At 40.1% G+C, this 142,698-nt stretch overlaps 2 protein-coding genes, 1 long non-coding RNA gene and 1 pseudogene across 11 annotated transcripts; 1 reads left to right on the forward strand and 3 right to left on the reverse strand.

Annotated features, from left to right (window-relative positions):
- Nucleotides 1-22,601: 22,601 nt before the first annotated feature.
- On the reverse strand, nucleotides 22,602-32,948 carry SDHAF4 (succinate dehydrogenase complex assembly factor 4). Its single transcript, XM_084754290.1, has 3 exons — nucleotides 32,804-32,948; nucleotides 30,415-30,564; nucleotides 22,602-22,977 (listed from the first exon to the last, which is right to left on the reverse strand). Exons 1-3 carry the CDS (start codon nucleotides 32,859-32,861, stop codon nucleotides 22,868-22,870), a joined length of 318 nt encoding a protein of 105 aa, XP_084610416.1. The 5' UTR covers nucleotides 32,862-32,948; the 3' UTR covers nucleotides 22,602-22,867.
- Nucleotides 32,949-33,988: 1,040 nt separating this feature from the next.
- Nucleotides 33,989-41,942, forward strand: LOC311581747 (RNA exonuclease 4-like; annotated as a pseudogene). Its single transcript has one exon. The product of its transcript is annotated as an RNA exonuclease 4-like (transcript).
- Nucleotides 41,943-42,096: 154 nt separating this feature from the next.
- Nucleotides 42,097-119,940, reverse strand: FAM135A (family with sequence similarity 135 member A). 8 transcript variants are annotated; one of them, XM_084754279.1, is made up of 23 exons: nucleotides 119,514-119,655; nucleotides 118,227-118,315; nucleotides 105,783-105,874; nucleotides 104,481-104,595; nucleotides 94,047-94,126; nucleotides 82,420-82,559; nucleotides 82,258-82,328; nucleotides 81,307-81,480; nucleotides 79,834-79,960; nucleotides 78,951-79,104; nucleotides 75,444-75,521; nucleotides 72,369-72,418; nucleotides 70,153-70,308; nucleotides 66,691-66,764; nucleotides 64,708-64,862; nucleotides 62,158-63,907; nucleotides 60,356-60,516; nucleotides 58,118-58,209; nucleotides 57,613-57,710; nucleotides 55,314-55,465; nucleotides 52,521-52,631; nucleotides 48,496-48,609; nucleotides 42,097-43,514 (listed from the first exon to the last, which is right to left on the reverse strand). In XM_084754279.1, the coding sequence occupies exons 4-23, from the start codon at nucleotides 104,555-104,557 to the stop codon at nucleotides 43,309-43,311; spliced, it is 4,020 nt and encodes a 1,339-aa protein (XP_084610405.1). In that variant the 5' UTR covers nucleotides 104,558-104,595; nucleotides 105,783-105,874; nucleotides 118,227-118,315; nucleotides 119,514-119,655; the 3' UTR covers nucleotides 42,097-43,308. The 8 variants fall into 8 exon arrangements, with proteins under 8 accessions (XP_084610405.1, XP_084610401.1, XP_084610403.1 ...); XM_084754275.1 differs by having other exon boundaries at nucleotides 62,158-64,495; XM_084754277.1 differs by lacking the exons at nucleotides 118,227-118,315; nucleotides 119,514-119,655 and adding an exon at nucleotides 119,777-119,940 and having other exon boundaries at nucleotides 62,158-64,495.
- Nucleotides 83,262-84,015, reverse strand: LOC311581756. The gene is made up of 2 exons (XR_014773885.1): nucleotides 83,427-84,015; nucleotides 83,262-83,369 (listed from the first exon to the last, which is right to left on the reverse strand). It is a non-coding gene; the product is annotated as an uncharacterized lncRNA (long non-coding RNA).
- Nucleotides 119,941-142,698: the final 22,758 nt, after the last annotated feature.

Consider the following 142,698-nt stretch of genomic DNA (forward strand, 5'->3'; position numbering starts at 1 on the left):
TAACCATTCCTGGGGCTGGCAATAAAAAGGCCTAGAAACAACCCTTAGTATGGCAAAATGTCATGCCATCTCCTGCCACAGGTGTGTCATTCATTGCCCCTTGACAAAACACAGCATCTGTGTCCTGCACTGACAAGCTGAGAATTAGCAATGTAATACACCCAGTCTGCAAAAGTAACTTTTATTCTCCTGGCTCAAATGTCTTGGAGGCTTACTGCCTCCTTCTGCTAACCTAGGCCTAGTCCTGGAAGCTTCTAGCCTCCATACAATCTAATTGAGGCCTAGGATGTTTTCAGCCTCTGAGACTTACTGCTTAATAAGATCACCCTTAACTTGTTCTTTCTGAGCTCTGGCCTGGCTAGTTAAACTCAGCTGTTCTAGCTGAAACTCTTCTCCCAGCTGACTTATTTAATTTGGTTTCTCTCTCATCCCAGAATTTCTCTGCTTGGCCTCACACTGACTCAGCCATCTGCTCTAGGGCTCGTTCCATCTTTACCTGAGTTCTCTCTCTCTGCAACCCATCTCTCTATTACTGTCCAGGTAAAACCACCTCCTCTCACTGTAAAACTACCTTTTATTTTATTTTATTTTTTAAGATTTATTTATTTATTAGGTATACAATGTTCTGCCTGCATTTGTGCCTATACTCCAGAAGAGGGCACCAGATCTCATTATAGACGGTTGGGAGCTACCGTGTGGTTGCAGGGGGGTGGGGGTGGGGGAACTGATTGGAAGAACAGTCCGTGCTCTTAACATCATAGCTTCCCTTTCCTTTCTCTTCTTGTGAGAGATGTGCATAGCCTATTCTGTCGAATCTTCTCTGATTCGTTACCTTTTCTGCCACTCAATTTAGACATCACTTTCAAACATGGATGCTTCCTTCTACAAACTAACTTTACCTTCCATTGGGATTAAAAGCATGTACCATCTCACCTGGACCTAAGCTTTAAAAAAAAAAAAACCTAAAACTTGCTCTATACCAGGCTGGCCTTGAACTCAGATCTGTTTGCCTCTGTCTCCTGGATTAAAGGTGTGTTTATATTCCAGCCCGATCACACAGACCTAGCAGGTCTTTGGATGTGATCTCTCACAGGAGCATCCATGTTCTGAATTAGCATCCCTCTACACCAGTCAGCATACCATGACTGTTTCTAGGGCCGGGAGTCTAGTGTCCTTGTTGTCTCCCCAAAGCCTCAGCTTGATGAGTTAAATCTCACCATCTCTGTCCCCAGACTGTCACTTACTCTTGGGACCGCTCCTCTGGATGGGTTTGCTGCCTACCTGCAGATGTTTTGTTTGGCTGGTGGTCTCCGGGATTCCGTCCTGGTGGAGTGCTTCGGGGCAGGCGCCATCTGGGATGTTCTTCATTTTTTCTGGAAAGACACAAGCATAGCCTCACCCTGATGCTGGAAGAACACTGGGCCCACTCCATTGTAATTCCTACGTCTTTTCATATAACATGGACTTCAAGTTGTGTCTCCTTTACGGCAAAATGCTTCGGGGCAACAGAAAAAGCATTGTCTTTTAGAATAAAAAAAAAAGAAAAAAAGATTAAAGTTAGCATAGGTAAAAGCAGCATTGGATGTAGGAATTTAGGTGGGTATATATAGCCTTTTGTGTTTTTAAATTTTGTCATTTAAGTATTTGGTGATGGTGTTTCACAATAGCTTAGCTTTATGCATAGTAGGGAGTTTTAGTAATGTTATTACTATTTCATAAAGTCTTTAAGGCATTTATTAGTATAAACAGGGTCATTATCAGTTTTCAGCTGTCATGCCATGCCTGGTGCTGTGTGCTGACTAGCTAGGGAGAGGCACTGTGCACACCTGCAGCACATTCCAGCACAGAGCTCTCCACAGGTGACAGCAGAGAAGGCCCCAGACAGCCCTGGTTCCAGATGGCAAGCTGATGTGAGTCACTACTAATTATACACTAGATGCTTGGAATAAAAGTAATGTTCTGTCAGAGGACAGGCACCTCCCAGGCCTCCTCTGGCTTCCTCCCTTCTCAGAGTCTGATCAGGCCAAGGGCAAGCACAAAGCCCAGAAACAAACAAAATCCACTTAACTAACAGTGGCCATTAACTTTTATGAATTCAATGCAAAGGCTATATGAGACTTAGAATCTTGGGGCTGGAGAGATGGCTCAGAGGTCAAGAGCACTGGCTGCTCTTCCAAAGGTCCTGAGTTCAATTCCCAGCAACCACATGGTGGCTCACAACCATCTATAATGAGATATTTGTGTCCTCTCCTGGTGTGCAGACACACATGCAGGCAGAACATTGTATACATAATAAATAATCTTTTTTTTAAAAAAAAAGACTTAGAATCTTGGCCTGGAGAGATGGTTCAGAGGTTAAGAGCACTGGCTGCTCTTCCAAAGGTTCTGAGTTCAATTCCGAGCAATGACATGGTGGCTCATAACCATCTATAATGAGATCTTATGTCCTCTTCTGGCATGTAGGCATACGTGCAGGCAAAACACTCTATACATAATAAATAATTCTTAAGAAAATAAAAGACTTGGAATCTTTAAAATTCAGGAAAATTTATTTTGAGTTCAAGAAGACTCTCCTAGTAGGTAGAAGGATATTCAGAAGTGTCTGAGAAATAAACTTAGAAACCCTTGAAGGAAAATACAACTATATTTTTCCATGCAAGTATGAGAAATAAACATCCAGCTCTGATATTATAAACAAAACAAAAATGTGGACACTATCAGAATATAACAGTTTCATGGAGGATGAACTAGCAAGAAGGGGAAAAATTCAAAACAATCTGGTTTAGCTCCTTCAACCCTCCAAGGCAATTTGAGAAACAGGTAATTATGTTTGCATTCCTCTGCCACCATATTATCCAGAAGAAATATTTTTAAAACTTTCTTGATTCCAATTTACTACTATTTTTCCTTCTTAAATCTCTCCCAAGCTTGTTTACTATGTTATTTTTACATTTTTTGTTATGCTGTACAAAAATGCAAATCCTAAACCAAACAAACAAAATCCTGCAGCTTTAGTAATCATATGTACAAAAGAATCCGGGTGGTGTTTGGTTCTCACTGCCTGAAATTACAAAGCCTCCACTTTTGATATAAAGGACCAGAAAAAAAAATCCCTTATTTTGCTAATACTGCAAGCCCTCCATTGGATGGCTTCGTAATTTGACCAGGCATTAGCAAGGACAGCTTCTATAGTCTCAGTAACAGACAAGTCCCTGGGCCAACTCTTCGGAGCATCTTCTTACCAGTTAGAACCACAGCTGCTCCTAGCTTCCCTCTTCAGGCCCTTCCTGCTTGTGTTTTCTGAGACAGAGGTGCCAGCTGTTCATTATCACTGTCATGTTTCAATAGCATTAGGTTTATTTTTATTTTTGTTTGTTTTTAAAACAAGGAAACTTGAGCCGGGTGTGGTGGCGCACGCCTTTAATCCCAGCACTCGGGAGGCAGAGGTAGGCAGATCTCTGTGAGTTCAAGGCCAGCCTGGTCTACAGAGAGAGTTCTACGATGGCCAGGACTATTACACAGAGAATCCCTGTCTTGAAAAACCAAAAACCAAAACCAAAAACAAGGAGACTCGGCTGAAGGACGGCATGCGCTCAACCCTCCTTCCACTTCTGTCTCCAAGCTACTCATATCCGACCCTTTCCAACTTTCTGTTTACTAGACTCCATCCTCGAGGACCCCCTTCCAAATACCTCCTTCCATTATTACCCTTTTTACATTTTTAATTGATTAATTAATTTACCCACTTTATATCTCGATGGTAGCCCCCTCCCTCCTCTCTTCCTGGCCCCACCCTCCCTCTCTCCTCCCCCCTCCTCCTCCCCTATTCCTCAGAAAAGGGGAGCTCCCCTTCCCATCCACCCCCCACCCTCCTATCCCCCAACCCCCAATCCCTTCCAACCCCCCACCCCCCCCACCCCCGCTCATTAAGTCGCATCACCCCTTTCACATTTAGAAGCCTTCTGCAATATCCCTTTCCTCTCAAGTTAGGCTGGTTCCCATTCTCAGTGCATCTCTGTCCTTCATGTGTTAATTTATATATGAGGTCAGTTAAAATATTCAATAGTTGAGAAATACCTAATAAAAGCTAATTGATTACAGCAAGTTTAGACTGCCAAGCTTATGTATAATCCAGAGTGGGTACAATCTTTTTGTGGCGCCTGTGGAATTTTATATGAAACATATGCTGCTTGTCCTTTTGAGAAGGAGCCATCTGAAAAAGTACTAAAAGCTGTCTGTACAGGATTTTTGGATGTAATTTTAGACACTACCCATAGGGTATCTTCAAAAAACCTTAGAATGGGATTTTTTTTGGATAATGATTATCTATAGACCCTGATTAACATGCTAATGCGACCTGCGGGTTATTACCAGTATGGAACAAATAATCCACCTGCATGTTATTTTGATGCACTATTAGTTCTATAGGTTTAAAAAAAAAGAGAGAGATCTATTTATCATTTATATAGTGTTCTGCTCACATGTGTGCCTGCACACAAGAAGAGGGCACCACATCTCATTACAGATGGTTGTGAACCACCGCCTGGTTGTTGGGATTTGAACTCAGAACCTTTGGAAGAACAGCCAGTCCTCTTGACCTCTGAGCCCATTCTATAGGCTTTTTACCAGAAAGTTGTTTAAGGCGCTTCCTTCCTATCATTATTGGGTCTACAATTTCTTGTAAATAAGGAGTGGCATTATGGAGACTATGACATGCATACATTTTTACCCTGTTGATATACAATTCCAGGAAGTGAGGAGGAAGGAGGGATGGATAAGTGATGGATAAGGAAGTAAGGAACTAGTTCTATGAGCTACAGATTTAGCAGCAGCATTAACCAACAGCCAATAACCCGCTCTGCTTCAGCTGTTATGTTTCTTATAGAATTTAACGGACAGTCTCCAGAAAGCAACTGAAGGGGCGGAGCCAAATCCTTAGCAATGATAGGCAGATAAAAATGTACCCAACTGACATGACCCAAATGTTTAATTTTTGCTCTTTTAGTTTATGTACTATCAAGCAATCATTTAATTATTGGCTAGGCGAGCAGGAGAAGAGAATGCCATCCACATAACAAACTCAGGACATTTAGTCAACGCCGGCTTAGGCACTTTATGTCCTAGATGCAATTGTTTCTGTATTAGAAGTTGGGCCTATTTTAATTCTTCCCCAGATAGGGAGCATTGATCAATCTATATTGAGTCATTCTAGCTGTGAAAGAAAACAAAACACACACACACACACACACACAGAGAGAGAGAGAGAGAGAGAGAGAGAGAGAGAGAGAGAGAGAGAGAGAGAGAGAGAGAGAGAGAGAAACTAAACTCTGGGGCAGCCCTGGCGGCAGAGCCCCGCCCTCCATGTCCGGAACTCAAGTGTTTTGCCACTCCAAGCCTGGTTTCCACGGAAGCCAGAGCAGCCATGGAATCCACTGTGCCGCCCTGCCAGCCCTGCCGAGTCCAGAAGAAAAAGCCTGCTCCACCACACCAGCTCCTTTCTGAAACGGTCCAAGCAACACATTACTGCGCTCAAGCTTGACAGGGATTGTATCGTCCTCTGTTTCATGGGCTCTGTTTACATTAGTTCCTAGGCATTTCCAGTGTGATTAACATCTATCTTGTGGTTCCTTGTTCAGGACACTAGGGATTAAATCTTATAGCCACTGTATAAAGTTATAGTACTGTTGCTCTTAATATTTTGCGCCTTTGGATCTTAGCAAATATCTCAATAATTCTATGAAATGCTTTGTCTCTGAGGAATATTTAGAACCCATGCTTTCCACTCTCTCGCTTATGGTCACAAACCCTGGATGAGAGAACCGAACTGTGGATCTCTGCAAACGCCATGGTCAGCAAGTTAATGATGCACGTGAGGAAAGAAGGACATTTGGTTCATCAAGACTCAGTAGCTGGTGTTGGTTCAAACTTCTAGAGTGTGATACTGGCCATTTATTTTAGGTATAGTTAAGTACAGTACAAATTGGAAAAGGGTTTCTTGGTGTAACACAACCCCGTGTGCCCAAGGTGGCATAATTACATCAGGACTCTTCTCAAAAGTACAGGTCACGTCTTCCGTGAGGATGGGTTCTGAAGGTGGGCTACATGTGTTCTCTTCAGGGCCTAAGGGAGGATCTGGGATGGTCTCCATCACACAGACAGCACAGTGGTCATCCAGGCTACTGACCACCTCCTGTCCTGCTTGGGGGAACCTGGGGGTGGGTAGCCATGGCCTGGCCCTACAGACAGCTCACAGGTCACCTAGGTTATTAGCTGCCTCGGTCCCCAGCCTTCTGGGTGGAAAACAGGTTATACACACCTTCCACTGAGGAGACAACCCTGCATGTTTAACATTCCTGGTTTCCCTAGGGCTTATCCGTGAGCACAAGGATCTCCGTGCTTCCAACAAGAAGGATGCTTAGAAAAGAAACAAAGAAGATGTCCACACCAGGAATCCCACCTGGGAAGAATTTTTTTCAGCATTAATGAGTGGATGCATTCCTGAAGAACAGAGTTGGAATCATTGTTTTTCAAACTAAGGGAAGCAAGCCCCTAGCCAAACGAAACGTGACACCAAACACAGCCAATTCCAGCTTCTAGGTTAGTTTATAAAATATCTACCCAGACATAATAGCTCCTAGAAACATGGTGGACAAACGGTCTTCCAATTATCCCTGACAAGACGCACATGATCCACTACACCAATTAAGGAAATCTTGTCCATAAATTTTCTTTTTCTTAAACGAGGAAAAGGAAAAAAAAGAAAAAAAAAAAAAGAAAAAAGAAAAAAAAGCTTAGCTTACAGATCTGACAGAGAGGAAGTAGCCATCCTCAAGTAGCCTACATGGGTGGGTTGGAGCTGCGGAGAGTGGCCCATCACTGAGACTTCATACAGAACCATGTCTCCAAGCATTACAGTCAGGTGCTTATTACCAGTTATAAATATTCTATTTATATCTATACTTTAGGATTTTTAATTATGTGTGTGCATGTCTGCTTATGAATGTGTGTGTGGTTTTATGTGTGTGTGTATTGGGGCACCTGAAGGTGGTGCTACACACAGCTACAAGCCATCCAACAAGGGTGCTGAGAACTGAACTCAGATCCTCTGCAAAAGATGTATGTGCCCTTACCTACTGGGTCATCTCTCCAGCCCCAGCACTTCACAAGTACTTTAAAGAAAACACTTGAACTCTCGTTCAAAACTAGTCCAGTTTCGCCTCAGTGCAGAAAAGAGCAACCTAGGCCCTCTGGACAGTACTAGCTGCCACTGACTAGGTGGGGCTGCCATTGAGGAGGGCATGAACCTCAATGAGCAGCACTCAGGGGGTCTGACTGGACTCAGTAGGGCAGAAAGACTTGCCAGGGGACAAAGCTCTCAGAAGTCTCTAATGACTTTCCACCACCTCCATCACTCCTCCATGGCCTCTGCATCATCTCCTGCCTCCTGGTTCCTGCCCTGCTTGAGTTCCTGTCCTGACCTCCTTCGATGATGAACTGTGATGTGGAAGTGTAAGCTGAATAAACCCTTTCCTCCCCAAGCATCTCCAGCAGCATCAGTGAGGATTGCAGGGACAAAGACCTCCCCAAGGGTCAGCAACCCTCCTGTGAGACTACTGCCACAGAGACGCCCTTCTGGAATGGAGTACATCTGTCAGATCATCGAGTGAAGAAGAGTCCTGGCTGCAGCTAGTGGATAAGCCTTTGGGGGCATCATCAAAGGATTTGGAGTGTGTCTCTGAAGAAGCCATCGTGGTGCTGCACCTGCCAAATGGTACTCCTCACCCCACAGCCCAGTGAATAAAGTGAACAAGAACTTGAAGTGCATCAACTCTACGCAGTTCCTGCGAGATGAAGAGGCTGTGCATCAAACCATCAGAGCTTTGGCTCTCAGGGCAAGGCTAGGCGCGAAAGAGAAGCAGGAAGGTCGTTACCCCAAGGAACACTCTCAGTGCTAGTTTGTTGATTCAGTTCCTGCCTCCAGGTTCCTGCTTTGGCTTCCCCTCGGTGACGGACTGGGACGGGGCCACGTAAACCAAATAAACTCTGTCCTCGCCAAGTTGCTTTTGGTTGTGGTATCCATCACAGGGTGCTGGGTTGACTTATGTCAACTTGACACAAGCTGGAGTTATCTAAAAGGAAGGACGCTCAATAGAGAGAACGCCTCTATAAAATCTGGGTGTCAGCCAGGCGGTGGTGGTGGTGCATGCCTTTAATCCCAGCACCCGGGAGGCAGCGGAAGGGGTATCTCTGTGAGTTCAAGGTCAGCCTGGTTTACAGAGAGAGAATCCAGGAAATCCAAGGCTATACAGAGAAACCCTGTCTTGAAAAACAAAACAACAACAACAACAAAATCCAGCTGTAGAGCATTTTCTTCATTAGCGATTGATGGCACTCAGACTACTTATGGGTGATGCCATCCCTGGGCTAGTGGTCCTGGGTACTATAAGAAAGCCGACTGAATCCAGGAGGAGCAAGCCAGTAAGCATCATTCCTTCATGGCCTCTGCATCATCTCCTGCCTCCTGGTTCCTGCCCTGCTTCAGTCTCTGTCCTGACCTCCTTCGATGATGAACTCTGATGAGGAAGTGTAAGCCGAATAAACCCTTTCCTCCCCAAGTTGCTTCGGCCGTGGTGTTTCATCACAGCAATGGTTACCCTTATTAAGACACACCGTGGCAAGAAACTAAACCAAAACACCTCCTCTGGCAGTTCTTGTCTCCTGCACATCTCTCCAGGTGAGCATTTAGCATCCTAACTGCACCCTTAGGATCCTAAGTCTCGGCTGCAGATGGGGACTGCTGAGGAAGTCTTGGCCCACACGGAAGAGCTGGGAGATGGTAGTTCCTGTGCTTTCTGCTGCCAAAGAGAAGAAGCCTGAGCCCAGAACTCGGCCTGTGCTGCTCAGGTCGGTCACTGAGGCTGTAGTCACTGCAGTGGACGGTAATGTAACTTGGACGGTGATTTTAAAAAAATAAACACATACATGCAAAAACCATTTTCCTCTTTGAGGTGAAAGCTGAGAAAACTCACTTTAGAGGCAGAAGCTTCAAATGCATGCTTTATTTTCTGTGTGTTCAGGGGAGCAGCCAGTTCAGGATCTAAACTGTGTCCCCAGGATGGGAACACAAGGTGAGGGGGAGTAGGGTGGGCTATTGCATTGACCAATCATATTTTTTTTTTCTTGAGACAGGGTTCCTCTTGTAGTCCTGGCTGTCCTGGACTAGTTTTGTAGACCAGGCTGGCCTCGAACTCACAGATACTGCCTGTCTCTGCCTCTGCTGGGATTAAAGGCGTGCGCCACCATGCCCAGCGAACAATCATACTTTGACACAAAGGGTTAAGCAAGGAAGTAAATATGGGTGTCTGGGCCTTTCCAGGTCACCTGGTTTCAGGATCCTCTACTCAGCTTTTTGCAGTCATGTCCTCTCTTGGACTTTGACTTTGACTTTAGAATGACAGGGGAAGAAAGAAGTGGGCAAGCTTTAAATTCCTTTGGTAGGAAATCAGCTCTGTGTCCCAGGTGACCAGGTTCATCCCTTCTGTAATGGCTTGTGTGCCTTAGCTTAGATAACAGGCAACACCAACTTCCCTCTTTACACCCTTTACTGGCAAACAGACAAACATGAAACACCTGAAGAAGCAGGAGAGGAGCTGGGTTCCGGGGCCTGGGAAGTTGAACTCAGTTTTGACCCTGCCAGCAAGATGGAACTTGTTCCTGAGATGGCTGGACACAGAAAACTGTCTCCTAACACCCTTCTGACCCAAGAGGAGCTGGCTTTAGAAGGTTGGGGTCAATTCTAAATTTAGTTTATGCATTACATTTATTTTAATGTGTTTACGTGTGTGTGTGTGTGTGTGTGTGTGTGTGTGTGTGTGTGTGTGTGTGTGAGACGTCTGGAGTTTCTAGCGGTAGTTGTAGTAGCCTCATATATGTCACCACAATAAGCCATTCCTCCTACGTGCACAGGTTAGGCGTCATGGCTTTCTGATGCCAGATGTGCCTCCTGTTAAGCATCTTAAGTCAATCTTTTGCCTTGTTTTGTGACAACGGATTGCCCTGACCATGCCCAAGTGCATTTCATTGTGTCTTATTCATGAACCGTGATCCAGTTGCTTGGTGCTGTTCAGTGCTGATTTTGAGCATAACTATACTCAAAGTGATCACTTTCCAGATCACTATAACAAAGGGGTGCTAGGCAATTTTTAAAAAAATATATAAAGTTTCTCTTTTTAAAGTATTTGTGTAAGCATAAATGTGTGTATTTGAGATGGTTTGAGTAGATGTGTTGCGTACTATAATTATATTAATTAGTACCAGTAGTGCAAAGTTAGTAAAATGTTACCATGCTAAGAACAAAACTTGGCATAAACTGTGTGAAAGCAGTAGTCCTTTCCCCCGCCCCTTTTTCTTTTTCTTTTTTGCCTCTGAGTTAATTTGAGCACTCTCACAAAATAAGGCTGGAATCTGCTGGAACAGACAAGGTGACGAATGTGTGGGCGTGGGCTGATGACGTGCCGTTCACTTTGTGATGGTTGTTACAAGCACCAGTGAAAGTAGTCTGCAAGCTCCGCACTAGCACTAGTCTACATATCAGCTCATCAAACAAATACACCAGAGCCCAGCCTGTGGCTCAGTAGGTAAAGGAGGTTGGCCACCGAGCCTGACAACCTGAATTCAGTCCCTGGGACCCACATGGTAGAAGGAAAAAAAAAAAAAGATTTCTGAAGCATGTGCTCTGAACTCCACACAAGCACTCTGGCATGAACCTGTCCCCTAGCCCGACACACACACAGATTAATTAATTAAATCATTGACTTGAAAGAGGTTATTTGATGATTAGCTATGTAAAACCAAGAACACCATAGTGCTCTAGAATCCAGTCCAGTTTGTGAAAACTCCCTGGAATGTGGTCCTTGGGTCCTTTGGTAGGAAATCAGCTCTGTGTCCCAGGTGGCCAGTTTCATCCCTTCTGTGATGGACACCCTAAAGGCAGAAAAGCTGAACAAGACTTTGAGTATCATACTTGCCTCTCCCTGAAGGTTGGGAGCATCTTGTGATCTTGTGTTTGCCTCAGTTTCCCTCTCTGAGGCTCCTTCTTCTGTCTGTGAAATGAGCTAGAAATGTTCATTTCCAGGGCTTCCCTATATGCAAAGTTCTATGACTCTTCTACTTAGAGGATCATATTTATTTAATTATTTATTTATTAGTTTTTTTTTTTTTCGAGACAGCGTTTTCTCTGTGTACCCCTGGCTGTCCTGGACTCGCTTCGTAGACCAGGGTGGCCTCGAACTCACAGAGATCCTCCTGCGTCTCCTCCTGAGTTCTGGGATTAAAGTCGTGCACCACCACTGCCTGACGTCTTAGGTAAGCTCTTGTACCGCAGTCAGAAGTCTTTCCTGCCAAAGTGATTTGATAAACCCAAGTTCTTGTGGGCAGGGGAAACCAAGTTCCTGGTTTGTAGGAATTGACTAGAGAAGTCATGAGTAGCACATTACTTAGTTACAGAGTCCTACTGTCTCTCCCAAATTGTTTCCCTCTATTCCATCTCTACTCCCAACTTGATCCTTTTTGCTCCCTGCCCCATCCACCCGCAGTTCACTTGTAAAATATATTCTATTCTCCTTTCCCAGAAAGATCCATGTGTCTCCCCGCAAGACATCTCTTTACCCAATCTCTCTAAGTATTGAAGCGTGGTTATCATTTACTTAATAGCTAATGTCCACTTATGTTACATACTATATTTGTCTCTCTGGGTCTGGATTACTCACTCAGGATGATTTTTTTCCTAGTTCCATCCATTTGCCTGTGAATTTCATGTCATTTTTTAAAAAACAGCTGAGTAACAGTCTGTTGTATAAATTTACCACGTTTTCTTTATCCATTCTTCTGTTGAGGGGCATCTAGTTTGTTTCCTAGCTGAATAAAGCCCAAATTAAGATGGTTGAGCAAGTGTCCTTGTGGTAGGGTAGAGCATCCTTTGGGCATATGCCCTCGGAGAGCAAGAGCTGTCTGTTACTTGTGTTATTGATCTGAGCCATTTTGATGGGGGTAAGATCTCTAAATGTTTTTCAGGTGTTTCAGATTCCTCTATTGAGAATTCTCTGTTTAGATCTGTAGTTCATTTAAAAAATTGCATTATTTTGTTTTTTGAGATTTAGCTTCTTGAGATCTTTATATATTTTGGATATTAGTCCGGTATTGGATGCAGCATTGGTAAAAATCTTTCTTTGTTCTTTTATTTATCTAGGAGTTCTTTCCTTGTTCTTTTGTTGCCCAGGATTGTTTGGCTATCCTGGGTGTTTTGTTTTTCCATATGAAGTTGAGAATTTTTCTTTCCATGTGTGTAAGGAGTTGTATATTGGACCACCCTTGCATCTCTGAAGTGACCCCTACTTGGTCATGGCAGATTATCTTTTTGATGTATTCTTGGGTTTGTTTTGAAAGTATTTTATTGACTAGTTTTGCATCAATAATGGAAGTTGGTCTGTAATTCTCTCTCTCTCTCTCTCTCTCTCTCTCTCTCTCTCTCTCTCTCTCTCTCTCTCTCTCTCCCTCCCTCCCTCTCCCTCTCCCTCTCTCATTGAGCCTTTATGTGGTTTAGGTATCCGGGTACCTGGCCTCATAAACTGAATTGGACAATGTTCCTTCTGCTTCTATTTTGTGGTATAATTTGAGGAATATTGCTTTGAGTTTTTTGCCATTTAATTTGATGTTGATGTTGGCAATAGGCTTGCTGTAAATTGTCTTTATTATGTTTAGGTATGTATGTAATACACACACACACACACACACACACACACACACACACACACACACACACACCATACTCCTTTTGGGAAGTGATACTCGATGTATATTGATGTCTTAGGGTTACCAAACACAATGAAACAAACACAATGACCAAGGCAACTCGTAGAGGAAAGGACTTTGGGGGCTTATGTATTATAAATCACAGTACATTGAAGGAAGCCAAGGCAGGAACTGAAACAGAGCAGAAACTGGAGGCAGGAGTTGATGCAGAGGCCATAGAGGGATGCTGCTTACTGCCCTGCTCCCCATGGCTTGCTCAGTCTGCTTTCTTATAGAACCCAGCACCATAGCCCAAGTATGTAACCACTCCCCATCAATAATGGATTAAGGAAATTCCCTATAGCCTTACGTACATCCTGATATTATGAAGGTATTTTCTCAGTTGTGGTTTCCCCCTCCCCCTGAAAATGACTCTAACCAGTATCAAGTTGACATAAACCTACTCAGCACACTTGTTTAACCTGATTAGTGGTTTTCTATTTGAGGTGGCTACAAAGGTCAATTTCCTACAGCCTTTCCTCTTTTAGAAGGACATTTTTGAAAAAAAAAAAAAAGAGAAAAGTTGTTTAACAGTATTTTATTGATAATTAGTTATATTGTTAAAATGTAAACCATTTCTAGATATAGTTTTCCTATTCTGTCTTATTTCTAGGGCCTTTGCATCTGTGCATCTGTGCCAAGATGGCTTGATGACAGAGCAATATACACAGGTTCTCATTTGGGATCTAAGTGGGAGGTTGCTATTTATGGAACTTAAAAATTGTAGACAGATTTTAGCTTTAAAAGAAAGGAAAATCATAGTGGTGATATCAAATGAATCTGAGCAGAAATAAAGCATTTTAAAAAGATTTTTGCATAACTGGGAAGAAAAATATCCAGCTTTTCCTAGCTTTGCTCCTTAGGGACTTACTTACAGAGAGTGTTTTTCTAGCCCTCCCTTCTGCCTGTTGAGACCAGTAATGAAATAATTTCTTTCCAAAAATTGTAAATGGGGGAAGGCCTGGGAAGATTTCTCCATGGTTGGAGAAAGCACCAGGTAGGGGTGGTAATCTACCCACAATTGCAGCTTCCGAAGGTGGAGACAGAGCATTCCCAGAGCAAGCTGGGCTAGCAAGACTAGCCACATCCACGAGCTCTGGCTTCGACTGACATACCCTGCCTCAGCGAAAAAGAGAATTGTTTGAAGATATCCTGGACAGCAACTTTGGGCTTCCATATGCACACAGACACACACTCACACACATACACAGATGTGCATACATGCAAACATGCATACATGGGCACATAAACATCACACATATGAACATAGAAAAACATCTATAGGAGAAATTAATGCAAACAGTATGGCATTTTTAAAAGTGTAGTAAGGTTGCTGACTAGAGTAAGTGGCACTTTTGACTATAAGGACATTACTTTTTTTTTTTGCCTATGCACATATATTTCAGAAGTGTTTAAGCACAGAAGTTAAAGGAATGCGATTGTAAAACAATAGCAACTTGGAAAAGTCAGTAAGAGTGAGGCATTGCAGAGAGAAAACAGCCTGTAAGAGGTGGCTGGAGGTAGGCATGGCCAAGAGTGCGTGAACGGAGGACACCGCATGTGACTGACTACAAATGCCTCCCTGCACTCAGTGTCACCAAGCCCCTGGCTCATGTCATGGGGACAGCGGGAGTGAAGTGGGGAGGCCTATTCCTCTCTTTGAGTTACAGAAAAGGAAGGGCCTGCAGAATTTTGGGAAAAGAACCTCTGCCACTAAGAATAGAACATAACCAAGCCTGCCTGGCCCGATAAAAGCCTTTTCACTCCCACGCTTATCACGATGATCTTGTGCTTTCCGGTGGGTTGGAATAATCACCTCCAATTCTGGCGTTTCAGAGTGTGACTGTGTAGGTTAATCTTGATGGCACTGAGAACTGCTGTGGGTGCATGTGCTAGGCCTGTCAGTGAGAGGATAGATTAGGTTAGATTAGATTAATGGGGGGACAGTGGGGGGGGGGGGAGGAAAGGAACCCCAGTGCTATTCCCTGGTCTACGTACCCAGACTGAATAATAAAAGACACAATGAGTTGAATACAAGGATTGCATAGACCTCCACTTTCTGGCATGTGGGTCTGATGTGACCAGATGCCTCTGGCTCCTGCTGCCATATTATGCTGGCTAGGCTTTGTTGCTGTTGTTGTTTTGTTTTCGATTTGACATGATTTAGGGTCATCCGGGAAAAGAACTCCACAACTAAGAAAATGCTTCCAGCTGGATGTGGAGGCACACATGCCTTTAATCCCAGCACTTGGGAGGCAAAGGCAGGTGGATCTCTGTGAGTTCGAGGCCAGCCTGGTTTTACAAAGTGGAGTCCAGGGCACCTAGGGCTGTTACGTAGAGAAAACCTGGAGAGAGAGAGAGAGAGAGAGAGAGAGAGAGAGAGAGAGAGAGAGAGAGAGAGAGAGAGAGAGAGAGAACATGCTTCTATCAGATTGGCCGGTAGGCAAGCCTGTGGAGGCATTTTCTTGATTAATGATTGATATAGAACAGGCCAGTCGATTGTGGGTGGTGTCACCCCAAATGATCCTGGGTTGTATAAAAAGGTAATCTGACCAAGCCACGAGGACCCTGCCAGTAAGCAGCATTTCTTCACAGTCTCTGCCTTAGTTCCTGCCTCCAGGTTCCTGCCTGCTTCTGTGCCTTCCTGCCTTGGGCTCCCTCAGTGATGAACTATGACTGGGACACCATAAGCTGAACAAATCCTTTCCTCCAACAGTTGATTTTGGTCATGGTGTTTATCACAGCAATAGAAAAGCAAACTAATACGCACACTTTCCCCACCACAGTTGGCTGTATATATCCTTTGACACTGTGAAGCAAAATAAACCCTTCCTTCCTTTCGTTACTTTACAAATCGATTTATTTTTGTGCTTATGTGTCTGTATACTATATGTGTGTGGATGCCTATTAGGCTAGAAGGAGGTATCAGATTACATGGAACTTAAAGGTGGTTTGTGATCTACCTAACATGGGTGCTGGGAACTAAACCCAGGTCCTCTAGACAGAGCAACTAGTGTTGAGCCATCTCTCCAGACCGTCCTTAAGTTACTTTGTCAAGTTAACAAGTAACTGATGCAGTAACCTTACATAGAAATAGGGTCAATGCATACTGCACTAGGGTGTGTGCCTATGTTAGTCAGCCTTCTGCCCCTGGAATAAAATACTCAGGAGGAGTGGGTTACAGCAGGAGTGGTGGTAGTGGTGGTGTTTACTTTGTTTCATGCTGGATTAAAGGTATAAACCAGTATATCTGGCTTCATGCTATTTTATATTAACCAAAAATAACAAATAATACATGAGAATATTAATATGTAAACATATATATCCTATATACATATATGTGTATTATATGTATATGTGCAGGTATATACACATATAGGGTATATGTGTGTGTAGGATACATATATGTATATGTGTGTGTGTTGGGTATATACATTATAGGGTATATATATATATATATATATATATATATATATATATATATGAGGGGTATTTGTAGGGTATACACACACACACACACACACATACACACACACACACACATATATATATATATATATATATATATATATATATATATATATATATATGCACAGAGATGGTTTAAATGAAATTATGAGTTGTGCCACTTGGGATAACAATGCTCCCCCCAAGGGCCATAGACCACCTAACAAAAACTACAGCACCAGGCATGAGACGCCTCCTTTCCAGTTGTTGGTCAGGGTATTCCAGAGACTCCCAAAACAGAATAGGCTATCAGTAGGCCCGCAGAATTGGAAGGTAAGTCCCTATTGTTGAAGACACCATGCACTTCAGACACAGAAGAATGAAGCTGGATCTGACCCAAATGCCCCACCCCCACCACGGACTAGCTTTTATAATACTGGAAGGTTGGTTCTGTGCAAGCTGCCAAGGAGGAAAACATTCAGTATCCTTACCCAACCGTGAAGCCTATGAAACAACAATGATCTGCAGGCAAGGTATTCCTAAAGGTTCACAACTCGTTAAAGTTTAAGGAACAACTGACTATGGGGTGCCCATCTCCAGTAGACAGTTCTTACACCTAAGGTTCTGGGACCATTAGGGAAGATAAGGGATCTAAGAGCCAGAGGAATAGGAAGTCGGCTGAAAGATTGAGTCTTCCACCTATGACAGGAGAGCTACCCCCAAGAAATCTCAACAATATGGCTGCCTAGCCAAGACCTTCACAACAGCAATACCAGCTGATATGCCCAGGTGGGTGGGAAAATGACACAGGACCCCACCCCTAGATGAAGAGCTACAGGCAGTAAAGAACTTCTAAGAGAAGGAGAATTAGTCTTCTCAAGAATGAGCACTTGAAATGGTTATCCAATCCCATATGATAAGTCCTTTAAAATGTGTGTACAGGAGCTGGGCATGGTGGCGCATGCCTTTAATCCCAGCACTCTGGAGGCAGAGGCAGGCTTATTGCTATGACTTCTAGGACAGCCTGGTCTACAGAGCAAGTCCAGAACAGCCAGGATTACACAGAGAATCCCTGTCTAGTACAACAAAAACAAACAAACAAACAAAAGTGTGCATAGAAGCAACACTAAATGGACTCAGCAGATTTCAGACAAACAGGCTGGCGTGTGTGTGTGTGTGTGTGTGTGTGTGTGTGTGTGTGTGTGTGTGTGTGTGTAAGACAGATACAAGTTAAAGGCTAAGGGCCATCTATTAGAAAGGAAGTGGGGGGCATGAGGGGTTGTATGGAGGGCAGGGAGGGGAAAGTATGTAATTATATTTTAGATAAAAATTAAAAAGATACACCTTACCAGCTCACACCTTCAGTCTGTCTCCTTCCTAATAGTCAACCCAGGCACACAGTAATAAGTGGAGTCACGCATTGATGATGTTACTACCCCATGATCCAATCACCTCTCAAGACAGACCCTACCCCTGAACACTACTGACTGAGGGCCAAACCTCCAATACAAGAAATTTCAAGAGACATTTCCTATTTAAACCACAACAGCCCTTGTCCAGTATTACTGCTGGCCTTATAAGAGGAGGTCTATGTGTAGACAGAGCTGGGAAAAATACCATATGACTGCACGGTAGATATTAGCATTGTGCACCTAATGGTAAACAAGATGTGCCAAATACTGCTGACTTCTCACCAGAAGCAAGGCAAGGAGGATGTCCTTTCAGCTTTAGAGAGAAAAGTCCTTACTACTAACTTGATTTTGGACTCCCCTACATAACTGAGAGACAATACGTTTCTGTAAGTTTCCCAATTTATGAGACTTGGGCATGGTAGCCCCAAGAAACTAACGAGCTCTTGGATCTTGGCACTTGGTTTCCTCATGGTACACTTGCTGTTTAAAGGATATCCTCTCAAGCATAGTGCTTAGGGTCAGGTACAAACAGGCATTATTCCTTCTTTAAGCCAAAGCCTCTGATGCCCCTTGTGCCCTTTAGAGGTGGCCAGCCTGTTCCTCATCTAAGGACTGACTTGCAGCAGTCCTTTACTTCTCCCAAGGAGTTAAGTGGATAGAAAGAGCCTGAGCCTTCACAACAGGTACCAGCTTCATTTTCTCCCTGGGTCAGTGGAAGAGAAAGAAAAGTTCTTGATTCCTGATGGAGCCACAGTAATGGAAGGCACCCAGTTAATATCGACTTCCCACCCCCACAAAGTCACTGGTCACGCTTTCATGAAGGTGTTCCCTCATCTGTGCTGTCTCAAGCATAACTGCAATCACCCCAAACCTTCACAAGAGGCTGCTGTGAGCATCAGGGAGGCAGCTGGGCATGGAGGTGCAGCACAGTGTGGCTTCGTATCACCGTCTTTGATGCCTGGGTTAGCATGCTGACATCAGCATCCCAAAATAGGTGGTACAGAAGTGGGCAGGGTGTCACAGGCTAACTCATACACTGTCCTAGGACAAACATTCTTTCCTAGACTTGCTGGCACAAGGTGGTTCCTGTCAGGAGGGTTGTAACAGCAACTTGGGTTACAGTCACAATTAAAAACAGTTTAATCCCAGTACTGGGGAGGCAGAGGCAGGTGGACCTCTGTGAACTTGAGGCCAGCCTGGTCTACAAAGGATAGGCAAGGCTATACAGTGAAAACTCTGTTTTGAAAAACAAAACAAAAACAAACAAACAAATAAAAAACAGGTAGAAAGTTATCTGAAAGCCACATGATAAATGTTTGGAAACTGTATTTGTTGGTTTGCTTATCTATTTATTGAAGGAATAATGTGATCCCCTAGAATCTCATTTCTTCCTGTCCAAAGGGAAATAACTTGACATATACTATACAAAGAGAATACTAAACATATATTAATAACCTTTTGTATGCAAAAGATGATGAAAATTTAAGTTGATTTCTTAAACTTCATGAAACCATCCACCATGGCCTTCGGCACAATGCTCTTCACTTAAGATGAATCAAAACTGGCAGCAGTAAGACTATTTAGGAAAGTTGTTGTTGTCACATTTAATGTTTTATAGTAGTATATATTAATTATGCATAATATCAGGTTTCACTGATGATGTTTTCACAATGTGTTTAGATCATTTTCACCCCTCCAGATCCCTTTCTAGTTTTGTGTCATTTGTGTGTGTGTGTGTGTGTGTGTGTGTGTGTGTGTGTGTGTGCGCGCGCGCGCGCGCGCGCGCCCTGAGTCAGGGTCTCTGTACGTAGCCCTGGCTGTCCTGGAACTCAGAATATAGACAAGACTAATCTGCCCCTCTGCCCCTGCCTCCTGGATCCTGGGATAAAAGGAATGAGCCTTCCTTTTATACTTGCTTCTGAAGTATATAAACTCTTTTCTTTATCACACATTGTGATCGTTGATATAGGCCAGCAGTTTTGATTTCTTATGGTCTTTTCATAATGATTCAAAATAATTTAACATAAATATTTTTCAGAATGTTAATTTAGTAAATGTTCACTGACTTAGTTGACGAAATTAGTGTTGACTAAATTACAGAATATTTTAAAAATATTTTTTTTTTTTACTTAGCACAAAGTAAAAAAAAAAAAGAACAACTATTGTTGGTGCCTCCCAACCATTCACCCCCGCCCCCTAGCTCCTGGGAGTTACGGGCCTGACAGAATAAGCTCTGACACAATAGTGTGGTCTCCAAGGGCACCAACCACATGCACATGGGGCACAGACACTATAGGCAAACAGCAATGCACATAAAATAAAAAAGGAAATAATGCCAATTCATAGGCGGCAACCAACACAAAAGCAAATCTAGTTTAATTAACATGCAAATTAGCTTCTGGTCACAGTTGAAAACGTTCATCCACAGGCTAGAGCGCTGCCTTCAGGGGCTAAGAGCACTTGTCAGTCTTGCAGAGGACCCAGGTTCAGTTCTCAGCACCCACACAGCAGCTCACAACCATCTCTAAATCCAGTTCAGGGACTCCAGTGCTCTTTTCCACCCTCCTCAGGCATACGGTGCAGTACATACATGCAGGAGGCAAACTACTCATACACATAAAGTAAATACATCTAAAATACTAAAAAGTTTCTCTCTTCAATGGGTTCACTTATACACCTATCACACTGCACTAAGGACTGCCACCATTCATGATCAGCCCACTAGCTCTGCAAACCCTGAACAATCCACCTAGGCAGGGGTGCTGAAGGCGCAACCTCTGCAGAAGAGCGAGGACACAGGCAAAAGATGCTTCAGGTGAGCCCTGCAGATCTGATCCAGTTAGTTGTCAAAGAGCCATGGGATAGAAGCTGTTGAGTTATCAAGATGAACTGAATAGGACTTTTTACCCTTTGCTTTTCTACCACTTAATTTTATATCTGACTAATACACATTTCACTCCACCCACTCAAATTATTACTATTTTTAACTAGTGATCCTTTTATATATTCCTATAAAAGTATTTTAAATATTTCACATTTTGCTTTTCTTAATCATTCCCACAGGAAGCCTAGTACTTTGGAAAAATGCATTCAGGGTTAAGAACAGTGACTACAATGAGCAATGTGTTGTGCTCTGCAGCCAGTGGCACACATGCTGAAATTACCCTTGGACACCTCTGAGGGTGATCGGAAGAGATTATCTCTTTTGTCCCCTCCACCCCAGGAGGCAGGCTCATACTATGCTGTCTAGGCTGTCTTCAAACTCAGTCTCATGGCTCTAAGGCTAAAAGGTACATGGTGGCCAAGCCTGATGACCTGGGTTCACTCCCAGGACTCTACATAGTGGAGAATGAGAGAGAATCTACTCTAGTACTAAGTCCTCATAACCTCTCTATGAAAACACACACACACACACACACACACACACACACACACACACACACACACAAAACCTCCGCACCAGTGGCTCTGTTTCTCTCAGGAACCCTAATAGATATGCATTCACTTATTTAATCTACTCAACTGTCCTGTCAACTACTATTATCTCAATTTTCACGAAAGGACACAGAAGTACAAGCACATTTAATAACACACTCAGAGTTACATAGACATCCAGAAGTGGGGTCAGGACTGAATTTAACTCATTTGGCTCCACATTAAATATTTTGTACTATTACTGTGGCCTTCATGAGCTCTACTGTATTACTCAACCTACAATTTAAAAGCCACTACGGGGCCAGTGAGGTAGGTGGCTTACTGGGGACAAGACTCACCGCACAGCTTCGTGACCTTTGTTCTTGATTCCCAGAACCTATGCAGAAAGGAGAGAGCTAACTCCTGCAGCTATCCTCTGATCTCCATACATATCACATGCCCCCTACACACACACACACACACACACACACACACACACACACACACACACACATGCATGCACACACACTCTCTCTCTCACACACACATACTTTCTCTCTCTCACACACACACAAACATACAGACACAAAAACACACATGCACACATGCATAGACACACACAGACAGACACACATGCAAATACACACAAACACACATTTAAAAAAGCTACTATTCTCGTGTCTCAATTTGGTTTCTGTTGCTTTAATAAAACACTGACTGGAAAGCCACTTAGGGAGGAAAAGGTTTATTTCTTTTCACAGATCACAGTCCACCATGAAGGGGAATCAGAGCCGAAGGGAAGGCAGTTCCTGGAGACAGTGACTGAAGCAGAGGAAAGCAAGAGCCAATGGTGGCGCTGCCTACAGTAGGCTGGGCTCTCCCACATCGGTCACCAGGAAGATGCTCCACAGACTTGCATGCAGGTCAGTCTGATAGAAGCATTGTATTACCTGAGGTTCTGGCTTCCAAGATGACTCTAGCTTATGTAAAGTTGACCAAAACTAGCCAGCCCACCTAACTACAGGGACAATCATATAAAAGGTAGTTTCTTGGGGCTGGGGAGATTACTATGTGGTTAGAAGACAGAATTGTTTGTGCAGAGGACCTAAGTTTGTTCCTGGCACCCAGGTCAGAGGGCTCATGACAGCTTGTAACTCAGGCTCCAGAAAACCTGGCGCCTTCTTCTGGCCACTGAGGCAATTGCACTTACATGTGCATATATATAGACATACATATATAAATACAGTCAGAAATAATAAAAACAAACCTTGGGGCATGAAGAGATGGCACAGCAGGTTAGAGCACTTGTTGCTCTTGTAGGGGACCAGGCTTCAGGTGCCAGCTCCCACGTGGTGGCTCATGACCACCCACAGCTCCAGTTCTAGGGGATCTGATGCCCTCTTCTGGCCTTCACTGCCACCAAGCCCATACTTACATGCAAGAAAAACACTCATAAAATAAAATAATAAACCTAAAGAAAATCTTTAAGAAGTTTTTATTTACATGTGCATTTTATAAGCAACTGATTAAATACAGAAAGATCATGGCAAAGGCTTGCAGCTCTCAGCACAGTCTCTACTCCAACACACTTACATTCAAGTTAACGTGTGCTAGTGCAAAGTGTTTCCACTCTCCTAATCTAGAGCAGCATTGTTCTTCACAGGTATTTTAAAACATAGGATGGAAATTACAGCACCTACAGGGTGCAGAACTCAGGAGCTGACTGCAGCTGAAGAGCGAGAGACTTAAAAGTCAATGCAGCGCCCTTTCCGCTCCCAGTCTCCATACCGGGTTGGCTCTGGGCCCCTGGGTCCGCCTTTTTCTTTGGTAACTGGATTAACATCATCTGGAAACTCTAGAGGAAACAAAAGATGTACACAAGGCAGTCAGCAGAGATGGAAGAAAACAAGTAGGTCAGTTTTGAGGCCAGGGTTGCATAAGCGCCTGGGTTATCAGACAGTCTTTAGAATGTGGTTTTCCCCTTCCACCCCCAGAACTTGAGAAATGCATTTTTTCACATTCAATGAAGGTTACCACTATCGTTTTTTGACTTCTAATTCTTGGGGTGCTCTCCAGTCTAGAAACTACTGGGAAGCAGCTTCATATGTGGTGCCCACCCCGCAGGAGGGAAGGAGTGAGAATTGACTGCAGCTCCATTGGCCTTGGAAGGTTTAGAAGCAAGGCCAATGTCTCCATTTCCTTCCAATAAGGTAAGTGTGCTGTGCGTGTCTGTGTGTGTATAGATCATACTCGACTTATTGTATTGAAATGAACAAGGTCATGTATGTAAAGGGTCTAGCACAGTGACAGCTATGTACAGGTGTTGACTGATTTTATTTGTGAACATTAATGCTCCTTAATAGGCATTCTGCTTCAGCAGATGGTTGTAGGAGGGTAAGGTGCAAACATGAGTCCTAACATGTTCATGGACTGGGGATACAGCTCAGTAATAGAATCTTGTCTTAGCAGAAGTGAAGTTCTGGCTCCAGTACTGCACGCACGCACGCGCACACACACACACACACACACACACACACACACACACATATACACATACACATACATATATATATACACACACACACATACATATATATATACACACACACACATACACACAAGCACGCACACACGCACACACGCACACACACACACATGCATGTTCTTGATAGGAGTCCTCACTGTGAGTCAAGCCAAATTTTGAGAAATTTATTTATGCAGGGTTTCTCTGTGTAGCCTTAGTTGCCCTGGACTCACTTTGTAGACCAGGTTGGTCTAGAACTCACAGAGATCTACCTGCCTCTACCTCCTCATATCCGGTGAGTATTTTAATATTTAGCTAATCAATCAATTTGATATTATTACCACTTGGAGGTATCACTAATGTTGCCCAGGTTAGTGTTAAATGCTGAGGTCAAATGATTCTTCCATTATGATGTGATTTGGGGCTTTCAATTCTCAGCACTTTTTGGTTTTCCTTTCTGTTTTGTTGTTGTTGTTTGTTTGTTTGTTTATCAAGACAAGGTTTCTCTGTGTAACAGCTCTGGCTGTCCTGGAACTCGCTCTGTAAAGGTGTGCGCAATTTATACATATTAACACACTCAGTCCACATAATAACCCTATAAAGCTAGTCGTGGTGGTGCACACCTGCAATCCCAGGCCTCTGGGAGGCAGAGGCAGGAGGATCTCTGTGAGTTTGAGGCCAGCCTGGTCTACAAAGAGAGTCAACGACAGCTAAGGCTACACAAAGAAACCCTGTCTCGAAAAACAAAACAAAACAACCCAAACAAACAAACAAAGGCCCTATGAGACAGGAACCTATACTGCCCCTGTGTTACAGGCACACGAAGTTGTTCGGGGTCACACAGCGAGTGAGTGGTGAGATAGAGCTTGAACAGCAACCCGCATGCTGCCCTGCTTTGTGTATAGCAAGAACAGGTGAGGAACCAGCTGTTAAAAGAACCTCCAATCGTAAATGGTCTATTTTTGGAAAACTAAAAGATCACTGCCCCCATATCATGCAGCCCCTCTGCAGACAAACCTAAGAAGATACAGAATTCCACCTTGAAACTTTCCAAATATTTCTTCAATTTTCATCCTTGCTGCCCTGTGACTAACTTTCCCCTACTCTTGCCATCATTCCGTTTTCTGGGGGAGCTTTTGTGATCTCCCTGTGAAGGCCTGGAATAGATGCCCCATTCCTGGGCCTCTCTGGGTGTGACAGTTAGCTGGGAATGCTGAGACAAAATACACAGCCTGTGTAGCTTACACAACAAAAGCCTCAATCGGGGGCCAGCTTGGTTGGGTTGCAGTGAGGGGCCTCGTCCTGGCATGTGCAGTGCCCTCTCTTTTTGGATCATCACATAGAAAAGAGGGAGGCAGTGAGGTTTCCAGTGTCTGTCCTAAGAGAACTAGTCCCACATGGTACCCTCACCCATATGACCCAAACCTAATTATCTCCAAATAGCCTCACACTTGGAGTCAACTTTAACAGCACCGGGGGTAGGGGGGTAATAAATTGAGCAAAGTCAGTGTGTGCTTGTAGTCCCCGCTACTCAGGAAATGAAGGAAGGAGAAATTGAGAAATTCTTGAGCCTAGTAGTTCCAGGTTAATCTAAAACATAATGAGACCCTTACTACACACACACACACACACACACACACACACACACACACACACACACAATGCCCCTTCTCATTACTGACTGCTACCACCAAAACTTGGCAGCCTTTCTTCTACTGAACCCCACATCACTCCCCTGTCCAACGCTTGCCTCTCATCTGTAGTAACTCAGATGCTCCTATCTTGCTCCATAAAATGAATATCAGATTATAGCCTCACACTCCACCTCACCCCACCCTTCATCATATCAATGTCCACATCAGGAACTGTCACACACTGAGGCCACAGAGGTCCCTAAACCTCCTCTATTTTTTTTTTCCTGAGACAGGGTTTCTCTGTGTAACCTTGGCTGTCCTAGACTCGCTTTGTAGACCAGGCTGGCCTTGAACTCACAGAGATCTGCCTGCCTCTGCCTCCTGAGTGCGCCACCACTCCCGGCCCTAACCCTCCTCATTAAGCGGGCTCATCTCACTTTGACTCCCATTGGACTTTCTTATCCCTTGAATGTTTCTTCTTCAAATCTCACATTCTTGAGCTCTCTTCCCTCTTCTCTTTTCTCCCCTTCCCTGCTTAATGTTTTGCATTTGTGATACCCAGGAGTTTCCTGAATTTTCCTTCTTCTCCCAGCACCTGCCTCGCCACTCTCGGCAGCTCACTCTTAACACTGCAGTGATTGGCTAGCCCATCTGTTGTCTGCCTCTTACATCCCCAGCTGCACACATACACAGAAGCTGAAGTACCTTTCTAAAATAGGCTCTCTTCTACAGTAGATTGAGTGAAAGACGCCAGACATGTGATGCTATATAGTCTCTCATTTACATGAAGTCCTATAAAAAGCAAATCTGCAGGGACTGAGAACGGATCAATGCTTGTGGGAAGAGGTAGGATAGGGTTGATTAAAAAGACACAAAAGATAGCTCTGTCCCGTTAACTTGATGTTGTTTACATGACTGCAGACATTTGCGACAACTCATGGAACTGCATACCTAAATCTCACTTTAGTAAATCTGGTTAAACAATCCCCAGTGGAATATATTTTAAAACATTTGACCTCACGTGGTGGTGTAGACCTTTAATCCAAACACTTGGTAGGCAGAGTCAGGAGGATGTCTGTGAGTTGGAGGCTGGCCCTGTCTACAAAGGGAGTTCCAGGCCAGCAAGCCACGGCTACATATTAAGACACAAACCAAAAAACAAAACAAAACAAAACAAAACAAAACAAAACCTCACCCAAATTACCTTCTTTCGTTCCTTCCCAAGATAGGATCTCAAGTGCCCCACCCTGACTGCCTTCAACTTCTGAGCCCTGCTTCTATCTTCCTAGTGCTGACGTCAAAGGCAAGCACCACTATATCCAATTTAATCACTTGGAATGAGGCTGGGGTTTCATACTGTTAAGCCCGCACTCTTCTCGTGAGCTACCCCCACTTCCAAAGCTTTAGCCCTTCCCTCATTGACCACGCCCAGATTTAAAATTGTTTTCTTTACAATCATTGCTTGTATGTGTACATGCGTGTTGTGTTTTGTGTACATATGTGTGCTACGATGTGAGTGTTGAGGTCAGAGGGCAATGTTCAGGAACTGGTTCTCTCCTTCCAGTAGCATCCCTGGGACTCAACTTCCAGGCTTGGTGGTACGCATCCTCATCTGCTGAGCTACCTTGCTGGCCCCTACTTCTCAGATTTGACATGAAAAAGCCAGACATTCTATTAATCTACCACTTATACTTTATGCTGAGGTCAAAGCAGCCAATTAGCTGTGCCTGCCATGTGCCATTCGTAGTCTCTCTCTATGGCCATACCTTCCCCTCTCTCTTTTTTCTTTTCTTTCTTTTGGTGTGGGGGTGGGGGGCAGGATGGCAGGGTTTCTCTGTGTACCCTTGGCTGTCCTGGACTCGGTTTGTCAAGATTTGATTTTTCCTTAAATTTCATCGCCTTACCCCTTTTTTGACCTTTTTAGTTTGCCATGCTAATTACTACCAGATGTTCAGAGATGGCTATATACCTCATCTTCCCTTACGTTATTATTTATTATCACGAGACAGAGTCTGGTAACGTATCCTATGCTGACCTAACGATCACGATCCAACTGTCGAGCCTCCTGGGTGCTTGATTCAATGTGTAACCATCATGCCTGGCCCCTTTGTCACTTTAGTTGGGAAGTACATGCTCTGCAACAGGACAGCCTAACATTTTTCCTTAGAAGGAAAAATGATAGGAAACCAAGACTTAAAGGTAAAAAGCTAGACACAGCGTGCTTTGGAGCTTTACTGGGAGCTCAAGATGGAATAAATCTGAGACAAGTTAAGAAGGGAGAATCAAAGGGACTTGGTTTATAACTGGGTACCAGAAACAGAGAGGCATAAATGAAGAGTTACCCTGATATCAGGCTTGTATGATTTGGTGGGTGGAGTCTACTGGGGAGCAAAAGGAAAAGGGGGGTATAGGGTGAAGCTGGTGGAGGAATGGAGGTGAGGAGACACTACGGGGACAGAGGAGGTTTAGTCTTAGAAACTAACTTTGAGATGTGTGGAACTTGCACAGATCGAACAGGAGCACGGAGACACATGTGTGAGGTATTTAAGGTCATCTGAGGAAGATGCGGGATCTTCTGAGGAACGCTTAGACGGAGGCCTAATGAAAGCACATTTAGGTGTTGGGTAGAGACAAACAAATTTGAAAACAACTGAGGAAGAAGTGGCAGAAGCAGTGGACGAGAAGACGAAGAAAGTAGAACAGAAGCTGAACTGGAAACTGCCAGAAGCAGTAGTTGGCACCGCTTAAGGCTGGCGATTGTTCAAGGCAGGCTGGAAGGTACCGACTGGCCCTGGCGTTTGCCATTTCCTAACGAATAGTGGTTTCAATACGATCACGAGGCATTAGTAAGTGAAGGTGCGGATATACTTATACACCGCTTGCCTACACAGGCAGCTCTGTCTTCCAACCTCTACCTCTGGTAAGATTTGGAAGACCATGCTGAAGGCCAGATGCTGACAGCACCATGCTTTTAGCATTTCAGCCTTGAGAACTTTAAGCCAAAATGAACTTCTTCTGGTAAGTAGCCTCCTGAGACAGTTCATCTCAAAGGCCAACTCGACAAGACGTAAAGTGACCAGGAAGCACATCTCGGGGTGTTTCTAAGAGTGAGCTTTCAGAGAGAAGGAGAGATCCACCCCAAATGGCCACCCCGCACCATGGCTTCGGTTCCTGAGAAGTAGAAAGCAAGCCGAGCACCAGCACTGGCCTCTCTCTGCTTCCTGACAACAAACGCCATGTGACTGTCACCTCACCCTCCTGTTGCCGTGCCTTCCTGCCTCTATGGGCTGCACCCCTTCTTCAACTGTGAGCCAAAAGAAACCCTTCCTTCCCTTGGTTGCTTCTGTCAAGAATTTTGTCATCAATAAGAAATAGTAAGCCATTCCCCACCCCCCTGTCCCCGCTCCTATTGGCCATCCCAATAACTTCAATGACTCAACAATTAGACAGGATCATTTCTTTGACCTACTGGTGCCCTATCTGGGATGAATTGATATTTTAGATGTCTTCCTTGTGAAAAGTCAGCCAACACCCTCAAAATAAGAACAACAGGGCTGGAGTGATGGCTTGGAGAACCAGGATTTGGCTCCCAGGATCAATACAGGTGACTCACAACTGCTGTAACTCCAGCTCCAGGGAATGCAATGGTTCTGGCTGCATGTACACATGCGCACAGAAAGAGACATGCACATACATAGATGCATAATTACACCAATGATAAATTACTATCCTTAAAGCTCTCTACTCTTTTTGTTGCTGCTGCTTTTGGTTTTTGTTTTCTGAACAGGGTCTCTGTGTGTAGTCCTGCCTGTCTTGGAACTTCCCTTGTAGACCAGGCTGGCCTCAAATTCAGTAATTCACTTGCCTCTGCCTCCCGAGTGGTGGGCTTAAAGGCATGTGCCACCACTGTCCAGCAAAGCTCTTAGTCTTAAACTATCCCTTCTCTGTCCTTAGCCACAGCTTTACGGCGAGAACAACCCTGTTCATGTGTGGCACTGTGAGGGACTGAGTTGTGGACATTGAGCTGAGCCTGCTAACAGGCTTTCAACTCAGGAAGCTCACGGGCAGAAGTGAGAGTCTAGTCGCAGTGTGGCGGGTCTCCTGGACTGACAGCTGCTAAGAGATGCTCCTTGCTGTCCGGTGGGCAGATGACAGGGGACTATGAAGGAAGGGTATTAGAGTTAAGAGAACAAGAGATGTCGTCCTGTCAATATGCTGTTCCCAGTTGTTTTCTAAGGTCCAGCATCTTCACTGTGCCTCGATGGCTTGGCTTTACTCTCTATGTTAATAACGATCTACAGCAGCTGATTTTTTAATGAAAGCTTAGTGAAAACAGTCAAACACACACACACACACACACACACACACACACACACACACACACACACACACACACAAATCCCCAAATAACCAAATAAGCACTAAGCACTCAAAATCCCATTTCTTTTCTTTTTAAAAAAGATTTATTTATTATGTAAACAGCGTTCTGCCTGCATGTATGCTTGCACTCGAGAAGAGGGCATCACATCTCATTACAGATGGTTGTGAGCCACCATGTGGTTGCTGGGAATTGAACTCAGGACCTCTGGAAGGGCAGCCATCGTTCTTAACCTCTGAGCCATCCCTCCAGGCCCAGAATCCCATTCTTTGGGACTGTCTGTGCTGCTCAGGGTGGCCTCACATTCCTGATCCTCCAGCACCAGTTTCCAGAGTGCGGGTATTCCAGACATGTGCCACCATTTCTAGCTCTAGAAACATCTTTTTTGGGGGTGTTGCATGTGTACGTGTGTATCTATATGTATATACATGTTAGATGTATGTGCCAACCTTCCACAGGGATCCCCTATGTCTTCTAAGTGTGAATGCAGTGGGCTGCCACAGCCGCCAGCACAGGGGTGCTGGGATCTGAACTCTGCCCCTCATGCAGGCCCGGCAACTATGCGCTCAGGCATCTCACCAACTCAAAGCCTTTTGAGAAAAGTAACAACCACACGTATACTCCATATGAAACTTTTACTCACTGAAATACCCTTTATAACTGTTAACAACAATTGTGAGCATATTTCACTTCTTTTTCGAGTGACGAGCGCTGACTCTGCCATGTTAAGGACAGGCAGCGGGCTGCTCTACTTACTCTTCAGAGGCTCTCTCTCCGCGTGTGAATCCTCCGGGGCATCAAAACGACCGACGGGCAGCTTCGACTTCTTAAGGGCTTGCTTCGCAGGTTCGGGCTTTCCTTCTTGATAACTCACTTTCCTCAAAGGATGATTCAGAAGGGATGATCCTAATGAGAGAAAAGGACAAATGGCATACAATGAAAGTCCTTCCCTGCACACCTACCTTCTACACAGCCATTTCCCTTCCCTAGGGATAATCAACGTTACAAGTTTGTGAGGAAAAGCTATATAAAGAGGCAGGCAAGCATAGGGAGTAGTTTAGTAACCTAGGACTCCACCTGGTTTGGAATAGGCACACAGTATTTTCTTTTCTTTTCTTTTTGGTTGAGATAGGATTTCTCTGTTACACTGAGCCCCGACTGTCTTGCACTCTTTTTGGTAGATTAGGTAGGCCTCGACCTCCCTGAGAGATCTGCCTGCCCCTGCCTCCCAAGTGCTGGGATTAAAGTCCTTTTCTAATAATGCACCTGACAGCCTAATTTCCTTGCCTGTACATACTATGCGCACACACCTCTCTCCAAGAGATGCACCTAGCAAGCTCTTAGCGACATGAGACTCCCCGCAGCACCAGGACACATATGCATCCCTCTCAGAAGAATGGGGTTTTTCTCCTCTCTCAACAACAAACTTTTTTTTAAAAGATTTATTTATTAATTACATATACAGTGTTCTGCCTGCATGTACACCTGCACAGCAGAAGAGGGAACCAGATCTCATGATAGATGGTTATGAGCCACCATGTAGTTGCTGGGAATTGAACTCAGGACCTCTGGAAGAGCAGACAGTGCTCTTAACCACTGAGCCATCTCTCCAGCTCCCTCAACAACAAACTTAAGATTCTATTCAATTGCACCCTCATGTCCCAACACAGGACCAGACAGAGCCCCCTTGCTTACACTGGGTCTGGGTGCTTAGTGAGGTGACTTTTTAAGGAACATCTTCTGTTTACCATCTTAAAGCTGTTTTGGCAGGCATATGATTGAAGTCAGATGCATTATGAAGAAGGAACATGCACAGAGGACGGTTATGCTGCCTAATACAGCAATCAAAGCGAGAAACACCCGAACTACACACCTTAGGAACCGGCCCCTTCTTCCCTGTACACCCCACAAAAGAGACCCTGGCAAACAAATTCCGGCCTTCTTCATTGTGGTCTGCTGCTCTCTTGCAAGTATAAGCATCCAAATCAAGTTTCCTTGCTACAACCAGTGTGGGCTCTTTAAATTTTAATTCCTTGACTAAGGAAGCACCTGGCTTGCCCCAACCCTGACAGCAGCATCAGTAAAACAGCACCCTTTAGAACCTATGTCTTGTGCCAGGACATGGGGAGCCAGCAGGTGTAGCAGCCTATGCTGGTGTTTTTAAGAGTTGCCCAAGTGTCTGTGAGAATTAAAATGTCTCATACATAGGTGAAGGACAGCACCTCCTATTTCAGTGTGATCTTAAAATATGAGTAGTTGAAAAAAAAAAGCCATGAATACATTCCCATCAAATCAAATCATTTCCAGGAAGAAAACAGCATACAAGTATTTACTGGAAACGGTCTACCAAGTTGGAAAATGGGTTCATTAATGTTTTGGGTTTTTTTTTTTTCCTTAAATGTTTCTTTTATTTAAAAACAGTGGAATGCTGGATAAACACTAACAAGGGTTTGGAGTGAGACTTTCAGTTTTTTTTTATAATTTCCATTGTACAGATCATTTAAGATTTTAAACAACCAATAGGTATCAAGTGTTTGAAGGGAAAAAATAAAAAGTAAAATAAAAATCGGGCCACTTGTTATAAAAACAGTAATTCTGTCTTCAGTTTACGTGATTTCTCAGGGATGTCTTCAATTAAACTTACATTCTGCATGCTCTTTGGGATGATAAGGAACATATTGCAGAATGCCAACAGTTTGAAATCGTCACTTTCTACAGAAATCACGAAGGCGTCTCTTCTAACAGTTTTTGGCTTCGCCTAATTTTCATGATAAGTTCTTACCTACCTTTGGCCTACTTCTGCACTTTCCCCACACTTGGACCAAGCTGAGCTTGAACTCAAAGAGATCCTCCTGCCTTCGCCTGCCTAGTGCTAGGACTAAAGGCATGCGCCCCCTGCCCGGATACAAGTTATTCTTGATGTAAACAAACAAGTAAATCAATGACACTCATGTTTCCCTACTTTCTGAGTCGCATTTAATGCGAGGCGCTCCTTGCAAACCACTTGCCCCTCAGCCAAGCGCCCCGAAAGCTTCTGCAGTCACCGCGCACCGCGGCCAGGTCTCCGTGCCTGCGCCGTCGCATGTCAGAACTCGGCTTCCCCCGCGGGTCCTGCACCCTCGGGACCCTGAGCAGATCGCCTTACTTGTGGCTCTCCAGACGGAGATCACCACCCGTGATCCCGCAAGGGTCCTGGAGCTCATAGCGCCGGCTTCCGTAGCGTCTGCGCACGCGCAGCCAGGTGGGCGGGGCTAGGGCTGGCCCATTCAGGGAACCCGCGCCTTCTGCGCAGGCGTCAGCGAAAGCCTTGTAGCGGATCTTCGCTCTGTCCCTGAGACTAAAGTGGTCCACCTTGAAATGCTTCCTGGAGTCCTGCATAGCCATTTCCTCGACCTCGCTCCTTGGCTATCTCTCTTAGCTATTTCTCTGGATTTAAAGACAAAACGGAAAGTCTGCAAGGAAGTAACAAACTCTAGAGTTCACATATACTGTATAGTGCTTGGATAACTAAAGGGAAGTTCAAAGTCTAACACAGAGATGGAAACTTGAATCACCATAATTTGATCATTAAATTTTAGGCAGTAATACCATATATTAATACATAATTAATGCATTAAATACCATATATTAGTGATTATATATGACATTAATACATATAAATTTATATTAATACAACAATACCATATATATGGTATTAATACATATAAACATATATTAATACCAGATATATTAATCACTAAATACTAGTGATTTTTAAAAGTCTGGCACATCACATAGATGTGCCAAGGTATTTCTCTATAAATCTGTAGTCAAAATACCAAACAAAATATTTAATTGAACATTACCACTTTTTTTTCAAAACAGGGTCTCTATTTGTAGCCCTGGCTGTCCTGAACTCACTTTGTAGACCAGGCTGACCTTGAACTCACAGAGATCTACCTGCCTCTGCCTCCCAAGTGCTAGGATTAAAAGTGTGCGCCACCACCGTCCAGCTGAACATTTTCACATTTTGAAAACAATTTTTTAGTCAGTTCAAAATAGTTGTGTTAATTCATTACTGAGACTGTTTCATGGCAGAGATCTCTTAGAAATTACTTTAAAACACCAAAGGGCTTGGGAAATGGCTGGCTTCTCTTTCATAGGACCTGGGTTCTGTTACCAGCACCCACATGGCGATTGGTAAGTTTGTAACTCCAAATCCAGAGTGTCTGACACTCTTCTGGACTTTGTTGACACTGCACATGACATACATGCAAGCATACACACATACCTACACACACACACACACACATACATACATACATACATACATACATACATACATACACACACACATACTGACAGGAAAACACCCACACAAAATTAAAAATAATCTTTTAAAATATATTGAGCTTAAAGACCTTTAAACATGACAAATAGGCTTCCGCAGTTGCCCCCAAGTCTGAGTCTCTTCCATGCTGGACCGGCTGTGGAAAGTGAGAAGATGAAGACGAAGGCAACTGTACCAGTGCCCCAACCTGGGCCTGTCAAGAAGCTCACAAGGAAGAAAGCCAAGAAGAGGTTCAAGAAGATCAAAGGACAGGGAGGGAGAGGGGCTCTGGGAAGCTGCCCAGCAGCTGTCACAGTCCGACCGCCGAAGTCCCCAGAGAACTCTTCTCAAAATTGGAAAGCTTTGCAAGAGCTGCTGAAACAAAAGTAACAGGCCCTAGAAAAACCTCTTGTCTCTCGGATGAATGATAACATGCATCCTCAAATAATCCAGCAGGGCAGAACAGAGACTTCAGATAAATCAAAAGAAGACAAGAGGACAGAGAAAGACCAGACCGCTACGAGTTCTGTTACACCTGCAGCCAAGGAGGACAGGAAGATACTAGTACCTCCTGCAAATACCCCTGAAACAGCAGCAGCAAGCCAAGAGGAGGACACACAGTGACATCTCCTCTCATCAAGCACAAGTGGAAAGCTAAGGAGGCAGCTGTCGCCTTGAATCAGTCCAGGCCCACTGAGGAAGACATCTAGTTTGATGTGGATCCCAATGATACTGAGGCTGCCATAGGCCCAGAGGCAGCCATGCTGGTACGGAAGTGGCTGGGGCGGAGCAAGGGTACCACCATCTATCTCCCTGGTGAAGGAGCAGGCCTTTGGTGGCCTGATAAAAGCCTTGGCCTTGGATTGTGAGATGGTAGGTGTGTCCACTGGCAACCAGTCTGGGAAGTGTGTTTAGGACAAGTACGTCAGGCTGTGACTGACTCCAGGAGAGCTGTCAGTGGGATACAGCCTGAAGCAGGGAGAATTTTAAGTTGTGAAGAAGGAAGTGCCAGAAATGTTAAAGGGCAGAATCTTGGTGGGGCATGCACTGCACAGTGATTTAAAAATTCTGTTCCTTGACCATCCAAAAAAAAAAAAAAAAAAAGAAAGAAAAAAAAGAAAATCAGGGACTCTCAAAAATTCAAACCACTCAAGAGTCGAGTAAGGAGTGTAAGATCACCTCTGAAACAACTTTCTGAGAAAACTCTGGGGATTGGGGTCCAGCAGGCAGAGCACTGTTCAGTCCAGGATGCCCAGGCAGCAATGAGGCTTTATATCATGGTAAAACCATTACTGCAGACCAACGGCCCCCAGCCACCACTCCAGACCACTGCAACGAGTTCGCTTAGCACCATCCTACTGCTGTCACCACTACCTCTATCTTTCAGTGACTTCTCAATCCAGTGGCAGTTGGGCTGGGGTTATGGAAGCCCATCAGGTCTCTATATGGAAGGGACTCCCTCTTGTGAGCTTTCTAAGAGCCATGGCTGCAGGGGTGTGACATGTGAGGTGCTGGAACTTCTTCCTCGACTCTGCTACCAGGGCCTGGTCCTGCACCTGTGTGTTGAGGTGGACTGGTCGGATATGGGGGCGGAAGTCAGGGGTGTGTTGTAGGATCAGAGGAAGGACACTGGAGTGGATGGGTGTGCTGCGGAGTCTGCCTGCTGACCACCTGCACTGCCACTTAACAATGAACGTAGCTGGATTCAGCGTGGCCACCCAGCACCTTCTCATAAGGAGCAAGCAGCATCTTCTCCTACAAGTAAAGGAATAAGCTCTTCTGGACCCTAAGGGATCCAGGCTAAGAGTCATCAGTTTGCTGCAAACCAATATGGCCAGCACGCCAACTGCCCATTGAGTACTTTCTTAAAGCTACAGGACTGGAGGAGCTTTCTCACTCCTATGCCCTTTGCTTGGCCCAGAGTCATCTACAATGCCAATGTCCAGTATGATTTCTCCATACAGACCTTGGGAGTGAGACTTGGGGCACAGATACACTTGGAGGGCAAAGATCCAACCACCTGGGACATTGTCAGAGAAAGACTGTCTGCCCACTGTCCTGCCAGTAGCTTTTCTAGCTAGCAACAAGTTCAGAGTGAACTTCATGGACCTACCTGACAACCCTTTGAACAGATGGATGTCTGCTTTTAATGCAGCCATGGACTGGAGTGCAACTCAGAGAGCACTTGTCCATTATGTGTAAGACCCTGGGTTCGATTTCCAGCACCATCAAAAATAAATGGATGGATAAAACTGGGAAAAACAACACACAAAACAAAAACATGACAATGAAACATTTTCCCCATTATTAGAAAACAAAACAAGTCCATAGCTGGCTAGATGAGTTATTCCATTAAATACCCATCTTGGAGTCAAAAGTGTTGACTACCAGGAATAGCCATTACAGCGCCTTTATCTTACCACAGCTACATTAACTCTGTGGACCCACTAATACAATAGCCACAGTGGTAAGAACAAACACACACACCTGTACATTTAACTGTCTCTCCCGTTCCAAGACTGGCTGGCCAGCACCACTCCTTAACAACCCTGAATACTTGACCTGTGCTACAGTTTTCTTTTTTTAAGATTTATTTATTTGTTTATTATATCTAGTGTTCTGCCTACAAGTACACCTTCAGGCCAGAAGAGGGCATCAGATCACATTATAGATGGTTGTGAGCCACCATGGGGTTGCTGGGAATTGAACTCAGGACCTCTGAAAGAGCAGTCAATGGTCTTTACCTCTGACTCATCTCTCCAGCCCCCAAGTGATACAATATTAAGCAACCTCGAAGACAGGTCTGATTTCAAGAAAATCAATTCAACTATCCAACTATTTAGAAGGTAGCAATTTCCAGTTAAATATTCCTTTTGTTTGAACTGCTTTCCCTATATTTCTTTTCATATACTTTATCTGTGGCCTCACTGAATGCTTTGGACTATATAAAGTGTCCCACACAATATTGCTTATCAAAGAACTTTTTCCAATGAATGTCAATCAGGGAACTGGTATCTGGAGCATCCACCAGTCTTATTACGTATTCCATCTTCCAGATGCTGGCCTTCTAGGATGATGGACAGCTCTCAAAGTTTGCTTTTGGAACCAGCTGATGAAATACTGCGGTATGCTGTCCCTAAAAGATGTCATATGCTCCAAATATGTTATCAGTCTTGAGATCACTTGTCAATAGTCCAGAGAGTAGAAGAGGGTAAATACCTCAGTTACTTCTTAAAGCCTATAGCGGTGGTGCACACCTTTAATCCCAGCACTCCAGAGGCAGAGGCAGGCTGGTCTCTGATTTCAAGGCCAGCCTAGTCTACAATGCTAGTCCAGGACAGACAGCCAGGGCTACAAAGAGAAATTGCGTCTCGAAAAACAAAACAAGAACAAAAAAAGGAACAGTCTCAATGATCAATTTGTCAGTAGTCCAGATAGAAGAGGGTAAATACCCCAGTTACTTCTTACACACTGCCTATTCTTGTTCTTAAATACAAAATCCCCAGCTTTACCAATGAAGACTCCGGAGCCTGACACTGGGGTAAGAACCTGCTATCTCAGAAGGGCAGAGAAAGCACCCAGCTGACCTTCCTACTCAGCTCAAGGCACAGAAGGAAAAAGCCCCTTCTTTTCCACACTGTCTTAAATACCCTTCCGCTTAATGTCCCTCTCTTCTCCTTCTGAAGTGTCTCTATCTGTCCTCTGGACATCCTCTCACTCTCTGTGGTTTTTTCCCATGGTCATTTCCCACCAATCTGGTTGCTTGCTCCAGATCTTGATGTAGGGTTGACTTTACTTCATCATGTTTACAGAAAGCTCATGGATTAAAGGTATGTGCTAGGGCTCAGCCATACAAAATAAGACAGGTTTTTCTAGTTCACAATGGGCTCTTGCAATAGCCTGTTTTACTGTTCATTTGAGAAGACATTCTACCATAGTCCGTCCTAGTACAACAGTGTGGTAGAACACTGTCCACTGAGACAGCAGGTGTGGTTACCTGCGAGGACAACAGACCCTTTCCCTACACAGCTACAGCTGTTAGCTTCCCCTTGTTAGTCTCCCAAGATTCTAGCCAGCCCCTCCTCTATCGTTCCCAGCGGCCTGTGAATGTGCTCCAGCTACACAAGGCCTTGGGAAATGTGAAGAGTATACATAGGCAGAATGTCAACAGGCAGAGGCAGTCTATCATTGTAGATATGGGAACACTGCTATCCATGCTGGTGTGGGGCTTTTTGGTGATGTAGCTGTTACTCAGGCTCCTGGTTCACCAGTCTTGACAGGAGTGAGTGGAATCATCCCTTTGGTCTGTCGTTGATGTGTATATAATATCTGGCCAGAATTTGTATTTTTAGGTTTCTCATTAAGGAAGATGGCAAAACACCATACTGTATTTTCTTTTCCACTGGCTCATGCATGTTTACATATATAGTTTCCTGTTTTCCCTACCGTAGTATTTGTAGTGTTTGAGTGAGAATGCCCTCATATATGTGAATGTCTAGTGCCAAGCTGGTGAACCATTTTGGGAAGGATTAGGAGGTGTGGCCTTGTTGAAGGAGGTTGTCACTGGGAGTGGGCTTTGAGGTTTCAAAAGCCCATGCCTGATTCAGTGCCACTCTGCCTGATGCCTGTGGATCAGTAGCTCTCAGCTACTGCTTCCACGCCACACCTATCTGCTTCCTGCCTCAGTGATCAGACTAACCCTCTAAAACTGCTGAGCAAGTCCGCAAGTAAACGCTTTCTTTTCAAGGGTTGCTTTGGTCACAGTGCCTCATCCAGGTCAAAGAACAGTAACTAAGGCACTATTATTGCATATAGAAGTGATGACTAGGGTTCTAATTTTAAGGGACAACTTGTTTTAGACTGATCACTAAAGCAAGAGCTACCCATAGTGGATGACAGGGATCATTGGAGGAAGCACTTTAAATGCTTAACTGAGAACAGTGGAAGACAAAAGAGGGGTCACAGGTCTGATGTCGTTTCTTAGTGATATTAGGGATTGAACCTTGGGCTCCATATATGCCTTTGAGACAGGATCTAGAGTGCTCCAGAAAGAGCTCAAGCTTGTTTGTCCTATCTCATGTCCTTGGCAGCTAGGATTGTTGGCATTGTTAACACTTGGCTGACGTTAATGATTGGTGCTATTACCAAACTAATTTTACATGGTTGGTGAATCTTGGTAGTAATGGTCCCTTTCTCTAGTTTTTAAAAATTATAATTCATGTATAAAAATGTTATTTCAAAACTATCAACATGAAATTATTAAATATAGTTATTAAGCCTCATGGTTAGAGGTATAGACAACAGTGCGACTATCAGCACCAAAACCTGTGTACATGTCTATGTCTTTCTCTGGAACAGTGGTTCTCAACCTGTGGGCCGCAATCCCCACAGGGTTGCATATTAGATTGCAAAATCAGCAATGAAGTAAAGCTATGGCCGGAGGCTATTACAACATGAGGAACTGTATTAAGGGGTCACAGCATTAGGAAGGTTGAGAACCACTGTTCTAGAACTAAAAAAATGGTGGATCGCTGCGAGTTCAAGGGCAGCCTGGTCTACAAAGTGAGTCTAGGACAGCTAAGGCTATACAGAGAATCCCTGTCTCTCAAAAAACAAAACAAAATCTAACAGGATTTAGCACTAATATAAGGAAAGGGAAATTGGTATTTAACATGCAGAATTCTTATCCAAGCCAATTTCAAATAAGCCAGTCTTGCCATTCTATAGCCACTGGATTATTTACTGGTTAGCTGTCAAGCATAACAAACCTTTCTTTCTTTCTCTTTTTTTCTTAAGACAGAGTTTCTCTGCTGGGTGCACCTGAAATCCCAGTGCTAGGGAGGCAGAGGCAGAGAGATCTCTGTGAGTTCAAGGCCAGCCTGGTCTACAAAGAGCCCAGAACAGCTAAGGCTATACAGAGAAACCCTGTCTCAAAAAACAGAAGAAACAACAACAGGGTTTCTCTGTGTGACCCTGGCTGTTCTGGAACTCACTCTGTAGAACATGCTGGCCTCAAACTCAGACATCCACCTGCCTCTGCCTCCAGAGTGCTGGGATTAAAGGTGTGCACCACCACTGCCCAAAACTTTCTAAAACTAGTTTATGATGGAAAAATTCAGTTTAAGACTGAGCCCAAATTGGCTGAGGCCTGACGGACCACCATTCTTATGTGGGCTTGTTCATGCTGATCTCATAGTGGCTGACACAGCTCTGCTTGGGAGAGCTTCCTGTGCCCTGGGGCCCTGTGTTTTTCGTCTCAGGGTAACTCGTCTTGTTGCAGGCTAACATGGGATAGTCTCAGGGAGATGGCAGAGATGGTGGGGTTGGGTAGAAGAAGTCAAGATCCTTTAAGACTAGGTACATACGGAGAGATGGCTCAGGAATTAGCATTGCTGCTCTTCCAGAGAACCCAGGCTTGATTCTCAGCACCCACATAGCCATTCACAACCATATGTAACTCCAGTTCCTGGGAATCAGAACCCTCTTCTGGCCTTAGGCACAAGGCACACAAGTGGTGCACAGACATACATGCAGGCAAAACACCCATATACATAAAATAAAAGTCAACTAGGCCATAACTGGTACACTGTCACACACACTGATTTTCTGTAAGTCAGGGTCTTTGTGATCCCAGGCTGGCTTCCAACTTATGTATCTAAGGATGGCCATGATTCTGCTCCTCTTTCCAGCTTCCAAGAGCTGAGATGACAGGCATGTGCCACCATGCCTATGCTAGGCAAGCACACCACCCACCGAGCCATGTTCCCAGCCCCCTACTCATTTTTTCTATCTTACTAGGACATAAGGATGGTCCCAAGGCTTAGGAAACGGACTCTGTCTCTCCTCGAGAGCAGCTAGCAAAGCTCCACTGGGTTTTTGTGTGTAGTCAATATCATTTTGTCTAAGATCCTATAGCTACAGAGGGGTCAGTTTAGGCTAGGACTCAGTCAACTTTTGTTTTGGAAGCTTAAACACTTTCACTGGGCCACACTACTCATATAGATTGTCAAGGAGTTTAAAAAGTGACACTTTGCGAGAGAAGCAGAATTCCTTTCAGATTTCCCACTGTGGAAACTCAGGGTCAGATACATTTGCTGTCCTTCATGACCTCAGCACTGGCACAAAACACAGCCCTGGTGAGCTGGGCACTCCCACCAGACTGAATCCAGAGGTAGTATTTAAGAGGCAGTCTCCACAGGCCTCTCTGCCAGGAAATGCACACCTCCCTTCACTCTTCTCAAGGTCACATGGCATTTTGGACAGCACTTTCTTTTGGCTGCTGTCTTCTAATCCTGCTCATCAAATCTTTGACGGATCTGTTATTCTTCCAATAAATTCTTTTGTTCTATGTAAGTTAATTATAATTACTTACTGTCTGCAACCACGTAATGACACTGGCATGCACTGATTAGATTCACTCTTAGAACAACTGTACTGTGTCATGTGCCCTCTCTTTGAGAATGTCACTTCATGGAAGTAAATGATAATATGATGAGGATTAAACATATTTTAAATCACAATCACCAAATTACTTAAAAAAATATTGAATGACCAAAACCCAGTAAACCATAATCTTGAGAGCAATTTTCCTTTATATGATTTATATGATTGTGAATGAGGCTTTTGTCAAATAAGAAGGTATTTAAACTTAGAAGATACATGATATTTCAAAATGAGAGCCAACCCATAAGTATGAGAAATATTTAGCAAAAATGTATGGTTGATGATGGATGCATTTGTATTTTCTAGCTATAATACCTTTGGTAAACTTATTGCTTAGTTCAGTTTGTAAATCTTGAATAATTTTTAAAAAGTTAATAATTATCAAAACAGCATCAATGAAATTCTTTTAAGTACTTAGTATATGTAAAAGATTAGTATATCTAGTTATGGATAAAAGCACAGGCAGCCATTTATCACTTAATGATGGAGGATACATTCTAAGAGACCTGGGTACTGTGCAGCATCAGCATGCACGTATATAAGCTTATACATATAGCTTATATAAGCCTACGACCCCCTGAGGCTAGATGGATACACCACTGTGTAACTGATCCGTCATTGACAATGTTACGCAGGCCACTGCTCCATCTCTAGGCATTCTGGGAGTAAGCAAAGCATTACAAATGTTATTGCTATTCCTCCAGAAAGGCATGTGCTCATTTATTAACATCAGAGGCAATTAACATGATACTAAAAATAAACATGCACCAATTATGCATAATACAAACTTAACAAAAACCTTTGTCCACTACAACTAGTGGGTGTAAACAGACCTTTCCATCCACCCTTAGTGCATTATTATTTTCACAAGTAAAACATGAGGGGAAAATAGTGAATTTAATGCTGTTCAGCACCTTTTGTAAAACTGAAAGACTTAACATCTCCATATATCAAAAACACCTGTATCTATACCACCTAAAACATAAAGTTAATCATCTCTCAACTTTAAATTCGATTTACATCACTTTTTAGCTTGGTAAATTTTAATAGTATTTAAAAATTATCTAAATTCATAAAAGTATTTCATAAATTTCAACATTTAATTATTATGTACAAGGAACTCTATGAAACGGGTTAAAGAAGTGCTGTGATAAAGTTCAAGCAACATTACTAAATTTAACAAAATTCCAACCAAATCAAGGCAGAGGATGCTCAAAACTCTTTATAAGCTCCTAGTGAACAAGAAAAGTTCCAGTAATAAAAGTCAATATGAGAAATAATGTTGAAATTGCCAGTAAAAATATATTTTAATAAGCATGACATATGTTTGATAGCAACGATATGATTTTATACAAAACCTTTAAAACATTGGCATGTATGAACTACCTGGCTTGATCAAATGTTAAGTTAATATTTTAAGATTTAAAGAAGTTGATTTCAAAAATACATTTTAGCAGCCATTGTTTTACTTCCAGTTAAAACAGAATAAAGTGTTAAAAGTAAAATGTATTGTCCACTAAAAGCCCCAAATTAGAAAAATTTAAATAGTATACTATTCTAGCAATAACAGCTTTTAATGTGATGTAGTCTAAGGACGGTGGAAGCCAATAATAGATGACCAGACATACATACGGGTACAAGGTTTCACTGAAATACTTAGGTAGCAAAATATATGAAAAATAGAAAAGTAAAAAGATAAAATTAAAAAATATTGCACAGCCACATTACCTAGAAAGTAAAGTTGATGTTTAAATGGCTCTACACATGGATGATATAAATTATCTTCCATATAAAAAGGTATAAATATGTCATAGAACTTAGCATCTACACAACTATAATACATTATTTAAATCATTGCTGAATGAGGTAATTGGTAAGTCTCTAACAATGCTTCTGTCCTACTGGAAATATTTGAGGGCAGCAACCAAGAAAAACTTTTCCAAAAATATCTCTGAATCAAGAACAGCTATGTGTGCAGCTCTCCCGATGAGTGAATCAGCTGTGTTGGGCAGTGCATTAATGACATTGTATCGAACCAAATTACAGCCTTTGCTCTGCAGAACTGGGCGAAGCAAGTTGTGAATCATTTCTGAATAGATTTGCCCTGTAAAACAGACAAAAAGGAAATTTATTTGCATAAATGAAAGTCCTTATCAAATTTTCTCTAATTAAAAAATTTATATAATTTCTACACAAAGTAGAGAAGTATCTGTGGTAGTTTGAATAGGTTTGACCTCCATAGACTCATGTATTTGAATGCTGTCCCTTAGGGAATGGGGCACTATTAGGAGGTGTGGCCTTGTTCTGGAAGTGTGTCACTGTGGAGGAGGGGCTTTGAGGTCTTAAATGCTCAAGCTTCACTGCTCATTGTGAAACCCATCCAGTTTCCTCTTGGCTCCTTTCAGATCAAGGTCAGCTCCTCTAGTACCATGTCGGCCTGCACACAGCCATGCTTCCTGCCATGATGACAACAGGCTAATCTTCTGAAACTATAAGCCAGTCCTAATTAAATGCTTGCCTTTATAAGAGCTGCTTTGGTCATGGTTTCTCTTCGTAGCAATAAAACCCAAACTAAGACATTATCACTAATTTTTTTCTTCAGCTATTATCTTGATACTCTTTGATAGGAAATATTATTTATAAAAATATGACTAACCATTAATACCTTACCTGGCCACTTCAAATTTATTATACATTATTTTTTGTCAAATTTTAACCCAAAACATGTATATAAAGCAGTTTTCTTTCAATTTAGTCACTTATAATTTGCTAAACAAAGAAAATAAGATAATTATGATAATATTTTGATAAGGTAAAATAAAATACTTTATGGCCTAGCAATTACTTTTAAAACAATTCTATGAAAGATAACATTTCTACAATATTCTGACAAAGAACAGCAACTTCCTCTTATCAGAACAATATGAGCTGGCTTGAAGAGTTTGCTTTTGTGGTCTGAGAAGTTATTTAATACTTTTAAGTTTAATGTTTAATTCTTCCACTTTTCTTGCTCTTCATCCTATACATAAATGGCAAGTTTGACTCATCATATGAGAGGAAAATATGGTGTTTTTCTTTTTGAGCCACGCTTATTTCAGTTAACATGCTGATATCAGATTTTTCCATTTTGTATTGATGCCATTATTTCATTCTTTTTAAAATAAATCATTTTATTTTATGTGCACTGATGTTTTGCCTACATGTCTGTCTGTGTGAAAGCGTGAGATATTGGAGTTACAGACAGGTGTGAGCTGCCATGTCAGTGCTGGGAATTGAACCCGGGTCCTTTGGAAGAGCCTTCGGTGCTCTTAACCACTGAGCCATCTCTCCAGCCCCCTTCAGTCTTTTTTTTTTCTCATAGTTGAATATGGATCACTTTCTTTATCTCATTTTTTTAAAAGGGACTATAAGGGGGAGAAGAGGGCAAAAGAAAAGGGGAAAGAACAAGGGCAATAAAATATGTACTTCATAGAAACAGAAGAGGGTACTATTTGGAGGAAAGGAAAGGGAGGGTGAGAGTGAGGGTGAGAAAGGGCATATGGGGGACAGATAATGTCACAATGAAACCCAATTTTCTGTGTACAAAACAGACAAATCCATGAACCTGCTTTAATTCAAAGCTGTACTCCTACTCCCTGCCCCTTTTAGGTTCATTCTTACAATGGATTTAGCAGGTCATGTTAAACAAAAATGCTAAAGATTAGATATATCATGTTTGTACATATATAAGTATGCAAACTGCTGTAAGGTGCAAAAATATTGCTTAGAATGCTTATGTACTCTTTGTCATTAATGGACAAGTAGCTAGTGCTTCCATGGAAGGAGCCAATTTAAGCATGGTAGACTTTAGAAGTCGGCTGCAAGGCTGGAGAAATGGCTCAGAGGTTAAGAGCACTGTCTGCTCTTCCAGAGGTCCTGAGTTCAATTCCCAGCAACCACATGGTGGCTGACAACCTCTATTATGAGATTCGGTGCCTTCTGCTGGTGTGCAGGCACACATGCAGGCAGAATACTGTATGCATAATAAATAAATCTTAAAAAAACAAAAGCAAAAACAAATGAAGTAGGATGCAGTCGTGCAGAATGACAAGAAGAAAAGAGTAGGTAGAAAACCAAAGACACAGAGACAGGCATTTAAGAGGAGACTAAGAACACATAAGTTAACCAAAAAATCCAAAAACAACAAAACCACAACCAACCAAGCAAAATAATCAAAACCAAACCTTTCATTCCCTTCCTTCCTCTTAGTTTTTACTGGGAGTCAAACTGGCTCTGTGAGTCCATGCTATTTTTTAAAGTATGTTTAAAAGGAAAACTTTTTTTTTCTTTATTAGGCAACCCAGGAAGCAGTCCCAGCAGCACAGAAGCTCACTGTTAAAAGACATTCATTTCAGCTGGGCATGGTGGTACATGCCTTTACTCCCAGCACTAGGGAGGGAGAGGACAGCCAGGGCTGTTACACAGAGAAACCCTGTCTCGAAAAACTGGAGGGAAAAAAAAAATCATTTCATCTTGGCTGCACATGAAGATCTTTTGTACTTCCTCTGTGCAGGCTCTAGTTTTCACAATAAATGTGACATGAACTGAGACCCACGCTAGGGTCTTCCAATTCACAACTGTATTAAAACCCCTGCCTTAAGCAGGTATTTGCTGTCACAGGATCAAGTGTTTAAAAAGAATTGAGACAATATTGGGAGTTAGAAGATCCAGATTCTTGCTTTAATCCTGTATTTGTCAACAGCGATTTTGCATAAACATACAATATTTTTGAGACTTAGTAACTAAATGAGCAAATAAGACTTAGGTGAAATTAAACACCACCAAACCAAATAACCCGATTAAGAAATGGGGCTCAGAACTAAACAGAGAATTCTCAACAGAGGAATATCAAATGGCTGAGAAACACTTAAAGAAATGCTCGGCCTCATTAGTCCTCAGAGAAATGCAAATCAAAACGACACTGAGAATCCATCTTACACCCATCAGAATGGCTAAGATAAAAAATTCAAGTGATACCACATGCTGGTGAGGATGTGGGGAGAGAGGAACACTCCTTCATTGCTGCTGAGAATGCAAACTAGTACAGCCACTTTGGAAATCTATCTGGTGCTATCTCAGAAAACTGAGAAAAGGGCATCCTCAAGACCCAGCTATCCCACTCCTTGGAATATACCCAGAAGATGCTCCAGCATCCAATAGGGACATATGCTCAACCATGTTCATAGCACTCTTATTCATAATAGCCAGAACCTGGAAACAGCCTAAGTGTCCCTCAGTAGAAGAATGGATAAAGAAACTGTGATACATTTACACCATGGAATACTACTCAGTTACAAAAAACAAGGAAATTCCAAAATTTGTGGACAAATGGATGGAACTAGAAACGATCATACTGAGTGAGCCAGCTTAGAAGCAGAAAGACTCACATGGTATATAATCACTAATAATTGGGCACTAGCCCAAAAGACATGTCCCATGAAAGTCTACACTTAACAGGAGATTGGGATAGATGTGAGGACATCCTACTGGGACTCTAGATAAGAGAACTATAGGAGATGGGGAAATAGAAGGATCCAGAGAGTCTTAGAAACCTACAAAAAGAACATTGTAACGGGTGGATCAGGGCACAGGGGGGTCTGCTCAAACTATCGCACTACCTAAGAACAATATAAGTAGTAAACATCGAACCCCTACCCTGATCTACACAATGGACAGGACATTCACCACACTTGAGTGGAGAGCAGGGACTGACTCTGACATGAATTTGCGTGCCCCACATTTGACGACCTCCTTTTAGTAGGGAAGCCTAGTGGCATTCAAAGAAAGAATAAGCAAGCTACTAAGATGAGACTTGACAGCCTATGACCATAAAGAGAAGGAGATGGTCCCCCCATGACCTAGGGGAAGGAAATGGGGTGAAAATGGGAGGGAGGGAGGAATAGGAGGATACCAGTGATGGGATGACAATTGAGTTGTAATCTGAATAAATTAAATAATAATAATAATAAGAAAAAGACTCAGGTTGCCTTGTAATTTCAACTAGCTTTGATTTAAATTTTAACAACATCAAAGAAACCAAGACCACTCACTGACATTGTAAGGGGGCAATCCTTGCTGCCATCTTTACTTACATGGTGCCCAGAAAAGCATGAGGCACAAATACTACAAAAACAAGCAAGCCCAGCAATGGAGGGGAAACCAAAGCTCAGATTACTTTCCAGCAGCAGAAGGCAGAAGCATTGCTTACACAAAAAACAGCTCACACAGCAGGAGAGGAAGAACTGAAAAACATGGAGAAGAGCCTTTGATGACAGGAGGAAAAGGGAAGAAAGGATGTTGGAGGTTGGTCTGATGCATTTTGATGCTAGTTACTGCTTGCTGTCTCTGTGCCCCAAAATTGCTATGTAACTTTGCCTAAAAACTTACTCCTATTTGACCAATAAAAAAAGCTGACACACCTAGGCAGGCAACTGGGATGGGCATGGCTAAGGTTCCCAGGATTTGGGAGACAGAGAGAATCCAGGGAGAGAGGAGGAGACAGGATGGAGGAGGGCAAGGAGGAGAATCACCATGGGATAAAAAAGAGCCACATGGCCCAGAGAAGAAACTCTCAAGCCCTGCACGGAAAGAGATGGCCAAAGTGTAGAACAATAGCAAGTACTTTGGGATCATTGATGGGAGGTAGGGCAAATAAAAATTACTAGAGAAAAACAACCCTGTCTTTAGAAGAAAAAAAAAAAAATAAAGAAGGTTTTGATGACCATCTTTGTAAATTAAAAAAAAAAAAAAGAAAGAAATTACTAGAGGTGGATGGAATGGGATGGAAACTGGGAGTTATTGGAGGTAGGGGGTAATACCTGCCTTGCCCCAGGCTCATTTTAAAATGCATCAAGTGTCTGTGTTCTCACTGATTGCTAGCAGGTTAGAAAATACCACCATAATAATAATTTGTCTAATAATAAACATTTATTAGGCCATACTTATAAAATAACCACAACAAAAGGGAAAAAAGTGAGTGACTTGTGACATATTTGAGGAACAGTTCACTCACAGACAAAACTGACTGAGGCACTTGTTTACTTTACCTGACTGCTTGTCCTTTAAAGCTGTTTTACACATTTCAATACGGGCAGAATGGTAAGGAACATAGCGGTCCTGCAGAGATCCTACCAGCACAACATTCTTGAAATAATGAAGCCCTAAAGATAGAAAATAACAAATTAGAATTCAAAACGGAACCAGATTTAAAACTTAGTGGTATCATGACAAAAATTAAACTTCCACAGTAGTATTACTTTTTGTTTTTCTAGACAGGGTTTCTGGCTGTCCTAGACTTGCTCTGTAGACCAGTCTGGCTTTGAAGTCACAGAGATCCACTTGTCTCAGCGTCTAAGTTCTGGGACTAAAGGCGTATGCCACCACTGCCCTAGCATTAGATTTTTGGCTTTTAAATACATTATGAATCTACTCTTCAAATTTCTACATACTCTCTAGACAAACCTTGCTTCAGTGCATGCAATCTGTGCTATAAAGAAATGTGCATTTGCACTTCATGACAGCACAAGAACTCTGACATGGTAACATAAGAGACTGAAAAATCAAATGTGGGCCTCTAGGGTTCTGAGTATATGATGGCATTCTTGCCTTCCAGAAGGTACTTCATAACATTTATAGATAATCCCAAATACACAAAATCATATTTTTCCATAAAAACAGACAACTCCATTTAAAACCATCTAAAGATTTTTCTTAAGTTTTCCCTTATAACACTTGTTTATCATCACTATATATTCTGCTCAGACTTTCTTAGTGATGCCAGGCATGGTGGCGCACGCCTTTAAACCCACCACTCAGGAGGCAGAAGCAGGGGGATCTCTGTGAGTTTGAGGCCAGCCTGGTCTACAAAGTGAGTCTAGAACAGCCAAGGCTACTCAGAGAAACACTCTGTTGAAAAAAAAAAAGATTCTTAGTGATAATAGTAATGGGTGCTGAGATCTGTTCACACTTTTGTCATCCCACTCCATACACACTTGTTTTCTTTATAAAGAAGGTTAAATTCAGGTTAAGTCCATGGGTTACTTTGTGACTAAGCCCAAGTAGTACTTGACCTCTTAACATCAGCAGTATCCAAATTGGCTGTTTGGCTTGATCAGTAAATACAAATTCATGTGATTATTAAACAAGATAATGACAATATATTAGAACTGGGATATGTGAATAGGGAGTTTGTTTTAGAATGTTCTATAGTAAAGTTTTGGTATTTTATGCTTGAGTCAGAATCTTAGAAGCTAATTGTAGGGATGACTGTTAGTTCTGAATGCAGGACTTTGAAGACATCTCTTTTTCTTTTGGAACTCAGGGACCTTAACTCTTTTTGTTTGTTTTGTTTTTCAAGACAGAGTTTCTCTGTGCAGCCTTGGCTGTCCTGGATCGCTTTGTAGACCAGGTTGGCCTCGAATTCACAGAGATCTGCCTGCTTCTGTCTCCTGAGTGCTGGGATTAAAGGTGTGCGCCATCATGCCTGGCAGGACCTTAATTCTTAAAAGGCTGAACCCAGGGCTGGAGAAATGGCTCAGAGGTTAAGAGCACTGGCTGTTCTTCCAAAGGTCCTGAGTTCAATTCCTAGCAACCACGTGGTGGCTCACAACCATCTATAACGAGATCTGGTGCCCTGTTATCGCGGGCAGGCACACAAATAAATCTTTTTAAAAAAGATTTAAAAAAAAAATGATCCAGCTATACAACTCTTGAGTATACAGCCAAAGCATGCTTCATCCTACTAAAGAGACATTTGCTTAACCATGTTTACTGCTGGTCTCTTCCAACAACTAGAAACTGTAAACAGCCTAGATGCCCACGAATGGAGAATGGATAAATAAAATATGTACATTCACACAAGGGAGTATTACTTGGCTCTTAAGAAAACTTACCAGGTAAATGGATGGAACTATAAAAAATCATCCTGAGTGAATTAACCCAAATCCCAAAAGACAAATAATGTATACTTTTTCTTGTATGTGAGTATGTGTGCTGTGATCGATATAAACAAAGGTTAGGTACTTAGTAAAGTACCAGGTAACTGAGGATCTTCCACGGAGGGTGAAACAGAACATACTGTCATGGAGTAGTGAAGAAACTAGAAGAGAGGAGTGAGTAGGAGGGGGAGGGAGAGAAAGGCAAAGGAGGGAATACTGGAAGGAGTAACAAACACCAAAAGATCATTTAAAACACCATACGGACATCTACTACTGTATACGCTTTGTAAAACAGAAACACATATAAAAAGAATTCTTACAGCATCACCAATACTAGCACAGTATCCCAACTAGGTATCTCTTTGCTACCAAAGTAAACATCCAGTGCCAGGAATGGGTTAACCTTGTTGAGTCACTGACCAAAGGGTCTCATGGAACCCCTACACACCAAAGGCTATTGCCAAGACCATTGGATACCCTCCACAACCTGACATTTTATATGTCATCAAACACAGAGATGTTGAGCCGGTGCCTCCCTAGACGCCTCACATCTACTGACTACTGTTCATGGTACTTTAAGGTACTCTGCACGCTATCATAGGAGAAAGATAGTCATCAATATTCCCGATCCACAAACCCTGCAAGGCACAACAGTGGACTGCTGGAAGATATACTTGTGCAATAAAGGCACAAATGTAAAGGGAGTAACCATTTCCTATTTAGATTTAAGGCCCATTCCTTGTTGGAACCCTTACTGTCTCTGCTAAAGTGGCTAAAAATATGAGATTAGACAGGTTACGAGACTAAGGGAAAACCCAATGCTATTATTCTACAGACATTTTGCTGTATGTATAGTTCAGTGCCTCGCTCAAACCACATCAGAGAAACTTCTTACAATAGACTGGAATTAACAAAGAGGCCCACAACTGGACAATATGCATAGTTAAAAAAAGACTTTGGAGTACTAAATCATAAATGAGATGCCTTCATCAAACCCCACCCCTCAATGCTCAGGGATATAAGTGGAAGAGAAAGATTGCAAGAGTCACAAGTGATGGATGACTCTAAGCAAACAGTATCTTCAAGACACAACAGGATCGATGCACCCAAGTGTGGCAGCACACACAAGGCTTGTCCAGGTTCAAGCTAGACAGGATCCCATTGTTGAGAGGATGAAGTGAATACAGGTTCTCACCTCTAACCAAGAAGCTACCTGCAGTTAATACCTGCTGACAAAAAGAAAATATTTTCTTCAGTGGAGTCCCACTGAATATAATAACTACATTTGAGGGCAAACCTCATGCTGAGGAGTAGTTGACCAACACAAAACAAGCTCAATTTTGTTTTTTGTAAATGGGTACTTTTTATATTATACTTTTAGGGGGTTGTACTGTCTTTTGATTACTCTGATTTTCATTTTTGTGTTTCTGTAGTTTATTTTTGTGTTTTGAAAGAAAGAGAAAAAGAATATACAGTTTGGCAGATAGGTGAGTAGAGATGTGGGAAGCATCTGGAAGAAGTTGGAGGAGTGAAAAACATGATTTAAAAAAAAACAAAAGGAACATTATAGTAGCCTGCCCCCTCCCCCAAAAGAAAAGTGTAATTTCTAACATTTTAAAAAAAACATGCTTGACAGCCATGAAACAAGAGAGGAAAATATATGTAAATTTATAAAAAGGGTTGAAGGCTTGAGAGGCGGTGGGTGGGGTGGGGCAGCTAGAAGACCACAGAGACGGACAAGTAGCGTTCTTACTAGAAAATAATAACTAATAGGGTCAGTGAGATGGCTGGGCAGATGCTTGCTGCACCAGCCAGATGATGTGAATTCAACACTTAGATCCCATGTGAGGGTGGAAGGAGACAATTCTACCAGCGATGACCTCTGACTTCCAAATATGTATAGTGGCATGCATGTGTCCACACATACCCCCCCCACACACGATATATTCAAAGTTCTATACAGCTAGTAAAAAACACAATCCTACTAAGAAATTAAGAACTATTCTAATAGTTTAGCATTAGACTTTGCTAATTTCTTTCCACAATTACAGCAGAGTGATATATTTCCATCACCAGAAAGTACCTCATAATGTTTCCTCACAAGCCTATCTTTTCAGCTGTTGCTACATACTCACCTGCTTTATTACTAAGCTTATATAAAAATGTTTGGCGAGGATCTGAATGATCTCGACACGTCAGTTGTAAAAGAGACCCTGATTTTTTCCATTTCTGCATAAACCAGAGACCTAGAAAGTGGAATATGATATGTAAGCACACATGGAAAGGTAGTAATACATACTAAAATTATTAATGTTAACATATACTTATTTAAAATAACATTTTATACATTAACTTTTTTTGGCTAATAAAATTTATTTGCAAAGTACCTTCGCCCTCTGATAAACATATTTACAAGCATACTTTAATGGTGGTTCATGGAAGCTGTTGTCAGAAACAGAATACATAATATACAAAGAACAAACTTGAGAACACTGTATGTTTAGACATCCTTCTTAAAATTATAAAAACACAGGGAACAAAACCTCAACCACAGTAGGTCTAAATGCCTATGCACTAAGCTTTCAATCTATTGGCAGTTACAAGGAGGTTACAGTAACTAATTTAAACCTCACTCGATTGAACAACTTTCAACATTTTCTAATAACAATTTAAATTTATTTAAACCCTATTTTTTATTGTACTTTATATTACTAATAATACATATTTATGTATTTTTAAATATTTCCTTGCTACACCCCTCCTGTCCCAATAACCCATATTTAAATGACTCTACCAAAATATAAATTTAAATAAATTCTCAACATTACTTAAGGATTTTTTTCTTAATCCCCCTTTCTCTTTCCTCTCCCTCTCAGATGACAGGTCTTACTATGACAGTCAGGCTATCCTGAAACTCATGATCTTCCTGTTTCAGCTTCCTAAGTGCAGGAATCATAGGCACATACTACCTTTGCTTGGCTTCAAAATCTTATTTATTTCCAAAATAAAGAATTGTCTGGGCTTTGAAATTACTGGCTATAAATGGGATACAAAAGAAAACTGGAAGCAATGAAATTTTAAATTTACTTTTGCAATGGGAATTTGACTACACTAGCATTTTAAAAAAAATGATAAGGAAGGAAAATATAAAGCCAACCAACAGGAAAACTAAGGTGCTGTCATATCTCAATACAATTTTTACATTGGCCTGGCACTGTGACACTTAACCATTAATCATAACACTAAGAACACACAAGTAATCAAGGTTAGCCTAGTCTATATACCAAGTTTCAGGCTGTGCAGGCTATATTAATGACACCTTGTCTCAAAGAAAACAAAAAACTCAAAACTAGGGTCTTAATCATGAATTTTAACTTCTTTAGAAAACTTGGATTAATTTAGTTTGCCCTTAATGGCTACCAAACCAAAAATAAGGAGTTAACAGTCCACAGAAAGTTATTTAGTAACTTTATAATATATCAAACATATTTATTCATTTTCCAATCAATAGAATGAGCAGAAGAGTTTATTTATATGATTAAAACTTAATGACCCTTAATTTAGTGGAAGTATCTTCTTGGGGCTTCTGACAGATACCTCCTCAATAAGACTATTTTCTAAGATTATTGTTTGTTTGGAGCTTGAGGACCATTTCCTTAGAACCTTAGAAAACAGCAGGGTAGGTGAGCTATAACTCTCAGCAGCATCTGGAAAGAGGAGGATGATACCCATGCCTTTTGAGTTAGGATCCGAGATGGCTAGTTTTGACTGACAACTTGACATGACATAGAATTGCCAGGGAAGGAGTGTAAATGAGGGACTGTCTAGGATAGGTTGGTCTGGGATGCTGTCTATTTAATTCTTTATTTATTACTTGTTTGCTTATTTCTATGTTTTTACAGGTGTACATAGACGGGATAGTGTGTGTGTGTATGAGAGAGAGAGAGAGAGAGAGAAAGAGAGAGAGAGAGAGAGAGAGAGAGAGAGAGAGAGAAACAGATTGTGGGAGTAGCTTTTCTCCTTTCACCATGTAGGTCCCAGGGATTGACCTGCTGAGTCTTTACCTGCTGAGCCCTCTCCCTGACCTCTCTTTTCTTAACTGGGTCAGCTGAGGTGGGAGATCCATTCTGAATGTGGGCAATACCATTTTATGAGCCAGACCTTGGATTGAGTGGAAGAGAGGAAGCCGAGCACAGGCCTACTGCATTAAACTGACTGTGAATGTCATCTGATTGGCTGTTTCATTAAACCCTTTCTCCCTTAAGCTGCTTTTGTCAGGATATTTTACTGCAGTAACGGCAAATGGGTCTGAGAAAGCAAGGCATACTCAGCAATGGAAGTCTGTTATGCAACAGGAGAAAGTAAGAGAGTGGAAAAGTCAAGAGCATCAGGGTAAGCGTACTTGGTTCTCAGACTGGTATTCAAAGATCAATAATATGGAAGGGGTGAAGGCATGCTTCTTAAATTTTTTTTCATGTAATTTTATGAGTATAAACGTTTGCCTATATGTAGGTATATGCGTCACATGCATGCCTGTTGGGAGTCTCTGGACCTGGCCTGAGAAGCCCCAGATGCCGAGAATCATTTGGGTGCTGAGAATTAAACTTGGATTCTCTGTAAAAGCAATGAGTGCCTTTAACTGCTTAGCTGTCTCTCTAGTCCCTAAGTCATTTTCTTGAATTAGAACTCAAAAAAACTGGCCAAGCTAGCTAGCGGGAAAGATCTGTAAGCAACCATTGAAATAATTTTTATTAACGTACTTCATATACACAACAAAATAAAAAAAAAAATAGCTTTATCTTCTACTTTATCAGGCCCCAGGTGTGTGACAAATTTGCTCTAAACATAAATACCAGGAAATTCTAAAACTGTATTTAAATTACCTACCTAGGACACAATTTTTTATCTAGAACAATGAAACTTTTTACCTGTGTTGACGAGAGCACTGCTGTTGTAGAGTGTACCAAGGTGAGGTCCAGAAAGAGAGAGAAAGGTATGAAGTTTGCTGAGGTAATATTTAAACCTTGGCCTTGTAAGCACTGAACGGATTATTAAATTGCCCAATGAATGTCCAATAAAGCTGTAAGAAAGAAACAGAAAAATCTATTTATCATACAATATTTGTTTTAAAGAGAAACAAATCAACAAAAACCCCACAAAAAACTTTTCAAATGTGATACACCAGAGATTACTTTAAAATAGTAGGAATTTGAGATTTTGTTTTTAAATTATAGTTTAATACTTAAAATACTATAACTTGTAAAGAAAAAATATAAGCATATGGATCTCAGTTATGATTTAAGTATCTTTCAGAAATAACATTCAATAACACCCATAATTACTAACTGTGTAGAAATAAATGTATTTAAAAATGTTTGTACGGGCTGGATAGATCATAGACGGTGTGCGCAGTTAAGACAGAGAGCCCAGGGTCAGATCCCAGCGACTTCACTGCAGCTCACAACCGTCTAACTCCACTTCTTGGGGGTCGGATGCCCTCTTCCAGCCTCCATGATTACACATGCACATGACTCATACATTCATGAAGACAAAACATTTGTATACATGATGTAAACCTTTAAAGAACAGTTATCTAATGACTAGGTCATAATTTTGTCTCTTGAAGTACATATCCAAACTATTTACTTGTTAAACTTCAAATATAACAATGAAACTGTACATATAAAAAAAAATAAGATAACTTTTTAGAAATCATCTATTAGCGGCTATTATGCTGTTAACAGTTTAAAAGTAAGGGAATGGGGTGATGGTGTTGTTGCTGAAGTCCTTGCCTAGGAAGCACTAGGACTGAAATTCAATCATCAAAATTCATGTTAATAAAACAAAAAGAGCTGGCGTTTAATTCCTGGAAGCCACATGATGGCTAATCATCTTGTAGCCAGCACATGTATATGGGTGCTGTGGCATACACATGCACACACACAATAAATAAATACATATTATATTAAAAAAAAGATGGGCATGTGTGTGCTCGCTTGTAATCCTAGTGCTGGAGAGGTAGGGAAGGGGGGCTTCTGGGGTGTGTTTGCCAGCTAACTAGTCTGTCTACTTGGTGAGGTCAAGGCTCAGGAGAGAGCCTGTCTCAAAAACAAGGTAGACAGCAATTGAGGGCTGACACCTGCAGCTATTCTTTGGTCTCCATGTGTATGTGAATATACATGCACATGAATTCAAGAAAATATAACTTAAGATGTTGACTGATGGGCTGGAGAGATGGCTCAGCGGTTAAGAGCACTGACTGTTGTTCCAGATGACCTGGGTTCAATTCCCAGCATCCACATGGCAGCTCACAACTGTCTCTAACTCCAGGATCTGACACCCTCACACAGACATACATATAGGCAAAACAGCAATGCACATACAATAAAAATAAAGTATAAGAAAAGTTAACTGACATGTACTACTTATATATAATGTGGTAGTTCAAAACATGTATATAATGTATCATCATCAAATCAGGTAGTCAGCATTTGTATCTCTTCAAACGTTTTTCATCCCATTCTGTTGGAAACTTCTGGCTTTTCTGGTTCTCATATATGCAATGCACAGGAATAATGTCTGCTACCAGTAACCTATTTTCTGTCTCTTACGTTTATTCTGAACATATTATACTATAAAGTAATACAACACAAACTTTCCTTAACGGTGGATGTCTGTGTACATGTTTGTGCGCATGCACATACAGGTACATATGTGTTTATATATGTGTAAAGGCCAGAGATTGACATCAACTATCTTATTGTTCCCCATTTTATTTCTTGAGACAGGGTCTCTCAATGAACCTAGAGTTTAAAAACTGGCTAGAAAGACTGGCCAGCAAGCTCCAGGCCCCTCACTAGACTGACAGATGTGCAGCATCATGCCTGGCTTCCACATGGTGCTGGGGATCTGAACTTGGATCTCAACCTTGCATAGCAAGCACTTTACCAATTCAGCCAGTCTCTCTCATTTATCCCCATCGTCCTTTCTTGGAAAGATAGCTTCTCATTTCATCACATTAAAATAGCTTATTTTGTGTGGGTACTTATTAGGCGTGTCAATGCAGCGTCTCTCTTTCTACTGACCACTTAGCTGCAGGTGTTGTCATCAGCTGGGTCATCTCTCCAGCCGCAGTTCCTAAACTGCAGACTAGGGTAACAGTGTTATAGATTATTTTGTTGTATAAATCATAGAACTATAAAAAGACTATGTAATAATATAAGTTACCTTATTTTTGAGACTGTTAAACTATATATCTGAATATACTGTATAATTTCATCCAAAAGGCGATCAGTCATGCAGTCAAAATCAGCAAATGTATCATTCTAAATAAGAGAAAACATATTATACACTAAAATATGTACCATAACATGAAAAACTGAATACAATTATCTTTTAATTAGGTGTTATCAATATAGTTAAGTTCATTTTAGGCCAGTTCATATTCTTTAATTAAAATGAACAAAAAGTTTCTGGGGAAAGGAGTCTCAGCATCTGTAATAGCACTCGACTCATATAATGGCTTAGTTAATACAATTTTGTTCAAAAAAATGTGACCTCTAAAACATTTCATACACAAGAGAACTCCTAAGTCAGGATGTGTATCATCTGTAAGTCTTCTGGATCTGAACAGATGGTAAATTTCATAGACGTCAGAAGAGTTTGTGTGACCACAGGCATTTTGCAGCAAGCAAACTGCAGGATGGGGCCCAAGGATACTGCCCTATTGTACCTGGTTTCTCTCAGACATGAGAAAATCGACTCTTCCTCCAGGCAGTCCAAGTTCGATGTATGTTTTTACTAGTCGGAGATCGGCACTGTTTCCTGGAAAATGAAAAGTGATGTTTAAAGGATGAGGTGAAGTAAAAGGTGGCATGTAGGCTTATCACGCATTTTTACAGTTTTTGGAAACAGTTTCCAGCCAATGTCCTTTACAGTTTATCTCTTGAGAAGTTTCAGTTCGTGTACCTAGCAGCACACCGCTGACAGACTCACTGGACACGGCACAGCAAATGACTCACTGGCTCTTGATCACTGCCCCAGGCGACCATGTAACAAATCTTGACTGCAGTTTGCATCGGATTTAGTCTGCTGACTTTCCTTTGATGACTACGATAGTTTATAACCATTAACTAAAAATACATCCAAAAGTATACTTAAAGACAGAGATAAAGCATACAGGTATAAAATATGGAACATCTTAAACAACCTAGTTGTTTGCTCTGATCCCTTTGGTTTACTACCAATAGATACACACTATTATCAGGTTTCAATTTTACTTAACCCTTCTAATATTTATTGTTTAGCTATTTAATAATTAATGTATTAAAATATTGTACTTTTTATTCCTAATTTTAAAATGACTACTTCTACTTTTCACTATTAAGTATAAGTTTTATGTGGCTTAGAAATATATTCAATTAATCATAATTATGGGTTAGAGAGTAGATCTCCTTAATAATAATACTTAATGTCTCGTGCACAGCTCATACACATTAGGAGTGGCTAATTGTGTCGCATCGATTATTCTTATTAACTTACTTATTTATTTTTGTACTCTGGATTTTAAATTTTTGACATAATAATATATTGATGCTAGTAGCTAGAGATTTATTTAATATATCAAATAGTCTGCTTAGAGGAGTGTTGGTATTGTGTTACTAGATTTGGTACCACAGCCGGGCAACCAAAGAATGTGCTGAATTCCATCTTTTTTCTATTATTCTGAACCAATTTCTGTAACATAAGGAAGACCTGTGTTTTGAAATTTCAAGTGAAGGAAATCTGACAGAAAATTCTACTGTCAAAAAGTCTTATTTTGAAGACAATCATTTGACATCGCATTATTTGAGGATAGGGTTAAAAGGTTGGTATTGAGGGATTTTTAAAAAAATATATTTTATTAATTTATTCCTATTACATCTCAGTTGTTATCCCATCCCTGTATCCTCCCATTCCTCCCTCCCTCCCATTTTCCCCTTACTCCCCTCCCCTATGACTGTGACTGAGGAGGATTACCTCCCCCTGTATATGTTCATAGGGTATCAGGTCTCTTCTTGGTAGCCTGCTATCCTTCCTCTGAGTGCCACCAGGCCTCCCCATCCAGGGGACGTGGTCAAATATGAGGCACCAGAGTTCATGTGAAAGTCAGTCCCCACTCTCCACTCAACTGTGGAGAATGTCCTGTCCATTGGCTAGGTCTGGGTAGGGGTTCGAAGTTTACTGTACGTATTGTCCTTGGCTGGTGTCATAGTTTGAGCAGGACCCCTGGGCCCAGATCTTCCCATCATAATGTTCTTCTTGTAGGTTTCTTGGACTCTCTGGATCCTTCTATTTCCCCATTCTCCCATGCTTCTCTCACCTACAGCCCAAATAGGATGTTCTCCCCTCAGTCCCACTCTCCTGGTAAGTAAAGACTTTTATTTCTTGAAGGGTCTTTTAAAAAAGGTCTTTACTTAATAATTTTAAATCCAATAAAATAGTTTGTGGTAGAATTACAACATGTAGTGTGTCACGTTAATTGGCTGGCTCTTTCTACCAGCTTCTCAACCCAGAAAGGAAAATCTGCTGAGTTAACCATGGCAGTTGTTATGAAGCTACACATTTTAGTGATGCCGAAAATCAGTAAGAGTACCGATTTCCTTTTCAAGTCTGTAAGGTTTAAGAAGCAAGGTAACAGATGATAGGAAACTATTAAAGGAAGAGTCCTGAGGTTATAGTTAATAAAATCAGCAAGAATACAGAAAAAAAAATTAAGGCATTTACATGAGTGTCAGATCCATGGCAGATTTAAAAACAATGAAAAAAAAAACCTAATATTATAAAGTTAAGCACATTTCTGTTTCAAAATATAATATTAAATTAATTTTAGCAATTCACTATTTTTCAAGTTCAAAGATTACAGAAAAATAAATATTCTATTAGGAAAAGCTATTGAGTTGCCATGAGTGTGTCAACAGCTGCCACATACCATCTAGACCATGGACACAGACAATGAGATGCACGCCGTCCTCAGACCCATCTTCTTCTTCCATGCTGAAGTAAGGTGCTGAGGACGCCAGCAGAGGAACATCACTGTACATGAATCCAGGCAGTTTAAGTTGTTTCAATTCTTCTTTTGCCTGAAGGAAGCTGAAGTGAAATATTATAAAAGATATTCTTTACTAAAGATTTGTCACTCCTCATTTTTAGAAACAGAAAGACAACATAATGAATTTAGAGAAGGGCAAGAAAAGAAGATGGCAATATTTGTAAAAGTATAAAACCACATGGGGTCATCTAAATGATTCTCTCACAACTTTTTTGGTAGTTTTCTTACATAGTGTAATTAGATACAATGAATACTTTAACCTTGAAGTAACTTTAAAATAGTCTTTCAAACTTGAAACTGACAAAGAAAATATTAGAAGCAGTTTATACTTCCTACAAAACTTAATATTGCATGCATAAAATACTTTAAAAAGTACTGGAGAAATGACAACTGGTATCTGCCATGTAATCAAATCCTCTCCTTTGTTCTCTTACAACTTAAAAAATAACAAGCAGCTACCATATAAAGCAGGGCAAGCACGGCACTCAAACAGGAGGGGCTGCTTGAACTTTGCTCTGAACACACCGATAAGGAGCAGCACCGAGAGACACGCACGGCTGTAACCGACAGAATACAGTCCTTGCATGATACTAAATATAACTGGAAGACTGTAAACATCAAAACTGCTATTTAACATGACATCCATTTGGCCGAGAAAAGGGGAAATAAAGGAGCTGATCAATACTTGTCTGTGTAGTACACATAGACTTTGCTTTCTGATGCCTCAGAAAAACTGGGAATCCAAAAGGTATGGTATCAGTTATTGTTTTGTTTCTGAGACCGGGTCTCTCTATGTGACTGTTGTTGTACCGTGGGGGTGGGGTGGAGGAAGTTAGCCTTGGACTCAAAAAGATCTGTCTGACTCCTGAGTGCTGGGATTAATGGTATATGCTACCATGTGATGCTTGTATGTAAGTTTTCAAATCAATGACTATTAACACCTTCTAGCTTTAGGTTTTATGTATCTTTTTTTTTTTTTTTTTTTTTTTTGGTTTTTCGAGACAGAATCTCTCTGTGTAGCCTTGGCTGTCCTGGACTCACTTTGTAGACCAAGCTGGCCTTGAACTCACAGCGATCCGCCTGCCTCTGCCTCCCAAGTGCTGGGATTAAAGGCGTGCGCCACCACGCCCGGCCTGGTTTTATGTATCTTAATGACAAAGATAAACCAGAGTACTGTACACATGCCCAGACTTTTCACCTCACAGATCATGATTTGGTCTAGGCTGAAGTGGAATTTTTAGGAACCAGTGCACACAGATCAATCTGCTCTGGAAACACCTGACTTAAGCAAGGTGACTGGGGGCTGCTGGATTTAAGAACTTTCTGCAAATGTGTAATTTTCATCTATTTAATATTAATAGTACCCTTATTTCCCACGTGTACTCATAAAACCTAGCTCTTTTCTGAAGTTATAGGGGAGAAATAAGGTAGTTACAAAAACAGGGTTTTAACCTTAGCTATTGCACAGTTCTACCATAAAACTGCTGGGGGAAAAAAAAGTCTAACCTATACACAGGACCATTTGGAAACAAATCACCAAAAGTATATTGTGACCATTTCACCATTTTTCACCATCAAGGGAGCATGGTCTATTAGAGGAAACAACAAAAAGATTCTACCTTTGGCACTATATTTGAGGTTTCAGATATACACTTAGACAAATACTGAGTTCCATTACTTACGCATGTATTTGAGGTTTTGGTGAATTTTCATACCAGGTCATTGAAGAAGTGAAGTTGTAAGAAATGCTGCTTGGCTGCTTTGTAATGGCATCAAATTTACTTCTAGAAGAATATTTAACACCACAAGGAGAATCGCGGGGAGCAGATGGAAAGGACAAACAACCAGACGTACAAACAGCAGGAACAGTTACACCAGCCCTCAGGTATTCACTGTTAACGTTTTCAGATGGTTCATGTCTTTCTTCTCCTAGCACATGTCCACTTATGTAGTGAACACTTACTGTCTCATCTGTAGATGGAAAATCTGTTTCTTCATAATACCCATTTTGAACCATTTGTTGATCCTCTTCCTCCTCCTCCTCCTCTTTTCCCTGTTCCTGTTGTAGACGACTAACTCCTTTTTCACAGGCTTCCTTCTGAGAGCTAACTGAGCTGTGGTAAGTACTAACACATGCGTCAGAAACATCCATATTGCTCTGAGATCCAAAATAATTTTCCACGAGCCCTTGTTTCACCACATCAGTACTGCTAGAAAGACAGTCTCCTGTACTCAGAGGGTCACTTTCAACAACAGGGGCTTCTGAACACGCCTGCTTATTATTTAATGGCTCACTAACTTCCCTTTCAACAGTTCTATCTTCGTTAAGCTCTGTATCAGTAGAGACGGACCCGGAAACAACACAAGGAGCACCTAAGCAAGTCAGTTTTGAACTTAGTGTTGTCACTGTTTCTGCAGAGTTGTTATTAGATGCAGCATGACTCTGGGAGCCTTTCAAGACAGTGTCCAAATTAGGCTTGGAACCCCAACTATTAATATCACTGGGATTATCTTCACCTGAGAAAACAAGTTGTAAAGGCTCTTTACTGCTTGCATTTAACGAGTGCACTGCTAAACTATTATTGTCCAAATGCTCTGAAAAAACAACACATTGCTGTTGCAAAATAATACTTGACTTTTTAGTATCATCACATCTTGGCAGATTCACGGTTCCCAGATGTAATGCCGTTTTACTATCACTCAGATGACACTCAGCTACAGCACATTTCTTACAGTTATCATCAGGTGACAGTTCATCATCAGAAGGTAGGGAGTTTATTGACGTCAAAGATGACTGGATTTCACTTAAAGCACTTGTGCTCTCAGTGCAATGACTTCCTAGTGAAAACTTTACACTGTGATCCGGCTTCATCAAAAGCTGAGGAAACAATCTTTCACTGTTGCATGGCCCTGGCCCTGGGAGAGTTTCAAAGGCTAGTTCTGGATTTGGATGTGTTGCAACAGAACTTGGCTCACTTTCAACACCCGAATCTGAAAATCTAGAGGAGGCATATGTGGCATTAGTATCTGGTAACTTAATTGTGTCGCCACTTACTACAACATGATATTCTTTTGTAGAAGGAGCAGGTAGATTACTTCTTAAGTTAGTTAATGACTCTTCAGTAGAATGACATTTTACTTCTTGTACAGCATCCTTTTCAAGTGTTATTTCCGTAGACTTGGATTTACCATTAGAGTCTAAAGACTCAAAACTGGGTAGTAAATTATCCACAAATAGTTCATCTTCTCGAAGCTCTGTCCAAGGTCCTGTTTTAACAGTTACTTTCTCTCCACTGGATTTTACTTCAAGTGTGCTAACTCCCGAAGATGGGCTTGTCTCATTGTCACGGCACTCATCTGATGAACTTCTAGCCGCCACACTGTGCTCCACATGTGGGATATCACTATCGTCTTGGGAGATAGCAAGTTTACCTGAAATGGACAAATTTGCACAAAGATTTAGGCTGCCAGAGTTCAAGAGATCGAACTGGTCTGGTTGCATATTTTCAGTATCTGGAGACTTGTGTTCGGTTCTGTCTGTAACAGCTGGCAAACAGCTAGCTTCCTTTTGACTTGTCTGTCTGATGGAGGTTTGTGGGTCAAAATTATGTCCACAAATTGTGGGATCCAGATTTTCCTTCTGACTATGTGAAGGATTGCCTTCAAAGCATTTAGTGAGATCACTTGATGCTGTATTTTTCAAACATCTGTAGCTTACTAAAATGACAGAATCTTTAGAGTTCTGTTTTATTAACTTTTTTGTGTTTTCTGATTTCATTGTTTTCATGAGCTTAGTGACCTTAACCTTGGATTTATTTGATTCTTCATTCTTCCCTTTTACAGATTTTGTTAGCTGCTTTTCACTTTCTGTATAGCAAATACTGGCGGCAACAGCAGGTCTGACCTTCAACTCTGGGCTAGAAAGTCCTGTTACAGAGCTTTCTTCAGTCTCATGTTTATCCATTCTACTGGCCTCTGATATCTGAAGACTCTGAATTCCCATCCAGGGTGCATCTAAGTCTTTTATCCAAAGAAAAAAAGATTCAAGTTTACAAGTGTGAGAACTCAAAGGATCAAGACTACTTTTTCTAACTATAACTTTTTACTTTCCTCAAAAGTAAATGAAACTAGAGGAAAATGATTTAATGTTACAGTATGGCTTTATGTATATTTGGAAGAATATGCTAAAATTGACATACATAGCTTATGTATTTTAGTTAGATTATACTTACCTTTAATAACTGAATCTAAATACCTATCTTCAAAGATTATAGGTAATGAATTGAGATCTCCATCTAATTCACTACATTCAATAGGTAGGGGTGGAAGAGAACTGCAGAAGGAAGTATTTTTGATAGCGGTGCACATCTGTAGATGACTCTGAGCACTGAAAAATATTCTTAAGTCAGATTGTAGTGAAAAAATAATGAACCACACCTCCACTTTAAATCTCTCCTATTCTTTCCCCCACCAGCTCTACACCTTTCTGCAAGATACAATGTCCTTGGGAAAAGCTTCTTGGTCAGAGATTAAAACTGGCAAAATGAAAATTAGGGTTTACTGATAATAAATTATTGACATAAAATTATAGTTTGTTGACAAGCTAATTCCTAATCTATTGTATCATTTCTTATATTATTTCAAGGTGAATGTCAATGCATACTCTTTGAAATGCCAAATTTGCTGTAAATAGAACATAGAAGTGGTATCAAAATTTAAAAGCTTACTAATTAGTAAAGTATGGCTGCTTTACTAATACATTCTGATAAGTACACTGAACAGCTATTTAAAATAGGATATATAAATTTCTAATACAAAATAGTGATAAAAATGTTTCTCTAGGGGAATAGATAAGATGGCTCAGTAGGGCATTTAGAGGAAAAGGCCCAGTTTGATTCCCAGCATCCCACATGGTGGCTCACAACACCTGTAACTGTTTCCAGGAGATCTGACTTTCTCTGATCTCCAATAGTACCAGGTACACATGATGAACATACACATGTTCAGACAAAACATCCAGACACGAAAAAGAAATCTAAACATTTTTTAGAAATTTTTTTTCTAACAACAAATTTTAAAATTCAAGTGTAACATTATATATATATATATATATATATATATATATATATATATATATATATATATATATCTTCATTTACTTATCACCCAGTCTGAACAATTAATACCCGCCCTTGTTTTATCATTCAATATTGACTACCTTCTATGCTCAGTTATTGTTTATATGTATTTTATGGTGATACACTGAAAAATATCCTGTATGATTTGACAAATGAATACACAACACATATTTCCACCTACTTAATTTCCTTACATTTACTTAATTTTTCAGCCATACCAACCCAAAGAAGACTACTGTTTGGACTTTCTTTGATTTAGTTTTGCTTGTTCAAAACTTCATATATATAAAGCCATGCAGTATTTACTCCTTTCTGTCTTCCTTATTTTTCTCAATGAAAGGACTTCAAAGAACTCTTTAAAGACAAAGAAAATGAGACCTAACCACATTCAGTATGAATGTGGAAAGACATTATTTATTTTATTTTATTTTTTAGTTTTTTTGAGACAGGGTTTCTGTGTGTATCCTGGAGTCACTTTGCAGACCAGGCTGTCCTTAAACTTAAAGTAATCCGAAGGCATTCATTTTTAATTTGTTTTCCAAGACACGGTTTCTCTGTGTAGCCCTGGCTGTCCTGGAACTTCCATGTAGACCAGGCTGGCCTCCAACACAGAGGTCCACCTGCTTCTGTCCCCCGGTTGCTGGGATTAAAATCATGTAGCACCACCACCCAGCTATTTTAAATATTTTAACTCTGTATCTTTTGTCAGAGAAGGCAGTGTCATATCCCATTCATACTACAAAAATATGATATGAAAGAGATGAATGTGAGCTATCCTGACCCAAGAAAGCAAAAGCAGAAGGTGGCACACGGAAGAACAGAACTCCGCAGCAGTATGAAAGGTGTGACAAAGCCCCACCAGGGACACAGCAGATCCACTGTGCTTTTCTTTGAATACAAAGGGATTTCAAAAGATAATTCCTAAGATCAAACCTAATATGGTTATAGTTCTAAATTTCAAATTCCTTCATTATCTTCTGCTTTAAATATTATAAACTCTGTCATTAATGAAGTCTAAAGCAGACATCTCACGTAAAATGAAATAGAGGATCTGCATTTTTCAGTTGTGCTACTTACTGAAGTTCTTGGTATGCAATGGCAGCTTCTCTTGGATGCTCAAAGCAAAAGAATGCCTCCGAAAATCTGCGAACCTAAATAATTTCAAAAAGAAGCATGAATAACACGGAGTTTCATTACTCAGTCTGGCACAGAACACCAAGCAGAGATGTTGACTTCATTTGGCATTCAAAACCCATCTCTGTGGGAATTAAAAGTCTTTCCTTCAGTGTTGCTAAGTCACTATTTCTATACTGTGTGGAATAAAGAAACAATAGAACTGAGTGAAAAACTAAAGTTTACATTTTGGACCTCATTTCTCCTCCTTAAAGGTAGAGATGGCTCTTGTCCTATTTGTTTTGTCTACAGTTTGCAGAATAGTGCCCAACATATATGCTATATGTCAGACATTAAAGCACATGACCATTAGCTGCTTGATTTATTTGCATTTGATTCTGGGCATTTGACCTCTGAGAGCCAAGTGATGCACTTTCAAATTGCATTTAATACTTCTGCATATGGCCTTGTGAAAAACAAAGAACACATGCAACAGCAGTTTCAATGTAAATAGTCTATATAACATACTTTTGTAACTGCTGTTCTAGCAGCCACTGCTGAAGTATGCACTAATCAAACCCCTTCCTAGTAATGCAGTGTTCTTTAGAACAAGAACTATGTTTTAGTTTACTTTTTAAGACAGGGTCTCACTGTTTAGCTGTTTGGCCTAGAAATTGCTATTTAGATCAGGCTAGCCTTCAACTTATTGAGATCTACTTGCCTCTGCCAACTGCTAGGATTAAAGTTATGTGCCATGATGTCTGAGCGAGCTATATTTTGATGACTTTTGTGTCCTCTAATGTATTTTGTAATTATAAAAGAATGTACTTGGTAAATACATATTGAATTTGCTATTTCTTCTACTGTGTTTTTATTTTGACATTTATTTTTTTAATTATGAAAAGAAAAGCCTTTTCTTTTGTACTGGAGCACTGGTAAGCCAACTAAAAGAGGAAAAAGATATCTTGTTTGGGTACACAGAGGGAAGAGAAATATGTTATATGTTTAAGTCATATGTTAAGGACTCTGTGTGCATGTGTGCACATGCACACACGTGTATTTGGTGACTATAAAGTACAAATGTATTTGTATTATATCAAGTGTACAAAGGAAGGTTTTACTATAACATTCCATACTATCTTTTAATGATATCCAACCTTTTCCTTAACCCTGCCTCCTCCTTTGCTTGTATCCCAGAAGACTCCTTTTTCATTTCATGCAACCTCCCTTTTCTTTGGCTTCTACTGAATTTCTAGAGTTAGTGAGCTGCTTCCCTTCTCTCCTTAACTGCCCTGATTCCTACACTAAGTAGCACTTCTTGCCAGTATCCTATCTAGGAGGCTCGGAACTAAGACTTGATTTAAGCCTTAAAAGTGCTATAGAGGAGGCATTTTTATTATTTAGTAAGCGAGAAAGCTATGGCAAAAGGAGCCATGGAAACAGTATGTAATAAACCTTGGATTTCAAGTACCTATTTGGGAAATTCCAAACCTGGTGCTCTAAAGTTATCTTTTTGTCTTTCTATATCAAGGCTTTGTTATCAGAAATATTTCCTTGCCTCTATGTACTCATATGAAGATCATTTCCTAAATTCCCTAACAGCGTTTAGCACATTGAGATGATATCCAATGAACGAGGTGCGTGTATCACTGTAACTAATGTATGACTGCCACCTGATGGCAACACATAGTATTAAAATTTGCTAGGTTTACAAATTTAAATTTAGGGGGTACAAAAATATTTATTATTGCCTTGTTATAGTTGCTACCCTATGAGCATATACAGAGGGAGGAGGTCTCTCTCAGTCACAGTCACAGGGGAGGGGAGTAAGGGGAAAGTGGGAGGGAGGGAGGAATGGGAGGATACAAGGGATGAGATAACAATTTAGATGTAATATGAATAAATTAATAAAATATATTTTAAAAAAAGAGGCTAACAAGACAAAAAAAATAAGAGTGAGTCTGGTTATATACTCTGATTTAAACATCATTTACTTGGCAATATCTATTCAAACTTAAATAGAAAAAAGCCGAACTTCTGTTATAAAGATCTAAATGTTCCTTTTCTGGGCTCATTCTAATATATGGTTCAAATCATAAGGACATAACAATTGGTAAAATTTAAATATGGGCCATGTTGAATCTGAATGTGAAATGTCCCCTGCAGCTCATGTGTTTACATGGTCAGCAGACAGTGACACTGTTGGAAGGTGATGGACCCTTTAGGAACTGAAGCCTTGCTGGAAGAAATAAATCACTAGTCATGAGCCGCAAGGGTTTACAGTCTGGCCTCTTTCTGTTCTCTCCTCTCTCTGCCTCCAGACTGCTAATGCAATGTGGCCGGCAGGCATCATGCTCTTTTTCTCGGGCACGGTGGACTGTATGCTCCTCTATGCAATCTTAAGCCAAAATAAACCTTCTCTGTCGTATGTGGCTTCTATCAGGATATTTTATTATACACCAACAAAAATTAACTAAGATAGTCTATATACTAAACATCATTATTATACCAGCATAAAATTTCTAAAGTTGGCTATTATGAGTAGTAAGTATACATACTTAGGTATGATGTAATTAGATAAATGGTCCCCCTTCAGGGAAACTGTTCTTGGTTTGCAATAGTTATAGACTCAGGAGGAATCTAAATATCTGTCAACAGGATAAATAATTTGTGTATATACTCAAACGGTACATTTCATAAGAGAAAATCAAGACCTGGTAGCTATTTTTAAAAAAGTAGCATATTGGCTGGTGGTGCATGCCTTTAATCCCAGCACTCGAGAGGCACAAGCAGGAGGATCTCTGTGAGTTCAAGGATAGTCTGGTGTACAGAGGGAGTTTTAAGACAGCCAGGGCCACACAGAGAAACCCTATATGGAAGCCCCCTCCCCTGAAAAAAAAGTAGCATATAAGAGGATTTACATACAGTACATGATCTAATTTGCATAGAATTCAGTAACAAGTATACACTAGATAATAAAATAAAACTATCAAAATAAGATATATATATTTTATATATCTGTATCAAATATATCTATATTTTTTCTACCCTGCAAAATTCCTATATAAATATTCCCATAAAAGGCTAGGGAAGGAAATGGAAAACCAAACTGAAACTGAAAGAAAAAATTTCAGAGATGCCTACTGAGTTTCTGACTTTCAGTTCCTGCTTTTGAACTCAAGGAGCTATCTCATATTACATATATTTGTATTTTATTTACTTTTAGATGGTTTTCTTACAAGCGGAGGTTGTGACTGAAACGTAATGTTTGCTGAACTGTCTTCTTCTACTAGCTTTAGAATCAAGTATTAGCACGATGATGATGTCTCTCTCCTGAGTTATACACATTAAGTAAGAATATCCTTAGTCCTAAGAATTCCTACAGACACATACTCCTCACCAAAAGTACTGCAGGTTTGAACTTACCCTCAAGGTGTGGTGTTCCTGTGCCAACAGTACTCTGAGTTCTTCATGCAGTGTTATAACTTCCAGAAACTGTCCCCACAGAGCCATGAGAAGTGAGCAAAGCTGTGCAAGGTTCATGTTAATCAGTTCTGCCAGTTCATCAGGGTTTTCTACTTTCTAAAATGACAAGGACAAACAGCTTCACTGCTTCCTGAGAATTAGTGCGTCATGCCTCACAGCCACACTACTGAGAACATCAGCATGAAGGTAAGCATGGACCCGTGTTATTTTAATATCATAAAAGTAAAACAATAGAATCCTAAAAAGAAAACACAAGTATTTTCACCATGGAAATGGAGGCTGATCAGCTGGAATGGATGGTGAGTGGAGTGTGGAGGAGAACTAGCAGGAGCTGACTCTGTTGTGGCTAATTCTGCTAACTCGCTCCGCAGGAGAGCTACCTCCACTGACTAAAGGAGAGAAAATTGTCACAGCATAATAAAAACCTCATATGCCAGATTACAAAGAGCTGGAATTTTAAAAGAGGTTTAGCAACATGTCTTTTTTTTGGTTTTGTTTTGCTTTGTTTTTGTTTTTAGTGACAGAGTTTCTCTGTGTAATAGCTCTAGCTGTCCTGGAACTCACTCTGTAGAACAGGCTGGCCTCAAACTCACATCGATCTGCCTACCTCTGCCTCACAAGTGCCAGGATTAAAGGTATGTGCCACCAACACCAGGCTCAGCGACAAGTCTTATTAGTGCGTGGTGTTGAGAGAGGATGGTGGGCTTGGCGAGTTGGGGATAAGGAAGATGGAGGCTTTCCTTGAGTGAAATGGGGGAGATATAAAAAGGGCAGATATCACATGAGTAAAAGTAAGCCAAAAGAAAAGAATGGGAATTAAGATATTTAAATACTAGAAGACTCAAACCAAAACAACTCCTTCAATTTCTGAATGAGTTGATCTTTTTCATATTTACAGCACATTTCTCGTAATTATTTTTAAATGAATATTACCCTTTGAGTAACTACTTAAGAACAATTGTTATGTACTTTTAAAAATAACCTAAACCCTGTGTTTTATAGAGGAGTGGTTTGGACCCCATGGGGACTGCTATGTGAGTGCTGGGAACAGACCTTCCAGTCCTCTGGAAGAACAGCCAGAGTTCTTAGCTGCTCATCACCTCTTCAGCTCTACACTGGTGACTATTTAAAGAAAATGATTATTTGAATTATATGGAAGCCCTGTGATCATATAGAAAATGACATCTTTGTATATTTTGCATATTTATTAGAGACCTTTCTAAAAACAAAATCTAGTTTTCACTGAAATGTACCCACAGACATACACTCCAAACCAACATATACTTTCATTTGATTTGTGGTTCTCATTTCTCCCACTAACATGGCAAGAGTGACTGTAGAGTGAACATAATATAGACAAGGCACTTAGTTCCTGACCAGAAAGGAAAAATGTATACAACTTAATTGTAAGAATGAACTAGAAAAGCAGCGGGAGGTACAAATTGATCTGTTGTAGTGAGAAGGGTCATTTTAAAGGACTGCCAGTACACACAGGGCAGTGTGGAAGGCGGGGCAAATGACAACAAAGAGTGTCGAGAAGTGTGTAAGATTGCCAAATAAAACCTATTTCTTTGAGTACTAACCAAAAAAAGGCAACAGGTAAAACAAATATTATGTTACAAAACTATACAAGTATTTTTTAAAAACCTGTCTAGATATCCTTTAAATAAAATCACATAAGAAAGCCTATATATTAGATCAGTTCTTTTTTAAAATTTTATTTTTAATTTATTCACTTTATATCTCAATTGCAGCCCTCCCTCATCCTTCTGGTGAGTTCTTTATGCACTACAAAATAAATTTCTTCAAAGGAAAAGTTAGCTTTTTGTTGAGGCTAGATGCTTTTGACCATCTAATCTGTGGTTCTGCCATGATTACCCAATTTATCTTTGCATTAAAAAAAAGTAACTGAATTATCTTAGACAAAATATTCAGAATAGAAAATAGAAATTACTACCCTATGAGCATATACAAGGGGAGGAGGTCCCCCTTAGTTACAGTCATAGGGAAGGGGAGTAGGGGGAAAGCGGGAGGGAGGGAGGAATGGGAGGATACAAGGGAGGGGCTAACAACTGAGATGTAATATGGATAAATTAATAAAATATTAAAAAATTAGAAATCACTCAAAGACAGAATTTTTAAAAAAGTTTAAGTACCTTAACTTCATCACACAGTTCAGTAAGTCGAGCTTCTACATCCATTTCCTCTGAAAAGGGTAAAAACTAATTAGAGGACAGATTCCAGTGTTAGATCTGAAAACTATCTCTGATACTGTATGAAGGACAAAACTTCTGCAATAAAAATTCCTGACTTAATAAAATACTAGATAGTGTTAAAAGTAAGGTAGGTTTGGTCATACAATTAGGACTTATTAGGTCTGCTCTAAGCATCTATTAAGAAATTTGTAATTAAAATGGCAATATCAGCAGGGAAACACTGAAACTAACGACATATGGATTAGTTACTTTTAAAGGGAGAGAATTATATTAAGGTCTCATGTAAACTTTCAATATTTTTAAATTGTAACAGGAAAATACAACTAAAATGATACTCTTTAAAAATCATTCTAACACAAAAGCAAAGATCCATCCTATGACACTGCTGCAACTGCCTCATTAGCTCACTGATTTCACAAATAATTTCAATTAGAAACATCAGTGGTTCCTAATGTTAAGTTTAAAACTCAGCAGCAAACCCTGCATAAATTTCATATACCGCATCTACTTTCACATTGCTTATCATTAAAATTAGATTTAGGCTGTAACATCCCATTTTAGACAATAAACCTTAAAAAAGATGTGACACCCTTTTCTACTGTGCATACCTAAGAGTCCAGAGGCCTATTATAGCTAGTGAGCTACTTCAATGAAAACCCTCTTTGTAAGCCGGTGGTCAGTGCTGCATGTCTTCCTGATTTTGCGTGCCACATTATTCTTTCAAACAGTCTCTCCCTGAATCAGAGCTCAGTTTTAACTAGCTGAGCTAATGGCAAACCCTACGATTCTTCAGTCTCTGCAGGTCCAGGCTGCAGCAGCTGTGTCTTACTCCTTCCCCTAGAACCCAAATCAGGTCCTCACACTTGGGCAGCAGTACTCTAACCACTGACTGGGTCAGCACTTCAGCCCCAAACATCTCCACACCAAGTAAAAGCAAATTTTAACTAAGTGTAACAACAATGGTTTCAAAATCACTTCCAAATTTATCACACTTTAAATAACAATTTAAATTATATTCTTCTTTTCAAATGCTATATTATAATATAGCAACTAATAGAAATGTAAACCTAGAGCCACTATTTAATTCAAATTATCTTGAGAACATCTGCTCCTCTTACAAGTTAAAGTCTAGAACATATCCTTCAATATTTTTAAAATATACATATGCATATCAGAACTTGGGTTACAAGGTGAAGAGGTCTATTTAGGTTACAGATATTTTTTAGATTTGTCCATCTATTCACTGAAATGTTATTTACAACTGACTTTTGTATGTGTTGGGTTTTTGTTTTGCTTATTTTTTTGTTTCTTTGTTTGTCTGTTTCTCTGTGTAGCCCTGGTTGTCTTGGAACCTGCTTTGTAGACTAGGCTGGCCTCAAACTCAGAGATCTGCCTGCCTTTGCCTTCTGAGTGCTGAAATTAAAAGTGCGTGCCACCACCACTCCATTTATGCTTTAGTTTGAAATCATTTTTCCCCAACAAATCAAAATCCATGTACTCTCCCTTTGGAGGCAAGCCTTAATTATATCAAGGAGCATTTTATAAAACTAGAATGTTCACAAGTAGCAGGCTTCCAGTACACTAATTAAACTGGAAGTATATTTTAATCACTATAAAGAATACTAAAGTATGCCACAAATGGCAATTGTTTCATGCTATAAATTCTCTACTTTATGTATATGAGACTGTAACACTATCAATAAAATTTTAACCTTGCTTTTTTCCATCATGAAAAACATTTTTTTTTTTCTTCTGAGACAGGGTTTCTCTGCATAGCCTTGGCTGTCCTGGACTAACTTTGTAGACCAGGCTGGCCTCGAACTCACAGCGATCTGCCTGCCTCTGCCTCCTGAGGGCTGGGATTAAAGGCGTGCACCACCACCGCCCGGTGAAAAACAAATTATTTTAAAAGCATTTTTAGTGAAAATTAAGCAACTTAAATCTTTCTCAGCCAGTATTCATTTGAAAATACTTTTTTTTGATTTTGTTCATTCATCTGACAAACCAAAAATACAATTTTATCTTATTTGAAAATTACAACAGCTACTCATAATTTTAAAAACCACAGCCATTATTTACATACAAAGTGAGAACTTCCAATAAATTTACAGAAAGTTAGTAAACTAGGTACTATTGCTCTGCAAGCATAAAAGTCTAAAATATAATATGAAGGCTGGGTACGGTGGCCCACACTTTTTTTATTTTGAGACAGGATTTCTGTGTGTAGCCTTGGCTAACCTGGACTCACTTTGTAGACAGACCAGGCTGGCCTTGAATTCACAGAGGTCTGCCTGTCTCTGCCTCTCTGAGTGCTGCGATTACAGGCTTGCACCATTATGCCTGGCAGTTAGTTATACTCAGGGTTGAACTCCAGACCACCAGACTTAAGGTCTGATACTTTTTACCAACTAAGCCACCTGAGGCTTCTGGTTCACACTTAATTTCAGCACTTGGGAAGTAGAGATAGTCAGATTTCTGTGATCCCATCAAGAATTTCATATAAATAATATGGAAAGGTACAAACAAAAGAGATAATTGGATCTCTTAATATAAACAACATTTAGATAGTAGATACTTAATATCATTTTTAAAAGTCTAGCATGATGAAAAACATATGCAAATTGGCTAAAACCATGAAAATAATCCTGAGGGTTTCTTTATCCCTCCGATGCGCAAAACCAGCTTCACTTTTTAAACCACAATTTTAAGGATTAGGCCCATCCAAAGATGAAATTACTTTAAGGACATTAATGGCAATTATTATTCAATCAGCACATTTTGGTGATACAGATGGTTTTGAAAAAATGTTGTTAATATGTGAAAAGCCAAAAAGATCTTTATACTATGACTAAAGAAAAACTTCAACATTACCAATCAATTAAATTAACTCAAATTAATCTGCAAACCAAACTGATTATATATATTAGCTCTTAAATAAAAGTGCTGGGAATATACTATGTTGTCTACAAAGTTTAATAAAAAGGGATTATTTACTTAACCTATTTGTAAACATACCTAGATGTGTGTCGCTCTGGGTTCTTGGTTGTGTTCTTCTGAGGAGGCGCTCATAGAGGACCTGCATGTTGGCCTTGGCTAGTCATAAGGGTTGCACACAGCACTAGTTACTACACTCCTTTTACAACAAAACTTACTTGAATTTTTCAACTTGTTAATAATAGACTTAGTATTGAGAGGGCAATTGGTTAATTAGCTTATTAGAATTACAAATGATGTACATTCAAGTTTAAATTATTTTCTTTTTAGTATTTAAATTATGCTGATCAATATTTCTTATTCCATTATTACTGATGTTGTAGTTTCATAGATTCAGAATTTAGGTGCTGGCAAGAGTCTCAGACATTGGCTAGCTCAACTCCTCCCTTGTCCAAGTGTACATGTTAGGCTCAGACAGAGTAGTGATTTGCCAAAACCTAGACTTCAAAAGTCCTGACTCTTGTTTTATGAGCTTCTTTATAGTGGAGCTCTTGGAATAACTACTATTTATCCTCAAAACACAATGTACATCATTTATCTAGGAGACAAGAAGAGAGCAAAAGAGCAGAAAGAAATCCAAAGTATTATTTTTAAAGAGGGAAGAGTCTACATTAGTTTCTCAAAGCATGGTGCTAAGAATTTTAACTTTATGATTATTTGAAACATTAAAAAATATTAAATGATAGAAATATATTCTCTAATCAGGAGTTACTTTATATCCCCTTATTAATGCTAGTGATCATAATGATGTTTAATAAATAGTACATTTATATCATGGAAATATATTAGCATCCACAATTTAATTTTACTAGAACAAAAATATTGTTGATAAGCTCAGATTGTAAAATTAACATTTTTATTTTAAGAAGTTCACAGTATTTTTAGATATTCTCTAGAGGTTGTACTCAAGAGTAAACTAATCTACAATAAAGAGGAAGAAAATATAAATAGTAAAGTTTAAGGACACATGGAATTACTAATAAAGGTTTACTGAAGATGAGTCTTAATTGAAAGAAAAATCCCCAGGAAACTATTATAAGCTGTATTGACTAGCTACACTTTTCAAGTTATACAATATAAGCCATATTATGCTATTTTACCAATTAATTCATTCAATAAATATATTCTCAGTAAGTATAAGTAATATGCTAATTATCTTATTCTCTAATATTTTTACTTCTAAACCCGAAGTGTAGGCTTACTTTAGAAGCTTGTTTTCTAATATTTTGAAGCAAGTAATCTGGAGTAATGCTCACACTCATTTATTAACTAACTTCCAAATTTAAATAAAGGCTTTTTAAAGTAAAATTTTATAAATTATCACTATAAGCCCAAAGCTATATAAGAGAAGAAAAAAAATGAGACTACTATAGCTAAATAAATTACTAAGCTGAAGTAAGACTAATAAAATAAAACTAGTGCTAGCACTGTCTAAGCTATATGACAAGAAAAATGTTTTTGTTCGGTTACCAGTTAGACACTTTGCCAACATTCTCTTATTTTTTTGAAAAATACTTTTTCCTCACTTAAAATGTGGCTCATGTGTATTTTCCTTTGTAAATATTGTATGTTAAGTCTATTTGAGTATTGTATGATGATGGACATCTTCACTCTGATCCTCACGGGCCCTGTCATCTACCAGAGTCAAAAGACACTGAGACTTGCTCTGTGACTCTCTCCTGTACACCCCAACAAAAAGCTGCCTTGTTACACTGCTGCTGGAAGGAGAGAGGGGAAACAGAGTCGGCAAAGACCTGTCCTTTCATCTGCACCTAGCACTGTGCCTGACACAGCGGCTCCTTCAAAGTGCAATTAAGTTACCCTAAGTGTCACTGCTGGTGCAGGTTTACAGTGCTGCCTTTTGAGGACTGTTACCCTTAGCTTCTGACCTGTCAGGCATAATGCTGATTTCTTTCACTCTCCTTATTTGGAGAATATAAACCAGCTGGTATTTACAGACACAAAATAAAAGGCATACCTTCAAATGTACGCTCGTAGGCACACATGCCAAAACATTTTTAAAAAGCCTCTCTGAATTCTAATAGAGCATTTCAAATAGATTCTATTAATTATTTGCATGAAAATGCCATCATCATACAAAATTTATTTTTCAGCGTATTTTCCTCTTGCATTTGTTATCCCTTGAGGTTATAGAAATAAACAGTTCACTTGGTGACAGCTGTGTGTTGCCTAGTGAAAGAAGAGTGAACTGAACTGACTTTAAGAACGCCATTCACCAAATCCACTGCACTACAGCCAGCTATCAAGTGGCACCCAGACTAGCAAGTTCTTATAACCAAACTGAAGTGAGGTTACAAAGCCTTATAATTTCTTGAAATGTTTTTGAAATTTTCTCTTCTCCTGCTTTTTAAATATTTTTTTCATTTTTGTCTGCATGTATATATTCACACATGTATGCAGTACCTGAGTAGGCCATAAAAATTTGATGGATTCCTAAGGACTTGAGTTTTAGACAGTTGTAAACCATAAGGTGGGTGTAAGGAATTGAACCTAGATCCTTAGAAAGAATAGCCAGTGCTCTTAATCACTGAGCCATCTCTCCAGCCCCTCTTGCAATGTTTTATAACCTCAAACACACAATTAAAACAGGACAAAACAAACAAAACCTTTACCTAGTCTCAAATCCAAAAAATATTTAAGCCAATAGGTACCATTTTAGAGAATGTACTGGTATTGTTAAAAGGCACAAAGAAATATACCAAGAACAGTGGCTAAGTAAAATTTCAAAAATTCCTAACTTACTGAAATAATGATAAAAACAACTCAATCTGTCAAGAAAATCAAATGAGCTTTTTCTGAGCTAATATTTGAAAAATGAAGTTAGTGAACTGGCATGAAGCTGGGTGGTGGGGCACACTTTAATCCCAGCACTTGGCAGAGGCAGGTGGATCTCTGTGAGTCTGAAGGCAGCCTGCACTGCAGAGTGACGACCAGAACAACCAGAGCTACACAGAGAAACCTTCTCTTAAAACAAAATAAAACAAAACAAGAAACATAAATAGAAGATAAACCGACCATAAAACATCTAAGAAAAATTGAAGATTGATTTAAGTAATTTTTGAAATGTTAAAATGTTATTATTTCTTAAAGTAATTTGAAAGAAAAAGAACCCTGTGATAACTTATAGCCAAATATATACAAAACTGGCCTAACCATCTATGTCTGCCTAGGCTATTAAAGTGTGGATTTTACTTACCTTCCTCAGACTCTGTAGATGATTATATTTGCTTTCTAGTACACTTTTAAATTAAACTTTAAGAGGAATGGAATACTGACATATGACTTGTTATTTTAAAAATCAATTTAAAGACTCACTTCAATCTTAGCACAAAGAAGTTATTTCTCCACATTCCAAGAAAACATTTTAAATTTCAAAGCATGATCATCAAGGGTAGAAAGAGTCAGACTTGAGAGAGAAAGTGAAGCACATGTGCAGGGAAGCTGCGGCTGGGCACCAGCCAGAGCGTGAGGAGAAGGACTCGGAGGGTCTGGCTGCTTGTAACATACCCATTTCTAGTTTCTGACAAGAGGGAATCTCTTCTGTTACCGTAATGAAGTAGCTGTGCAATCCCTTGAAGGCTAGCAGCAAAGTGGCACAAAGTGTATAGTGAAAATGATAGGCATGGTGCAGGAAGGACTCTGCAATGAGGAAGTTACAACCCTGTAAAGGAACAGATTTGGAATACAAAATGAAGAAAAAAAATCAAAATGCATTACAATTGAAACCTTGAAAAACTATGAAAAAAAATCAACAACCAATCCACTGCCATTTAGTTACAAGACATGTATGAGATTCATCTATGACTAGTTAGCCCAACTGATAAGGCTTCAGACTGCGAAACAAGAAATTCATCCATATCATGCTGCTCATGTAATGACTGAAATATATAAAACATGACCATAGCAACTTTAGTCATCTGGGTTTCTATAAACATGCTGGTGAAGTTAGGGCTTTGTTGAGATGAGGTTCTTATTACAGCTGTTTTGGAGACACTGCTTTCAGTCTTTAGCGGCATCTCTCCTTTCCTAGCAATCATGCTACTCCGCGATGACTTTCAAGCCTGCCATTCTTCTTAAAAGGCTTCGTTTGCTTTCCCTTTCAGTTTTGCTAGAGGAACAACGGGTGACACCAACAGGTTTGCAAAGGTCACTGTCCCTCCAAGATCTCTAGTCACTAAATCTGGTAACATTTTGAAGTAAGAGGCTAATTTTCATAATACATAAGTGACTAACCAGTTGGTTATAGTCTTACTTAACTAGATCTTTAAGTTATTGAACTCAATTCATCAAAGAAATTACATTTACTAACATAAAATATTTAAAGATTTCTTTTAAAATAAGGGGAAAACAAACTATGAAAAAACATGTTATACAGATATTCAATGCTTACATCTGGTGATAACTGTTTTGTGTAGTTAATACCAAAGACTACACTTTCCAGAGTAGGAATCGCTGAATCTTTGCTTTGTGCTGGCGCATTTCTATTTAACCAAGTGGTCTTCACAGGGCGAGGAAAGCTGGGGAACAGGTAGTACATCATTATTGTCTTAACAGGCTACTTTCATGTAGGATATTTAAAAAAGAAAATATTACAAAATAAAAAGCAAAGTTTGTCCAACATTTTAAGTTATACGGTATTCTTAAATTGTCTTTTAATAATTTGAACTTAGAAAAAAAAAGTACAATGAACACTAAAGAATCTAAAGCTAGATACTTGAGATTGCTTCTCTCTTTTTGAGAAACCAGGGATCAAGCAAAGGACCTTACACATGCCAGACAAGGACTGGGTATAACCAGGCAAGTGCTCGCAAATCCTAAGGGCAATTCAACAACTTACCTACTTAGCTGGTAAGTCACATATACATATACGTGTGTGTGTGTGTGTGTGTGTGTGTATGTGTGTGCGCGCGCGCGCGCGTGCCTGTATGTGTATACATACCTATTTCCCTTAAGTATCATCCATAATAGCTGTTACAATCAGATTTGTGTTAGAAAGTGTAAACAGTTTAGAAATCTAATCAATAGGGTCTGTTTAGATAAAGTTATTGATTTGAGAGTTCCATCTACTGCCTACATTACCAAGGATTTTTATTTTATGAACCATAGAAAATGATTATATCTTATACTGATGATATATTGCTATTTACTTATGTGTAGGAGGAGGCATGTGCATATGACTGCAGGTATTCCCAGAGGTGTAAAGTCTCCCTGGAGCTGAGTTACAGGTTGTTACGAGTCACCTGATGAAGGTTCTGACAATAAACCTTGGGTCCTCTGGAAGGGTATTATGTGCTCTTGACCCCTGAGCCATCTCTGAACCCCAATATTATACAATTTCAAATTAAAAAAGTATTATGGCATAACAAACATGCTAGTGAAAATTCATCAAGTTATTTAAAACCTTAGAAAACAGTAACCTTTGTAGGACAGAGTTAAAAGGTAGAGATAGAGGATATAGGAAAGACAAAGAAATAAAGAATACATTTCTATCCTCTTATACTGGAATAAGTTAACAGTACAATATTATACACATGCATGCCCATGTAAACTAAATTATAAATTAAACCAATTAGAGACTAAATAATGTTACAGATTATTTCTGTATTGCATTCTTTTATTTAATCAAGTAACTGAATAATAAAAATCACTCCTCTTACCCCATACTTCTGTAATAAAAACATTACTGATAATAATGGCCCGATGCTCTTGAGTTATATCATTTTATTATGTTAGCATAAAATGAAAATATATCAGTATTTATTTAAAATGTTTTTTACTATTTCAGTTGCCTTTGCCACAATATTTTCAGCATAAAGCAGAAAGGTATTATACTAATGATTAGTAGAATCTTAGCTGAATTTACCTTATCAGTGGCTGGTGCAGTGCAACCAATGATGCATGGACTGTGACGGACACAACAGAAAGGTGGAAGTAATCGAACATAGCATTCACATGATGATGAAGTCCTCTAGAGAGGCTATAGTGCAGCTTCAGTGTCCGACTGCTTATTAGCTGTAAGGTGTTCAGATCATCTGCCCTACAAAAAGCAACACATATTCATGTAATTATGGGATATTTAGTAAAGGCTAATATTTATTAATCAGTTAAAGCTATTCTTTAAAGGCTTAATTATTTAAGCTTACAAAGAGAGTGATTTTGCAAGCATCAACTGGTGAGGTAGCAGTATGAAAACAGCTATTCTACTCACAGCTTCCTAACAGTATATGACTAACATGCCTATAAAAATAAGTTATTTTCGATAGCCCAATAATTAATATTCATCTTAAATTTTACTCAAGGAAGAAGACTGTTTCTTACAGGGTCAAATCCTACTAGAGCACAATGTGCCTCATAATACATGACTATGTTCAAGTATGTGGGCAAGTTCAGGGTAACACATATCAAAGCAATTAATAAACTAGAAATGCCTGTTAAGTGTCATCGGTCTTGATTACTCCAAGAACCAACAAAGTCTCACCTAAAGAAGCTTTAACTCACGCCATGAAAAATGTACCAATGACTAATGGAAGAGAAGTCAGTTAAGTACTTCATGGTAGTGTTACTATAGCAACCACACAATTTTTAGAGCCTAGGGAAGTATTTCATAATTTTTCACCTTGTCTGATTTCTCTACCTGGAACATGGGCATGGAAGAACAGTCCTAACCTTCTCAACAGACTTTCTCAGAAAAAAATAGAAGTACTTTAGAACAGACAAGAATGGGAAAGAGGTTCTAAAGGGAAATTAGGGTACACACAAATAAAGCGGTGAGTATCTAAAGATGTTTAATTGTCTTAGCAGCCAGCCTACTTACGAATAGTCTCCATCTGTGAAATGCAGATCCAAGGACAACAAAAAATTTATTTCTTCAAGGGTTTCTTCAATCTAAAGAAAAATTTATAAGATGCCTAACATTTATAAATGCTACAAATATGCAATGAAGTATCATGGTAAGTAGATATGAAGAGATGTTTACCTTTTTTTCATCCAACAACATTTTAACTTTGAAGATCATGACATCATTTAAAACAACTTCTTCATTTTTATATAGGATCTGAAAAGTTTTACTGCAGACCAGAGCATCATGAACTGAAGCTGGAAAGGCTAATGTCATACCTAAAACAGATGAGATACACTATCACACCGAGTGGTAAGAGACAAACAGTACAAGTATACAAGTAACCAAATGCTACTTTAAAATACTATAATTTGATACCACCATGCTGTCATTACCATTTAATATAGAAGTTAAAAAATTCTGAAAGCTTACTAATTTCTGATAAAAATGGATTAAGTACACCATAATCATTATGAAAATTCCTGTATAAACTTTACTTGAAAGGCAAATGAGGAACTCTGATCTGTTTAACACAGAAAGGGGCAACTTAGAATTCCATCCCTGAAGTACAAAGATATGTAGCTGGCTCTTTGCTTTATTACTGGGACAGAAGACTCCAAATCTGTTTCCTTAGATTTCTTATGCTGAGGAGGACCCAGGACAGGGCTGCTACACTATGAAGACAAACCATGTGAATAGAGAACAGTCTTTCACCACAGGAAATAAGGTTACAATCCAGACAGGGGAAAGGACTGGGGATTTGAAATTATGTTGGGGATAATTCAATGAATAATGCTTACTTAATAACACATCAATACAACTCTGGACACAGAACTTTGGGTGAGCTTCCTTGGCTTGGAATATTGCAAATTCTTATCTACATAGGTTGAGTATGTGCGTGATGGTAATTCATTCTGGTTTTATGGGAAGAAAACAATGGAAGCTTACATATAGGACTTTACATATTCAACCCTAAATACTTATCTTCTCATTAAAATTATTTTAATGGGTCTCAAAATTCTGTGACAGATTTTTGGTCAAGTTGTTTATATTAAAAAATACTGGTTTTGAAAACTAATACCTTAAAACTCACACACACACACACACACACACACACACACACACACACACACACACACACACACCACACACATACACACACACACCATCCACAAAACATTCTCCTTTCCTTCAGAAGATTTTACGAAGCATTGTTATCACTAGCCAGTCTTATACTATTAAACTTGAATGGTCATTTGAGACAAACAGTTCTGAGACCACTCTTCCACCACTGACTAAGACTGGGGTGGCCAGTGTTAGGAATAAGACTGTTAAGTTTCTGGGTAGACTTATTGACTTTGCCAGCTCCAGGAGCCTTCTTGTCCAGAGCAACTGTCTGTCTCATGTCATGAATAGCAAAAGGACCCAGTGATGGATAGATAGGGAAGCTCTCAACACACATGAGCTTGCCAGAGACCATACCAACAATGACTACATCACCACTCATGAATTTAGGGCCATCTTCTAGCTTCTTACTGGAGCAACAGTCCATCTTTCCTTTAAGCTCAGCAAGTTTGCATACTCTGTGGGCTGTGTGACCGTGCAGTATTGAGCATAGCTGGCACAAATTTGGCCTGGATGCTTCTGGATAATCACCTGAGCTTTTAGTTTGTCCAAGAGCCAGGCATACTTGAAGGAGCCTTTTCCATCTCAGCAACTTCCTTTTCAAACCTGTCACGGTTCCTTTGTGATTATACCACATTTGTAGATCAGATGGCTGGTTGTGGTGGATTTGCCCAAATCTATGTGTCCAATGGTAAGATTCTTTTCCTTTCCCACTTTGCCTGTGAATTAAGAGTGGTTTTCACAACACCTGCATTGTGTCGGCAAATGTATTGCAAAAAAAGCTAAAATTTCTTTATTTACTTATTTCATGTGTCTTTTCATTTTCACGTGTGCGTGTGTGTACATGAGTTATGGTGCATGTGTGTTTGTCTGAGGACAAACTGAGGGAGTTGTTTCTCTCCTCCCATGACGAGTATCAGGGGTTGAAAAGTGCATTAAACTTGGTGGCAAGATCCTTTAATCACTGAGCTGCCTCACTGGCCTGCATTTCTTCTTTTGACTGGTAATGATGCAACACTTTTGCTGGAATAAAGCTATACTAAGTATGTACTTTCTTGAATTGAATGAGTTTTTCTAGTGAATTATCCAGATTAGTCAATAGTAGGAGCTCCTAAATTTGAACTCAGTTGGTTAGAAGTGAGGCTGCAGTAAGCCTTTGAACTTGTGACTGGTATCTGGAAGGAGGGCTATATTCTTAAGCTGTGAAATCTGATTTGCCTCCAGAAACAATAATATATGAGAGAAACAGTGTCAGAGTCCAGATGGGCAAGGTGATGGAAAGAAAGCAGGCACAGCAGCTTAGCACTCTACTGCAGACTAAGTAGGGTAAAGTATATCTCTAAAATGACCTCTTGGCATAATTCTCCAGCCAGGTAAGAAAGATGGTCACGTGAGGGGATGATCTGACACCTAGGAACACCTGCTGTACAAAGAGAACCTTCAAGGGAAGACGGTGCAGTGCAGTGATAGTCTGGGATGCGTGAAGGGATGGCCAAAAGGAAAAATAAGCTACGGATCACAGGAACACGATTTCTGCAAGGACAAGAATTATGTGCACACACTGAGAGGTTCCTCATGTCCAGAGGTTGGCTTAGCAGGGGTGCTCGATAAGAAATGGCCTTGGCCCAGCTATTCCACTCCTTGGAATATACCCAGAAGATGCTCCAGCACACAACAGGGACATATGCTCAACCATGCTCATAGCAGCCTTACTCATAATAGCCAGATCATGGAAACAGCCTAAGTGTCCCTCAATAGAAGAATGGATAAAGAAACTGTGGTACATATACACTATGGAATACTATTCAGCTATTAAAAACAAGGAATTCCCGAAATTTGTGGACAAATGGATTGAGCTAGAAATGATCATAATGAGTGAGTTAACCCAAAAGCAGAAAGACTCAGATGGTTTATACTCACTTATATCTGCATATTAGCCCAAGGGGCATGTCCCACGAAAGCCTTCACTTACCAGGAAACTGAGACAGAGGGGAAGACATTCTATTGGGACTCTAGATGAGAGAAACATGGGAGAAGAGCAAAGTAGAAGGATCCAGAGGGTCCTAGAAACCTACAAGAACATTATGATAGGCAGATTTGGGCCCAGGGGTCCCGCTCAAACTAAGGCACCAGCCAAGGACAATACAGGTGGTAAACTTTAAACCCCTACCCAGATCTAGCCAATGGACAGAACATTCTCCACAGTAGAGTGGAGAGTGGGATATGACTTTCTCACGTACTCTGGTGCCTCACATTTGACCATGTCCCCTGGAGGGGGAGACGTGGTGGCACTCAGAGGAAGGACAGCAGGTTACCAAAAAGAGACTTGATACCCTATGAGCATATACAGGGGGAGGAGGTCCCCCTCAGGAACTGTCATAGGGGAGGGGAATAAGGGGAAAATGGGAGGGAGGGAAGAATGGGAGGATACAAGGGATGGGATAACCATTGAGATGTAACAAGAATAAATAAATAAATTAAAAAAAAAAGAAATGGTCTTAGTCTGGAAAGATGGCTCAATACGTCAAAGGTCTTGCAACACAAACCTGACAACTTGAGCTCCATCCCTGGGAGCCCAAGATAGGAGGAGAGAATTAACTCCTGCAAGTTGTCCTCTGACCCCTACACGGGCTGTGGCATATGGGGGATTGCATGTACACACATACTTGCAAACAAAATATTTTTGAAGTGTTTTTTTACAATGTATTTACAACTTTTCTGTGGGTTTGAAATATTTCACAATATACATTTAAAGCAAAACTGAATAGCTCAAAAATTCCATTCTGAATAGAAAAACTGAGATGGTGGAAGAAATTTTCCTTAATTACAATATAGATTCTGTGTAAAGCCCTCAGACAATGTTAATTGGAATATGTTGCCCCAGGAAACAAAGGCTTTTCCTATTGCTCTTCCCTTGAACTCTTTTCTTTTTCAAATGGGCCATTCCCTCTCTTGTATGTTCCTTTGTATACATGTGTTTGTTATGAACATGTTATGGTGGTGGAGCATCAGGAGTGTGTCTAAGAGCTAGAAGTTGCTCTTAGGTGTCTTTTTCAATCATTTTTAACCTTATTTTGGGGGACAGGGACTCTCACTGGACTCACCAATTCAGCTAGAATGCTTGCCAGCAAGCCTCAGGCATTGTCTTGTCTTTCTCCCTTGTCTAGTTTGGATCACAGGTGAGTGCTGCCATAACAGGCTTCTTATGTGGATGCTGGGATCCAAACTTAAGCCTTCATGCTCCTGTGGTATGTACTTTACAAACAGGCCCTTCTGAACTTTGCCACCAGGACTGGGACATCCTTGTTTCTTAGCTTTCAGATACTGTCTCCTGTTAAAATCACCACTATTAACACTGTTGCACTTTCTGTCACTAGACTACTGTATCCTACTGACCACACCTCGCTCATTCTTGTAGAGTCAAGATGCTAATTTCTTTTTTATTTTTATTAATTTACTTTACATCCCAACCAGAGTTTCCCCTCTCACCTCCCCTCTCAGTCCTTCCCCCAAATCCTAATTTCTTAAAGATTTTATTTCTTAATTCAGAATTACTCCCCCCAATATTACCTCATATATTACTCCTGACGACTAGCAATACAGGTACACCCTATACTCCCAACTTTCTAGGTGCTTTTCCTCTTTGTGTGTTCCTGCCTCAGAGTCCTCTTTAGTTCCTCCTTCCTATGGTCATTTTGTAGATTTTTACATTACTTTTGATGGAAATTCCTCTTCAATGTAGATTTTAATCAACTTCCTGTTATAACCACATCTATCTTCCCAGCTTACTCTGCCAGGCTGTAGAGAAATTTTAATCTACAAACATGGCTACTCTGGCAAAGGGATCATATTCAAAGACCTAGGTCTGGAATACACACCTTTAACCCCAAACAGAGCAATTCAAGTTTGAAATAGAGAGAAGCCAGTTTGAATCAGTCAGCTTGGAGAGTGAGCCAGAAGAGCTGAGTTAAAGCAGCCAGCTAGAGTTCAGAAAGAACTAGATAGGATGAGCTTATTCAGCAGTAATTCTCCGCAGACACTGAAAACATTCCAGGCCTAGGTTAGCAGATGGACTTTGGAAGCTGAAGCCTTTTATGATCTGGGCTTGGAGATTAGATTGTGTGGAAGCTACAAGCGTCCAGGTGTAGGTCTAAGGATAGTTAGGTAGAAATGCTCTGGGTTCAGTGTTAGCCATGTATTCATACAGCCGGGAAGGCTTTCATAGCCCCTCTTCTGAGGATATAAAAATGACATTTACTCAAGGTAACAAGATCTAACAATTCTTTAGCCCCATTTAGGACAAATTCTGTGACACTTGTTCCTCTTTTGGTCTCTCCATTTTCTTCCAGGTAACCACTTTCCTTCTTACCGCATTTTAAATTCGGATTCATCACTATTGCACCCTCTTCTATGCATACACCCCATTAAAAGAATCCAGGAACAGTACATGCCAAAACACCAGTGACTTTCAAGGCTGGACTGACAGTTCCAGTCTAACCTAGACAGTCTAGGCAACTCAATGAGACTGTGTCTCAAAACACAAAAAAGAACAAGCTAACCATCAAACATCTTATTATATATAGAGGGTTCGTGTGTGTCACTGTGTGTGATTATATACTAGTCTTTTTCATATACTGGCTTGATTATCTCAATGTTGTTAAACCTAGTTCTCTGTCTAATCCACAGTTATACCCACAAGTGAAATGTGCCTGGGAAACAGTGTATAGCTATTTGGACTGGCTATGGTTTACATTCATGACCACTCATCTCAAGTGGCACCTTAGCCCTGCCTGGCAATCATGCTAACTTATGAACCTGTTTGTAACTACCATTTCTAGGCGACTACTTCACAATTCATTCTGTCTTCTCAATCCTACCCTCCTTCTATAACTTTGTTATTTCATGACATAGTCATCATCACCTGAGAATTTCTATAAGCTCCTAGGATCTACCTGCAGATCATCCTAAACAAATTCATGCTTTCTGTTTCCTTTTCTTGAAAACAGCTCAAGTTCTTGGCATTTAGTATATTTACTTAGTTCACATCCTTCCTTTCTCCTCTATTCAGCCTATGTTGTTATAGCCAGAATTTTAGATGGCTCATTGAGTCTTACTTCCTGGTATCCATGTCTTTCTATAATTTCTTCCTACAAAGTAATCAGAATTAATGTTTGTGAATACAACAAATGTAATGGCAAAATCTGTGTAAACACAGCACAAGTAATTGACTTTAACTCATGAGAGACTCTGTCTGAACCAGAGGCATGGGGCTAAATTCCTGACACACAGAAACTGATAATGTGGTATTTAAAACTAAGTTGGGTGGCAAATTTTTACACAGCAAGAATTAATTTACATTCCTGCTAGTCTCTGACCCATGTAACTGCACATCAAGACCAATGAATTCTGCACTGTTAATTCCAATGGAAAATTCTCAAATCTCATTTACTTGCCAGCATCTGCCATGGTTACACTTTGCCCCAGTCTCGAACACGTCTTAATTTATCTTTCTAGATAACACACTCTTGTGATGTTCTTCTGAGAAAGTATTCTACTCATAAGCTAACCAGCTAGTCTGCTACAGTTTTACTGATGGGGGCAGAAACATAAAAGAAAAGATTTTATAATTCCCAACAGACAGTAGCTGCAGATCAGTTATTCTACTTTCCCAAGTCCTACAGGGGTGAATGAGGACATTAGCTAAATGAATACCACACATGCTGTGGAATTTGGTTGCCTCAACTTTACCAAGAGATACATGTAAGCCTGTCTAACCTCTGCATCAGAAGAAGGCATTTTCATTGTCAGACTAGAGTAAAAAATTTTACCCAGTGCTTCAAACTAAGACTTTATAGCTTCCAAAGTTGTCCATGAGCATCTTTTTAAGTCTCTAATAGACTTTGCAAGTAGATGCTCAAAACATGTACAGAAACACAGGGAACCATGAAAAATAATTTTTAATAATGTACAAAATATTAAGATTCTCCAGAATTCTTGGCATTACAACTCTGACTAAACCAATAAAATACATCTCCAGGAAGCTGGGAAGACAGCTCTTGGGAAAAGTGCTTGCTGAACAAGTATGAGGACTCAATTTTAGATTCCTACTATCTCATAAAAACCAGTCATGATGGTAGTCAGCTCTTTGCGGGGCTGAGAGAGGACACCCAGAACTTGCTGGTTAGCCAGTCAAGCTCAATCAGCAAACTTCTAGTTCAGTGAGAGATGCTGTTTCAAAATAAAATGGTGGGGGAAGAGAATGAGGAAGACACCCAGTGTCAACCTCTGCCCCACAACATGCACACTGTAGCTGCTAGTAATATCGAGGATGCCTTAGCGAACAGTTACCAATCTAAAATGAGTCTCAAAGAGATATGTTCCAAGCTCTTACAATATCTAATTACTCTGTCCTTTTATTCAGTAATGGCTAGGCAACTGAGACCTACCCATTAATCTAAATGGAGTTTCTAACCTCTAATAGCACTGTCCTTAGAGAAAAATGGATAAAACACAAACTCTTTCACCAATAAAGAGTTAAAGTTTTCATAGACATCTTTTAGTAGGTCTCAAAGTTCCCTACAGTTTAGTGTGGGAAGATTTTATCACAACAGACACTAATTTGTTACATATTTTTTCTTTTCTAAAATTTTATTTTAAAATTAGCCTTTTAATCGTGCATATTTGTGGAATATGGTGTAGTAGCATGTGAACAGTGTGCAGTGGTCACACTGAGATAGTCAGCTGTGGTGACGATCACTCAGCTCTACTCCTGTGTTACTCCTTCTATGCTACTTACACTGTCATTTGTAAAATGACCTGAAAATAGGTCAAAGGCTGAATATATTCAATTTATTGTTCTGAATTAGAAATAGCTTTTGAACATGTTAGACAAAAATGTCTCCACAAGGTCAAGAACCATATTTATCTTCTTCAATCTTTTAGTATTGGGTATATCTTATATGTCATATATATCTTATATATAATAGGCATTGCATGAGTATTTTTGATTAATTACCATCTTAATTAGTGATCTGTTTTCTTGTTCAAGTGACGATTTGCATTTTGCTGACCGGCTATTTCCTGACTTTTAGACACTTTTTCAGCTGTAGAAGCTTAGTATCAACACTAATCTACATGGCTAGAAAAGTAGCTTTGATATCTCTTAATGTACATCATGAACAAACAAGCTTTTACCCAACCTCTCCTCACTGCCTCTAGCAAAGTGAAAGACAGCAGCACAAGCAAGCACCATGCCTGCCTTATGAGGTCACAGCACAGTTTAGACACAAATGTGCAGGAAAGCAGTCTCAATCTTGTCTTCACAAAAGCTGTTCAAATGGGAGAAAGCAAATGGAAGACTGAAATGCCAAGTCAAATTAAAGGCTTTATAATTCAAAGTTTACGGAAAGATAAAATCTGATAATGAATTTTCTACTCAAGGATCTTGAGATTATTCAGTTACTAGTAACAGTAAATAATTAGAGACATGATATGAATTGCCTCCCATTACTCATTTCCTTAAACTATCCTTATTTTTAAAGTGCTGCTCTTTAATGTGTTTGATATTGGATTGGATTGTTATAATGGAATTTTATTTCTGAGAAAAAAGTGAGTTTCCCCAGGGGGCATAAAGGGAAGCTGGTTTCTGAGTTCTAGGACCTCCACTGTTACTATTTGAGTGTCCCATGTCTAAACCAGCACATACGCCAGATCTAGGTATGCATGTCTACCTATTACCTGCTTAATTAGACCAATACTCAAATAACTAGACCTCCTTTAATTTTCTTCTAGAAATGTGATTTTTCTTTCATACTGTGCACTCAATTTAATAGATAAATCCTTGTCTTCTTATGATGAAACAAAACTCACAAACACTGTTGACAGCTTTTCAACCTACAAATTCAACCAAAAGAACATTTATCTTCAGTCATATGAACCAGGAGAAATTGGAAGGTAGAGGGGAGAAAATTTTAAAAAGGAAGAAAAAATATAAGCATTTTTAAATTAACTGATCTTTTAGCTGATCTTTTCAGACAAAAACATCTATCAGACAGGCTGGAGAAATTGTTCAGCATTAAGAGCTATCTTTCTTTCTTTTTATTATTTTTTAAATTCACTTTACATCCTGGTCATAGGTGCAACCCTTTTCTCCTCCCAGTCCCATCATCCCTTCCTCTCCCCCATACACCATTCCTCAGAAAAGGGGAGGCCCCTTCCCATCCACCCCAACTCATCAAGTCACATCAGGACTGAGCATGTCCTCTTCCCCTGTGGCCTGGCAAGGCAGTCCCACCCGGGGGAGTGATCAAAATGCACACATCAGAGCCCATATCAGAGATGGCCCCTGCCCCCTTACTAGAGGACCCACATGAAGCCTGAGCTGCCCATCAGCTACATCTGTATCGGGGGTCTAGGTACAGTCCATGCATAGTCCTTGGTGAGGAAAGCATCAACTGTAAAAAATATTTACAATTTTCAGGCAGGCAGTGGTGACACACACCTTTAATTCCAGCACTTGGGAGACAGACAGGCGGATCTCTGAGTTTGAAGCCAGTCTGGTCTACAGACCGAATCCAAGACAGCCAGGGTTACACAGAAAAACCCATCTTAAAAAACAAAAAAACAAAGAAAACAACAACAAAAACCTAACCACACACAACAATTTTTATATGTAAATATATTATTATATAATATACACTGATTATATATCATATATTAATATACTATAAATATTTACACATATATTAATATACAGTATATTACTATTTACATCTATTAACATATACATTTACATCTTTATACTATATTAGTTTTTGAGATTATATGAGTACCATATATCATTTCTAGTCCATGCTCTCCTCCCTAATTAGTCCTATGTGCCCCAACTCCCTCTCAATTTCCTAATTTCTTTTTCAATTATTATTGTGACTGATACATACACATAGACATAAATATGAACACAAAATCTGACCTGAGTTCTCTCCAAATTTCAATATGATAAAGTAACTGATTCTATGTAAGAAATTCCATCCTGAAAAGCTGTTAACTTAGTTAACCGTTTTGAATTTACATCTGCAGAAGTATTTCACAAACCGAAGTCTGAGGTTTTTGCAATGGCAGCCTCAGGAGATAACACAGAGCAAGACATCCCACCTGCTAGATTTAAGGCCGATAGGAGGGGAGCACCCAGTCTGTTTTGAAATTGCTGATGCTTTACAGCTTCTGTGTCTTGAAGTGTTGGTTGTGAGCCTAGTCTGTAACAGCTGAACTCTAGCTGTCTCTCTGTTTCTTAATGGTAAACTTATAGAAGTCTTTATTATGACAATAAGCATATGTATGTAAGATACATTCTAGGCCAAGAAGAAAACCATTTTCTTTTTCCTTTTTAAGATAACAAAAGAGTTTTTGATAGTGTTTGATAATGTCTGAAAGATAGTACAATCCATCAAAATGCAACATGAACCTGCATGTTACTGTCTATAGTGTGACTAAAAAAAAATAACTCTAACAATTCTAATTTCCACTAAATTTCTTTAAATATAAAAAATTCAACTGTTTCATGTTCAGCCTAACTTTAGGTTTGGTGTGTTATTATTTTTGTTATGCTCTGAAAACAATATTATTAGGTTCACATGACAACTTTATATATATGTTTTTTTTACTAACCATTTCACTTCCTAACTACATGGGATAAAAATACATACAAGTTGGGATTAGAAGTACTTATGGTTTTTTTTGTTTTTGTTTTTTGAGACAGGTTTCTCTGTGTAACAGCTCTGGCTGCTGTCCTGGACTCACTCTGTAGACTAATCTGGCCTCTAACCCACAAAGATCCTCCTACCTCTGACTCCTGAGTGCTGAGATTAAAGGTGTGTGCCACCACGTCCAGCTAAGGTTTTTATTTTTAGCAGCCAGGCCTGGTGGTACACTGGGAATCCCAGCACTAGGAAGCAAAGGCAGGTCTTGTTACAAGATTTTTAATCATTTTCAGATTGTGGAATAAATGGATATAAATGATGTGCTAGGGATGTGATTCAAGTCTTAAGGCAAAGTTCCTATGTTTCTTATACATGAAGGATGGAGCTAATTTTACACAGCATTTTTACTGTACTTCTATACCTGGGCATGGTAACATACAGCTGAAATCCCAGTATTCAAGAAGCTGAGTCACAAGGATGCAGAATGCAAAAGCATATTATAAAATTTCATCACATAATAGTCCAGTAATTTGGGGGGGGGGTGTTTGAGACAGGGTTTCTCTGTGTAGCCCTTGCTGTCCTGGACTCACTTTGCAGACCAGGCTGGCCTCGAACTCAAAGAGATCCACCTGCCTCTGCCTCTGACTGCTGGGATTAGTGTGCTATTAGACTTTTCTTGCACACTCTTTTAAGCCTGAAGTTACATGTCTAATGGCACACCTAGCTATATTTATTTTCATGGAATTTTTATAAACATTTTCATGTATTCATTTTTAAGAAACCAAATTTAAGCCTGTCTTACTGCTTTCTTAAAAGGGAAATCATTATGATCCTACTTGGTAACTCATGCTTAGTGGATGAGGATGTAAAGAGATTTAAAAAATGGGTAATTGACCAATAAGTTAATTCTTATTTTTACCTTGAAAATGTTTCTTGACTTACCTGTTGCGTGTAACAAACTGGCTTCTACTCTGTGGGGAATCCTTGGTGGAATTTTCATTGATGCACGTATTTGGTAAAAACTAAAAACACAATAAATAAGAAAGTTATTTTATACATATATTCCTATCTCTACATTTTATATCTATTAAAATAAAACTTTGGTCCAATTCTACCAGTTTCTATAGTTCTACCAGTTCCCCATAACATTTCACATAGCCACCCATGAAATATTAGCATAGCACGAAAGCAGAAGAGAAAGTTCACATGTATAAAGATGAACAATAGAAACAGGAGCATATGCACGGTAGCTTTTACTTTATAGTAGTGAATGGGACACTAATCCATGAGATGAGAAAGTCATCTAAGAACACCGTATAATTTATTTATTTTTCTTTAAAAGATATTACAATTCGGCTGGCAAACTTGCTGCCACTTCTGATCTGATACGCTCAATCACTACAACCTCCATGGAGGAAGCAGAGAACTCACTCACTCCCAACGTGTCCTCTCACTTCAATATGCAAGTGGGCACTTGTGCATGTGTGCACATGTATGCATTTTTATATACATACACACACAATAAATTTTAAAGAAAACACAATGTTCTTAATTGTGCTTTTGAGAAAGCTATCTTTAATTTTAAATAGCTTCTTAAAGATGGCTTTACATATGCCTGCAACTCTAGTATGCGGAATCAGGAAGCCAGGGCTAAAAAACTGCAAGCTTGATGCTAGCCTGTCTAGGCTCTGTAAGGCCCTGTCTGAGAAAAACAAACAAAAACTCTTTACACTATAAGCTGAAAAGTACTATGTATGTATTTGGGGAGAAAAGAAATTAATAGTCTGATCCAGCTGTGAACTCTGAAAGCAACGATGATGACTTGCTAGGCCAATGGAGTTCCACCTATATATAGTCAACTGTTATTGGTAACTGATGCTTGTTGGGAGAGATTGCCCATGTTCTAATAGGACATAAGCAAATACACAGTATGGCCTTAGAAATTCACTGGCAGTACTACGCAGACTCAAAAGCGAGAAAGAGAGAGAGATAGAGAGAAGAGGAGAGGAGAGGAGAAAGGAAGAAGAGAGAGAAAGAAAGAGAGAAGGAGAGAGGGAGGGAGGGAGGGAGAGAGAGAGAGAGAGAGAGAGAGAGAGAGAGAGAGAGAGCACTTGAAGTTGAGAGAAAAAGTAGTAGTGCGGGAGGTAGAACAGAGAGGAGATGGACCAATCAAGGTGCAGTGTTCATATGCATGAAATAACAGATTTAAAAAACTAATTAATTCAGCCAAGCGTGGTGGCACATGCCTTTAATCCCAACACTTGGGAGGCAGAAGATCGCTGTGAGTTCGAGGCCACCCTGGTCTACAAAGTGAGTCCAGGACAGCCAAGGCTACATAGAGAAACTCTGTCTTGAAAAACCAACCAACCAAACAAAAACCCAAAAAACAAACAAACAAAAAAACCCAAAAAAACTACATTAAAATATGTATTTGGTTCAATTGTTTTCAGAGTAGGAGCTACTTTACACATTTTTACTTATTTGTTCTAAGACATTTTATCAGTCATTGTAATAATTTTAAATTATTACAATTACAATAACTTCCTATTAACACAAGATTTCCCAAAGTGAGGCAAACATTAAAACTCAAAGATTTAAGCTTGGTATATGGCACACATCTTTAATCCCAGCACTCAGGATGCAAAGGCAGAGGCAAAGGCAGGCAAATCTCTGTGAGTTTGAGGCCAGCCTAGTCTACATAGTGAGTTTCATAACAGCCAAAGGTAGTGAGACCAGGTCTCTAAATAAATAAATTTAAGAGGGGGCAGAGGAAAGGCAGTGGCACTGAAGCTGCTAACACTGGGGTCATGTTTTCAGTGCTCACAGAAAACAAAAGCTTGTTTCACTTAAAAACATCCTTCCTAAGCAATAGAAATTATTATGAGTTTGTAAGTGGTCCTTTGGATTATGTATTTATGTACATGAGTGTCTTGTGAACATGTGTATGTGCACTACTGTGTGCACTGAGGAGGCCAGAAGCTCCTACCGCTAGAGCTATGGAGAGTTTTGAACTGTCATGAGTGCCATAGGCTGCCAGTGTTTCTTAAGAATGGTTTTTCATGAAAGAGTGGCTAATTAACTCAAACAATGATAAATTCAACCATGATCCCCTGCAAGAGCAGTAAGTGCTCTTAAACCCTAACCCAGCAGTTCTCACCCTCCCTGCTGCTGGGGCCCTTTAATACATGCAATTGCTCATGTTGTGATGATGCCCAAACCAGAAAATTATTGTTGTTGCTACTTGGTATCTATAATTTTGCTACTGTCATGCATCATAATGTAAATCTGTGTTTTCCGACGGTCTCGGGCGGCCCCTGTGAAAGGATTGCAGCCCATTACCCTAACTCATCTCCCGCCCTATTTTATTTTTTTGAGACGAGGTCTCTCTATTTAAGCCCTGGATGTCCTGGAACTCCCTCTGTAGGCCAAACTGACCTTGAACACACAGAGATCTGCCTGCTTTTGCCTCTTTAGTGCTTACACTACATTCAGCTTTATTAGATTTTAAATTCTGTGTTTATATGTGTCTGTGCATGTTGAGTGCAGGTGCCCATGGAGGCCAAATGGGGGAGTGATCTCCAGGAGCTGACATTGCAGGCAGCTGTGAGCAGCCCAACATGAGTGCTGGGAACTGAACTCAGGTCCTTTGGAGAACAGTATGTGCAAGTAACAGAAATTATTAATTAAATCTCAACCTTTGACTACAGCTAATGTTTGGTGACAAACCAGTTTACTCCATGCAGTCCTGCTGCTCCTATAGAAGCACTGTGGGACTGAGTTGGGAGCTGAATTAGCCACTTTTTTATGGAAAATCATTCTTACTTAAGAAAGACTGACAGACGAGCTTCAGTATTTGGCAGACATTTCCTGTTACTTCAAGTAAAACAAATGACAATTAAGCTTTCCAGTGAGAACTGGCTATATACCAAGTTCCAGGAGCCAGTGTGTATGTGGGGTGTATGTGTGTGTGTGTAAATTTAGATTCATACTGAGGAGCTGAATATTTGATGTTTCTTGTTCTTTAACAATTTACTATACTTGCAAATAACATGTAGATGGGAGAAGGTATATGGTCACGCCACAGAGCAGAATTAACCATGGTGAACGAAAGTGTAAAATACATTAAATGAACACAGCAAACTCTGTGGAGATAGAGTAGTGGGACTAATAAGATTAAGATAAAGTCTTCTGCAAACAAAGATAGTTGAGAATTAAAATCAAATTAGGAAAAAACCTTGAAAGCAGAGAGCAAAGTTTTCTAGGAGGTCTTCAACCTTCCATGTGAAGAACATGCTTAAATATTAAGTGAAATATTGTAATTTTAAAGCATAAGTACATGACAGAAAAGCTTATGAAGACTAAACAACTACTAGGTGATGTTTCATTTTAAACTTCTGAAGCAGTACTATTTGTTAAGTGTCTAATCATAATCCTATATTTGACAATTTACACAAAGCTGAGCATTCAATGTATGCTTGCTAGATAGAAAACAAAAAAACTCAGCAAGGCTCATATTTATAATTACCCCCTGCCACAGAATGACAAATATCAAAAAGAACAAGGGTCGGTGAAGCTATGGAGCAAAAGGAACATGGCTGGTGGGAACGCACATTAGTACAGCCATCGTGGAGAACAATACAGCAGTTACCCAAAAGCTAAAAATAACAGTCGTGATCCAGTAACTGAAATTCCTACACATACTCCACACTGTAGTGTTCCTCACAAGTTAAAAAGTAAGCTAGGTGTCTATCCATGGGTGAGGTAAGAGAATGGAGTGCATACAATGAAACATACTGTTTTAAAAAGTAAATTCTGTCATCTGAAGTAACATGAGTAGACCTCAAAGATAGTTTGCTATGTGAAATAATCCAGGCACAACAACTTGTACATCAAGTTAGTTATGTGTGAAACAAAGTTGCACCTATGAAAGTGGCATGTAGAATGCTAGTGGAGGCCTGAGAGGTGGGGAGGGGCTGTGTGCATGTGTGTGTGGTGTTCTGCGAGATGAGTTGTGTTGGTCAAAGGATATAAAGTTTCAGTTACTGAAGAAAACTAAGCCTCCATGAGATTGCATAGTATGGTGACATTTAATTGATAATGTACTGCATATTTCAAGATTTCAAAAGAATTTTAAGTATTCTTATCACACACAAAAAGTAAGTAGGTGAGCAATTGCCAAGCTTACTAACTTAAATGTCTACAAAATCTTCTATCAAAATATTGTATCCTATGAGATATAATGACTACAGCCTTGAAAAAAAAATATGAAAATGTCCCAGTTAGAATACAAGAGGGACAACCTACTGGGTAGTTGTAAAGGATGGGATACTTCCTAAGTATTCTTCACTGAAAACCAATGAGCGTAAAGGCTTTAACTGTGGGCCATCCGTCCTATTTGGACTATTCTTCCCTGTGCTGAGGAAAAGCAGCCATGGAATCAGTGAACCAACAGGGAGGTCTGGATTTGGCAGAGGACTACAGGATTTTACCCTGTTTATCTAGACCCATTATTAGCAGTATGGCACACTGTAATAGTATCTTACCTAGTATGATACAAAATACAACCTTAATTAGCAAATATGGGTACTTTCTTGTTTTATATATAAGATGTTTTTAGTAATAAGTATAATTAGCACCAGAAAAGTACAGATTAATATGGAAGAACAAAACAAAACAAATACTGTTAGAAAAGCCAGTTCTAAAGTGTGTCCTGTGAACAATGTGATTAGATATTGTGTGAACCCAGTATGAACTGAGGGGTTGTTCCACGAGCATAAAAGAGAAAAAAAAAGAGTCAATATTATTAAACATGTTAAGATATCTGAGTTTATTCTGCCACTGAGTGAAACTGACTATAACTGAAAGAGACTAGGGCACAAAACAATATCTTGAAGATTACTAAACAGGACAAAGAACAAAACCTTATATCCTTTCTACACAGGATGCTTTGGAACAGGCAAATAAATAATGAAGTAATGTTATCTAAAAGGAATAAAAGAATTAGAATGCCACTGATTTGAAATTCCTAGTAAAACAATCACTATGGGCAAAGACCTTCAAAGAACACTATTGATTAGGTTAGAGAAAACTTTATAAAAAAAGGTCCACCAGGTTGATAACACTTGAAATCAATCTTATCACAAAAAGAAACAGCCAGACACTGTATGTTCTGTAATGTATCCAAAAGGACACAAGACAACCTGAGCCTTCTTCTTTAAAACTCTACTGGAATTTAATCCTTTAGATTAAGTCACTGATGACAGCCTTAAAACAACAACAACAACAACAACAAAAACAGCAACTCCCAAAACTAACAAATATATAATAAATGCAACCTGTGAAGGTAATTTTTTAATAGAATAAAAAATTAAATCTAATGGCTATGAAAATGTGCTATTTCTACAATACTTTTCTTGGTATTCTTATAAACAGAACTGTATGAGGGAAGTGTTAAAAGAAGGTAGTAGGTGGCAGTGATGGCCACTGAGTCTGATATCACTGAGTTGGTATCTGGAAACCACAGGTGGAGAGAAAGAACTGACCCCTGCAGGGTGCCCTCTGATCTCCACATGCATGCCATAGCACACGTGTCCTCACATGCAAGTAGACAACCCCACCCCATACACATACATCATAAACACTAAAAGTATACATTTACCTATTTGTGTGTATGTATGTAGGTGTGTACATGCTACAGTGTGCCTCTAGCCTATTCTAAGTGTTAAGAGGTCTCTTTGAATGGTTCCTTTCTCTCTGGATCCTTGCCTATTCCATGACAACAAGATGTAGGATGAAAAAAACTGTAAAAGAAAGCTGTCTCTACCAAGCTGAAGCCATTCTGCATGAGCTAGTGCTCATCCAACCTGTCAGCTGACTGGATTGATGAATGAACCCAACAAAGATTAGCCAAACCAAAACAGCTTAGCCGGACTATTTAGCTAATTCAGCTTTATGGACAGAAATGCATGTTTGATGCAATGCTATTGTAGGCTCTGTGCATATTAGCTGTTTATAGATGCATTACCATAGCAATAAATAAAAAACATAAAAATACCTAGGATTTGTACTTCCTATAACAAAAATTTAAAAGACAATGACTTTATGAACAATCTAACTGCTAATTATAATTGGAAAAATAATGACAAAACTACAGAAGATTAGAAAAACAGTAACTCCCGTTATAGAATGATAAAATATGCAGTTTTAATAACAGGAAGAAATCAGACAATGTCCTAAGAAACTTGGCCATGAAAAAGCAATCCTAAATGGTTGCTGCTAGCTAAGCACTGTAAGATGGTACAGGAAAGAACAGGTGAAGACAGAACCAGTCACTTTCCATCAGGATCCAGGCATCACAGAGAAACAAGGACTTGGGAGAAGGAAAATAAAAATGTTTTTGTTTATGGTCTCGTAAAAGATATCCACTATAAGATGAATCAAAGATTATACCAAGAATGTAAAAATGTAAGTGTACATTTTTCTTTAAAATTCACTGAAGAATTAAGGTAGGCTATAAGTAGGCATTCTTAGACTGACAAACCACTTTTGGGGAAGTTTACAGGCATGGTCCCGCAGAACTCTGATCCCTAAGTTGTAGTTGTTGTATCTAGAGAGCAAACATGTTTCAAAAACAATGACAAGTTGTGGTGAGCCATGCTAACTAAATTCAGCCATGTTAGAAATTCCATGCTTAGGCTGCATGGTGTGACCTTCGAGTTGGTGGCCCTTGTTGAAGGAAGTCTTTTGTTCTAGGATATCTTTGGATTGTCTACAGAGAGAAACAAGATAGTCCTTACAGGGAACTATCTAGAAAAATAGGGACATTCTTACAGGGAACTACACAGAGGTACTCCCGAGGGTCGGGACAACAAGTATGTGCTTTTAAAGAATGGACTAGGCCATGGCTCTATCAGGCATACTGAATGTACATATGTTGAGCCCAAAAGGCCAGCAGCCTGGATTCCTGGCTATGTTCTGTGACTTTCTTATCCAACAGAGCACAGCGGAAGAAAGGATGTACCAATTCAGGGAGCCTGGTATCTTCTGTAAATTTTCTTGACTTCTGTTGTGAGAACTAAGTCAGGCTAGCCTCTGTTGTGGGAGGCTCCATGGTGCAGATGGAAGCAGAGAAAAGCATGGCAGGCTATTTTATTATTATTATTATTATTATTATTATTATTATTATTATTATTATTATTATTATTTTGGTTTTTCGAGACAGGGTCTCTCTGTATTTTTTTAAATAACAATGCAAAATCAAGTCAAATCCTCTGGAAAACAAACTTGCTGAAGCTAGGAAATCTCTTCCTTTATTTAGCTATTTATGGAACATCTACCATTGTGAGGATAGGCTAGACCGAGACTTGGAGGCAGAGGATATGATCTAAATTCTACAGGAAGATACTTGTAGCCCTCATTTCAGTCATGAATTGTTAACCACAACTCTACTACCCTATTCTACTCTTCCTTTGCCTTTGCCCAAGGTGTCATAGCAAGCAGGCTGAACTTATAACAAATCTCCGAAGAGAGGATACAAAAGACTTCCGGCCCTACATCCATCAGAAGGGACATATGGATAAAGAACTCTATGTCCCTGAAAAGCTGGAGAATCTTACACCTACATTCCATAAAATCCAAGAGTTTTTATTCAAAAAGTAGGGACCTTCTAGAACATGTAATCCCTTTCCTTAGGCCTGAACTTCAATAAAAAATGGACTCTTAAGTGAATGAAGCAAACCAGAAACCTGCAGCCCAGTAGCCTTCCCCCAAGAAAGAATCTGCTGGCCAATTGCCTTACAACTGACCTACCTCTCTTCTGTACTCTGTCTCATGGTTTTCTATAAAATGCTAGACTGCCCCAGGAACACTGCAGAGGAATTAACTTTTTCTCTTTCTGTTAGTTGGGCTAGACTAGAAATAAATCCAGTTACTTTTACCAGATTCTGTTTCCTCAATTCTTTTGGAATAATTAGCAGGCGATGGTCCTGAGAACTGGGCCATGTACATACAGCCCTTCAGAGTTACAGGGGAGCATCCCTGCAGATGCCTCTATAAATCGCTGCTGTGTTAATCTCTTTTTGCCTTTTTTTTGTTTTTGAAAAGTGTTTCCTGTGTAGTGCAGGCTAGCTGGAAACATTTATATAACCCAGGCTAGCCTTACACTAATGACCTTTTGCTAGGAATTATGCACAAGAACCACCATACAAGGTTATTCTCCTATTTCTTCCGTGCAACCATCAGTTTTACTGTGCGTTGTGGTTTGAATAAGGTTGGTCTCATATGTTTGAAATCTTAGTCCCCAGTTGGTGGAACTGTTAGGAAAAAGGAGGCATGTCCTTCTTGGAGGAGGTTTGTCACCAGGGCAGGCTTTGGAGTTTCAAAAGAATGGGACCAATTCCCAAAGTGTATAGTTCTCGCTCTCTGCCTCCAACCTGAGGGTCAAGATGTTAAGTGCTCAGCTGTTTCTGTAGTCATGCCTTTGTTCTGCCACTCTGACTCTAATTCTATCAAACTGGAAGGCCCAAATTAAAAGCTTTCTTTTATAAGTAGCCTTATTAATGGTGTTTTATCAAAGCAACAGAAAAATAACTAAGGTACCATGTTGGCACGCACTTGTAGTAGTAGTAATAGTAATTCTATTCTTGCTTAGAAATGACTCACTGTTACCAAAATCCACACTGTCAACTCATCTCCGGACACTAAAGGCTATCAGAAACACAGCTTTGCCTCTTTATCATCTTTCTTTTAGAATTCAGAAAACATCCAACTTCCTAAATACCCTTAAAAAATAACATGTTCATGTGGCGGTAAACACCTGTAATGATCCCAACACTTGGAAGACTGACAACAAGAACTCTCATAAGTTTATGGTCAGCCAGGGCTATGCAGCAAGATCCCATCTCTCAAAAAATATGTCTATAAGTAAAATAAAATAACTAAATAAACGCCTGTATTTCTAAGACTTGGCTCTTTTATTTTACTCTTTGTCTACTTAAGTCTTAACTGAATTTTAATTCCATCTCTAAGGTAGGATAAACAGACAGGAAAAAAAGGAAGGGACACAAATGGAGAAAGAAACTCCCTACCCTAGGATCTACTTGGCTTTTTCTGCTGAAAATCAAGAAACTTCAGTATAAAGCCAAAATTGCCTACAGAGATAATGCCTGTTTTCCTAAAGCCTTTCAAAGATGCTAAAAACAAATGGGCTGAAGAGATGGCTCATGGTTAAGAGTAGGAATGCTCTTGCAGAGGACCCAAGTTCAGTTCCCAGCTCTCATATCAGTTCACTCACAACCACCTCTACTTCAGCTCCAGGGCATCTGAAGCCCTCTTCTGGCCTCTGTGGGCCCTGCCTGTGCATGCATAGATTTACAGAACACACAAACACACAATCTCAAACAGCAAATAAACAATGATTATTTAGGGCAAAAGTCTTTGTAATCTTAGTTTACTGTCTTAGCAGGTCTTTCACACTAAACCAAAACAAAGTACCCTAAAAACCACTTTTCATTTACAAAAGGAAATTTTTGTAAACAAAAAGTAAAACCAGCTCATATAATTTTCCTTATTTTTAACTTAAATTTTAAGCCTTGTTAAATCTTTAAACCATGTTATCAATTATATGCTTTCCACCTGTAACTGAGAAACAGCATCCCAGAGACAAGACTGTAATGGCACTGAAAATAGACTTTCTCTTCAGAAACTCACATCCATGCCTTGGAACGTGGACTGCAGTTTTTCTAAACAATTCTTTGTTTCTCATAAGTGCCAACTCTTAGAGCACATTCTGCATTCTCTGAGGAAGCTTTGTAAATAACTGCTTTACCCTGCTCAATGGGAAACACTGTTCTGCAAAGCATCAAGGACCTGGCTTTCCTTGAATGGAGACCACTAAGTTGGGAAGGAAACTTCTCAGGCTGCACAACAGTGTTGGGCTATGTTTCCCTATTGCTGCTAATATCACTGTGATGATTTACTAATATACAACCCCAGAAAAATGTCCTGCTTGATTTCTACAGACTTTCCTATACCTATTGAAGCTTCATCATATAGTCTTTGTATGTCTGATTAGCTGTTTCTTTGTGAACAACTCTCCTCCATTATACAATATACCTTTAAACACTAAAAATGAGTAATACATTTTCACTAAAGCACCCCTCAATGATCAATAATACCAAGTCACAAAGATATATTAAATATACTCAACACTGTCACTAAATGCATGTGCATAATCCCCAAGTATCTAGTTATACGAAATTACTTAGACCTGAATATAGCTCATTGGAGACACACACACACACACACACACACACACACACACACACACACACACGCTGGAACAAACCTAATATTAAGTTCTTACTATAAAATGCATACCCTCTTTGGAATAAATCCACATTGTAGAACTTGTTTAGCTCCACAGAGAATTCCACCATTGCTTGAACTTCAGTCATTTTTAATTTATACCCAGAGGACAATCTGGTAACAGCACCTTAGTTTAAAAAGGAGAGGGGTTATGAGAAGCACAACAGAAATGGCAATTTATAATTTAGCTTAATCTAACTGAACAGTGCTAGAATCCAACGACTACCAAACAGCAGTACTACTTTTACCACTTAAGAGTTGTTGGTTATGAAGCTTTCTAACATTTGTTTCCACTGATGACAACCATGTGATAATCCATGAATCAATTTTTTAAGTGAAAAAATATTTAAAGAACATAGCATTTTTGAATTAAAAAAAATCCCTTTCACTATAAAAGCGTAAAGCATTCATTTTCATAGAAGCTAAAACAAAAGGTACAAAAATAGTAATTAAAGAAAAAGGTACATAGGCAAGTGAAAATGACAACAGATGCATACACATTAAAATATATAGTTTAGGTATTCGTAAAAATTTGGTAAAAATTGTGTCTGTGACATGTGTATTTTCTAATCTGTGTATTTCAGATAGTTATCTGATAAACACTTAAGCCAGTAAGTGTAAATGACATTATTTTAACTGTAACTATTATGCTGTGAGCATGTTATAGTTTAAACAACCACCTAGTATCAGTGTTTCAGTGGTTTTTATCTTTACTATTTCAGAAAAATAACAAACATCCTTACCAAGAGCTCATATTTTAAAAAGCAATTTAGAGAAATAAGTGCTTGGAGACAGCCCTTCACTGACTGCCGGTGTCTCTGCACTGAGGCAGGACTGCTGCTAGCCTTTCTTCAGGCTATCTACTCAAGGGCATTTGTGTACATCTTACAAGCCAGAGAGGGTGTTTCACATTAGAGCACCGAGCACATCTGCATCCTACTCTACACAGAAAAGCCTTCCAGAGCAGAGGGCAGCGGGGTCCACTGTCCATAACCAAAGTTTCAGGACCCTTTAACTCAGGGTTCCTCTTGTATAACGTGGTTTATTCCTGTATAGCTATCACCTGGCACTCTGGCTCAACTGCTGTGAATATAAACCATCTGTGTCTTTGGTGAATCTAATGCCTCTGCCAACATTATGACACCATGGCAAACAACTCATTAGCATGCAAACATAGAAAAATTTTCAAGCCTTCAGAGCCCCAAAAGAAGCACTTCCCTTAAAGTTCAGCAAGTCTTCTTTTCTTTTCTTTCTTTTAAAGCAAGGTTTCCAACCTGTGATCAAATAAGTACAAAAGAAATGCCATATCCTTACCTCTGCTGATCAAATCTTCCTTTTACATTATTAAATAACCAATCTTGTATTTCCAGTTACTGATTCTTGTTGTTAAAAATATATTGTTCCCCCTATGAGAAACAAACAATAAAATTATAGATACAAAGTTTATCTTAAAGATACCTATGTTTCATTAACACTCACAATTTACACACAGGACTTACATCCTCCTCAAGGCTTGGGGATGCATTATAACTTCACCACTAACTATTATGTGTTTCTATTAAATATTCACATATATAGACTTCACAGTACAATACAGGGTTCAGAAACATTCCTTAATGAACACCTAAAACACTGGAGACTTATCATTAATTAGAAAATTCTTCATTTAAAATAACTAAGCAGTGTCTTTGAAATTTCATTTCTTTTATACAGATATGTATGTATAAAATATACTATTTAAAATAATGACAAAAGGTTGCCTGACTATGCTGTAGTTTTTCTTACATTTCAAGTATTTAGATGAAAAGAACTTCTGACTTTAATATAACTATGTAAGGTTCTAAAAACTATAAAATGAGAATCATGTCAGTGAGCACACATAATACAACAGTAACATTAGGCTTTAGGACTTCAGCCCAAGATGTTGTCTCCTTATGTCTTCATCCCCTTTAAAGTACACAGATAGCACCCATCTCAACTCAAACATAAGTAGGCCTAGTATTACAGGGATGAGAGATAAACTTTGATCTATTTTAGGGATCCTGTTTTGGGATCCTGTTACAATAACTGGGCTTGTCTTATGTACAGAATTTAATATGGGGCTGGAGAGATGGCTCAGTGGTTAAGAGCACTGACTACTTTTCCAGAGGACCAGAGTTCAAGTCCTAGCACCCACATGGAAGCCTACAACTGTCTGTAACTTCAATTCTAAGCAATTATACACCCTCATATACAGGCAAAACACCAATGCACACAAGATAGATAGATACATAGATAGATACATAGATAGAGAGATAGATAGATAGATTTTTTTAAAAAAAGAATTTAATATGGGAAATAGGGTATAGTTGCAACAGCATACTAAAATATATGGCATTAGTTTAGTAGTTACATACCAGGGAACAAGGACACATACTACTAAGATACTGAAAAGGTCTCTTACATAGAGCAAAACAATGGACAAAAAAGTCTACAATAACCTCTAGAACTAGGTGTCCCTCTAAATGTAGAGTCCCAGAAAAGTAGTTGAAAAGAATCACAACACTGGCCATGTTGGTGGCTCTTGGCTGTGCTTAATTTGGCTAGTTTGTAAGCAAAGATGGAAGGAAATAAAAGGGCAGAAACTGGGACTTCCAGCCAAGTATTCCAATATACCAAATCAGGATTAGTACCCTTCTTGAAGGAATTCTAAAAATTCTTGACATACAAGTTACGATTAGTTTAAGGGTACTGCTACCCTACCAATGCCTGCTATTACATGTGGTTTTAAGACAATGGTCACTAAAATGGGAGATAAAAGTTGACTCTCACTGAAGTAAGGCTATTAAAATGAAGCAGGAATAAAGAGAAAGGGCAAGCACATGAACCACATCCACAAAAGAAGTTTTAGTGAGTCACTGTCACAGAAAATAGAATAGAAAAATCTTTTCTTTTTTTATTACACAACAGTATTTGTCAAACAAATAATCTGCGAAAGCCTGTGACTTTGTAACTTGTAAGGTACAGACTCTGCAATAGCAGGAAGCTATAGAAGGTGTATCTTCCTAAGTAGACAGCCTTTCAGCGTGAGCTTTAAAGTGGCTCTACAGGGGCTGACATAAGGAAGAAGCATCCAGATAGCAACCAGAGGGCTCCTAATGCAATGAACACAGGTATTCAGACCAGGAATCAGAAATGCCGGGGCGTGGTGTCCTCACCATTCAAGTCCAGTGCTGCTCTCAGCTAGAAAGGGTTTCCAACTGTTTGTTTTTCCAAATGGGAGACTTTTTACTATTCCATTTCTAATTTTGTTATGAAATCCTGGCAACTATAGCAGGGATGGAGGTGGAGCAGACAGGTGTTTTATTTCTAGCTAACTGGACTGCAGATTTCTCAGTGACCTAGGATTAATGTCACACATAGAGGGCTCTTATTTTGTTTTGTTGGTGTTTAGTTTTGCTTTTCTTTAGAGGAAGGGAGGTTACATGTTGTTCACAGGTTACACATGATATCTGGATGGCTAGAGAAGCAGATACCACATGTCATTTCTTTTCTCCTTTCCAAGCCAAATGGTCACCCAGCCTGAGACTGTATTTTTCAATCTCTCTTGTTGCCAAGTTATCCTACCCATGGAATGTGGCCAACTGACTGCACTCATGAATAAACTGAAGTAATACATGCAGCAACTGTCTAACTGGTTTAAGAGGAAATTTTTTTTTGCCTGGAACTTCACCTTCCTTCATTTTTCTAGGCAGGAATACTTTCTTGACAGTGATCTAGTTTTGATCACACAGATTAGGACAAAACAATCTTTAATAGACTGGTAAAAGAAAGGAAGGATTCTGGATTTCAGAGTGTCTTAGCTGCTTAGACACTGCTAATCCTTCATCTTATGATTCTTTGATATAGTCAATGCACTTGATCTAGACCCTTGTATATGGATCTTTCATACCTTCTCTAACCTCATCTCTTAGCAGTCTGCCAACTCTAGTCATAATTCATGTCTACTGCTCCAGCACACTAGATGGGCCCCAAGCTGTATATTCACTTTTTTTTTTGGAGCACTCTGCCATCGGGCTAGGAACATGACTCACTCCTTTACCTTCTCTTGGGATAGACTCAAATACCACCCTCTCACTTATGCCTGGCCTGGCCACATTACCTACTGTGGTAACTCTGTTTCTGGCGCACCCTACTTGTTTCCTAAGCACTTATGACCCTTTAAAATATTGAAGACTTGGCCGGGCGTGGTGGCTCACGCCTTTAATCCCAGCACTTGGGAGGCAGAGGCAGGCGGATAGCTGTGAGTTCGAGGCCAGCCTGGTCTACAAAGTGAGTCCAGGACAGCCAAGGCTACACAGAGAAACCCTGTCTCAAAAAACCAAAAAAAAAAAAAAAATAAATAAAATATTGAAGACTTAAACCACTACCTTTAAAAAACTGTGTCGCTACACAGGCCAGGCTGGTCTTGAATTTCTACTTCCTCCTCCAAATAACTCAATTGTAAGCGTGAGCTACCAAATCCAGCCTTATTACCTTTTATCATATCTAAAGTACAAACCTCTGTAAAAAGGGGAAATCTGGTTACTCTTGTTTACTGGTTCATACACTTCTGGCTAGACACACAGAAGGAATCAAATTTAATTTTAGGGAACATTTAAGATATGAACATTAAATATTTCAATAGAAATGATTATTTTTCTACTATCTAAAATAAACCAATTATGAAATAATTGAATTGAAAAGAAACGAATTATGAAATGGATATGTTGAAAACAGGCACTGATGAATAAATTCCTTTATTATTGTATGTTCAGAAGTTTCCTCTACTCCAATTCCTATACCCTGCCATGCTTTTTGCTATAATGTTTCTGTCTCCTTTTCTTTTCTTGTTTTTTCTTTTCTTTTTAAAAATTTTTTTAATTTATTTTTTGTTTTTCTTTTTGTTTTTTTGAGACAGGGTTTTCCTGTATAGCCTTGGCTGTCCTGCACTTGCTTTGTAGACCAGGCTAACCTCGAACTCACAGAGATCTGCCTGCCTCTCCCTCCCAAGTGCTGGGATCACAGGCGTGTGCCACCGTGTCTCTATCTCCTTTTCTTAACCTGTCTCCTTTTCTTAAATCCTTTCCTTTTCATTGAACAACCTTAAAAAGAAATATATATATATACACACACACATATATGTACAAATACATAAATGATGCTTATAAATCACTGTTACTTTCACTGTCACCCTCAGGAAAAAAAAAGTGTTTTTACTTTTATGAATTGCTTAGAGGAAAAAAAGAACTTAAGGAAAAGGTAAAGGGGTGAAAGGAGAAAAACAATTTAGGACTATCAGAGTCAGTAAGCACATCTGTGATTCTTTTGACACAAACTAGTCTTTTTCCATCTATGAGATGCTAAGCAAATGCTGCCTGGTTTCATCCTTTGGTTCTCTGCAAGAGGAATCAAACATTTTCTGTGATCTTCAGTTTACCCTTTGTGGCCATCACTACTGATGGCTCAAAATTCGAAAGAGGAAGCTGGAAGCCATTTTTTTTCCTCCTAAAAGTGAAATTTTACTTTTAAATGCTGGCAACTCAGTTTTTAAAAAGTGGTGGTGGTGGGGCAATGTGAGGGGTGTGTGTGAGGGAGAAAGACCAAAAATTGTGCATTGCAAAAACAAATTCAAGAAGTGCAAATTCACTCTATGGACTAACATATTAATTTCTAATTTATACAGATTTTTACACCATTCACATGAAAAGTTCTGGTCTGCCTTTTCTTAAGAACTAACAAAGTTATCCGAAAGGACTTCTTTCCTTTTACCACAATTATGCATACGGTGTTCCCCAGTCAAGCACCTTTCTGTAGTCACTACAAGCCACACGCTTCACAGCCTTTTGAACAGTCTAGGGCTGGTTCAAAGCCCACCAATTTAACACTGGCCTCTGACACTACCAGAATCAGCTGACTTATCTGAGACTAAAAGGTTTATTCTTCTGGCTCTGGCAAACAATATAAAACTCAGTAATCTAGAGGCAAATCGTAGAGGAATCCGTTCGGCAACATTTCCTAAGTCATCAACAGATACTTTAGCTAAGCAATCTCCAAATCTCAGTCCAGACACGGAGATGACTCTGATGCCCAGTGAGAAAGCTATGCTGAAAAGCCTTTGTGAAAACAAGAAGGGATGTCCCCACCCCTGCCAAGCAAAGCTGATAAGCAGGGAGAAAAAAGTACTTTCTATAATGCCTTTGGAAAAGCTAGATATCTCTCAAAGGAAAAAAAAAATCAAGTGATAAATATGAAAGTCATTTTGGTTCTTTCTGAAATGCTATGTCCAACATGGAGATCACAACAAAACAGTGTCTTAGTATGACTGAAGAAATTATTTCTTAATTTAGTTTCAATCTAACAATGAAAGCCATGTAAAATATTTCCCCACTAAGCACAGCTTTACAGTGCTGACAGTCTTAATATTTAAACATTATATGTAGAGTATCAAAAATATTAGGCTTGGGCATGGTAGTATACACCTTTAATCCTAGCACTCAGGAGACAGAGGCAGATCTGTGAGTTTGGGGCCAGCCTTGTTTACATAGTTCCAGGCCCGCCAGGGATACACAGTGAGCTCTGTCTCCCAAAACAAACAAACAAACAAAGACTATACTTAGATATAATGAATTTCAAAGACTTAATATAGAAATCTTATGAATACTTCATTCTTATACTGACATATATCTTAGCTAAGGATTTCTATGACCAAAAAGCAAGTTGGAGAGGAAGGGATTTACTTGGTTTACACTTCCACATCACTGTTCATCATCGAAAGAAGTCAGGACAGGAACTCACACAGGACAGGAAGCTGAAGCAGGATCTGATGAAGAGGCATGGAGGGTGCTGCTTACTGGCCTGCTTCCCATGGGTTGCTCAGCCTGCTTTCTTACAAAACCCAGATCCACCACCCGGGGATGACCTCACCGGCAATGGTCCGGATCCTCCCCCATCAATTACTAACTAGGAAATACCATGCAGCTGGATCTTATGAAGGTGCTTTCTCAGTTGAGGTTTCCTTCTTTCAAATAACTCTGGCTTATATCAAGTTTGACATAAAACTATCCAGCACAATATGTCTTTTAAACATAGTTAAAACTTTTGATTTATGCTATATATGGGTACTTGTGTAGGGGTGCCCACAGGGGCCAGATTCCCTAGAGGCTGTGAGCTGCCTGATATGGTGCTGACAAGCAAGAGTAGCAAGAACTCTTAAGAACCAAACTATCTCTCTAGAACTTACATACCGACATATCTCAAGAAGGTGGATTAAAATTAATTTTACTTGTTTCCTCCACTTTCTTCAGCATTTTTATTTATTTAACATGCAGGGCACACAGTGATGCCATGCATGAGAAGGTCAGAGCAGAAGTTGCAAGAGTAGATTCTTTCCTGCTCCTGTGTGGGTTTCAGGTCATCATATTGGGAGCAAGTGAATTCAAGTGCTGAGCCGTCTCACCAGCTGCTCAAAACTAATTTCACTTGTGCTTACAATATATGCTTACTAGAAAACTCTAAATGATATGCCGTCACAAACTTCTACTGTGTATCAGTCACTCATACTAAGCTGTGTCTTTAAGTGGCTAATGTAGGCACAAGTTACTATATCATTCAAATGGTGATTTCTGTACTCCCTCCCCCTACATCTGGTTGCAATCCTTGGTATCGTTTGTCTCAATGTTGTATAAACACTGCCCCCCCCCAACTGTCCCCTGATATGCCAATAAAGCTGCTTACTGACGATCAGTGAGCAGGGGAGAATATAGGGCTGGAGTCCATGCCAGGCAGGGGAGGAGGAATTTGCAGAGGAGGAAGGGGTTCAGCCACAGGAGAGGTCCAGGTGACATCAAGGGACTAGCTGGAGCAGGAAAAGCTACAAAGTACAAGTATCTCTGGGATGTTGTTGGGAGGAAACCAAATTAGCTTAGAGGATTATTAAGAACAGAGTAATAACTACTCATTATTGTGTTGTGTAACACAATGTTTTGTGTTTAATATCTATATTAAACAAATATAAAAGACTCACAATTATTTATATGATAGCTGGGTTAAGAGACAAACTGAGAAAGTTTCATAAAAATAACTTTAACAGGCTAGTGTGTATACACTAACTGCCCCAGTGCTGTTGTGCATAGCTTTTCAGAAACCAAAACACCAACTTCCCATCAGAGCAGTTGAGACAGTTATTAGCACCAACAACTGCCAAGGGATGGAATTTAGGAAGGTGCAAGAAATGCTCCTACATCATCCATGCTGATCCTGAAACACTCCCAACTCAGAAGCCCGTTAGTGTTTTGGAGTACTATGCATGTGGAAGCACCTGAAAGTGCAAGGCAGAACTCAGAGGTTCCTCAAGATGGACTGGAGACCACAAAAATTAATTGCTGTCACAGAAATTAAGGAGCAGCCGTAACTCTTCCACTGTTGCCGTTGGGATGTTCTGTTTACTAAGGCCCAGAATACAGAGGCCACCTTCCACTAATGATGGAGGCAACATTCTACTTGTAATTTAGAAACTGATCAGAACCTGTAATAGTGCTAGTCCAAACCATGATACCCAAATGATACCACCTACAGAAAAAGATCTCCTTGAAAGGCCCCTTGTTAGCATGTAATATGTCATTTTCTCATAAAATCAGATTACTTTTTCCTCCAGTGGGAAAGTTCATTTTTTCCCAGATAAATACTACCTAAAATAGCTAAGCTTGCTTTTAAGGAGCCATACTGGTATTAGATGTTCATATTCACTATCATGAGAGGCTCACAGTATAACAGACATGGAAACTGACATCAAATAAAGGAACAACAGATTCACTCACGTTCTAATACATAACTGAGAACTGAGACTGACTCCTAGAAATTACAACCAACAAAAGGAAGAATATCTAAAATGCATAGTTAAATTTAAGTGTATTAATTAGAAACTGATAGAGAAATTTTCTAATGAGGCTAAAAAGGGCTATCTCAATGCATCTAATAGGATATAGAATATGCTATCTAATAGCATATAAAAATCCATGTCAAAAGTGGGTTTCTTTAAAGAAATAAACAGGAAGCCTTCAACAGGAGGAGCCTTAGAAGTCTTTAGAATGCTGTGAGTAACACAAAGTTCTTTTTAATAATGGTGTTTACAGCCCACTAAGCAATAGGAAGATGGTCCTCCTGGTGGAAGGAATGCTTAGGTTTCCTAAGTTAGAACTCTAAATTTACATAGCTGCTTTGAGCTAATCATGATCAAGTCATAAACCACAGCATATATACTGAAAACAATCAGCTGGTGACATCTGGATTTTTAGTCTTTGTATCAAGTCTGCTATCCGGTGTAAATTCTGGTCATGTGATTAAGTATAGAGTGGCTGGCTGATTCTGAATATCTTAGCAAGTCTTATTTCTTAGGTTTATATGCAGTTCCTTTTCTGGTTGGCTGAGGCCATGACACCCTACCCATCTTTCTAAGTTTCTTGCAAGAGCTAACCATGCTTGGTACTACATCTCAGTCTGCTCTAAACGGCCCAGTCACCTGGCAAGAAGCAGCCTCTAAGGATCACCACCACTCAGACAGCTTTTAACCTTTTCTAAATTTACTCAGAACTATTTGTGTGGAAATACCCTCTGCAGTAATGCCATTCATTTAAAAAGGTGACTCACAGTGAAGCACAGCTGATGGGAATTGTTTAAAAGAGAACACATCAACAAAGAAAAGCATATATCTAGTAAAATTTGCTGGCATTCCTCATTTATCAAAGTAAATTCTGAACTTAGCATTTTAGCAGCCATTTGCACACTGCATGAATAACAGAAAATATAAAAATAGAGAATCAGACTCTCTTCTTTGGGGAGGGGAGAGAGGACAGGCTTTTGAGAGGAAAAGGAAGAGTAACTTGACAGACGCATGTTTCTGGAAAGCTTTGTTCTCCACCGATGATTCCAAATATAGACCAAACAGCAAAGTAAAATAGAAGCAAATACAGGAACTTACACCTTGGTGCAGCAACTCCTATGCTGGTAGCTTTAATTACGCTATTTATTTCTCCTATAAGTCTGGAAATGAAGGTTTCTAGTTACTCACAAGTTACACAAAAGGTTTTGTAACTATTCCAAGGTTACACAGAACGGAAATATTGAAAAAAGACAAAGAACTAAAATGTGTTCAGCCCCAGTGCCTGTATTTACACTTGCTAACCTCTAAAATCCACACAGCACTGTAAGACACAGTTAGTGATCATGAGGCCATGGATAACTGTGCCCACCCGAGGAAAAGTCAGAATGCAACACTACTGGGGAAAAATTACACTTACTAAATTAACCATATTCATTCTCCCATGTAACCAACAGTATTCCCTATGAAATTTTGAAAGTTCTCACACCCACACAAACAAAAGCATACTTTGAAGAGACTGTCTTTTCTGGTTTCTTTAAAGCTTGTGTTTAAACAGCTGACTACTAAAAAGGACTTGCATTATTATTAATATCAGAGCTGACACTCTTTTTAAAAAAATCAACAAAAGGAACACTGTTATTAGAAAACTCTATCGATGGCATAAAAAAGGGCAACAACTTAGAAACAAACAATACAGTAGGAAGCATGCGCTGTTCTGAAAGTTTTTCCAGGTTTCCTTCGGTACATGAGAATTGAGTGAACAAAAAACTTTCCATGTGACAATGAAAAAAACCCTACCTCCATTCTTATTTGGACAATAGGAATAATGGATTTATTAAAAGCAATTCATTGGAACTTTTAAAGGATATATTAATGTAAAAACAATGCTGCCAATGCCACAGGATAGAATGCCTCTGAACATGTCACTCTATTATAAACTTTTAAGACTTCAGAAGGGCCAAAGTTATAAAAGCCTATGGAACCAGTGATCCTCTAATGTATAGTTCAAGGATCTACTCAACAGTGATTGAAAAAAAATATGTATATACACATATATATTCTCAACAAAAAGAACCAGAACTTAAAAAAATATTGTAAGAAATACTGTTGTCGACATCCTATACTTCCTTGAAATTGTCATTCTACTAGCAACTTTGATATCAGACCCGGATTTAATTCAGACTTGAACCTATTTTCTCAAAAGGAATAATTTTAATATCCCTATCTGGAAAAATAATGCTTAAAAGGTAATATACACAAAAGCACTAAAAATGGTATTTGGTGCATGATGCTCAATAAATACCTGACAGTGTGATTTTTGTAAAAAAATTTTAAATAATATTCCATTCAGGAAAATAGCTATTCAAATTATACAGATCAAGTAAAATTAGTTACAATTACTTTTTCAAGTGTACAACCTGAAAAAAAATCTTCATTTATGACAGAGGACTTTAAATGGAGAATAATTAACTCAAAATTAAAATCCAATGAAGACCTTTGTCAAGGCGCAGGGGGTGGGGGGAGGGGGCAACGGACAACCAACTGAAGATTTCATTTAGAAACTCAAAAGAACTTTTTCTCCTGATTTAACTTCTAACACTTCCCTGGCTCACCCGTATGAGGGCTATCTCAAAACTCTTCTACAAGCATCATATTATTATATGGTGGCAAAGGAGTTACAAATTTTACATAAATGAGCTGGTGAAAGCCTGCATTCTAACCTTGTCCACCCGAATAGGGAACTACTTTTAAGTCATAAACTGAGTAAAGATGAGAACAGTCTGAAAATTTGGAGCTTTCAATTCCAAAGGACAAAAATGACAGCTGGGGCTTCACAGAGCTCCATAGCTTTACACTGTGATGGTGATAATCCTTGACTTTGTTACTTATACATGAAGGGGGAGCAACATTTATTTCAAAGGTATAACTTACTGGCAAATTCAACACATCAATGATAATGTGTGGCAGTCACCCCTGTTCTAAAAACAATTATGATGTACTTAGATTCTTTAGGACAACTTCAAGGATATTGAAAAAAGGAATACCAATTCTAGGTCAGCCTAAATTAACTGTTGGTAAAGGACATGTGAGTGAAACAACATAAATGTTCTAGATGCACATTAAGAACCAACTGTGCCGGGCTCGGTGGCACACACCTGTAATCCCAGCAGTCAGGGGCAGAGGCAGGTGGATAGCTATGGGTTTGAGGCCAGCCAGATCTACATAGCGAGTTCAGGACAGCCAAGGCTACATAGAGAAACCTTGTCTCAAACAAACAAACAAAAACAAAAAGAACAAAAAACCCCAAAAGAATCAATTGAATCTGGTCTAAATCAGGTTTCTAGATTCACAAAATATTTTAGAAACATTTTCTGTGCTATGATTGGAACAATACACTATAATTTTTTCTTGGTTGAGAGATAATTCACAAAGTTGGTTTCATAAAAACAAGAAGTATGTAAGAGGGTATCTGAGCAGGAGATCATCCTTTAATGGTGCAGGATACCTGGCACCTTTATATTTCTAAAGAGGTTAATTTTTATATCTAGCATGTACTTGATAACTAAACATGTAGGTACATGTTAGAAACTGCCAGTCCTTAAACTATGCAACCACTGTGGAGGTGCCTCACTAAACTCCTGCAAACATGCATGCCTAACAACACGTGCCTTGTAGTTTTCCTGAAAGCCTCTGGACCCAGCAGGACTGCTCTCTAGATCCCAACTCTGCACCTGGTTCCTATTCACGCCTCAGCCGTCTTCCCGACACTCAGAACAAGCTGGCCCTACTCACTTTAAATCTCTACGCTCTATCTCCACTCACTTACTTAAATAAATGCATGTACACATGACAAAGTTCGCTAAGTGGTTTTTTCCTCAATACCTCAATTCAAAGCAAAGGAAATCCTTGCCTTTCATATCTCCTAAACAATCCCTCACGACCCGTACATCTCAAGGGGCTATGGTTTACAGAAATTAAAGGGACCAACACAAAGACAACAGAAAGCTAGAGAGTCACCAGTTAGAACTCTTACCGTTCCTTTCAATATCAACTCCTGGCAACAAAGTGCTTGTCTGCTTTACATACTGATTGATCCAACGTCTGCTCATTGTGTCTGAACATTAACTAAGCTAAGCTGGACCATAGTCCACTAGTATTCTACTGGCTGTTGTAGAAATATGAAAAAAAAAAAAGCTATCAAACTCTTTAGCTTGATCTTTAAGGGATTTAAGTAGTCAACTTTATTGTTACTAGTCTATAATTAAACAAACAAAAATTATGTATTTACATGGTAATTTCTGTCTGTGGTGGCCGTAAGCATGTTTAGATGATGAGGAGTGACTACAGACAGATTGCTGGGCTGTCAGCATTATTACTAAATTTTACAGGTGGAGACACTGAGGTAGAAGTGAAGTGGCTTCTTTAAACTACCACTGAGTTATACTATGGGTTCAAATCTTTTGACATTTAGTCCTGGGCCTGCTGTATAATACAGAACCCTTATTTCAACTCAGAGAAAATAAAAGTAGCTCACTATAATACTAAAAATTTGTAGATGGTGACTTCCTAATGTGTAATCCCCTACAAATAAAAGGACCCACTTTTAAAGAAGAGCAAACACCTTTGAGAAACAGCAGTGATTTATTTGCATTTGAAAATGCATTTAAAATGTTAAATGTAGGAAGAATTACTCATATCATCCTTATGGATTGCTAGCTCCTCTAAGAGAAATGTGGCTTAATAACACCAAGTCCTTCTGCTTTTCACTTGTAAGTTACTTTGAACAAGAAACTATACCGTCTCCCCCCTGCCTTGGTATCTTTCTTCTTAAAACAGAAACAGAAAAATGTAATTCCTACCTGGCATAGATAACATAAGGAAGAACTTATTATTTGTAGGCTGCTTTGAGATTCCAGAATGAAATACATAATCCAGTTGGTCTTCAACCCTAGAATAAAGGCAAACTTTACTGAAAATAATTCTATCAGCAGATGCCTCCAGAATATGATACAGAAGTTTCATTTAAATTAGACCTGGGTAGAAATGAAGGGAAGAAAAGCTCCCAAATGTATTTTATTAAGTTCTTTTGCCCAATTCAAAAAACTAATACTTCTATTCTCCTTTGTTCCTCCTTGATGAGCACAGTTATCCTACTCTTGTTAGCAGAAACTGTATGCATTTATTAAAGAGAACAGATTCAAAATGATGCAACCAACCATAATCTTGAATGTAAAACACGAAATCAATACATTTTATATAAGTTTTGTTACATTTCAGATTTGTTCCTGGACAACTATTATTTACTGGAGCATCAATCGTTGGCAAATCTTGTCTTTATAAATGGTCAGTCTGTTTCTCACAACATGACTGATATATGTAATTCTTAAAGATTCAATAACGTGAACTGCTATTCTTTAGATAAGTAATTTCTGGTGAAGAAAGGCGAAGAAACTGATGGCTGTGGGAGCTATGCTAGGGATACTGGGCATATCCTTAATGTACGTAGAAAGCAGAAGAGAGTGTGTTACAATTCTTCAGGGACGTAATAAAAAGTAAAACAAATGGACTGAATGAAAAGGCTCCATCCATACACATAGGAAAAAGTTTTGTGGATAATAAAAAAGAAAAGAAAAACCAATATTAGAGAATATTAATCCGTTGAGTGTGTAGGTTAAGTGCCACCGGACAGAAGCAACGAAGCAGGGTACCAAGAGAGAGGTGAGAGAGTGAGGGCCTCCGAAGGCAAGGTGGAGCACAGGGATGCTCACGCGAAACAACAAAACAAGCCCCAAAAGCCAGAAACCCACCCTCCCACAAGTGAATAACTAACAATAGAGCTAGGATGAAGTAAGTGCCAAAAGGGGAAAATGGTATTAACACTGATAAAAAACTGGTTAGCGACGGCCAAGAGGTTTGCGACTGGAGATGCACAGTCGAGGGAAGCAAACAGCGCGGAGCAGGACCAACGTCGAGGGTCCACCGGGGCCAGAGCGGACGCGGGCGTGGGTGAAAGCGAATGAGGGTCGAGGGGCCGGGCGGCGGGGATGGAGCGGGACGAAGGGCCGGCCGGACACCGGGCGCGATGTGCGGGAAGGGCCGGTTGGGAGCACCCGCCTGCGCGCCGCGCCCCTCGCGTCCCCGCCGACCTTCAGCGGGGCCCAGGACCCGGCTCCGACCGCCGGCCAAGCCGGCTGAGGCCAGGGCGTGAGAGCCGGACGAGGCGAGGAGGCCGCTTCCTGTCCGGCCCCGGGGAAGAGGGACCCGGCGCGGGTCGCGCGCGGGCTGTGAGGGGCTCACCTCTCGACCCGCGCGGCCTCCGCTCGCGCCCGTGCGGTGGAGGAGGAGCTCTGCGTCCAGCTGGAAGGCGTCCTTACCCAGGTCAGCACCATCCCGCCCCGGGCCCACTCACAGCGCCATCGCAGCAAACGCAACCACCGCAAGCCGGGAGTCGGTTCGTCACCGGCGCTCGGCTCCCGGCCCTGCGCCGCCGGCGAGCATGCGCAGTCGCCTCGGTCCGGAGGGAGCACGGCTGGCGAGCGGTACCTGCGTTCAACAGGTCCCGGCTCGCGGCCCCGCCCCTGCCGCTCTCCCCTCCCCTCCCCCTCCAGCAACGTCCCGCCCTCTCCGAGACAGGCCCCGCCCTCTTCGGGCTCCGCGCCCCGCCCCCCTGGAGTGGCAGCAGCTGTGCCCGCGCCGGCGCCAACCGAGATTTCAAGATTTGTTCTCCCTTCCCGGCTCGCGCTCCCGAGATCCCGCGAGAACCGGAGGCTTGCGTCAGTAGAAAGCGCGAGCCCGGGCCGTTTGGGAGGTTGAGGGATAATTTGGACCTGTGGTCAAGAGTTAAAGGAGGCCAGAAGAGGCCGGAAAGGGCAGTTGAAGGCTGTAGAACTGTCTCTTGAAGTCATCCTTTCTCCTTCCCTTCTCTCTCCTTGCAGCCATGGCTGCAGTTGGCCCCTGCGCCTCTGTTAGGCCAATGGGCAAGGAAGCTGCTGAGGGTCGGTGCTGCTCCCCAGCAGTCGCCCTTCAGGGTCCTTTTCATGGTGTGGCTATGCGTGCATGCTGATCCATTAGCTTCTTGATCGATGACATCTAAATAGAAGCCCGTGTAAAACAGCCCTTCATTGCTCACCTTCTTTCTCCTGTTTTCCCGATGTCCCAACAGAACGTTTTATAGCTGGTAAAGCCTCTGTGTGTGACTAAAGCAAAGTTGATGAGAATTACATCAACAACCGTAAATTTCCCGCTGAACTATAACACACAGTTTGTGAAGAAGGAAAAAAAACCTGGGGAGACAGAGTGGCGACGGTTGTATATAATGTGAGTGGATGTGATGCCACTGATCTCTGCGGTTAAAATGATAAATACTGTATATATTTTACTACAATAAAGACGAACGAGACCAGGGCTGGAGAGATGGCTCAGTGGTTAAGAGCACTGGCTCTTGAACCAGAGGATGCCGGTTCAATTGTCAGCACCCACATGGCAGCTTACAAGTTTCTGTAACTCCAGTTCCAGGGAATCTGATACCCTCACACAGACATATGTGCAGGCAAAACACCATTGCACTAAAAGAAAAAAAAAAAAAAAGAATGAAACCTTCCTATTCACTTGGCAGTGGTTATGTTGCTTTGTACCTTAGGTCCTTTAAAAACAAGTGTTAAATATGGTTTCACCATTGGCTTTTCTGCCCCCCCCCCATTTTTAGACAAATTTTAAACAGGATTGAAAGGCCTCAGTTATCCTATGATAACCCATCTATTAACATATACATAAATGACTCCTGTGGTGTAGTCACTCTTTTGTTCTATAGACAGTCACAGATACTAAGATGGGTGCCCACAGTACACAACAGCACATTTTTTTTGGAAGCCATCTTTCTTTAACAGCAAATATGAGTCTGAGTAAAGCAAAGTTTAAGTGTAGCACTTCCTTTATTGGTATGGCAGCTACAAGTCCAAAGGGCAAATATATTACTTACTGGCTGTGGTCTTTCTAGGGAAAGCATGGAATAAGACAGTGGCTCTGCCAATCTGCCACTTAAAAAGAAACGGGTCAACTGTATTTCGAAGTTCTTTACTGTAATTGCTGCTCTAGACAGCCTGGGGCCAGCCTGGGCTACAGAGTGATGCCCTGTCTCAATAAATGTATGAATTCTTCCCTCCCTCCCTTCCTTCCTTCCTTCCTTCCTTCCTTCCTTCCTTCTTAAGCTGATAATGTTACTTGCACCTAGGTGTTGAGGAGACTTTACTGCTTGATCTTAGTGAATGTGTTAAAGGAGAAGATTTGAATCTATATAAAAATAAAGGCAGTTTTGTAATGCATATGCCAAAGTCTTTAATAATATATCACCAAGAAACTCCTGATGCCACATAGTTGGTTAAACTGCAAAGTAGCTTTTTGCTACAGTGTGAAAAGGTGCAAACAGTCACTTCTGGGTAGCAACTCAGATTATTTGGGTTTTCTGAGTGACAAAGCATTTGCTTGGATCAGAACCTGTCAGGTGGGACACATTCCTCCCACCACCGTACCTCTGAATCACTCCTGGAAAGTATAATTATCTAGTATTGAGCGACAGCAATGACATGGCTTCATGAATTATTCTCTTCTTTATATGCCTAAAGCTTACTCTTCTTTGTGATGTGGTATTTATGCTAATTATCACTAGCTTTGTGATAGAAATCACACCAGGGCAACTATCTCATTCTTCTAATGATTCATGACTTATCTCAAGTGCTGATCTCTTAGCCAATTCCAGCAACATATGATTGGTTCACATCAGACTGCTTTTCTTAGGTAGAATGACGAATCCTCTTGTTGACCCGTGGCTCAGACAACTCTTACCACTTCCCTTTTCCCGTTGTGCAGAGCTCTGTCTCTCACAATCTTCTAGCTTCTGGCAGTGTCTTTTCCAGAAGCACTTATCAAGCCAAGAAACTTCCAGTCATGTTGGATGCTTTCCTGTGTTTCCCGTCAATTTCATTTCCATACCCTGTTTCACTTTCCAAATGCTCCTCTATTTCAAATTGACTTTCAACTCCAATGAAAAGTCAGACTTGGATAAAAAGGAACATCACCTCTAGTGAGACTAGAGAACGGGATTTAAAACAGTATTAATGGAAATAAAGGAGATTTGCCAGTTTTTTTCCTTTCTTTATTATTATTTTTTTCTGAGACAGAGTTTCTCTGTGTAATACCCCTGGTTGTCCTGGAACTCTCTTTCTAGACTAGGCTGGCCTCGAACTCACAGAGCTCTGCCTGCCTCTGCCTCCCTAGTGCTGAACTTAAAGGCATGTGCCACCACGCCCAGCTGTCAATTCTCAATTATTTGTTGCATGACAGTATTATTTGCTATTATTGCCTAAAACAATAAGTCATGTAACAAAAATAATTTAAAGTTATTATTTAAACATGAATTTGCCATGAATTAAAATCTGCATAAAATAAAAGTTGTTTCCTATATCAAATAAAACTATTGTTTTTATGGGCACCGCTTTTCATATTTGCATAACATCAAAATTCAGTATTCTTGCCTTTTTCAGTTGTAGCCTTTTCAAAAGCTGTGTACTTGTTTTCAGTTACTTCATGAATTCATTACTTAATTTAAAAGATTGAAATGTCTTCTGAGGAACTGTCACTTTAGGAAATATTTACAGCTTTCCGCTCTGTAAGCCGAGTACCATAATAGGCTGCCTCATGGTTGTGCTGGAAAACTTATTCCTACAAATGCCTTTTTACAAAAGAAAAGGCCCATGCTTCTGAATATTTCTTGTCCTAGAAAGATTAATTAAGTTCGTAGGACAATATAATTATTGCTGGAACTTCTCTTAAAATGCATACAACTCTAAACCCCATAGCCAAGACAGAATTCAAAATTAAACATTCAGAACTCACTTTCTACAGATTGGTTCTTCTTGGGGCTGGAGAGATGGCTCAGTGGATGAGACCAACCACTGCTCTTACAGAGAACCCGGGTTCAGTTCCCAGCCCCCACACTTCAGCTCTCCGTTGCCTGTAACTCCAGTTCTAGGACATGTGACACCGTGACACAGACTTGCATATGCCAATACACATAAAATAAATTATTTGTAAATGTTCTTCTCTCCAGTTGTAGGTTTTACATTGGAACAAACCATCACTATAAACACAGTAGTCAAAAAGCCACAGCAATAAAATGACAATTTTATATTCGAGTTATCATTAAGCTTAAAGTCATTTATTGCCAACTACGAATTTGTATATTCTTACATTTCCTATTTTTGAAACGTGTTATGAGTTGCTGAATTTATTATCTAGGGCTCAGAGAAAGAAAAAACGTACAGAATCATGAAGAATATGAATGTAGTTTTAATTTTTTTCCAGGTAAATACTAAGCAGGCGCATCCCTGCTTAGTTTCCATGATTAAACGACATTGGTCAAGTTCAGTATGGCACGGCTATTGACTAAACATTCAGTTACATCTTGAAAGGCTATTTAAATTACTTTTCTAATTTATTCAGCTGAAAACATGCAACTTAAACTAATCTGGGTCAGGAGCAAATTGTCAGATTTTGGGTGATTTTATTTGTAGGAACATCTTGAAGAAGTTTGTCACAAGCCTGCTTTTGAAGGCTGAGGAAAAATAGTCTTGGTGATGAGTTTTCTTTCTTTCTTCCTTCCTTCCTTCCTTTCTTTCTTTCTTTCTTTCTTTCTTTTTTTGTATCATCACCAAAGAATATAAGACTACCTAGCAATTAGAGGTGTGTGTGTGTGTGTGTGTGTGTGTGTGTGTGTGTGTGTGTGTTATAACATTTGCCTTTAATCTCAGCACTTGGAAGTCAGAGGCAGGCAGAGCTTTGTGAGTTCAGGGCCAGCCTGATCTACATAGTGAGTTCCAGACAAACCAGGGCTATATAGATACTGACTTGTATGTATTTTAAAAATATAACAGTAATAATTGTGCTGCCCATTTATAAGTATTTTCTATGTTGTTTTTGCATGATTATATAAACACTATTAGTGAGATTAAAATATATAGGTAGGAAACTTTACAGGTGTCAGGTAGCCATATCTCTTCATTTTACTTTTACTAAGTCCTGGAGTTCTAATAATTAATACGCTTGAACCTTGAAGATTACATGTTGGTTAACTTAGCTTTTACGCCCTCACTCCCCATCTCCTCACCCCCTCCAGCCCCCCACCCCCACCCCATCCTCTCTCCCTTCCTTTCCTTGTATTTACTATCTGTTGCTATCAGAGTTATACCAACTTTGTCAAATAAAATTGGAAGTAATTTTTTATACCACATAGTATATATGATAATTTATAGATTTACCATCATAACCATAATCATTTAAAAATTTTTTCATGCTACCATAATTTTTCTTCTTATGTCTGAATATATCTGTTAGATCAGATGTTGAGCATGTGTTTATAAAGAGCATAATAAAAATAGGAATTATGGCAAAAAGTTCTACATAGGTAATAATCTGGGCTTTAATGAAATCATTTTTATATAGAGAAGAAACATATATGTGTGATAAATGTTGCATGTGCATGTGTATGTGTGTGTACGTGTGTGTGTGTGTGTGTGTGTGTGTGTGTGTGTGTGTATGTGTATGCACGTGCACACAGTAAGAACACTCCAATCCATCTTTGTCCTTTTCATGGCTTTCAGCAACATCACTCACTGCTCTGCCACTGAATCTTGATACTACTTAGATTATGAATTTAGCTCTGTTTTGATGATGTTTCTTATTTATCACTATTTTGAAGTGTTGCTTTTGAAATTTTTGTATCTTTTTTAAAGAATGGTAAGTAACTGTGTTAAAACAAATTTTGACATCTCTATTTTGTTTTCTATATGTACAAACCAAGCCAGTCTATAAGTTTGCTGTACAGGGTACATGCTAGTAGTACTAATTTTCTTTTAAAAAATACTCTAAGGGACTGAAGAGATGGCTCAGGGGTTAAGAGCATTTGCTGCCCTTGGAGAGGACCTTGGTTCAGTTCCCAGCACCCATGTGGGTTCCTGGCACCACAAACATCCACAACTCCAGATTCAGGGGTTCTGATGCCCTCTTCTGACCTCTAAAGGCACACACACATGCAAGCTAGTACCCATACACATAAAAGAAATAAGTTACTTCATATGCAAGATAACATACTTAACAGTTTTGTCTCAGCAGGATAAATGCAACATAATTTAATACTTCTTCAGAACAAACTGCATCTCAGTTTTGGATCAGCTCTGAGGAAATCACAATCTACAAGCTTGACTATAAGATGGTGATATATTGGCAACATTATAGAAACTTTGTGAGCATCTTCACGCACAAGAACATACAAGTTGTCTTTGGCACTTATCAATAGAAAATTAGCTATCATTTGATTTTAGGACGATTTTCTTTTCCTTTCTAAAATAAATTTCCTTATGTCTTGACCTTGTTCATGTTTCTATAAACTAGCAGAGTCCTTATCTCAACCACCAGATGAGAACGAGTTATGATTACTCCTGTGAAAACCGGAGGTACCCAACCCCCAAGCCCCTCCCTGTCCTCTTCTGGGTTCTTCTCTGTGTGCACGTTTGGTGGGAGAAGAGTGATGGGAAATCTGTCACTTGGCACGCTTGCACCACCAGCTGCCAGAAAGAAAACAAGCCCGTGAGTCAAGCCTTTTAGTCAGAGCGGCTCACGGTCACAGTGCTTAGGACTTCTCTACCAGGAGTGGAGGGCCAGCTCATTTCTCAGTCCTGTTTCATTACAAACTGTCACTTTGGCTTTCTTTCTTCCGTGACCTCCAAGTCAGAGGCGGCTTTGTGTTTGACGTCAAGCCTTCACAGCTTCATCAAGATTGAGACAAGCAATGTGACCTTTAAGAACAAACAGGCCAGTGCTGTACAAAGGAGAAACACAAAAACAATGGTGCCGAAGCAAACAATGCTTCTTTCTGTGTCGGGGGCACTCGGCCTTTGAAGTATTGGAAACCTGGAGACAGATTTTCCAGGATGTTCAGCCTTTAGCTGCAGCACCCAGGGCAGATTACGGGTTGCTAAAGTATGAATATAAAAACACCTGACTCACCAAATTATTTCCTAGAATAGTTCGTTAGCTGGGTGGAGGTTCAGCAAGTTAATAACTAAACCCAACCCTCCAGTTTGTTGGCGAAGGGCATATTTAAGCTTAGTGATGCCGCATCCACCCAGAAAGATAAACCAGGCTTTGAAATCCTGCTCTGTTGACTGGGGAGAGGAAAATGACTCATTAAGCACCTGGGACACAGAGTGAGTGGCCTGCGACGCGCCGAAGAGATTTCGAAAGGTGTGTGGAAGAGCTAAACCAGTCTTCAGAGACAGCTTTAAGGAAAGCCTGAGGCAGATGATGAGTCCACAGCTGAGACTGTGACACATTGTGCAAGAGACTCCTAAGACTGAGCAAGTTAACCTTTCCATTATGAATATGTGAACCAAGTGGTATGCCGGCTTGGAAAAAGGAAAACCAGTTAAACATGTCCACACCCCTCAAAGGTTTTCTCTCTGAATGTTTCTTATGTTAAATCAACTTCAGTATGTGAGGTGTCTGCCTCAATGTCTGGTCAGCACATACCATACCCATCTCTCCCTTTGTTTTCTTATCTTTCCCTATTTGTCTTACTTGCTTTTGAGTACTCTAAGATTATGGTATTTTGATTGAATTTCACACAAGTTTTTACAGTTCTGCGGGGCCAGTGTGTCACACCCAACTCTCTGTGTTGGTTTTTACTATTAATAATTAACAAGCAAGTTTAGCCATCTGTATCAAATTTCTGCCATATGGTTCAGAATTATTTGGGGCATGGAGCTCTTCAGAGTAAATAGTCTTGGCTCACTTTGGCTCACTTTGACATAGTCACTACAATTTTGCTAAAGCAAATGCCACCTGTATATAGCCAGAATACAAGTGTTGAAGATATCACTGGTAATTTTATGTGGGCATAATATATACTTTTAAATATTAAACTGCCAATGCTGACATTTTAAAATTGGAGCAGAAGTTGGGCATGGTGGCATATGCCTGTAATCTCACCCAGGACTGGAGGTAGAAGGGTCTGGAATTCAAAGTCATCATTGGTTAAATGGTGAGTTTGGGGCTAGTCTCGGATACATGGCGCTCTATCTCAAAAGAAAAAAATGGAGAGAATATTTCTGTCCTATTACTGAGAAAACAAATGATATGTTGATATTAATAAACTAGGATAAGTTTCCACCCCTTCCATAATAAATTGTTCACCAGTTCAGAAGGAAGAAGACCACAAGTATTATTAAAAACAATTCCTTCTGAATCAGGGTAGCATCTACTCTAATTCATAATATATGTATAAGAAATGAACTATCTTGCATATTTGGATGTCTCTTTCAACACCACCTAGTCACTCTTTTCACATTTACTCAAGCTAAGCATAAAATCACACAGAACTTCATTAGTGTTAAGTGAACAAGACAACCCCAACATCTCAGCAGCACTTGATGATGTACCTCTCACTTAATGCTTTACTGAAGTCAAGATTTTCATTTCTAGAACAAGCTGGAATCTTGTAGGTAATGTGGGTAAGGCCTTCGAGGCTTTACCCAACTGAGTGTGCATACCATTTTGATAAAGTCGCATTCTTAAACTTTCCAGAATCTTGTTTCCTATTTTGTACAATACTATCCTGACCCTCTCCTCCAACAAACACCCTTTTGGCCAAGTTTATCACAACAAATAGGACCTAGTAGTTGTGCCAGTCCAGTTACAGACAGGATGGAACTCGAAAGGAGAAGTTCTGTTATGCTGGACAAATTAATTGGCTGCCAGCTGAGGGGCATGTCTGACTCCTTCATTTCTCCATGTGTGACAGCACACGTAGGCCACTGTAATGCAGGGCCTCCAGAGACTGCGGCTGACACCAGGATCTCCGTAAGAAAGAGATGCAAGCACCCTGTAGGGGACAGCTGGTGAAGGGATGCTCCCAATAGACAGGGAAAGGTTAAACAAAAGGGTTCAGAGACTTGGGAACTGTATTTTTTTATGCAGGGCCAGTGAGCTTGTATGTGGGTGCGTGTGTGAATGTCTACACAGGAAGGAACTGCATTGTGAAACAACTCCAAGTGCTGCCTGTCATTCTGTGAAAGACAACAATTAAAATAAACTATGTCGAATAATTTCATAACAGGAAGCAACACAATGGAAACTAGAGAATTATGATGTGGAAAAAATATCTAAGAACCTTGAACAAGAGAGGCTAAAAATTTGATTAAAATCATGTCTAATTTAAATTGAGAGTAAACACAAGGGGAGTTATAGGCACAAAGGAAATTAAAAGATCAGCCTCTTGCTATATTTTTAGAAAATGTCTATAGATTTTTAGTATTTTCTTTTTTAAAGATTTATTTATTTATTATTTATACAATAGTATATGTCCATGTCAGAAGAGGACACTGGATCTCCTTTTAGATAGTTGTGAGCCATCTATATTGGAATTGAACTGGGGACCTTTGGAAGAACAGTATTCTTAACCTCAGAGCCACCTCTCTAGCCCGAATTTTAGTATTTCCAGCTTCAGCTATGTGTAATCTTTTTTTTATTTTTATTTTTTATTAGTTTATTCGTATTACATCCTGATTGTTAGCCCTTCCCCTGTTTCCTCCCATTCTTCCCTCCCTCCCACTTCCCCCCTTCTCCCCCCCCCCATCCCCCCGCCCCATGTCTGTGATTGAGGGAGACTTCCTCCCCCATATATGCTCTTAGGATAGCGAGTCTCTTCTTGATAACTTGCTATTACTCCTCTGAGTGCCGCCAGCCCTCCCCATCCAGGCCAGAACATGGAAACAGCCTAAGTGTCCCTCAGTAGAAGAATGGACTAAGAAACTGTGGTACATTTACACTATGGAATACTACTCAGCTATTAAAAACAAAGAATTCCCGAAATTTGTGGACAAATGGATTGATCTAGAAATTATCATAATGAGTGAGTTCACCCAGAAGCAAAAAGAGACAAACGGTATATACTCACTTATATCAAAACACTAGTCCAAGCTATATGTAATCTTTATATTGTAACTTTTTGTTTTGTTTTGTTTTGAGACATGGCTGTCCTGGAATTCACTTAATAGACCAGGCTGGCTTCAGAGAAACCCAACTTGTAATATATGATAAATATAGATAGATAGAGGCCACACAACAGATCTAGTACAAAGAGGTTTATTTAGAAGAGAAAGGGAGAGGAGTTAGGGCCTGAGTGGGCCATGAGGGCAGAGAGAGAGAGAGAGAGAGAGAGAGAGAGAGAGAGAGAGAGAGACAGACAGACAGACAGACAGACAGACAGTACAGGAGAGCTTAAGAGGGAAGAAAGTACAAAGCTTGTGGGGGGTCGGAGACAAACAGAGAATCAGAGAGACAGGCAGAGAGTGCAAGAGAAAGAAAGTAGTGATTTCCAGCTGCCTTGATTGGTGTGGTGCACCTCCATGGCAGTGGCAGGTGATAACATCGGGTTGCTAAGCAACCTAGAAGCAGGCTATTGGGATTGGCTATTGCCTCTGCCTTCTGAGTGCTGGAGTCAAAGGTGTGCTGCACCACACCCAACTGTAGTGAAAAATTCTTAAAGTCAAATAACAAGAGCAAGTAACTGACAAATTTGATGGCACAGATTTCAGAGAATCAACAGTGTTGCTGGTTTAAAAAAAAATTCTAAAGAGCACAAAAGAGTTGTACTACAGGATAAAGGATATGTGTGTCATGTTTTACTTTGGACAAGTCGGGAAAAGGTTTACTACCATTGTGAGGTAGAGGTGCGGGCACACAATGAGGTATCAGAGCGATATTGGTTTATTTTGATATAATATTTAGTAAGAGCACCTCTGAAAATCATTTGTACCCACATCTAACTTAGGTGACTACTGGGAAGAGCCTACTGAAGTAATAATTTATCACACAAGGTGAACTATGGTCAAAAGCATTAAGAATAAGGTTCTTTGCCACAAAGACTAATTTATTTTGACACTTTTATAATATTATAAAATCCACTGACTGCATTTCCTTTTTTTTATTTTTATTTTTTTTTGCTTCAGACACAAAACACCCCCTAGGTGTTTAAGACCATGCAAATGGCCAAAATAAATAACACTTTCTTTTTCTCTTTCTTTCTTTCTTTCTTTCTTTCTTTCTTTATTATTATTATTGAGGCCTGTTGACAACCTGATCCCTAGGCCTTATTTGGGTTGGGAGGGACCTCCAGCTTCTCTTTTGCCAGTTAATCCATCTGTGTGAGGATAAGTCAGAGGCCTCCCTTGAACATTGCTTTATTTGGAAGTGTGGAGGAGTTTTTCCTCTTTGTTGGCCCTTCTCTTTGTAGACTGAAAACTAGTTAGAGTCAAGTCAGTGGCATCTCCATGGCCTCCCTGAACAAGAGAGCAGGTGACTTGCTACAGTTACAGGACATTTTGAGATGCCCCACCATTTCCTGAGACTTAGCTGATGGCAACGGAGAAAATATTTTCCCTGTTAATTCCTCTGTCCACGTCACTTAGAGGGTGTGTTGCACCAGCTTAATATTTTTAATTAGTCTGTAATGTTTAGATGAAGCTTGAGCAGAAATTAATCACTTTTGTAATAAAACTTAATTAGACACATCTAAGCCTATTAGAAAGAAGTCTATTAGCTAGAATCTGTGGGTCCATTCTGTAGTATTTAGCAAGATCTGGATGATCCTGTGTGTAAAAAAAAACCAGCTAAACAAAGGGTTTTAGGGAACTTTTCCTCTCATTTACATAACTACTCTAATTGTAGGATGGGAAAATAATTAAGGATTCTTAATGATGTGGCAGTGAGGGGGTACCATGGCGGCCCATGCCAAGGTATGCCCCTTAGGAATTACACCATACAACAGATCTTGGTATAAGAAGGTTTATTAGGGGAAGGGAGAGAAGAGAGGGCCTGGAGAAGGGGTAGAGGCAGAGGAGTGGACATGTAGGCGGGCAGACGGACTGGGACTGTAAGACTGAGACCTCTAGAGAGATCTCTAGTCTATTCCTGGAGTCCCTACTGAGAGACGGAGTCCATTGTCGATGCAAACACATAGGAATTTATTGAGCGGACGCAGGGTAGAGCCATGAGAACAGAGAAAAGGACAGAAAGGGAGAAGGGGGCGGGGGGCGGGGGGGGGGGAGGAGAGAGCGAGCACCCTGGAGTGGTCCTTTTATCCGGGCCACATATATCTGTAGCACCGCGCTGTTGTGGCAGGTAATAATATAAACAATTACTAGGTCCCGGAAGACAGGCCAGCAGAATCACCACACGCTAACAGGGGCACTTTTTATTATTTTCTAGACAATATTTAGACCATGGGAAAAAGACTAAGACTCCTTTTCTCTAAGCAGCTGGGGCGTCTAACTTACTCCAGTTGCCTAGGGAGCAAGGTAGTGGGAACTTGAAGGAATCTTGGAGGATAGTGTCCTCATCTGTAAAGTGAAAACAATGTGAGGAGAGGCCTTTGGAGGTTCAGCTAAGCCTTCAGTCTCTCATCCCAGCAGTGGGAAATGGTGACTCCTAGCCAATCAAAAGGGTGTTTGGAGCGACTAGGCTGGTTCCCAGTGTGGGACTGACTCAAGCTTACCCATATCTGCAGTTTTGGTCCCCACCAGTTTTCGCTTCTACTCCAGGTATCATATTAAGAGACAGACCCTGGTTCCCTTCACATCTTCTCTGTAGGAGATACTGAGGTGGGGAGCAAAATCCCACTTCCCTGTTACGACTGATCAAGGTTAGGATGGATGACGTGGATTCCAAGAGATAGAGTCCTTTATTATTTTTCCCTTTTGTAGAATCTAAATAATGGCAGTTTTTCTTCTTTGTAATAGAAACTTAAGCAATATCTAGCTCCAGCAGAAAGGACCTGGAACCTTCCTGTCTCTCAAGTAGTAGCCTAGACAAAAATAGATCAGTTTCTGCTTCAGAGACCCCCTGATCTCATGTACATCCTTTTTCTCAATTATCTTTTTGAATACTATTTAAATTAGGAGAGCCCATATGTAAATTAGGCTATAATCTAGACTAATAAACACAAAAAAAGAAAGCAGAACAGAATAACATTTAAAAGAACCCAGAAGCTATTTTGCTGACTCTTGTTACTGTAACAAAGGAAGAAAGTTCCTGCAACAAAGGGTCAAAGTTAAAACCAAGCAGAACATTAAGGAAAATAAAATAAAACAAACTCTCTTGCCTGCCCGGTGTTGCCTCCTTAGTCTACTAAAAAAAAAAAAAAAAAAAAAAAAAAAATGAGTCCAGGACAGCCAAGCCTACACAGAGAAACCATGTCTCGGAAAAACAAAAAACAAAAACAAAACAAACAAAAAACAAAACAAACAAACAAAAAACCAAAAAACACAAAAAGAGATGCAGTAATAACCAAGGGCTTGGTAGGGCCAGGAAGTTCTATGGGTGTAGTCATACTTGCTTTATGTCAGATGGCTACATTAACCAAGAGAGAGGTGAAGTCACATGGTTGCTTCCAAGCTGATTAGGTCACCAGCCAAGATGCCAGCAAGCCACAAGGTTGCTTTTTCTCAGGGTGAGCCCAGCTCTCTGATAAGGTGAGCTCATCTCCCACGAGGCACAAGTCCCTGTGAGATCCACACAACTCACAGAATAAATGTGGCTCTTGCCCTTTTCTGAAAACAAACACTTTATTAGTATGAATTAAAAAGGAAGCAGTTTCTATGGCCTCAGCAGGCAGCCCTCAATTTACAAAATAAATAAGCAGAGGAATTTCATAGCCTAATTTAAGAATAGCTGTTATCAGTTTGAGGTTTTTCAGAGAGCTTATAGAGAGAAGACATTTAACCACTGTCTAATTTTAATTTAAAACAACTGTTTGCCTGTCTCACTCTAAGTGTTACAGAAGAGACAGGCTAGGAAGTAACAGGTGCTTTGAAAAGTCCAAACATATGGGCACGGTTTGCTTCTGGGCAGAGAGTAATTTTCTGAATTTTCCTAAAGCTGTTGCTCCTCTGGGCACCCTGATCAGGTTTCATCTTAACCGGAGTCGGGTAACATAACCAGGCCTTAGGTTAACAGTACAGTTTTTGTACCTGTTTACAGATCTCTAGTCACCAAACATTTTCACTGGCTTCTTAAGGTACCCAGGCTTTCCTTGTTTAAGAAAATAAAGTAAGATTACCAGCCTCATTCTGGGATGAAGGAAAGATGCCAGCAATTTGGCGGACACACTTTCCGGCCCTGATCTTTTACCTTGAAGAGTCTGTCTTAGCCTACAGGTGACGCAGCTGTCCCTTTCTCTGTGCTCATGGCTCTGTCCCTGTCTGCCCGCCTACATGTCCACTCCCCTGCCTCTACCCCTGCTTCCGGCCCTCACTCCTCTTCCTTCTCCCAATAAGCCTTCTTATACCAGATGGGTTGAGTGGCATAATTCCGCAGGGGCACACCTTGGCATGGGCCCGCCCTGGTCTACCCTCTCCATATCATTATATTCTATGACACCATGGTCCTCAAAAGAAATCCCAAGGTGAGGTCCTGAAAGGGTTATCACCTTCGGAAGAAATCTGAAGACGAACCCCTCAAAAGATACACTCTCGGGTCCTGAAACAGGTTCATTTTCACTGCTATTTATAGAACCAAAAGACGGGAAAAATCTGACTCCCAACAGGTATCAACACGGAGAAGTCTCAAACACCACAGACAGAATCAGCGGCTGAAGAAGCACACACATGCAGCAGACGCAGAGAAAAATCTGCAAAGCAGAGAGAGGATTGGGAAGCCAAATTCCCCACGAACTCTTTCTTAAGCGGCCTTTGACTTTTTAAAATTCACTTGCTGCTTTTCCGTTTCTTTTTCTTTTTCTTTCTTTTTGTTTTTGAAAGAAGATTTTTTTTTCCCAAAGGAAGAAGCAGGTACAATTTTAGAAAATTAATTAATTAACTTTACATCCGGCTTATAGTGTTCCCCCCCCCTTTCCTCCCAGTTCCTTCCTCTCATCTGCCCTCCCCACCCCCATCCTCCAGTTCTCCCTCTCTCCTCAGAAAAGGCGAGGCCTCCCATGGATATCAACCCTCCCTGGCATATCAAGTTGTAGTAGGTGGCTAGACAGAGCAGCCCAGCTAGGAGAAAGGGTTCCGTAGGCAGGCAACGGAGTTGGACACAGCCCCTGCTCCCGCTGTTAGGAGTCCCACACGAAGACCCAGCTGCACAGCTGTTACATGTGTGCAGAGCGCCCAGGTCAGCCCCATGCATGCTCTCTGGTTGCAGTTCAGTTTCGGTGGGTCATCATGGGCCCAGGTAGAAACACCTCAAGATGTGCCGCTAACACAAACGTTATCTAGTTATTCACTTTGTCTGGTAGAAGGCCAACTGACTGTTTATGATATACAATGATGAGGCAGTAAGGGGTACCAGGGCGGGCCCGTGCCAAGGCAACAGATCTGGTATAAGGAGGTTTATTGGGAGAAAGGAGAGGAGTGAGGAGCTGGAGAGAGAGAGAGAGAGAGAGAGAGAGAGAGAGAGAGAGAGAGAGAGAGAGAGAGAGAGAGAGAGAGAGAACAAGAAAAAGAGCTGGAGTAGTGCTGGGGTCCTTTTATCAGGCCACACACTTGGCAGCAACCAGTGATGCTAGGTCCCTAAGGGCAGGCAGGTCCTTGAGGGCCGGCCAGCAGAGTCACCTGTGTGCCAACAGTGTTTATTGTCAATGTTTATTGAGGAGAACTGTATTTCTTTGTATAAAGTACTTCCAGGACAGCCCTAGAGTGTCCGATATGTTAGTAGTGACGTGTGTAATAGTTTTAGGGCACAGTCTCGTCTCTCAGGCTTTCATACTAAGTGTGAAAGCTCAGGTGCTAGACGACTGTTTCTTGGATCCAGCCTGGCACTTTATATAGCTTGTTACATAATTGGTTATCTAATCTTTTAGAGTAGCCAGAAGAAAGGTTGTTAACACAATGCTCTTTCAACCTGACTTTCTTTTTCCAAAAACAAACTTACAGGTTAATCAGCACATCCAAAGTTTCCTTCTCCTTAGTCGTTTTTAAATTCTAGGAAACGTCTGTCATCCAGTGCATGATATTCATTTTTCCCCTTTCTGATACTTATCTTTTTAAACATACTTTTTTTAAAAATTGCCCTACATGAAAGCTGTATTTACATCTTTCTGCATTTTGCTTTCCTCTCTCTAACCCCCTCCCCCAACTTTCTCTCAAATTATGGGCTCTTCTGTAACCGTTGTTACATATATACATCTGTATATATAAATGCCACATGCTATGTCCATTTAGTTTTTCCCCTAAGTGTGTGTGTAGGGCTTTTTGGGATTGGATAATTGGTAGGAAGCTCATCCCTAGAGGAGACTGTCCTTCTCTCATAGTCATTAATTGCCTGTAGATCTTTACCTAGGACAGCAGTTCAGTTCTCAACCTTTGTAGGGTTGCTGACCACCATTGGAAAACATAGATATTTACATGGTTCATAAGAGTAGCAAAATTTCAGCTGTGAAGTACTTTCTTGTATGAGGTACGAAGCAACAAAAATAATTTTAGGGCAGGGGTCACCACAACATGAGGAACTGTTAAAAAAAAAGGGGGGGTGGGTCTCAGCATCAGGAAGGTTGAGAACCACTGATGTAGGAGTAGGGCCTTGTGAGATTTCTTCCACTTACAACGGCATGGCAGCTGGTGCTGTCATTGTATGGGTCTTATCTAAACACTCATATTTTTGAGATTTCGTGGGTGCAGCTCCTCTTTCATACAATACACTAGTTAACTGGAGATGCCCTGGTCTTTTGGCTCTTACAATATTTTTGCTCCCTCTTCTTTGGTAGCCTATGAGCCTTGGAGGTGGGAACTGTGTTGTAGAGGTATTAGTTGGGGTTGTGTAGACCATGGTTATGTAACCTACAGTTGGATCTCCATCTGCTACAAAAAGAAGCCTCTTTAGTGATGCTTATCTATGCATTTAGGATAATTATTTTGAATGCAGGAAGAAGCTATACCAGCTTAGGAAAGTAGCAATAATAGGTTCTTTTTTCAGCCATGAGTAGATAGTTGGCTAGGTTTATAGGACCAGGAATAAGTCCCATCCTACTGAGTAGGCCTTAAACCTAATTGGATAGCTATTGGTTGCCCCAAAGATATAAATGCCACTTTTACATCCTTGGGGATAATTTGCTATGCTGCTCATTTGTTGTGGTTGATAAGCTTTACATGTGGGTAGGACTAGTGATTGCTTTTCTCCCCCCTTGGTATCTGGTATAGCATCTTTGAGCACCATGAGGACTCTGGTTCAGGGAGGAGGCTTTGAGTCAGATCCAGCTTTGTTTCTTGGAAGAGTAGAGTCTTCAGTAAAAGGATCATACCTTCTAATTCTGGGAGACACCACCTCAGGGGAATGGCATAGTCTGTAATATAGTGGTGTGTGTGTGTGTGTGTGTGTGTGTGTGTGTGTGTGTGTGTGTGTGTTTCACTCTCTTAACCAACAATGTGGAAAGAGGTTTCCCATGCCTGACACTGGGGTTTTTGATAGATAACCTATGGCTTTTGTGGGGATTGGTTAGGTTTTATAATGAATGCACTGTATTTTGTATCTATAATTTATTGCGTACTTCAGCTTCACTAAAATGTGGTTACGTAATAAAATAATATACAACGTTCAATCATTTCACTAACCTTTTGCCAAATATATAACTAAATCATTTTCTTTCTTCAATTTCTACTTAGCTTTTCTATGCTCTGCCACTGTTATGTCTAAGTATCTGCCATTGAAAGGTGGCTGCACTAAGGACAGTACTTTATAATAGACTCAGTGAAGACAGTTCAAAACAATCTTATTTCCTCTTCTCTACCTTTCATTTTTGGCAGCACTAAGGACTGAACACAGGGCTTTGTGAGCATCGTAGACAAGTCCTCTCCCTACTAACTATATCTCTAGCGTCTCATTTCTTTTTGCTTATTAATAATATAGGATATGATGACCCGTGCTTTACGTGCTCCAAAGCATGATCTCCATAGTTATTTTCCACGGTAGGAGGAAAAGTGAATAAATACACCCTTCTGTGACACATAGCACTAACTGCACTGTCCTGGTCCACTGAGTCTCAGCAGCCCCTGGTACCAACAGAAGGACACTGTCCAGAGTTGGTGCTGTCAGCAGCTGTGGTCATAGCATCCTTCTACTTTGTCTTGGAAACCACACCAAAGAGTTAATACTGTAAATTAATCCAACTGACCCTACTCCCCATAGAGATGAGATGAAAAGAGTGAAAAATCACTGTCACATGGGGGAATTTCTTTTGCATTATTTCAATATGATTATTATTGGGGATGAGGATGGAATCAAGGAGTCCCATGTGCTGAGCACCTGTTTTGTCACTAAGCCACAGTCCAGGTCTATTTATTTTGATGGCTCAACTGCTTCTCTTGGTCACGGGATATGTTAAGAAGCTCTCACTGTTTTTGTTGTTTGTTTGCTTTGTTTTTGGTTTTTTCCTTTGTACACTTTCAATGAAGTAAAAAGAAATTAGTGAAAATGTGAGTAAATGAGTAATTTATAACTATAAGCATATAAAGACGCCTTTCGTGTCATGCACAACTCCTATGGGAGCTAGCTGCTCTGTGCCCCAGGGCTGTTGCTTTTGTTTTCTCTCTCTATAGATACAGCTCAGGGAACACAATTCCTAGGTAAGGTGTCTTTCCCACAGTTCTTGCATGGGAGGCGATGGAAGCTGATCCTGAGCCTCCTTACACTGCACAGAACAGGAGCCTCTTAGCATGTTCGCCAGAAGAGGACGGAGAGTGAGCACACGGAGCTTTGCTGCACTGGCAGCTGGGACTTCTCTGCAAAGGTCTGTGTCCCCAGTTTGTCTGTGCCCTCTGTGTCTTGCCTTGCCACAAAGGAGAGCCACCACACACCCATCCTCCTTTCTAGCTGAAAGTGAACAATTTCAACTAAGCAAGTAAAGAAAATTCTTTGTATTTAACACCTTTGGTCAAAACCACCATCACCACTACCGGGAACCTGCATACCCTGTTGGTGGGACTGTAAATTAGTAAAACTGCTATGGGAATCTGTGGATAAACCCCAAAAAGCAAAAACAAAAGCAAAAACAAACCAGTTTGTGTTTTCTATATGATACTGCTCCTGAACACTTACCCAAAGGAAGTTAAGTGAGCATATAAAAACATGCCTGAGTGTCTGTGTTTAGGTGGCACTAGTCATAACAACTGAAGTATGGAATTAGACTAGCAGGCCATCAAGGGATGGATGGATAAAAAATGTAATATATACACTATAAAGTTTCAGTCAGCCACAGGAGAAAATGCACGAGAAAGTATGACAGGCACAACATACAGTGCAGTGTTTACCTCTCCTGATGGAGAATGGAGATCAAAAGTTTTGCTTATGTTCTAGATCTTAGGCTAGGAGGGAAATAAGTAGGTACATGACGTATGCATGTGTGTGTGTGTGCGTGTGCATGGACGTACACATATGTTGAAGCCATAGGACAACGTTGGGTGTCATTCTCAGAACAGGTGATGCATAGACATTCAAAAAGAAACCCTTTAGGTTTATGATTATTTTATAATGTTGATGTTGCCATACACACACACACACACACACACACACACACACACACACAAACACACACAATTCAAGAGTTTCTCTTGGTGTCAAGGTAGCACTAGTCAGTGCCAATAATGAATGATAACTCATATTTGGTTTCATGTTTAATACCTTGTTTAGCATTTTAATTTGGTCTCCAGGTCAAACACAAATAACCAAAGATTGAGAAATAATCTCCTAGGGACAAAATAACAATCTTTACCTCTGTGAAAAGCACTTCTCTCTCCTTTTAGGAAGTATATTATTTCTCTATTTGTGGCTAGGAAGCCATAGAAATTGTATCTGAAAATATTGCTGGGACAAGAAAACTTGACTGTTTTAAGACTGTTGATTGGGACCACAACCAGTGCTGAACTCGTCAGTCATCTGGAACTAGGTCAATGATGACATATTTAGCACTGAATAGATCTTGTGTCTTCTGATCAAATGACTCCCAATTAGACTTCACAACAGCCTCAGGGTGTGAGTCTTCTAAGCCAGGGCATGGGTAAATATTTACATGAACCTGAGGCACACACAGCTGCACTCTATTAGATTATTAGTCATGTGGAGACCATGCTCATGTCTAAATTAGGACTGCCTGATAATAATAATAGTAATGATGATGATGATGATGATGATGATGATGATGATGATGATGATATTTTTGGATTGTATCTACTAAATTTATCTTTTAAAGGCATTTAAAAGTCTTGTTTTCTTAAAAGATTTATTTATTTACTTATTGTATATGAGTGCTTTATCTGCAGAAGAGGGCATCAGATCACATTATAGATGGTTTTGTGTCACCCTACGGTTGCTGGGAATTGAACTCAGGACCTCTGGAAGAGCAGGTGGCGCTCTTAACCATTGAGCCATCTCTCCAGCTCAAGTCTTGTTTGTTTGTTTTTTTTAATTATGCTTTTCTGTATGTATCTGTGTGTGGATGTGTGCACATGATTTCTGTACTCACAGAGGCCTGAAGCACCAGCTTCCCTAGAGATAGAGTCTTTTATGGGTGTTCAATCCTTATTCAGATCCTCTGGAAGAGTAGTACGTGCTGCTAGCCTTTAATATGTGTAAAATAAACTTTATTATGAAATATAGAGTGTACATAGAAATGCAAGAAGATGTACAAACTTTTCAGTCTCTTTTAATTAATTGATTGATTGATCAATTAATTAATTCACTTTACATCCCAATTATAGCTCCTCCCTCCTCTCCTCTTGGTCCCACCCTCCCTCCCTTTTCTCCCTATCTCCTCTCCCCTGCTCCTCATAAAAGGGGAGCCCCCTAGCCCCAATCCTCCCAGCACAGCAAGTCACATCAGAACTGAGCACATCCTCATCCTCTGTGGCCTGGCAAGGCAGCCTCGCCTTGGGGGGAAATGATCGAAAAGCAGGCATCAGGGGAAACCTTTCACAGGAAACATCAACATAACCTTCGCTCAGACCCAGAGGCACAGTGTGACCAGAACACTAGTGACTGCCACTTGCCCTTTGTCATGGCAGACCTTTCTTTACCCCTCAGAGGGAACCATTAGCCCAGGGTTTTTATCCATTACTTTTTAATTTTGCCTACTAACCACACAATCCCAAGCAAAGCAGTTTACTATTTCCACCCCTCCCCCATCCCAGTTTTCTTCCTGCTCCTCCTCCTCTGACTTTTCTTCTTCCTTCAGTACCCGGGATTGAACATAGAGTTTTGCACATGTTAGACAGATGTGCCACCACTGGGCTTACCTTCAGAACTTTTTTTTCCTTCAATGGAATCTTTCACCACGCAATAGTATTTGACTATTACTGTTTATTGAGTATCTACCATGTGATGGAAATGGGGAAGCACTGATCATATAACTTGGAAGTGATAAAATATAATGGAATAGTGTGTAGTAAATTAGAAAGCTTGTTTTTTTTATTTTCTTTTTTACATATACATTTATATTATTACACATATAGACAATAGATTACCTGTAGCAAGAAGAACCATGACACAATCAGGAATAAAATAATTGTTACATTCTTAGTGTTTTGGCTATTTGTATTTGACAGCCTTGAAGAAAACATCTTTCCTATCTTCGTGAGTCTAAATTTATGAATGTAAATCAATCTCCATCACATCTTGTCATTATGAACTTAAAACACCTATCTAGACCTAAAAACATCTTAACCCCTAAACAACTAAGCTTCATTGTAAAACTAAGCTACCTGGTTTTCAACTCTACCAGAGACTTGTAAAGGAGTAAACTTGATTACCTGAGTATGCTGGGAGTGCAGGTTAATAGCAGAGAGTTTGTTTTTAAAAACAATTTTAAAGCTGTGCTAGTTGTGTTGACTAAACGAGACAACTGGGAATGTTATAGTAACCCATCGTAACTGCCTCTTGGTATTCTGCTTTAGTGTGTCTTCATTAGTGATTGCACAAGAGAGCTGAAATTCAAAGAGACAAATGGACCAGGCTGCCCCTGGCTCTTCATACAGTGTCATCCTCTTTCTGGTGTATGACAGACATAGAATCCTGCCTTTGATCTCCCTTCTCACAGTGGTCCCTGGGTATAGTAGAGCAGTGACTCCCTGGCTTGTAGGAATCCTGGAGGACGGCCTAAACCATTAGGGACAGAGTGTGAGCACAAAACGGAGGGGCCACATCACTTCTGCCCCTGGTTGTCGTTGCTTAGCTGCGTGGATTTGGGTAAGTCATTTACCGTCTCCGAGGCTATGTTCTACTACATGACATAAGAGCACTGATTGATAATTTTCAACCTGAAGTTCATCCTAAGTTCTTATTTTAAATGCCAATTCCTGAGCCTCCTTGGGCCCACCTAGCCTGGGAACTTGCGTGTTTATCAAGCTCCCATGCACAAAAGCCATGAGGCAGCTGATGACACTTAAGTCATCTTCAAGTGAAAAATTATTGGATAAAATTGGAATTTTTAGAAGTTAAACATCTTTTATCACATCCAAGTGATATATTTTTTCAGACTCATAATTTTATTAATAAAAATATAATGCATAGGCATTCTAGCTCAAGATTCCAAAGATACTTTGGTTATCATTGCTACGAGTAAGCAGAATACAGGTCTAAGGGGCCAGTTGTCAACATAGCTTGAGACTATTTGGTGTACAGGAGCAGAATTAAAAATATTGTCCCAGCAAAACTGTGTACACAGCATTAAAAACCTTTAATATAGGATAACAGCAAAAACAAAACAAAACAAGCAAACAATAACAAAACCAACCAGTTCTTCTACAGGACCTAGCGTTGTTAGTGTGGTAGCATCAGACAGATCACACGCAGAGTGCTATGCAGTCTTATCAGGAAAACTAAGCAGTTGTTTATACTCTCAAAAACAACTTTAACACTCAGCTCACTTAATTAAAAAATACGCTAAATATAACCCCCAACAGATTGGAGACAGTCTGTTGTCTGGACTATTTTTACTTTGACACCACATTCCTTTGATGTTTTTCAAATTCTTTTGTGACTACTGAGAGGGTGGGTGACCGTGGAGCTCCTTATAATGCTCAACACCTCCCCAAGGAACTTGGTTTTCTCCTTTTGAAATCATTACTTTTTTTTTTTTTTTTTTTTTTTTTGCTCTTTTAAGTTACTGCTTCTTTCATGTAGATCCCATTCTCCTTAGCTTCTGGATGTAATACAAATATCTCGTTGTGGTAATCAGAGACTGAGTTAACTCTAGCTGACCTCTCTTAACATCTCTCACAACATCACTCAAGTAAT

Source organism: Acomys minous (genome assembly GCF_964271855.1).
Source record: "Acomys minous genome assembly, chromosome: 13".
NCBI lineage: Eukaryota > Metazoa > Chordata > Mammalia > Rodentia > Muridae > Acomys > Acomys minous.

Coding starts and splice junctions, on each gene's coding strand:
- SDHAF4 (XM_084754290.1), bottom strand. CDS start 32,861: ATGAGCTCCAGGACCCTTGCGGGATCACGGGTGGTGATCTCCGTCTGG. Junction 30,565..32,803: donor CTCCGTCTGGAGAGCCACAA/GTAAGGCGATCT, acceptor TTCTCTCATTAG/GATCATCCCTTCTGAATCAT. Junction 22,978..30,414: donor GGAGAGAGAGCCTCTGAAGA/GTAAGTAGAGCA, acceptor TGTTTCCTCTAG/AGTTTCCAGATGATGTTAAT.
- FAM135A (XM_084754281.1), bottom strand. CDS start 119,756: ATGGTGCTGACCTGGGTAAGGACGCCTTCCAGCTGGACGCAGAGCTCC. Junction 82,329..82,419: donor TGTTGTTGGATGAAAAAAAG/GTAAACATCTCT, acceptor ATTTTTCTTTAG/ATTGAAGAAACCCTTGAAGA. Junction 52,632..55,313: donor CAGTGCTCTCGTCAACACAG/GTAAAAAGTTTC, acceptor TCCACTTTCTAG/GTCTCTGGTTTATGCAGAAA.